Source organism: Lygodium microphyllum, chromosome 8 (genome assembly GCF_053477565.2).
Source record: "Lygodium microphyllum isolate KBCC chromosome 8, Lygodium_microphyllum_v1.1.10, whole genome shotgun sequence".
NCBI classification, from domain to species: Eukaryota; Viridiplantae; Streptophyta; class Polypodiopsida; order Schizaeales; family Lygodiaceae; genus Lygodium; species Lygodium microphyllum.
In genome coordinates, this window is record NC_141142.1 from 56,916,342 (window position 1) to 57,060,520 (window position 144,179).

Sequence of the window (144,179 nt, forward strand, 5' to 3'; positions counted from 1 at the left end):
TCTCAACCTTGGGAACATATATCTATGGATTTCATTACTGGCTTACCAAATACTAAATCTAACCATGACATGATTTGGACAATTGTAGATAGATTTAGTAAGCAAGCATATTTCATTGCATGTAAGAAAACTTTAACAGCATCACAAGCAGCACAGTTATTTTTGAAAACTATTTTCACTAACCATGGATTGCCGAAAGTGATTATTTCAGATAGAGATTCTAGATTTTGTAATAATTTTTGGATTACACTGTTTGCAAATCTAGGCACAAAGATTGATTTCTCATCTGCATTTCATCCAGAAACAAATGGACAAACAGAAGCCACAAATAGCACTATTTTAGATCTTTTACGTGCATACACTATCTCTAAACCTCAGACATGGGATACTCATTTACATTTACTACAGTTTGCTTACAATAATACACCGCACACATCTACAAAGAAAGCACCTTTTGAAGTTATTTATGGATATAGATTATCTACCCCTGTTGCATCTTTGTCTAATAGAATACAAAGTGCCGATGATATTGCTGCTATACATAACACTATTTTTGATGAGGTAAAGGATATAATTGCTAAAGCCCAACAATCATATACTAAACAAGCCAACAAGAAAAGACAAGCCATGAATTTCAAAGTTGATGATTATGTTTGGCTTAGAATAGAAAAGCGTAGACTGCAAAGTGTAGATAGACATCCAGTTGTCAAATTAGCTCCTAGATTCTACAGACCATTTAGAATCATTCATAAGATTAATGACAATGCTTTCAAGTTAGAACTGCCATCTCATTGGAAAATTCATAATACATTTCATATTAGTTTATTGAGACCATTTAGAGGCCAATTACCTATCCACCCTGTCTATGAAAACCCACCTTTACTAGAAGAAGAGACTGAAATACTTGAACCCGAAGCCATCATAGACACTGACTACATGACCACTAGAACTGGCCGAAGGTATTCTAGATATTTAGTAAAATTCAAGAACCATCCTATAGAGGAAGCACAATGGATGCACGCTAGAGACTTAAATGCTTTCCCCACTCTGTTAGCTCCACATTGAGCTAATAGCAATTGAGGTCAATTGCTATCCCACCCCGGGGGTATGATGCCAGGAGGCATATTCTACGGTGGATTCCGTGCCACGGTGGATTCCGTGAGGTTTTACGGTGGATTCCGTAAACTTAGATGACCGGGGCTCATACACAAAGAGGATTCTTTGTGCGAGAAGTTGATGGGGACGCCTGTCCTTTTCGGGCGTTTCATTAATTTAGTGTGTACATGGGTGATTCCATAGCGGGTGATTCCACAAAATGTATATTAAATTAATAAACATTTATGAGTTTAGAGTGCGCACTTGTAATAAATTAAGGTTAGGATTTATTTCTAACCAGTTGATTTATTTATGTAGCTAAAGATTGCTAGGTATTCACTTTTGTCGGTTTAATTGTATTATTTTACTAACGATTGTGAATGCTTCAGTTGATGTGTAGAGATAGCAGCAGTGGCGGAGGAAAGCATTGGAGTCTAGCGGGTATTCGATATTTGGACTATATTTTGATAGGCACCACGCCTATATTTTGTTATGTCTATTGAGACATTGATTATCGATTATTATTTTGTATGCGCTTATGCACCCGGATATGTTATTTCTATTTGGACATTGAGATTGGGCGTGCTAGACTCTATGGGCACCATCCATTAGCTTTATTTTCCTATTTTTGTAGAAAGCAAACTCAAAAGCTAAAAGCTTGTCATATTTTTGTAATTGGGCTATTATTGAGCATGAAGATTGGAAATATACATAAAATACATGCTTTGTGAAGCGCTCACACAAGGCATGGGGGAGATTGAACCCAATTTGTCTCTTGCCTCTTGTCGTGCATGCTTTTACATGGGTTTTTGTGCAAAAAGATAGAGTACTTTGTTCTTGGGGACCTCCGGGATTCACCACGTGAGCTATCTGCAACCGATCTGCGCACCAGGTCTTCTACGAGTTTAGTGGAGCAAGTGAAAGTGTTTCAAGCCGCGAAATTGCAGGCCCTCCCCTACCCCCTAATCGGTTGTGCGGATTGCCAAAATTTAGGTTTGAATGTGATCACCTGAATTCAGCGAAAGGCCTCATTGTCATCCTCGCCCTCGAGCATTGTAAACCATGAGGTGCAGGTTCCCTCGTAGCACGATGACATGAATGAAGGCCCTAGGCTTGCACGCAAGTCGGCCTATTAGGAGCTCATCTCATATTCGTCCATGGTGGGCAGCCATCACTGTTGCACGGTCTGGCTCGTGAAGAAAGGCAGGTTGAGGAACCGTCTAGCTCGCCACCAGTGGGGGCCAAAATCTACGAATGTGAGGTCTCTGAGGATCCGTCTAGCTCGCCGCCAAAGTGGGGGCCAAAATCTGTGAATGCGAGGTCCTGGCCAGTCGAGCTCCGTGAAGATGCAGTACTTAGAAGTCCCCGTACTTAGATGTTTAGGTAAGTTTCGAGACTCGCATGTAAGTTTATGCAGGCCTGTTGTGCTACTAATTTTAATTGTAAAAATGGATGATTTTGATTGTGTTTAAGAAGATGCATCATCTGAAGAGATGTCTTTCTTGAAACACAGTACATAAGAATTGATAGAAGAAGATGTTTATACATTTCTTTAAACTCAAATTCTGGGTATAAATTCCACCTACCTACTGACAAAACTGAGGGATACACGAGACAATATAGGAATTAGTTGATTAGATAACAACTCAATAAGGACCAATTGAAGTATTGGGAATGCATAAATCTATGCTTGAAGATGTCTTCAATTAGCTAATTGTAAGCTATAATCTGACTTGACTGTTGAAGCCACATCAAATAAGAGCTAATCATAACATGTATATTAGCACAAGATGGAAATCCAGCTTGGTACAAGATGGCAGCCAGTTAAGAGTAAACTTCAAAAAATTCCAAAACTCCAAATTTTATAAATTTTGAGACTTGGTGGAACTATGGCATACACGAATTATGAGACTTGGAATGGCTGTAAGCCAATGCTGTCCCATGTAAGAGTTTATGATTTCATGGTATATGGTTTAATGCAATAGCAACTTTGACTTAGAGAGCAAGGTATAGAACTTGAACTTCTCTCATGGATGGGAAAAATAATCAGTAAGAGCATATGCATGTTGGATATACAGCTACTAAAATCCAAGCATCTCTTTGCATCATTTGATGTGCAGGATTAGTTGAACTATGTTGATATAGAATAGATTTCAGATAGAACTACTTTTCTAATTCTCAATTCTAAAAGTTCTTTCCCTTCCCTTCAGAAGCAGGTTAGATTTTAGGTGGAGTATTTGACGAGAAAATGAAAGCGAATTGATTAGAATAAGGTATGCCTTCCTTCAAACCATTGACTAAGTACTTTTTTCATTTTTGAATCACTGTATGGCACAGTAAGCTATGGCATGTCATTGAAGTAGTTGTCAAAAGATTATTGGTCTTCATCAGATGGGAAAAACACAACCTCAAATTCCTTGTTCTTTTCCTTCAACTGATTATAAATGGATGCCAACACTGGTGTGAATCTTTGATACGGTGGGCACCAATGTGCCGAAAAGTACAATGCAATAATTTTGCCTTCTAGATCTGCAACTTTGACTTGTTCTCCATTCTTTCCAATCACATAATCCTCTTCATCATGGACTAAAAGGATTTGCTAATTCTGATTCTCCAATATTTCCTTTGCAGCTTTATGTAGAGCATCGATTTGCTCATCATTTGTAGCTTTATGTAGAGCATGGATCTACTCATCATTGAAAGAGAATGCCTTTGCTCCCCATTTCTCCAACAAATGTATAATCAAATATGAAATGCCAAAGAATCAGGACACAAAGGAAGTAACCACAAATGCTCAGGTGAGAGTTTTAAGAATTCTTCTTGTCCTTTTCTTCAACATGGTTTTTTAAATAGTGGATCAAATTTGAAGAGATGCAAAATTGATTTGATTCTTACGAGGACAAGTTTTGTAGTCAAATGTCTACAGGCATCAAAAGTGGTGGTTTTGTTGGTCTACTTGAAAGAGGTAAAGAAAGAGTTCATTGCCTCCATTTATGAAGGCAAACCACAACAACTACTTGAAGGAAGGGACAAGGCATTCAACGTGTAGTTGCAAATGAAGACAACTTGTAACTAGGTTGGGATTGCCAGGTACTTTCCTGCTTAGGGGTGGTCTAATGAATTTTTTTAGTGAGTATGTTTGCTCCAATGATGCATTGAATTGTTGTGTTTGAAAATTTAGAGCATTTCTTTCCTCTCTCAAGACTAGGTGGTAAACTTCATATAGTTTATGAAGTGGTTTGAGAAACATTTTATGTTGTGTAGAGTATGGTTTGTTGGCTACATGTTGGTAGGGTCTTTTCCCACTATTTTGGAGCTTGTGGTAGCATATGAGCTTGAGAAGAGCTTCTGGGTTGGGAGTAGCTTCAGAGAGACACTTGACATCAACAAAGCTTGGGCAGTTGTTCCTTTGTATCGGGTTTTCCTAGCTCCTTGGCTTCTCTTTCCCAATCCCCCCCAAATGGCCTTGGGAGGCCTTGTATTCATGCTGTGATGTTAGCTTTCAGCTCCAGTTATGTTGTTGAGCCCTTGATTGTTCTTTAATGGTTCTGAATAATACAATTAGCCACACTTTATTTTGCCCGAAAAGGTTGAAGTGGTGGGTCAAGAGGCATTAAGTGGTGGGCAGGAAAGTCAAAGACAGAGCGCGAGGAAGGAATAACAAGCAGTGAGCTAATGTATCATGTATAGAAATTTATACACTAGAAAGGAGGGGGTGGGTCAAGTAAGGATGGGTACGGCAAGCTGGGAGGGGTTGCCTTATGATTTTGTAAAACACTATTGATAGGTTTTTCTATGATTCTGTAATATTATGTGGTGTTAAGGTGTAACCAAGGAAAAGTTTTGTATGTACGAGTGTATAAACAATGAATTTGGTTTCTTTATAATGCTATCAGTATACTAACTCCAAAATTTGCAGCCATCATGTGAAGGATTGCAAGCTGCAACTTTACATGGTGCTGATTTTAACTCTTCAAACAGGTTATGGATGAGGGAGTAGCAACACATCATTTGAAATTATTGATCCCTAAATTTCTCAGGTACCAATTTTCACCAACAAAAATCTTAATTTTGATGCACAATCACTATCAAAACTTTGTCTAGGATATCAAATAACAACACAGTGCATGCATTTCTCCTTTGAAGCACCCCCTATCATAGGCCCTGTCAAAAAGCATGTGGATAGACATGTTTGGGAGTATAGTCATCAGTGCAAATATCACTAGTAGCAATGGGTAAGTAAGCGAAGGGCTGTAGGCTCATGGTGACACGTGGAAGAAGTAGGAGATGTATTCAATAGAGATCACACTGAATTCCATGATGCACAAAATCTATAGAAGCAAAATAAAAAATGATCCCTTTCGTATTGACTTCTTGGAGCTTAATGAATTAATAAGAATCATTGGGCATATTGGATTTGAAGGAGTGGCTTCCTGAGTTTCTTGAGACAATCTAAGGATTGGTACTTTAGTTCACCTTGGATATTTAATAGCTAAGACCAATCTAACTTCTTGTGGAATATGGCTTGCTTGTAGGACATTTTTCATCGGCATCATCATTTCTAATAAGAGTATCAATGTTTAGCTAGCATTTGAACAAATCAAGGAGTATTTCTTGTGAATATTTATCTAATCTTTTAGAAGAAGCCTATGCGCACTTGAAACCTCACTACTAAGAGGCTTGTTCTATTAGCAACTTTTTCATATGGAGTTAGAGTGGTCATGATAGTAGGTCTTCTAGACACATGCAACACCAACAAGGTGCTTGGAGGAGAGGAAGCATATCAAACCCTCGATTGCCACCACAAGGTATGTATCCTTATGAAGGAAATTCATAGAAGGTACAATTGTTGCTACTTTGGTGCTCTTACATTAGATGCACCTCTTGCTACTTTGGTTGTAGCAAGGCCAATAAAAGGCTAGATTGGTTGAAGTTTGAGCTTGATGGATCTGTATGTTTCATCCACCTATTTAAACAACTTGCTAAAACATTGAAAATGAAGAATGTAAATTCAAGGTTTTGATATCCTATTTACATATACTGGTAAGCTAAATCAATTTGACTTGGTATGATACTTCAATCTATTGGATTCCTATCTTGTGGGAAAACTCAACACTAGCATATGTGTTTGGTAAATCTTATTGTTTGAGAGTCTAGATAGCATTTCATATTCCCACAAGAGTATGCATTGATTTGGATGGGCATTACATTTATCCCGATTAGTAAGTATGATACAATATGATTCCATGAGCAAATAATTTAAATGTCATTTCATTATTTGTCTTGTTGTGGATAGGATACAGGGTTTGAAGCATACAACCAATACAGTAGATCTATATTGTGGAGCTATGGGAGATTGCAATGATTTTAGGATCAAAGGGAAGGAAGTCTGCTAAAAATGGTAGGTCTTCTCTTATTGCTCTGAGCTTTTTTCGCTATGTACATGTTTGAGCCTTTTGATATCCTTGTTGATTGTAAGCACAAAACGAATCTCGAGACAACATTGTTGCTGAAGCAGCAAGGATCTAGATTTCAAAAAAAAGGAAGGGAGGCTTAAGAAGAGCTAACAAGACTTGATTTTTTAATGGTGGAGCAGATCCGAAGAGAATGACAACTCTAGATCTACCTTAGGTACTGTAGAACATGGTGAAGTAGAGAGAATGTAGTGTTCAAGACAACTTTTTTAGTGGATTCAATCACAATTCTATTGCTAACAATACAACATTGTAAATAAATCGTGATTAGTTTTCTTAACATGATATATTGGTGTGATAATGGCTTGTATTAATGGTTTCGTCTAGTTTTCTTGTATAGGAAAAATTTACTATATCTATGGTTTCAACTAGTTTTCTTATCTAGGAATATTTTACTAGATCATCAACTAGGAATTTTAAAAATATTCTATATAAAAATATTTTACTAGATCACTAACTTGTAAAGTGTTCAACTTCTACTAGTTGAGACTTTTTCTAGATACTTTGATAAGTATCTAGAAAATCTCTCTTCTTTTACTATATGGAAACATGTTTAAAGCTCCTTGTGATCTCCGGACCTTCTACTATGTCTTTCTCACCGGCATCACCGTTGGCTCCTCCCTCCTCCCCATCGCCCCCTCCGCCTTCCAAATCGACAGCCGCACCGTTATCCTCGACTCCGAAGTCGCCATCTCCCGCCTTCCCCCTCCTGCTTATGCGGCTCTTCACACCGCCTTTGTCCGTGAAGTCGCGCCCCACCTCGGCCACGCGTCGCCTGTTGACACTGGATCCTTCCTCGACACCTGCTTCGACACCACCCACACCCAGCTACGTGCTCAACCTCTGCACGATCAGCCTCTCCCTATTCCACGTGTCGTGCTTCACTTTGCAGGTGGCCTCGACCTCGAGCTACCTCCCTCCAATGTCCTCGTCTGGCTAGACGACTGGGCGAGCACCGCGGACGGAAACCCCCCCTCCACGAGGAAGCTATGTCTCGCATTCGCCCCTGCCCCTGATGCCATGTCCTTCTCCATCATCGGCAACGTCCAATAGCAAGGCTTCCGCATTCTCTACGATGCAGCCGGTGCTAGGCTTGGTGTCGCACCGCACCAATGCACCTAGACTCTCTAATTCATTGCACACCTTACTGGCTTCTCAGAGTCTCTGCCGAATTGTCGGTGGAGCCTTGTCCTCCTTCATGTAAACAGAATATTATTTCCAAAGAAAGAAAAGTTCTGACATTCTTTCTAAAATCGAATATCAATCCTGCTCATTACCTGGCTTGATAGATGGATATGAGTTCTCATTCCTGCTGATCAGGTGGAATGGAATGGACGATGTGTGGGTCTATGTAGATTAATGTTGGTGAAATCTCGTTCTCTCGCTTCGATCTCGCTCCTACGCTGCACCACTAGAGCTATATATACACAAGGGACTTTTAGTCAATCCCTATATAGGAAATCTTGTAAAATGTAGGAAAATATTTCCTATATGTGTATGCATGTATTCCCTATATACAACTAGGGAATGACATTCCCCACATCTAATAGTAGGGAATTAAAGGTCAATATAGACTATTTCTTACGTTATGTCAAAATTCCCAATATAAGTGTATACAAGAACATGTTTGGATTAAAAACCTTATAGGTTTTCATGCATGCCTCGCATGAATTGGTCTATACCTCATGGTTAATTTAAGAGCAATAGTAAAATACTCACCCTTGCAAGCTTGGACATGCCAATGTAAATATAATCCTGGTCAGGCACCCTATGAGCCTTTGGTGAGAAACAATCAAGCTTTTGAATTGTTGTAGTGTTTGGACTAATGACCTAGATGGTTAAAATGATTTGATTTTTTTGAGATATCCTATTGCTCTTTCTTCCTTTTGCATTTCTTAAAATGGCAGGATACATACGTTGTATACTCTAGATAACTCAAACAACCTTGGGATCTCCTAGTAGGGCCTCTTATGGAGGACTAACTTTTAGAGGTCCCTAAAATGTTGGAGTTACACTCTATGACTATTATAACCATGAAAAGAAAAATACAAAATGCAACGCAACATAGCTCCATTGTGATGGCTTAGCTGATAGTCATGGTGATAGAATAATTCTCCAAATGAATGTAAGGCTGGAGTTATAAGTGTGGGTTGGGGCCTTAGCCATAGACAAGAACTCCACTTTTTCTTCTTTATCACAACTTAGTCTAGAGGGACAATGTTAGCAAACATCCATTTTTTAGCGATGTCCATGTAGTTCGTAAGGGGTCTAAGCATAAAATTAAGACAAAAAAATTTGCCATTTGGATTGATGCTCTAGAATGACTAAGGGCCATTTTATATTCATTTGGGGACAGATGTGTGCAACAAAGCTATTAATTGAGGTAGCAATTATCAAATGGGGGATAGAACTATCTTAGTGTTGTTGAATTTGATAAGGAAGAGGTGTTTGGATAGCTTTTTGTGGTACACAAAAAAGGAGTGGCTAGCTATTGGCAGCACCGATCAAATGTATGCAAGTATCCAGACAAATTTGAAAGAAAATGTGCCCAAATCATGTTTGATCTACCTTTTATTGCTTTTGGTTTATGCATTCTAAGGTGTTTGTTTGTATGGATGTTCATGAAATCTTCCTAAGGTAGCAACTTTTCTCAAGCTGATGAGGTCCACAAGTTAGCTTTCCCTCTTTACATCCATAACCTAATACATCCAACCAAGAGAGCACCATTCCAAGTCTATTCATAACCTAGTATGTCTAACCAAGATCATAGAGAGAACCATTCCAAGTCTACTCACAAATCACGCTTGTTATCTTGTAGGGGCTAAAATCTTATCCAACTTACAAGTATAAAATGTATATAATTCGAATATAGTGATGAGAATACATCTCACACGATGCAATTATCAAAGATGCCACAAAGAGATTTGAATTACACCAATCAAAATACATCATAGAGAAAAAAAATGGTTGCACACAAAATAGGAACATAGTTTGATTCTAGTTATGGCATGTGAGCTTTTGGACGACTTGTGCCTATGTGTTTTGTGAAGAGTACCTCAATCACTTCAATATTATAGTGTTAGGAGATAAAACAAATCCCATAGAATTTCATGTACTAACGGAGACCTGAAAAGCAATCGTGTTTATTCAAGGTAGATTATGTGCGCTTGGATCTACTTTAATTTTCTAGGAAGAAAGGACATGAGAAATGGGCAGTTCTATTGGTATAGTTGCTCCTCAATCTGCATCCAATGTATTCAATAGTCAATTTTTTGCATGTTTCTACTAATATGTAAATAACTAAGGTATATGTTTCTCAATTGAAGCTTCAATAGTTTGTCAACCTCTTGCCAGTTGTATGATAATTCCACTATGCATCATCAAGCCACAGGGTCCTAAACAAAACAAATAGGGGGGACCTACTCCTGGAGAAGCAAAGAAGAAACAAATTATGGTGGGCCCATGAGAACCTTGAGTAGGGGTTGCTACTATCTTTCAAGGAAGACAAATGATATTTTGGATCTACATCGAGAAGAAAACCATGGTACAGAATGTGGCCAAATCGTGAAAAGAGGATGATAAAAAGAGAACCAATGATTATAATAAATAATCAACAAAAGGGTAGACAATGTCTTTTGAAAGCAAGACAAAGGGAGTGTTGCAACAAAATCAGCTTGGGCTTCTCATTGCACACCTTATTGGCTTCTCAGAGTCTCTGCCAAACTGACGAGATTATGTGATGAATCCAAGCGCATGCTAAAAACATAGATTGCTGATCTGAAAAATGCAAGCCTGATCAACAAGGCGGGAAGAAATACTTGTAATCATTAGAAAAATTGTAATTAGAACTGAGATCCTATAATCTAATACCATGTGAGAAGTGGTGTAGCAGAACAAAAGCATAGAGGAGTGCTAAAATAAACTAATAAACACAAGACGAAAAAATAAAGAAATACTGCAAAGAAAGAGAAATCAGAGAGGTGCTCGGGAAATGGAATCCACATACCAAACATGAGAATGACACATACAATAGTGAGTCACAACCTACGTGACCATCGGCATTGGCTCCTCTCTCCAACTAGAAGATCACCTAAAAATTTATGATGATTGAATGAAGGAAGAGGAGCCATAAATAGGCCCAAAATATTTCAAATATGGTTGTTTGTTAGCCAACAATAAATGCATAAATAATCACTACGATGACCACCATACAATGCCTAAAATACAAAGTAATAAAAAGCATAGCCCAATCTTACACATGAACTGACTAGAGTAGATCAATAACACTTCTTTGCATATTACAATCATGGCAGAGGAGGTTTGGAATGTTCTACATGCAATTTTTTGGCATGCATGAGCACTCCAACAATATGTAGAAGATAAGGTGGGCTACGATAGGCCTTTTTAATCAGTCTTAATCATGGTTTATAATATCCTTACCACATTCTTGTGCCTATACATGTTTTTGTATTCTAGAGGGAAATGCATTGAACCCAAAGACACATGGTTTTTCTCTTACGAGCAAGTCTAATAAGCTTTTCAATGGTTGCAATGTGACCTTCGCTAAGAGTTCCACTTGAGGACCGTTTTCTTAGTCTCAACTTTTCTCAAAATACAATGGATATTTTACATGCAATCCTAACCTATCACTCTTGTAACCTAATGTGTATAAGGGAGGTGAGGCATGTAAGCATTGTATAAGCAATCATCTACCAATCAATCGAGTTTTCTTGTGCCATATGCTACACCTTATATCTAGTGGATGGTATTCATCTAGGCTAGATGTAATCCTTTTGAGGTAATGTGGTCATTAGAGAACCTAACTGTAATTGATTTTTGGAGTTCATAAGGGACTACATTACCAAGGATAACTTCAAGGGAGGCACATGCCTAAGGGATTGTTCTTGACTTCCTATGATGAAGACTAGATTCTCTACATACGTTTTATATATCCTAGGAACTTCTAACACTCGTGGTGTGGCTTAGGAGCTACTATGAGTTGTGGGCAAGGCACCAACTTGGGTGACTCTAGTTTCATCTCATCAAGAAGCAATTGGCCTTGTGGTTTAAAGTACCTTAAGACTCTAGGCTATGGTGTTGGATGTCCTATATGCTTTGAGAACCCAATAAATGTAGATGGAAGGAGATAATGGATCTTTCAACTTAAGGTATTTTTCAAAATCTTGTTGGACTCTAGGCTATGATGGCCTTAGGACTCTTGATGCACCTATCTATATGTAGAAAATGGTTTAAAATAGTACTTGAAAAATCTATTATGTTAAATTCACATGATATGCATATATATTCATAAATGACCCCTCGAGTTCTTGCCTAGATTTAAGTTGTTTAAATAGATGTGCATGTGTACATTGGTAGGTGCAAAGTATTTAACTTACAAGAGGTGGTATGGATCTATTTGAGGGTTGATGTGGATGTGTAAATGGTAGAGTTCTATGAGATAGGGATAAGGTGTAACAAACACGGATGGGTTATACACCTATATATAAGATGCAAGTGTATATGCCCTATTAGAAGCATAAGAGCCTAATACATGTGCATTTTCACCTTGAACACTCATGGAAACAATATAAGGGATAGTGGGCCTAGGGTATCTATGACTTACCCACAAGTTCAAAATAAGCTTTGCATCGAAGCAATGTGGATAGTGATGCCTTTTGATATCAATTATATGACACAAAGTGGCACTACTAAGGCTCTCATATTGTCCTAATGTGCACAAAAACATGATCAAGACACACGTGCCTTTATAGAGTCATGTTTAAATAGGCATTAAAATTAAAGTAGCCATTTACCCAAACATTTAACCAAAGCATTTAGAGACGTTTAAGGAGATGTTTACATATGGGCTTATTTAGTTTTTTAGTGTTTAAGCTACATATCTAAATACAGACAAATCATGAAACTCTAAATAATGCGTACCATCTTGGATCTAAATAGCTAAAATAATAAATAAGATCTAAATGACCAAATACAAAATTTATGCAAACCACTAATTCTTAAGATATTGAAAGTGAAGCAAACCTTGCATCTTTGAAGAATAGGGTTCCCTTTGCATTTTAAAGGCTTCATTACCTTGATCACCTCTCTCTATTGGAAAGGCCACCCTCGGACACCTAAGTAACTTTAGTCCCACTCGAACTCGCACAAGTCCACCCGAACACTCAAACTCAAACAAGTCCACTTGGACACTCTAACATTGGGACAAGTCCACTCAGATACTCGAACTCAAACAACCTCACTTAGACACACAGATGAGCACCACTCATCTGAGTCTGAATCTTTGATCACTCAGATGATCACAAAGTCCCCTTAGACAGCCGAGTCTAGGACTTGGATAGGCAAACCTACTACTCTGAGAAGTTGTCCAGAACATAATTTTTAAGAATTTTGACCACTGCGTGACCTGCTCATGTCAACATCTAGCTAGCCCTGCAATCGAAGTTTGAATTCAGACATTCATATGAGACCGTAGAGCTCATTTTCACTAGAACTTTAATGTAACAATCATGGAGTGATTTAAACTACCAACCACTGGCTACTTGCTCCTTAGTAGAGACTCAATTCGACTGCCTGGGGTTGATCACCCATCAAACTATGTATCAAAACCCATGAAGAACCCAAAATTCATAGCTAGGAGTAATCACGATTCATGCGAAAGAGCTACAAGTGCATGAAATTGATGGGTAAAAGTGTGGATGTGATTGATTTCATTGAAGGTTGCATCGTGCATTAGAAACACTTCAGTGCATGTGAAAATTGGAAAGCCTAAGCACAACTCACATCGAGTTGCACCACTTAAAAGCATAAGTGTATATACTTATAGATTGATTGGATTAACAAGGAATACACTCAAGGGGATTAAGCTGAGAAATAAACGCACTAGTAGGAGTGCAACCCAAGAAATCACACGAGTGATTCAAGACACCAAAGACACTATCTTGGGAAGATAGAACCATAAGACCGTTGAGGGAAGGACTAACCAAGATTAGAGGCACATGCCTAGTCAACCTCATAGAAATACTAGTGGTTCAAGAGACAACCACCATGGTTGGTACCAGTTCAAGCGAGAATGACCTTGATCTTAATGTAGTAGGGGTACTCGGATGAAATCCAGTGACTTATCACATAGTATGACCAAAAAACAAGGATGACACATCATGAAAGACCTACAACTAATATCATAATCGATCTTGAGAATGAGAGGAGTCTTGGAAGGATCACACTACAGCACATAGTGAGGTATAACCAGGAGTAACATGCTTAGAGGTCATGTGAGGAGAGAGAGATCAACAAGGTTCACAATATACTAGCCATCTCAAGTAGAAATAGAATGGGAGGAAATGCCAATAGAGAGAGAGTCTTAGAAGTTGATCTTACATTGAGAGAGCTACTCATGAAGCTATTACTAGACAATACTAGTGCCGAGCAAAGTGGAGTAGCCTTGGTAGCATTATCGCTAGTTGGAGTTACCTCAAATACGAAGAGCCAAACAAAGATACCCATAGTTGCCAAGCAACTTGACAAATATCAAGCAAAAAATGACCTTTATCATTTCATCAAGCAATTTGAGTAGGTGTGCGAGGCTAAATTCCACTCAATGGGCGTAACCATTCGATCTTTGCTCAAGAGACAAGGAACATGGCTTATCATTCTAAACAATATCAAATGTAATAATTTCAATGATCTAAAGGATCTCTTTATCAAGAGATTCTCAAAGGCAAGATACTCTGACACCCATCCCCATAAACGTCATGGCACGAGCCTAAACAAAGCAAGCTAGTATTTCATTACCTAGATCTGGTAACCTGGATGCAGTCTCAATAGGAAAAAAGAGTCAACGAAGGAGAAGGAAGAGTAGTGATGCAAAAATAACTCTCAAATAAAGAGTGTGAACACTTTAACAAAGAGAAAGTAGGTTATTAAAGGAAAATAAAAAACATGTCGTCCTAAGATGAGGGAGAAGGAAAGCCTAAGGTTGTGGAGAGTACCTTGATCCCAACCAGCAACTAACGGCTATGGATCCACTTTCTCTGAGTTCATAGCTCTTTGCTCTAGTGCATCCATCTGGTTGTATATCTCTTCAAACTCTTGCGACAATTCAGAGGCAAAAAGTCCTTTTTTGGGCTGATAAACCCACTCTCTGAATGTCTTTCACGTAGCGATACTGTAATCCTTCAGAACATATTCATTTTTTAGCACTTTTTGAAAGCATCCTAGTTAGTGTCCTATACAAAAAAATCTGTAACCCTAACCCGCAAAGTAGGCGTGACAAGCCATAAGAAGAATTCACTCTAGTTATTCAAAACTCCAAAGAAGTGCATCTTGCTTTTAAAGGATTTAATGTAGGCTGAAACATTCTGGCCATCAAATAATTTTCACTCACTAACCACAGCCTCGATCGCGTTGGTCACACCATGCGTATGCTCCTGTTCTTGATGCAACAATTGTTGTTGATCCAACTGCTGTTGATGCAACTGTTGCTACTGCTATATAGATAATTCCATGTGTTGGTTTTGCATCATAATGGTTGAAGAAAGAGTTTGTAACAAAGTCTTCATCTCATTGGTTGAAAAGAAAGAGACTGTTGATGATGAAGGTGAATTATTCAAAGAGTCTCCCATCTCGATGATGATAAGCGACACTTTCACATCGGGTTCACCAAATATCGCATGAAATAATACATGTGGGAGTTCATGAAAGTCACTCGTTGTAGAGATTCTATGCGAGATGGGATTTTCTAGTACAAATCCAAAGCTTAATCAAATCAAAGCATGAACATACACTTTACATCCTTGAATCCATACTTCAACAAATTTTTAAAAAATGCATTTTCAAAGATAATGGCACAAGTCCATGAAGTTTTTCTAAGTCAATTATGGTGGCAACCAGTAGTATAAACTACTCGAGACGGTGTAAGCGATGACAATGGGGGCATGAGGGTATGTTGGAAACACAACCGAGAGATGATCCACAAGCTAGCTCAAAGTAGGGTACTGTGTACTTGTACATTGCAGTTTACTCCTTTTGCTGATCATAGTAATGATGCTATCGATATTGTTGCCTCCTTTGCTGACTACAATGATGATAATGATGATGTGGCTTGATTCAATGATTCTTGGAATGATGATATGTTAGGTGGACTGGTTCAAGGTGATCTCTACCAAGCGCCATTGGCTTTAGAAGCTTTCCTGTATCCATTTCTTTATTGATAGCACCTCCTCCTACAATTGTATGTCCTTTGAAGCTTTGTCTATATCATTTTCAAGATTTTTGTTTTAAACATCTATATTTTATATCAGTGAATTGATGAAATTTTAGTGTACAATTCCATCCACCATGGGAAAGGCCTTTTAGAGTACAATTTCCCATCCATATGTATATTGGCAAAGCCACTACAACATCTTATCCAAACTAGTAAGGTTCATTCACGCTCCTTTTTATGCAGGTCCACGACTTGTTCCACTAGCAATTGGGTCTGCTTGTTACAAAACAAGGTCAAAAGTACATAGCCGGCACTGCAGAAGCCAATCAGTTGAGTGTCTTTGCCCCCCTGTGAGATCGTCCCCTCCTCCTTGGACTAGTTATAGCGTGCCCATATATCAATCTTCGTCCAATCCGTAGCACATGGTGTCCAAAAATCTCGTAGCTTTTCTTATAAATGCTTAAGAGTTTTAAAAGCTTTTTCCCAAAGCTATTCTCCTTTGTTGCCTTCCTATCCCACTGATTAGGCCTCCATGTCATCTTTGTTTGAGAGCAACCATCAACTTACTACACATTGCTCCAAAATGAAGAGTAGAGTTCTAGACAAGCCTCATTGCCTCCTTAGATATCTTGCAGTTCTTCTTGAAGATTGTTCCTTTAGCACACTAACACATTGTAGTTTGTAATTGCACATAAGCTTGACGTCCCCCAAGATTCACCAATCATCTTCTTACTTATCAAATTTCATTCTTGAGTCATTCTAATCTAGCATAGTACAAGGCCTTGTTGTTTTCTGTATAAGCTCTTCATATTTTCCAATTGGCATTTCCTCTTAATCCATTGGCTTGAAGTGTAGTACAATTGGAGATTCTGCAAAATTGGACGGCAAAGGATTGCTTGCATAGTCCTTTCCTTCAAGGTCATGCTTCTTGCATTTCTACATTTTCTAAACTTTTGTGAAGGCCCATTCCATAACAATATGTTTTTTTAAATATCCTCTCAGCTACATCCTTCTGAATTTCTTCAATTAGAGAATTGCTTTCCAACCTTCATCATTTAGCAAAGCTACAGTTATCTCCTTGCTCATAGGATCAACAATTCCCCTCCACCAAGCACAATATTTCTATGCAACTCCTTGTGAATATTATCATCATACTTCATGATAGCATTTTATGTGGTCTTGTAATTACCAATATCTCCAATTTGCGAGAGGATTTATAATCTTCTTTGATGCATTCGATGTAGTTCATATGATACCCAAATAGTATCCTCTTTAAGTATTCAAAAAAGAGAATTCATATAACATGAAGCTCTAATAGAATGTCCAATAAACATTGCTCCACCATAGTGGGAACCCTTACATTGTTTCTTGAAAGATGTGAATACTATCTTAATTTCTTGCTTCTTGTTTTCCTCTCTCAATTGTCAACTTCACATTGCCATCACTTCCTCCTTTGATTCATACATCGTGTCCTAATAGAAATATATTTTAAAATAGAACTTTGTGCTTAATCATTCATGATTTAAAGAAGACATACAATATGAAATCCATTCTATGCAACCAATCACGTGATGCTCACACGAAAATTATGGATGCATCATAGAACTGTGACTATCCTATCTACATGTGCTCATGCATCATGCAAAATGAAAACAAAAAGACACACACAACGGAAATAAAATTCCTAATGATGCTGACTAATGAGTTTAAATTTCTGGCAAAAAAAAACTCTGCCCTCAGGTCCGCAATGGTGGACGCGCAATGGCACGACAACGCAGGAGCCATCTGGAGAGGAAAAGAAGAGAAGATAGAGGAGAGAGGGTATATAGAGAGGGAATACAACAAAACTAGCAACAAAGACTTCATGAAATGATAGTTCACATGTAGTGTAACCAGAATGCTAATAAAAAACAAAGTCCAACTACTACAAAATGAGGAAAAATCAGTCAACAACCACCAAAAACAACAAAAACGACCTGTTTAAACAATTTCCTAGCCATGGTTAAGGAGAGAAAATAAAAAACACAAGCTCGTTGAGCATTTAATGCAGCAAACTGACGAGATTATGCACTAAATCCAAGCGCAGGCTAAAATCGTAGGTTGCTGATCTAAAAAATGCAGGCGTAATGAGCAGGGCGGGAAGAAAGACTCGTAATCAGTAAAAAATTTGTAATTAGAAATGAGATCCTATATTCTAATACCATGTCAGAAGTGGTGCAGCAGAACATAAACATAGACAAGTGCTAAAATAAACTACTAAACACAAGACAAAAAAAAAAAACTGCAAAGAAAGAGAAATCAAAGAGGTGCTCGAAAAATGAAATCCACATACAAAACATGAGAATGACGCATACAACAGTGAGTCACTAGCTACGTTGTCATGCCGCTATGCACACACTATGTAAAAAAATCTAGAGTGTGGCTTCCTTTTAGATTTAGAGAGCCAATGCCATTTTAGACATTAGTGTTAGTGTCCACGGTTCAAAAATATTAGATTTTAGTCAATTTTTAATATTCTAGATATTATCTCTTGTAAAAACTCTACAAAACTATAGACAACTTCTAGATTAAGATGATATATAAAAGAAAGCATGTAGCTTTCAGCTAAGTTGAGAGGATTTTATGTAAAAAGAGAGATTAGCGAGATCGCGCGACGCGCGATCGCTGTTTTTAGGAAGTGAACAACACTTCGAAAGTGGGAGATGAAGAAGGAGTGATCCGGTAAGATTTTGGCCTAGTGTTATGGTATTTAACCTCCCTTTTGGAGCCATTGAAAGGATCAGATTGGCGATCCGAGCACCATAGAGGAAGGTATTATTTTGTATATGTTTTTATCTATTAGAGTTATATTTTCTCATAATGTTGAAAGAAACTGACAAGCTTCATCGATGTTAGTATTCTTCTATATTTTTTAATTCTTTTTTGAAGTATTCTTTTACATCTTCAATCTCTTCAAACCCCTTCTCTTCCGTCTACTCCTCTCCTTGAATCTACCTTCACCCTGCTGTCACTTATCTTCAAGAATTACTTGGCTTGAAACCTTCAACCCTTCTCTTATCTCTACCATCTATGGAGTGTAAGCTCTTGAACGCCCATACATTCTTCTCTTGCCAAACCCCTGTGGTAACCTTCAATCCTATGCACTACCACATTGGTGAACCAGACGTGAAGGCTGGTGTAAGAGAACTCTAAGATGGGGGATTCTTCAGGAGATACTCTATAACGATTGGTGCGCCTACTGCAGTAGACTCAACAACAACAAATCCAAATGTTACAACAACAACAACAAAGGAAAGAAGAAGAGAAGATTGATTCCACAGCTATCAAGGCCCTAGAAGAAGTTGGGCATGAATTAAAACAATGTAATGGTCAAAATGTCTATGTTTTCATTCATTTGTATGTTGAGAAAATGCTCTTTTTTAGTGTACCGCAACATGCATGGAGCCGTAATTTTGCCAGATTAGCCAAGCATGGTCTTCAAGAAAAAATCCATGGTCTTTTGCAACGAGATGCAGGTTGGGCTACATTCAAAAAATCCCTACGCGAAGAATTCTTCTTAGGACTCTGGCCTTATGACGAAGAAAAGTTTCATTGAATGGGTTGAAAAACCCAACAAAGGTTTAGCTGCAACAGCTCTATACTATGAATTTGAAAGTAAATTTGGACAACTTGATGCTAAAGACAAAAAAAGTATGGAAGGTCAGAAGATTGAATTATTCCTTAAGGCTGCAGATCCCATTCTGCAAGAAAAGCTTGCTAATCGCCTAGAAGATGCTACCTCCGAATCAGGAGTGAAGACTGCATGGACAGATGTTACTGATACAGTTAACATGATCACTTGAAGAGAGCGTATGTGACTAAGATTGGGCTCTACTTTAACTTCAACAACTCCAATGATGGAGCTTGTTTCACCTTCAAAATCCCCTATTCCTTTGTCTAATCAACCAACTCTTTTTTCTTTTGTTCCTTCTAAAAATGATGTCATGGAAGAACTTATTAAAAGCATGCATGACCTTAATTTGAATCTTATAGAAACTAGTTTCAAAGTAGAGAAGCTAGATGTCAAAGTTGAAGATTAAGGATGATCATCAACTCAAAGGCCCATGAGAGAAGGCTTTAAGAGGCACTATATTTGGTGAGACAGCCAACAACATGACAAGAGGGAGTGTTCTGCCTTCCATGAGGGTGAAGCAAAGAAGCTCCTCTTTTGGAAAGAGGGAAAAATCCATGCAGCTGAAACTCGTCTTCCACTGCACTACAACAAAAAGGCCTCATAGACGCACTTTTAGACGCAATTTTTGAATATAGAGAAAATCTGACGGGCGCGTCTATTTGCCCGTCTTTTTGTGCGTCTACATTGTCACATCTATAATCGCATGTAAAAATGAATTTACATGCAAATATAGACGCGCAATAGACGCACATATACACGCTGTCGAAGGATTTTCAAAGCAAAATCGCGACCACAGAGGTCCTTGACTAAATCCAGGATAGAAGATCAATCAAGCAAGATCAGGTTTTGCTGGACAACTTATCCATTCTCTAGGCTCCCACATTTAGCATACATATCAACAAGAGCATCTTCATCTAGCAAACTGTAAGCAGGTCTTTCTTTCCTATACAACCTTGTATAAGGCAAAATGCAATTCTAGAAGAGACATTATGCCCTTGTTGGACCATGCAGTCCATAAATTGTAATGCATAAGAGAGTTGTTCTTCTTGACAGAATTTCCTACATGTGTCATGTCATCTTTTCTGCAAGACACCGTAATTTCAGTCTGATATGTTTAAACTTTTCCCACCTAACCAGTCATGTAATTCTGCATTCTGACTTTTACATCCTTGAGAATCTTTCCTGGTTCTATATTTGTCTCAGCAATTTCTCTCAGTAAACATACAATAGGCATGCAGTATACAATATACAACTGACAAAAAGCTTTTAGCAAATTGAGTATTTTCACTTCAACATAAATACTGTTGTTTCATTTTACCACCTGCTTCAGCACCTTATCAATGTACACATATGATTTTTTTCAAAGAGCTTGTTGCCACTAAAGTTTCCATTCTCTGCATAATAGTTGTCTTATTACGCTTATAAATATAACAGGGCATGGACACGCCCCTAATCAGCTTGATTCACCACCTTCTAATGCAGACATCCACCTCAGAAGGCTTCGACAACACGGAGGACCTTCAGGTCAATAAAGATTGTCAGAGCTTCTCCTCCTTCATCGATCGTCACCTTAATTTTCGCAGCATCCTCTGATTGTCACCAAAGATCTCTCTTTGTTTCTTCCGAGCTTCATGTCATCCGTCGTTGCAGTCTTCCAAAGATGCTTTTTCTTCATCACCCACAGCTGAATGGCATTTCTAATCCTCTCATGTATTGTACTAGTAGCTTCTGTCCGCCATCAAAGTCCAACGAAACTGCCAATTCCTTCACCTTTCGCTAGATGTTAGAACAACTGTCTCGCCTTCGTCTTCATTCGAGCTCTCCTGCGTCTCCTTTCCTCTACTTGTGCTATCGCTCTGTTTTTTTTTCTCAGCGGATGTTTGCCAGCCAGAATTGTGTTATCAAAGTAGGTAAGTGGGTGATCTTAGCAGCTACGCAGGTTGACTTCCCTTTTGGCTCTCTATGGCACATTGTCATCAACTCCCACTCTTCTATTGTCTCTTTGTTACCAGTTCTTGCATCACTACATTGACGTTTTTCTTCACCATTACAACCCAACGTTCCTTATTCCTCCTCTCTGTCGTTGTTAGGATGTCACAGAACAGTCCTTCTTGATAGACGCAATTGACAATGCGCAGAGACAAGTTGTAGCTAGTCCTCAAGAAGGAAGCATCAGGTCAGCTGTTCTTCGCCTCCTCATCCACCGTCTTCAATTTCCTTTCCTTATGCTTTTTTTTGAAGACTTCATCCTGAACTCCCCTTCGAAGTTACCGAGATCCTCTGATTCGCAAGCTTTTTCTTTCCCCCCAAAAAGCCCCATTTGAAAATAGCCATCCATGGCTTTATTTTTTTTTCTTTCCCCAGACATTCAATCCTTCCACAATAGGCCCTAGAAAAGTGGCCTCTAGAAAAGCATACAAGCCTTCATCTTGATGCTCTAACCCACATCACAAGTCAGCCAAGACTGCTTTACCTTGGAACCTCGAGTACTTTGGTGCAAACAATTTTGTTGCCATCCAATGCGATTTTCTTCAATGAACTTGAGTACTTGGAGAGTAGAAGACAATGAAACTTTGAATTATCCATCACTTTACTCCACCTCTTTTGGTTGCTTCAGCATGCAAGACTTCTCCTATTTCTAAGGTTCCATTGGCACCAGAAGCCTTAACCCCTTGACAAACATGACAGCTTCCACAGTCAGACCTTCCACTTGCTTCTGTTCCAAACAGTTCAGCACTTGTCTACGAAGCCCACATTCTACATATCCTGAAATAAGTGTAGCCCATGAGACTGCATCTCGAGTTACCAATCTATCAAAAACTCCTCTTCTTCTACAAGCATGTCACATTTAGCGTACATGTAAACCAGAGCATTACGGATAAGTTCCTCTAGCAAAACCCCTCTTCACTATATTACCCACGCAGAATAAAAATGCAAACATAATGACTAAGTATGTACAAAGTATCAAATCCCACACACACAACTTTTGGGTGGATTCTACACCTCGGATGCACAGCAGTACGACATCCACCCCCTCTAATCCTGCGCATCCTCCGGATGGGCCAACTACCCATGATCATTATCATCAAGATCCATGAACAAATCAATCTCTTCATTGTGTATTTCCGGTATATCAACAAGATTATCTGTCATATCATCTGTCTCTTCTATTGGAGTTTCTTCTCGTTGCTCTTCTCTTGCAAATTCTTCCAATGCATAATCCTCATCATCTCTTTTCTTGAAAATCTTGATCCTTTTTCCTGCAATAGGCACTCTAAGCACTGTCCCATCCAATTCTGTTAACTCATATGTTGCATTATCAAAGACATGTCTGACTATGTACGGTCCAAACCATCTTTTCACCATCTTCCAAAGTGCAGTATGCTGATTTTCAAGGCTGTTATCAAAGACTAATACCCAATCTCCCTCTTCTATTGCTCTAGGCCGCAAGCGATGCCTACTGTCAAACTTGTCCTTAGTTCTTAGTCTAGCAACCTTCAACCTATCAATAGCTAGCTGAATATCCTCTGGTCTTCTCTCCAACTGCCGAATCTGAAGAGCTAAGAGCTCCTCTCTCGTCAAATCCTCCTGCCAAGGTAAAACTGACCAAGTCAAAGCACAAGTCTCAGTCAGCATAACCAGTTTCTGACCATACATCAACTTTGCGGGCATATATCCTATGGTAACACTGTGAGTCGTACGATCAGCCCACAAAGAAAATGGTAGAAGTCTTGGACATTCTCCAATCCCTCCTCTGCATGCTTTGGCTAATGCTTTCACTATCGGCGGATGTCCTATTTCACTCTTCCCATTTCCCTCTAGATTGTATGTTGTGGTTAGAGCCAACTTGATTCTTAGTTGAGAGAAAAACTCCCTAGCTTCATCTGCATCCAATTCACCGCGATCTCCAATGATCTTACCCACACAACCATACCTGCAGAAAATCTCTTCCAATAAGAACTTACACACTGCACTAGTAGTCTTCGTTCTCAAAGGTCTGCCCTCAATATGATTGGTAAGATCCTCTCTAGCCAAAACAATATATCTCATCTTCCATAGACCCATAAGCATAGTAACCAAGTCAACTACCCACTTATAATGAATACATAGCGGATAGGTCGGATGAAGCTCATCTCGATGACGCACTACCGAATATATCTGGCAGTCTCTACAAGTCTCTACAAAGTGAGAAACATCTCTATACATGCCTTTCCACCAATATTTCTCCCTGATTTTCTCATAAGTAGCCCACACTCCTCTATGACCAGCCCAAGGACTCTCGTGAAACTCCCTCATCACCTGTAACTGTGTCTCTCTATCGCAGACAACCCGCAAGGGTAATCCACCTCTTTTCTTCGGATGCTTCCAAAGAAATCCGTCCTTGAGAAAATAACCATAGGCTTTTCTTCTGGTCTTCTTGAACTCTTCATATGTCCATTCATCTCTTTTGCTTAATGTACTAAGGTACTTGCCAATCTGCAACAACCAATCTCCAACATAGAGTTCTTCTATGAAAGCCACAATATCATAGACATGGCAAACATGATCAACTATAGCGGCTGAAATTTCTGCATCATCCTCTTCTGCAAGTAGTATCTCCTCATCATCATATCTAGCTCTAGACAGCATATCTGCCACACTGGATTATCCTTTCCTACTATGTGTTTAAATTCTTGATTTAATGACTTGATGTATGCAATCCATCTCAGCATAGCTATATCTGGAGTAGAACAACTCGTAATCATACCTATCAATGGCAAGTAATCTGTGTTTACCACAACTGAGGCTCCAATAGAGTACTCCTTGTCACATTTGAGAGCCGTAACAATCCCCAGTAACTCCCTCTTGATTTGCAGATATCTCCTCTATCTCTCGTTTAGGAATTTTGCCCCAAACCGAACAGCATACCTGTTTCCATCTGCATCATCTAGACCCACAGCCCAACCTATGCCAATTGGACTAGTGTCAACTGTCAATACAATAGGCCTTCTGCAATTATAATCCGCTTTCCTAAGAGGAGCAATCTGCAATAACTTCTTCAATTTCCGCATGGCTCTAGTATGGCTCTCATCCCAATAAAATTTCTGGCCCTTTCGAAGGAGCTGATATAAACAATCTGCTATATGTGCAAAATGGGGTATCCAAATCATATAAAACACACAAGCTCCAATGAATCTCCGTACCTCTGACATGGTAGAACAATACTCCGTAATCTTGCCTATAGCATCCACCTTCTCAGGTGAGGGTTTCCTGCCATAATATCCACACACATGTCCAACAATAACGACCTCATTTACTCCAAAAATAGATTTTTGCCCTGATAGTGTCAAGTTCACTTCTTCTAACCTAGCCAAAATCTTCTCACAAGCTGAAATATGATTAGCCACAAAGTATCTGCATCCCTGCTCATTTAGACTCTCATTCTTCTCTTCTTCTGCACACCCCTTAATGGGCACATCATCTAAGAAAGGCATGGTAAGTTGAGGTATGTAATCACGAAGGACCTTATGCATGGCATTCATCATATGCGCAACAGAATTAGTGGCACCTTGAGGCAAGGTACACATCTCGACAAGCCCAATAGGAGTTCTCATAGTGATTATGTCCCTGCTTTCCAAAGCTAGCTGAAACTGATAATCACCTAAAGAATAGATGGCACGTCCAGCAAATGCTTCTGCAAACTCATCCACAACTGGACCTATACCAACATTCCTGATAGTAACTCTGTTTACTGGCTGCATGTCCTGAATAAATCGGAGAGTACCATTCTTCTTTGGAACCGTAAACCACCTATTTGAGTATGGTGCAGATGAAGGCTCTAGGATTCCCATCCTGATTTTCTCATTCAACAAATCAATCAGCTTTGGCAGGTGTGCCTTAGGCACTGGAATAGGTCGGAGGTTCCATGGAATATAAGGAATAGTAAAGATCACCATAGGAGCAACAATATCCAGATTCACACATCCAATCTCATGCGGGAAAAAAGAAAACCTCCTTCCATGTCGCTCAAGCATCTCCTGAAAGCATTACTTCTCTGTGGGTAGCAAGAAATCACCATTTCCAAATTTTAATTCAGCAAGAGTCTCTGCTGAAAATTTATGGTCTATATGCTCTGGATTCCTCAAAATTGGCTGTTTGGCAGCCCTCTCTATTTGCTGATCACTGTCAGGTGGAAGCGGTGCAACTACTGGCTTCACCTTCTTATCCACAGTCTTGTATTTCGTGTCAACCCTAGCTTCATTATGATCCTCTGCATTACTCAAATCTTGCTGTAAATCAGCAATTCTGCACTCTAGCGGCTGAATATCCTCAGCCCTCCACTCTATGGACTGCATAGGAACAACCCTAAACTCTGGATGCTGAAATATTTTAGCACACTAAAATCTGTTGGCTAAAAGTTTTCAGCCCTCTATGTCTCTGTAAGCTGATCATAATCAGCCGAAAACTCTGTTTGCTGAATTTCTTCAGCACTCAACACTTTTTGTTGAGTCACCTCAGCCTCTGACTCTATCTGTGACACAAAATCTGCAATTTCATGAAACATGTCCAGGGATTGCACTAATACATTACTGTGACAACTCTGCATATCAGTTTTCAGCATATTTTCCATCTCTGTCATCGTATCTGCACAAATCATACTATCATACATCCCATCTATATGCTCATCATCCTCTAAAATACCTGCATTTTTCAAAATTTTCTCCTTCCTGCATATGTACTGCCTGGCAGCTCTAGGCAACTTAGAAGTCTTCTGATAACTCATCGAACTGTTTGCTGAAATTTCAACAAAACTGGAGGAGAAAACACTACTGCCAGGAGGCGAGAACTCCAATCTCCTTTGCTCTGTATCACCATCGTCTTGCGAAACAACGGTACCTAATGAAAACCTGAATCCCTCACAGTGGGTAAAGGTGCATCTCTAAGAGTATCCCTGTTGCTAACATGGTTCATACACAGAGACATAAACTAAACTCCTCTCATGCCATCTTTACTGCGAATCCGTGCATAAGCAGATCCATCATCCATTACCTTTGTTTCCATGCGCATCTCTATGATGAATGGCTGTCTAAGAATTATGGGATAAGAGTATGAATCCTGCACAAAGAAATGGAAATCCTCCTCTACATCTCCAATAGAAACCCTGACACTGGGACAGGCAGCATACAAATCACCTACAGTGTTGTTGGCGGCTCTCATACGCCACCCATGCTCTACATCCATAGGCCATCTATTACTTTCATAAACTCCACGAACTATGAGATTAATCTCTGAACCATGATCCACCAAAGCAACATAAGGCACCTGTTTCTCTCCAATTTTTACCATCGTTTTTGTAGCTACCCTAGCCCAATGACTCCGCGAAAAGTGACTATGCGGTATCAAGACAGGCTCATCAGTTTCAGCATAATGCATAGGCTGAACCCTCTTCTCTATCTATGGAAAAACAGAAGCATTCTCAACCATAACCTCACCCTCATCCTCATCCAACTCCCCAATCAAAACTCCCTGTGTATCAGTAGTAGGCAATGCATGTCTTTTCCTCTTCAAGACCTCTTGAAACTGATCTTGAAACTCTCTTTTCGAGATGCCCAAAACCTGAGAAATAGTAAAAGTCACCTCACTGCCAAGTATCTTGTCATTAAAGATTTTCTTCATGTCCGTAGATGTCTCAATATCGGGCATCAATCCAAACCCTGGCTACTTTCTCTCTCTAGGCTCTTGCCTCTTCTCTTTCTTTTGAGCATCTTCCATCTATCGTTCTGGCCCTTGTCTCAAAGACGGTCCTATAGTAGGTGGAGTAACAAACTCACCCCCTCTAGTCTTTTTAGCTACATTTGGATTTTCTTCATCCCTCTTACGCTTCTCCTCAACAAGTACATCTGCTCCCTGAGACTTAGCCAAGTAGGCATAAATAGTGTAACTGTCAACAGGTGAATCCCAACCTGTCTCAGATCTGATGCTAGAGCCTGCACTAGTCAAAACAATTTGCTGAATTTGTCCCTTGTTTGTTGTCTCCATAGCATAAGTCCATAATGCTGACTGATTCTCTGATCCTTTCTCAATGTGAACTCCATATGCAGAAGCATCTCCTCTAGTTGCCACATAAGAAGTATGCGTAGCCATGTCATCCACTAATTTCTTCATTCCGCCTTTCCCAAAGTTGGTAGCAAGCGGAGCTCCTGTTTCAGTCAACCAGATCTTACCATCTTGTCCCCAAAATACCAGATTCTTCATCCTTGCATCCTGAAAAGATTCACAATCCCTGCAATGTTGATGGTCCGTACTATCACACCAAATACATCTTTGATCTCTCCTAGGTGCACTAGGAGCACTCCTAGGTGTAGTAGGAGCACTAGAAGAAATAGTAGGCGCAGTCGAAGCAAACTTCTCTTTCAATTTTCCCACCAATTTTGCTTTAACAGACTCTAGTGTCAAATCCGTTATGCCTTTGATTATATCATCAAGAGAGGAAGGCACTGACGGAGTGGATGGTTTTGGAGCAGAAGGAGCCAGCATCAGTCTTGGAACAGGAGGAACAGGAGGAGTAGAAACAGTAGGCACTGGCATAGTTCAAGAAACTAGCAGAGGAAAAGAAGAAATAACAGGGATAGAAGCAGGCATAGGAGCAGAAGACGGCGTCGGTGTCATAGATCCATTCTGTAGGCAAGTCTTCCATATCCTCCTCTTGGTCAAAGTTGAGATTGCATTCTGGGCATCTTGCCAATCCATTTTAAGACCCCTAGGCTTCGTGCGATCCTCAAGAAGCTCTCCTAATTCTTCCTGAAGTGCAAGATCTACAGGTTGCAAGAAAAGCTCAACTTTCTCAACATCCAATGCTCTTTGTTCAATGGAATCAAGCTGACTATACCTTTCTTCAAATTCTCGTATCAACTCTGAAGCAGCTAGACCTTTGTTTGGCATGTAGACCCACTCTTGGAATGACCATCGTGTTGCCATCCCAAAGTCCTCAAGGAAATACTCTTCTTTCAGGGCCTTCTTAAAATATTGCCAATGCGAATTTTGAGTAAAAAGATCAATCACTTTTGCCCTCAAGGCGGGTGTGACAAGACAAAGGAAATACTTACTCATAATTCCAGTTGGTACTCCAAAAAATCCCATCTTGATCTCATACGTCTTCAAGTCAGCTGAAACATTACGGCCATCAAATAGCTTCTTCTCATTCTCAACTGCTTCAATCGCCTTAGTCGCGCTGATTGCATTTTCCTGCTCTGAATATAGTGGCCTTTGCTGAGACAACTGTTGTTGATGAAATTGCTATTGTTGTTGCATATATAATTGTGTCTGTTGATTTTGAAGCTGCATATACATAGACATATTATGCAAAATCTGCTTTAGATCATCCGTTGAAGTACTTGAAGCAGCAGTCAATGATGGAGCTGAAGTAGATGACACAGCAGGAATCGTAGAAGAGGCTGAAATGGATGTTGAAGTATCTCCCATCCTGAAATTTATGCGACGCTTTCACGTCGGGTTCACCAAAGATGTCAAAGGATTTTCAAAGAAAAATTGCAACCACAGAGGTCCTTGACTAATTCTAGGATAGAAGATCAATCAAGCAAGATCAGGTTATGTTGGACAACTTATCCGTTCTCTAGGCTTCCACATTTAGTATACATATCAACAAGAGCATCTTCATCCAGCAAACTATAAGCAGGTATTTCTTTCCTATACAACCCTGTATAAGGCAAAATGCAATGCTAGAAGAGACATTATGCCTTTGTTGGACCATGCAGTCCATAGATTGTAATGCATAAGAAAGTTGTTCTTCTTGACAGAATTTCCTGCATGTGTCATGTCATCTTTTCTGCAAGACACCATAATTTCAGTCTGAAATGTTTAAACTTTTCCCACTTAACTAGTCATGTAATTCTGCATTCTGACTTTTACATCCTTGAGAATCTTTCCTGCTTCTATATTTGTTTCAGCAATTTCTCTCAGTAAACATACAGCAGGCATGCAGTATACAATATATAACTGACAAAAAGCTTTCAACAAACCGAGTATTTTCACTTCAACATAAAGACTGTTGTTTCATTTTACCACCTGCTTCAGCACCTTATCCATGTACACATATGATTGTTTTCAAAGAGCCTGTTGCCACTAAAGTTCCCCTTCTCTGCATAATAGTTGTCTTACTATGCTTATAAATATAATAGGGCATGGACACGCCCCTATTTAGCTTGATTCACCACCTTCTGATGCAGACATCCACCTCAGAAGGCTTCGACAACACGGAGGACCTTCAGGTCAATAAAGATTGTCAGAGCTTCTCCTCCTTCATCGATCTTCACCTTAATTTTCACAGCATCCTCTGATTGTCACCAAAGATCTCTCTCTATTTCTTCCGAGCTCCATGTCATCCGTTGTTGCAGTCTTCCGAAGATGCTTTTTCTTCGTTTATAGATTCTTCATCACCCACAACTGAATGGTGTTTCTAATCCTCTCACGTATTGTACTAGCAGCTTCTGTCCGCCATCAAAGTCCAACGAAACTGCCAATTCCTTCAGCTTTCGCTAGATGTCAGAACAACTGTCTCGCCTTCGACTTCATTCGAGCTCTCCTACGTCTCCTTTCCTTTACCTCTGCTATCGCTCTGTTTTTTTTTTCTCAGCGGATGTCTGCCAGTTAGAATTGTGTTATCAAAGTAGGTAAGTGGGTGATCTTAGCAGCTACGCAGGTTGACTTCCCTTTTGGCTCTCTATGGCACATTGTCATCAAATCCCAGTCTTCTATTGTCTCTTTGTTACCGGTTCTTGCATCATTACATTGACATTTTTCTTCACCATTACAATCCAACGTTTCTTATTCCTCCTCTCTGTCGTTGTTAAGATGTCTCAGAACAGTCCTTCTTGATAGATGCAATCGACAGTGCGTAGAGACAAGTTGTAGCTAGTCCTCAAGAAGGAAGCACCAAGTCAGCTGTTCTTCGCCTCCTCATCCACCGTCTTCAGTCTCCTTTCCTTATGCTTTTTTTGAAGACTTTGTCCTAAACTCCCCTTCGAAGTTTCCGAGATCCTCTGATTCGCAAGCTTTTTCTTTCCCCCCAAAAAGCCCCATTTGAAAATAGCCATCCATGGCTTTATTTTTTTTTCTTTCCCCAGACATTCAATCCTTTCACAATAGGCCCTAGAAAAGCGTCCTCTAGAAAAGCATACAAGCCTTCATCTTGATGCTCTAACCCACATCACAAGTCTAAGCCAAGTATGCTTTATCTTGGAACCTCGAGTACTTCGGTGCAAACAATTTTGTTGCCATCCAATGCGATTTTCTTCAATGAACTTGAGTACTTGGAGAGTAGAAGACAATGAAACTTCGAATTATCCATCACTTTACTCCACCTCTTTTGGTTGCTTCAGCATGCAAGACTTCTCCTATTTCTAAGGTTCCATTGGCACCAGAAGCCTTAACCCCTTGACAAACATGACAGCTTCCACAGTCAGACCTTCCACTTGCATCTGTTCCAAACAGTTCAACACTTGTCTACGAAGCCCACATTCTACATATCCTGAAATAAGTGTAGCCCATGAGACTGCATCTCGAGTTACCAATCTATCAAAAACTCCCTCTTCTTCTACAAGCATGTCACATTTAGCGTACATGTTAACCAGAGCATTACGGATAAGTTCCTCTAGCAGAACCCCTCTTCACTATATTACCACGCAGAATAAAAATGCAAACATAATGACTAAGTATGTACAAAGTATCAAATCCCACACACCCAAGTTTTGGGTGGATTCTACACCTCGGATGCGCAGCAGTACAACAACGCGTGAATACAAGCGCATAAAAAACCAAAATTGTTATTTATTTGATTTATTCTCTGTATCTACTAACGCGTCTATCTAGCAATTAGACGGGCATATAGACACGCATGTAGACGCGCTTTTACAAGCACCCATATACGCAAACGGAAAACAAAAAGTCTCATTTTATAAAAAAAAGATATTTAAATTTTTTTAAAATTTGAATTATCTAGCGCGTGTACTCTGCATTGTAAACGCACTTATAAACGCGTGTTTTCTGCAATTTAGACGCGCGGATAGATGCACAAAATAGAACTGAAAAAAAAAAACTAGAGAGCATGTGGTTGCTTTGCTCTCTGGTTTTTTTTTCCCCCTCCCATACATCAGATTGTGTATTTGGCAAAAAGACAATGGATCTAAAAGCACGAGAATTGAAAATAAAAGTTCATGTATTCATTATAGATCAAAAGCATTTACATGGGGAGTTTAAGTGCTTGCGACCTAAAGCGTGGCTGCAAGCAGTAGGCTCAAAGATGGATAATACATATACAAGAAAACAAGGCCATAGAGGAGGTATGGTGCTCCTCTACGAATCTGAAGAAGAAACATCTTCGCTAGCACCACCATGGCTACTAGCGTCGCTATCCCCCTCCTCGCTATGCTCCACATTCGGGTTCGCCTACACACACAAAAGATCAAGGTTGCTTACGTAGACATGGTGGAGAAGAAGTTATAATTAGCTATACTTTTAATAGGAAAGTAAGAAAAACATACCTCCTCTGACTGTCGAATCCTCATAGCCCAGTTGTATTGGTCCTCAGTGATGAGACCCTCCTCATAGAAGTGAAGCCATGTGGCTACGCGGTTATGGCCTCGATGGTAACCTACCTCTCTAGGAGTAGGTATCCTACCAACGATAGTAGCCTGCAAAACAATCATGATATATACAAACAATTATGAGACACAATGTATTAGAACAAATTATATAAAGAATTGAAAGAAATATAAATTTTAAAAAACTAGAAATCAAAATATACTTACAAACTCCGCCTCCCACGACTCTCTGCCGCCCGATCCATAATGCTACGATCCCATGGTTTCCATTTGGATCCGTCGCGCCTCTGCGTGCTGGAGACTCTTCACTTTCTTTGCTGCTTTCTTCTTGGCTTTCTTCCACTCTATGCGGTGGCACATAGGTGGTTGGCTATAGGCTCCATGCCCCTCCTCCTGCCTCCGCAGTGAGTCCCTGGCACATGTCATGAGGTGGGATCTTTTGTTGTGAAGAAAATCCCTCACTTTTGTGTCCCCAATCATCCGAGAATTGCTGACCCTCAGGATTTGGGTACCTCCTATGGACTGCCCTCAACACCTCCTGCCACAAGCTGCTTTTTTTATTTTTGAAGTAGACGAAACAATCTTTATACGTCACATGTATGACGCTCCTCATGTACGCCATTACATCCCTTCCTTCATCATCATGGAAGATGCCACCAGTATCTGTAACTCTATAGTACTGGCATACTGGCTCCTCTACATGATCTATTGGTGAGGGTGATCACTCGCCACCTCTTAGGCAACCCCCACACAAGCCTCGTCCTCCCCCTCGACTCTCCCTCCTCCCTTTCTATCGACTACCCTCTGCCTCGCTTGATGCACGTGCTTCTGTAGATGCACGTGTGTCGGCTGACGCTTGTGCTTCAGCTGATGCATGTACAAGTGCTGCACCTGGAGTACCTCTACGTGGAGTACCTGCAATTGAAGTCTGGGAAGTAGTGCCAGGCAAAGAAGTCAGAGGCGTTCCAGACATAACACTGAACACCTCGTCTGCTATGGGAGAGCGGCCAAGGTGTCTGGTCATCTCTCCCATGAAGTCTTCCCTACTAGGAAAACCTCCAAAAAATGCATTGACCCCCTGCCAAACAAGGCCAATGTATCATTCATGCGATCCAAATCCGAGTCATTGCTAGATGAACCAGGATGCAACATCTGCATGTCAAATTGCAATGTCACACCTCAGCTTGTATGGAGAATGGGATCGAGAAAAATCACCGGTATTCATTGTTTTTTTTAAAACACTAAGATTGCTAGTCTATGTTACTCAATATATATCAACGTACATGAAACTCCCTTTTGTGGTTGAGCAGGATGTAGTGCCACATCCTCAGATGCTCCCTCTCGGGCGTCGAGAGACTGCCAAACGTCAATGCGAGGAGGCAGAGTCTTCAAAAAGAGTGGAGACTGACGACCAGGATAGTAGCCCTCATGAAATGCCCCATCAAGTCGTAGAGGATGAGATTTTGGACAACATGGTACACCATCTATTTTCGCAACCAGTTCAGGGAGAAGGTCACTCTACGAAGCCAGATGATCCACTATATGTAGCGTCATCTACTCCATTGTATGAAGGTTGTACGTACTTCGTTCTTCGTGCGTCCCTCGAGATACTTAACTTGAAAACAATTTATGGATGGAGTAATGTCAGTTTGGATGCATTATTGAAGTAAATATCAATTCCGTTTGGCTTATGAATCATAATATTAATTGTTCTATTTTGAAATCAGACAGAAATATATGTTGGTGGTTTTTTAACTCACTTTTAAAAATATATGTAGGTTATTATCACAACTGCTTCCAAAAGGAAACAAATTGCCAACTAAGAGAGAGCAAGCAAGACATTACTTGACATCTCTAGGAGGCCTCGATTATGTCAAGATCCATGCATGTGTCAATGATTGTGTTTTATTTTGTGGGATTCATGAGTTTGCATAAGAGTGTCCTATTTGTGGCAAATCAGGATACGAAGTGGAGATGAAGTCAATGGATGTGCCTCGTAAGGTTTTGCGATATTTTTCGATTGTTCCACATATAAAACTTATGTTCAAGTGTAAGTCTATTGGAAAGCTCATGTCATGGCATGCTAGTCATCATTCAAGTGATGGAAAATGGAGGATCCCTGTAGACACACCGGCATGGCAACATATAGATAATTTGTAGCCCGTTTTCAAAGAAGAGCCAAGAAACTTGAGATTTGGTTTAGGTATGGATGGAATCAATCTATTTGGCATCAAAAGCACATCATACAATGTATGGCCAGTGGTATTGGTGAACTATAATATTCCTCCATCCATGGCAATTAAAAAGGGACATGTAATGTTGTCCCTTCTGATTCCTAGAAAGCACAAGGTAAAAAACATGGACATTTACTTAGAGCATTTGATTGAAGAGTTAGAAATGTTATGGGAAGGTATTGAGGTGCAAGATACAAGTGCATCTGCATCCTCTAGAGATTTCACATTGAAGGCCATGTTATTGTGGACCATGCATGACTTTTCAGGATACGGAGAGTGTTCAGGTACATGTATATAACTCTATATTTGAAATTCAAGACTTGAATCAATTGCATTTTATTAATTCACTTGTTTATTTAGGTTTAACCACATTAGGATATCATGCATGTCCTATTTGCGGTCCCTCTCTAGTTTCCTCTAGGCCGACACGTTTAAAGAAGGTTATCTACGACACTCATCATCCATTTCTTCCTATTGACTATCCCAAATATGTTCTCTCTACTAATGGAATGACTCCACAATCTCTAACCATTCAAGATTGGAAGGAGAGATGGATTAATGCCGACAGCCACCCTCCACTCGGCATGAGTCAGTAAGAAGTGCATTTCTCTCGATTGACTTTAAAGTATTTAGCATGATGAATTGTTTACATAATATATTGTTTGTTTTTTAGGTTCTCTATATTTTTTTGTCTTTCCTACTGGACTGAACTTAAGATCAATCACCTGTTGGATCCCATGCACATATTCAAAAATGTTGTATCTACATTATGGGATCACTTGATAGGGGCTCGTGATTCAGTCATGTAAGGGAGGATTTATGTAACATTGGTCGCATGAGACAAGTCTGGCCACGCATTGGACCTAGAGGAAAGATTGAGCTACCCCATGCACCTTGGATGTTGTCAAAGAACGAGGAAAAAATAGTGAAGGACCAAATATGTAGCTTTCGAACACCCACAGGATGTATGAGATGTCTCAAGGGAGCCTTCATAAAGAAAAAGAAAAGAGGTGTGGAGCAACTATCTGGCTTGAAGTCCCACGATTGGCACAAAATGATTCAAGTAAGGGTATCTCTAACCATGAATATAGTAATTAGTGGAGTAACTATGTGCAAACTTTGGGGTATGATGACTTTTTCCTCAACTAATCATTTGATCTATGAATATTGTTTACATTCAGTTCATACTTCCTACTAGCATATCCCATTGTGTTTCCAAAGATGTACGTGATATCATTTACAAGATGGGAGAGCTTGTGAGGTGTGTATACATTGTATTTTTTCATTATATATCTTTGAATTTCTACACAAAAATAAACAATTCTCAAATACATCCTGACAGATACGTGAGCTCGAAGAAAATTGATCCAAACACATCGCAAGATGCTCAAGTATTATCTGTTGAGGTGGTTTGTTTGGTGGAGGAAATTTTTCCTCAATCCATTTTGACTACTCAATTACATTTACTCGTACATTTGATTGATGAGATCGCACTTTGTGGGGCAGTTCATGCAAGGTGGATGTTTTTTCTTGAGCGCTTCATGAAAACCTTGAAAGATTTTGTGAGGCAAAAAGCACGGCCTGAGGGAAGCATGGCTGAGGGTTGGTTAGTGCAATCATCCCTTGTTTATATCTCTGAATATCTTGCTGAAGTGGAACCCTCTGAACCACGACTATGGAAAGTTGATGAAGACTTGAGGATGACCTCTATAATACCTCAAGGAAAAGGAATGAGTAAAGTGCTAACAAAAGAAGAACTTCGTAAGTTAAATAGTTTTTGTGTGCTCAATAGTGATGTAATGAGCAAATGGGTGACACTATATAATGAAGCAAGGGCAAGAAGAAAAAGCAAAAGACAAGCATTTTGCACCAGATATGGACGTAATGTCTCATTTCTAGATCATCTAAATGCGCTCCCATGTCATATTGATATAGATTGGTTACATGAGGAAATGGAGATAATGGAAAAAGAGGAGGAAATTAATATATCTCAAGAAGAGTGGGAATACGCACTAGGTTGCTTATCAAAGGTGAGACATACTATCAATTAATTTGTTTCTATAAGTTATATTTTATATAAATAATTGACATGTTTGATCTTTTATCTTTTACTACTAGCACATATTATTCAATGCTATTTGGCGTGAGGGTAAACATCTTCGAACTCAATGTATAGATGAAAAGAGAAATACCCAAGATTGTGGTGTCCTTGCTCATTTCGAGGATGCCAATGGTACCATGGAAGGCTACTGTGGCTTGATCCAAGATATTCTGAAGCTTGACTTCATACGATTCTTTATATATGTACTGGATGTGAAGTGGTTTAAAGAAGTGGTAACAAATGGTGAGCATTGCACAATCAAACGTCATCCAAGTGGTTTTATAATCATTGACTCTACAAAATTTCACCAAAACAAGAATGACACATTAGTACTACCTCAACAATGTGAGCATGTATATATGCAAAAGCTAATTTTTTAATATGTATACATGTGATACATATACACAATATAATAAGTATTTAAGTTTCTTGCTTTTGTTTTTCAAATACAGGTTGTGTATCATCCAATGGTAAACAATAACCGATGGTAGTATGTCATCCATATATCTAATCGTTCAAAACCAACATATGGTAATATTACGGACATGGACATAGTAGATGACAATCCAACAATTAATGATGATGTACATGATGACACTATAATGGATGATATGCGTGATATAGTACAAGATGAACCTCGCGAGGATGTTCAAGGAAACGCAGAAGAAGACAATGTGATTGTCGATGATATTGATGAAGTTATTGAGCAATATAGCAACACATTTGATAGTGGGATAGACTTATTTGTTTCGTTACCTCTTGGTAACATAGACCTAGAAGTAGATAGTTTAGCAAGGGTTGATCTCATTGAAGATGAGATGGATCATTTACTGTAACATACTTAATTTGCTTAATGATTCAATGTGTATTCTTAATTCTATGGTTTTTATCATGCGCACACGTACATACTCAAGAATTAATAGTCAAGTTTAAAGCTAAATTGAATTTTCCATAATAAAAAGAAAGTATTTTTTATCATCTTCAAGTAGAGAAATTACGAGATACATATTGCAATGCTTGCTACTAATTGTATAATACGGTTTCTGCCGCTAATTACTTATATTAGGCTTGTCAATTAGAGGAACTGCCATTCATTAGAGAGCAATGCAAAAATAATTATTAACTCTGCTTTTTTTATTCAATGGTTCAATGTGTATTCTTAATTCTATGGTTTTTATCATGCGCACACGTGCATACTTAAGAATCAATTTCAAGTGGTTAAATAATTATTAACTCTGGTTTTTTTATTATATTAAGTCCAATTTCAGGTGGTTGTGCATCTGCAGGTGCGTCTATATTGGCATCTATTTACGCAGATATATAGATGCAAAATTCGTGTCTATTTATACACTCTTTTACATACACATATAGACGCACTAATAGATGCGCCCAACTTTGCACGTCTAACATGCGCGTCTATGCCTCGTTTCTGTTGTAGTGCTGGAGTCAAATTTTGGCAATGGTGGAATGAAGAAAAGATTAGAAGATTTAGCTGTAAAGGATGCCTATGCAGCAATTGATGCAACTACCTATGGGCTGCAAATTGAGCCAACTAAATCAAGTTTGAAAGTATGTAAAGCTAATGTGCAATCTAAAGTATAGATGCAAGCACTAAATCAAATGAAACATGGTAAAGCAGCCAAAGAAAATTTGGCTAACTCTAGTCAGTGCACTCAAGGAATAATTGGTTGGAAAGAACCAGTAGATTCTTTTTTCACCTTTGCACATTTGACTAACATCAATCATAAAGAAGTCTTCACTCAAGAAAAGAGAATAAGAGAATATGGACCAAGGCTTTCCTCTTCTGGTCCTCCAAAACGGGTAACTAGAAGAATAGCGGAACAACCAAAGCTTGCTGAAAATATAACCCCAGATCAAGAGATGGAAGATGCACCACAAACAAAGAAGACCGAAGGAAAGAAAAAAGGCAAGCAACCAGGCTACAATTTGCAGTCTGATATAGAATCTTCAACCGATCTCAAACGAGTCCTAAACGAACAAATTCTAAGAAGCAAAATTGAATCCACCTTAGCCGAAATTCTTGGAATTGCCAAACGTGAATTCCATGATGTAATTATTAATGTAATCAAAAGGAAAACTCAATATGTTGGTGATGAAGTTGAAGAAACAATGCATGCTTTTTTGCAAGTTCTTCAAGTTTTTGTGTAGGATGAAGATAAGCTAACGAATTCATCTTGAAGCACTTAAAGAATTAATTGCAGTAATTGAAGCTGAAGATAAAGAAAACATGAATGCAAAAATTAAAGAAGTGAAAGATGAAAATGTAATGGTCGGCTAGTCCAAACCAGTTGGGTAGCCCACCTCTCAAAAAGAAGGTCGTCTACAGCACATGCATGAGGGGGAAGAGGCTCGGTTCATTCCAAGCAATCACTACTCCCATATCCATTGGGCAAGAGAAACAATGGAGATAGTCATCAAAATTGGAGAAAAAGAAACACCATGTATTGCACTCTTAGACCATGGCTCAGAGATAAACGTCATGGCAAGGACTCTCTATGAAAGTGGTGGATGGCCCATAGATGTTGATCCAGGATGGTGAATGAGAGCTGCAAACAAATCTTCTAAAGAGTTATATGCTACACGTCCTAATGTGCAGGTAACTATTGGAGACATAAAAGACAATTTTCACTTTTTTGTTTAAGACTCTTGTAGTTACTCTATCATTCTTGGGCAACCTTACATTTATGAAGCCCGCTTGGAAACAAAAGCTCTTGATGATGGTTCTTCCTATGCTCGAATCCGAAGCAAGGATAATGAATGAGCTGTCCAATCTCTTACTGTGTGTGTTAACCATTATCGAAATAGACACCAACTGCATGATTATCCTCTACCTCCTAATGCCCAAGAATTCAAGGGTTTTCAGATTGCACTACTATAAAAGGAGGCTATGCTAGTGCATCATGTAAAAAGATTGAACCTCCTTATGCTACAGAAACTGTGTCTCTAGTAAATTTGTATGTATGTACAACCAATAGTATGGGTTGTTATAAGTCTCTTCCAGCCATGACTAAGGCTGAAAGAAAATATTTATGTCATGTAAAAAGGGAGCTAAAAACTTATGAAATGATGGTTGAAAATGAAGATATTTCCGGTTTTTTTTTTGGCTAATTACTACTGATACATTGGCTGAAATATATGCAACTGCTCATGCAGAAAATGAGGCAGAAAATCAATCCATAGAAGTATGTACATTGGATTTTTATCAAATAATTCAAGAATTTGTTGAGCAGAAAGACATTGGTTTACTCAACAAGGTTGAAGCGCAAGTGGAGACAAAATACAAGATGGTGGATAAGAAAGTCAAACGTGTGGTAGTCCCCCTGCCTCCTGAAAGTGAAGGGCTGGCTCTGATAGGGTAGCAAATCAGCAAAGTCTTCGTGATCCTTCCAACATTGGTCACAAGTTCACATCTGAAAGTATAAAAGAGCTCAAAATAGGTGAAACTTCTTTCCTTTTGCTGGTTGAAAAACACTCTTTTATGTAAATGCTAATGAAACATGGAAAATCTTTTGCATTTCAACCAAGTGAAATAGGCTATGTGGATCCAAATATTGTGGCTCCTATGGTCACATTTATGGTCCCACATGTGCCTTAGTACCTCAAGCCTATTCCTGTTCCAAGGTGCATTTGCCCAAATTAATGGAACTTCTAAATGAAAAGATTAGAATGAAGATTTTAGAACCTTCTTCAGTGCCCTACTCAAACCGATGGTTTACCGTGCCCAAGAAAAATGGATCTTTACGATTCATTCAAGATCTACAGCCTGTTAATCGTGTCACAATCCGAAATGTTGGTTCGGGTCCAATTGTTGATGAGTTTGTTGAAGCTTTTGCAGGTAGAGCAATTTATTCTATGGGCAACCTATATTTCAGGATATGACCAATTTTAGCTTTCATTAGAAAGCTGAGACATTACCACAATGAAGACACCTCTTGGATTGGTCTGCATGTGCACTCTACCACAAGGTGCAACAAACTCCGTATCCCACATGATCAATGCCATGCACAAAGTCTTAAGGGACTTTATTCCACAACTTAATCTTCCATTTCTTGATGATGTACCTATCAATGGATGTGAAGTCAATGAAAAGAATGAGGAGCTTGATGAAGATGGCTGCAGGATATTTGTAGTTAACCATATTCATGATTGTGACAAGACTAGAAGAGGTACATCTTACCCTTTCTGGAGCTAAGTGGATTTTTGGAGTAGAAGAAGTCCTAATGGTCGGCCATCTATGTGGCCCCTATGGATGCAAACCTTCTCCAATCAAGATAGATGCCATCACCAGAATGCAAGAAAAATGCACAAATATTTCAGAGGTGAGAAGATTTCTTGGCACATGTGTATTCTATCTCATATGGATACCACATTTTGCTCATGTAGCCCAAAATATTTATCAATTATTAAGAAAATGCCAAAGATTCTCTTGGGGTAATGAGCATACTCTCACTATGTGTAAATTAAAGAAGCTGTTAATTTCAGCCCCCACTCTCAAAAGGGCTGATTATTCAAATGGTCAACCCATCATCCTTACTGTGGATAAAAGTCCCATTGGGATAGGATGGGCTGTTGGCCAAGAGGATCTTGAAGGTAATAGGTATGCAATTCATTTTGGAACAAAAGTTCTCAACGAACGTCAAAGAAGATATGCACAAGTAAAAAGGGAATTGTGGGGACCTGTAACAACATTAAAGTGTGATCATGAATACTTTATAGGTGCTTCCATAGTGGTAAAAATTGATTGTATTCCACTTTTGGGCATGATTGCCAACTGCTCTACACCGCACATTGCTGTGCTAAGATGGATTGCATATATTAAATCTCTCAACCCCGAATAAAATCATATTGTGGGAAAGGCGAATCCAGTTTTGCTGACATGCTATCACGTGCAAGATATGACAATGAAGAAGAGCTTATGGAAGAAGATGAAGCTGAAGAATCTATACTCGCTGAATTTCATTCCATGGCAGCTGAAAATATCTTTTCAGTTACTGCATATAATGGTCCAAAGCTAAAAACAACAGGATGGTCAGCATGCTCATTGGATTGCTCAAGTTCTAGTTCATTTCCTTGAAGAAGATTTTGACTAAAGATCGGCCAATATTTGAGCATAATGAAGAAGAAGGAGACTTTGACTAATGAGGATTTCAGGCATATCAAGAGGAAAGCTTATGGCTTTTTTCTTAAAGAAGGATATCTATGGAAGCATACAAAGAAGAAGAAAGGAGCGCTTGTCCGAGTTTTAGGAAACAAAAGATTACAACAACAGGTAATGAAGGAATTTCATGAAAGCTTGTGGGCTGGCCATAGAGGCATATGGGGAACCTTTAGTAAAGTCAAAGAACATTATTGGTGGCAAAACATGTATCGGGACATAGCACATTTTGTTGAGACCTATTATGTGTGTCAAATGTATTCTATGGTTAAGCATCGAGATGGGTTACAACCAACTTATCCCTTGTCTATACATTATAGATGGGTTACTGATCTTGTAACCATGCCTACAGGAATATGGAATATGCGGTATTTAGTGCTTGCAAGAGAGGATCTAACCAATCATGTTGAAGGGAAAGCCTTAACAACCAAATCCACTCAAGCTGTTTGTCATGTTTTTCTTGAAGAAGTGTTTTGTAGATATGTTTGTGTGGGTAAAGTAACTGTAGATAGAGGAGAATTGGATGCTGATGAGGCACGCAACTTTTTTGCTCAATTGGGTATTAAGTTGGTTTTAACATCAGCCTACAACCCTGAAGGCAATGGAAAGAATGAGAGAGGTCATCAACCTATTCTCAAAGCTCTAGCAAAGTCTTGTAGAGGAAAGATCAAAGAATGGCCTAAAATGCTACATTTTGCATTATGGGTTGACCGGACTACTCACTGTTCAGTGACTGGCTATATGCCAACTGAACTTATGCATGGACAAAAACCAATTATGCCAATTGAAAAATATATTCTCACATGGAGTCTTCTACCTTGGGAGGAAAGCATCAGTAGAGAAGAGTTGCTGACTTTGCGCATATGGCAGCTAGAAAGAAGGCTTGAAGATGTTCAAGCAGCTATTGAGAAGCTAAAGACATCAAGACTAAAGAACAAAAGAAGATTTGATAAGCGACATTGACTTCAGACAAGAGCAATTCAAGAAAATGATAGGATGCTTTTCTATGACAGTAGCTTAGAGAATCAATACAGTGCTTCTAGAAAGATGGTGAAGCGTTGGTTTGGCCCATATGTGGTAAAGGTTGTTCATGACAATGCCACATATTCATTGGCTGAATTGGATGGAACAAGCATGAAGATACCCATAGCTGGAAAAAGAATCAAGCTCTTCAAACGAAGAGAAAGTTCAACAAATGAGCTAGAAGACTTGAATATAATTCAAGAGCATGAAGACATAGAGGAAGAAGAAGAGACAGAAGATGAAGACATTGACATGGCAAAAGATACTTCTTCTAACACTGCAAATCCGTAAGACTTTGACACATGCTAGAGGATGTTTAGGTTAGGAGGGGATGGATCTTGTGCCGCCACGCATACACCGTGTAAAAAAATCTAGAGTGTGGCCTCCTTTTAGATTTAGAGAGACAATGCCATTTTAGACATTAGTGTTAGTATCCGTGGCTCAAAAATATTAGATTTTAGTCAATTTTTAATATTCTAGATATTATCTCTTGTAAAAAAATCTACAAAACTATAGACAACTTCTAGATAAGAATGATATGTAAAAGAACACATGTAGCTTTCAGCGAATTTGAGAGGATTTTATGTAAAAAGAGAGATTAGCGAAATCGCGCGACGCGCGATTGCTATTTTCAGGCAGTGAACACTCTGAAAGTGGGAGATGAAGGAGTGATCCGGCAGGATTCTAGACAGGTGTTTTGGTATTCAATCCCCCTTTCGGAGCCATTAGAAGAATCACATTGGTGATCTGAATAGCATAGAGGAATGTATTATTTTGTACACGTTTTTGTGTATGGGAGTTATATTTTCTCATACTGCTGAAAGGAACTAACAAGATTCATCTCTGCTAGTATTCTTCTATATTTTCTAATTATTTTTTGAATTATTATTATACATCTTCAATCTCTTCGAACCCCTTCTCTTCCATCTACTTCTCTCCTTGAATCTACATTCACCCTACTATCACTTATCTTCAAGAACTTGGCTTGAAACCTTCAACCCTTCTCTTATCTCTACCATCTCTAGAGTCTAAGCTCTTGAACCCCCATACATTCTTCTCTTGCCAAACCCATGTGGTGACCTTCAACCCTACGTGTTGCAACAACGTGACCATCGGCATTGACTGCTCTCTCCAGAAAGAAGATCACCTGAAAATTTATGATGATTGAATGAAGGAAGAGGATCTATAAATAGGCCCAAAATATTTCAAATATGGTAGTTGGTTAGCCAATAATAAATGCCTAAATAATCAATAATATGACCACCATAAAATACCTAAAATCCAAAGTAATGTAAAGCATAGCCCAATCTTACACATGAACTGACTAGAGTAGACCAATAACACTTCTTTGCATATTACAATCATGGCGGAGGAGGTTTGGAATGTTGTACATGTAAATTTTTAGCATGCATGAGCACTCCAACATGTAGAAGATAAGGTGGGCTACGATAGGCCTTGTTAATGAGTCTTAATCATGCTTTTATAATATCCTTACCACATTCTTATGCCTATACAACTTTTTGTATTATAGAGGGACATGCATTCTATAACTATCGAGCTATGTGGAATTTCCCAACAATGATGAGCAATCTCTCCTTCAATCCATCGCCAATCAATCCATTAGCATTGGCATCAACATAAGAGTGATAGAGATTTCCAATTCTATGCCATGGTAATATACAATCCAACATCGTTTTTTACCTTTTTGTTAGCAAATAGGGTTCAACTTGAGTAAGAATATAGTACCAACATATTATGGCATCATATAAATTATTAAGGTCTTGCTAATAGGAAAGGATGAGAAAAAATAAAGGAGGAATGGAAAAAGGTTGGATCAAAAGGGAATGGCCACCAAGGAGAAGATAGAGTATGTAGAAAAGTCAAGAAGTGAATGAAAAAACTCATTCTTATTGTGTGGCCAAAACTTGTTTGCTTCTTGTTTCATGCTTCTTGCTTCATTCTTATGTATGAGAAGACAAAGAGAGAGGGTGTGAGAGAGGGGAAGTGTGTATGTGAGAGAGTGAGGGATCGTCGAGAAGCTCACTACACTTGTGAGAGGTAGCCATAGCTCTAGGCTTGAAACACTTGAAGCAATAAGTAGTCCGTGGCTCTTGATAGTGTTCTCGTAAGAGTACAAACATTTTGGTTCAATTGTCAAGACCAACGAATTCAAGCTTGAGTTCTTGCATGCTCCAAACTGACCTTGAGTGCTTGAGTTCATCTATGAAAGTGTGCTTGGTTTAGATAGGAAGTAAGGGGGTCAGAGGGTGTTTGATCTCCTTTTCTTGATAGTTTAGGTGTTCGAAGATTTTAGAGCATTAGTTAGATCAATGGTATGTGGTTTTACATTGGTAGAATGCATTAAGGTTTGGGAAATAAGAAGAGAAGAAGTAAAACATAAGTCTAACAACTAGGAAACAAGTGAATAGAGAAAGAAAGTAAAAAAGATTTTGAATACATGGGGGAAAGAAAAATAGATAGTAATGAAAGAAAGAGAGAAAAAAAGGTGAGAAAGGGGGGAGGGAGAGCTCATTTGGACACTTGGAGATTAAGAGAGAGAGCTATTGAGAGAAGAGAGAGAGCCACAAGTCAAGTGGGCAACAATATCACAAAAATCTGTGGTGTCATCGCATTCATGTGTTTCAAATATGCTTTGAGTCTTCGCTAATGTTTATTGAATGAAGTCAAAACCTTGCGTGCAACAATAAGTAGTGCATTTAATTATTTCAATCAATATTCTATCATTCGGCATGTTTTGTCCTCTGCTCCTCAGACGGTGTCCCCAGAACTTGGATAACCAAATCTTTGCCTAAGTAACTTTAGTCCCACTCTCGGGTAAGTTGCTCATAAATATATGTGTGCATCACATGGGTTCAAAATAGTGTATTTTAAAAATACAATTTTCATATATTTTTTACATACTGAAGGATGTAATATAAAGGGGTTATTTACAAATTGAATAGAAAAGGGTTATGTTTTATTTTAAAAAATTTGACAAATAAGGATATTTATAAATAGTCCTTGAATGCACGTGATATAGCATATATACATACAGTAACTTTCCCGAGGCCCCACTCAAACTCCCATAAGTCCACTCAGATTCGAACAAGTCCACTTGGACACTTCGACTTGGATAAGTCTACTTAGATGCTCGGACTCGGACTCGAACAAGTCCACTTCGACACTCCGACTTGGATAAGTCTACTTAGATGCTCAGACTTGGACAAGCTTTCTCAAACACTAAGATGAGCACCCCTCATCCTAATCTAAGTCTGATCACTCGGACGATCACAAAGTCCACTAAGACGACCGAGTTTGGGACTTGGATAGGTAAACCTACTATTGTGACAGGTTGTCCAAAACACAATTTTTAAGAACTTTAATGTAACAGTCATGGAGTGATCGAAATTACCAACCACTGGCTGCTTACTCCTTAGTCGAGATTCAATTTGATTACCTGAGGCTGATCACCTATTAGACCACCTATCAAAACCCATGAGGAACCCAAAATCAATTTCAAGGAGTAATCAAGATTCATGCGAAAGAGCTACAATTGCATGAAATTGATTGGTAAAAGTGTGGATATGATTGATTTCATTGAAGGTTTCACTATGCCTCATTGATACTTGAGTGCATGTGAAAATTGAAAAACCTAATTTTGCAGAGCTCACTAGCTACGTTGCACCACTCAAAAGTAGAAGTGTGTATACTTATAGATTGATTGGATGAACAAGGAACACACTAAAGGGGATTAAGCTGAGAAATGAAACCACTAGTAGGTGTGCGACCCAAGAAATCGAACGAGTGATCCAAGACACCAGAGACAAGATCTAGGAAAGATAGGACCATCAGACCATTACAGCAAGAAAAGACTAATCAAGATTAGAGGCATATTGTTAAGTAGTGGTCCAAGAGACAACTACCATTGTAGATACCAATTCGAATGAGAATGACCTCAATCTTGATCTTGAACTTAATGTAGTAGGGGTACCAAGATGAAATCCAGTGACTTATCACACAATATGATCAACAAACAAGGATAACACATCATGAAAGACCTACATCTAATATCATAGTCAAGCTTGAGAATGAGAGGAGGCCTGGAAGGATCACACTGCAGCACATAGTGAGCTATAACCAAGAGTAGCATGCTTAGAGGTCATGCGAGGAGAGAGAGATCAACAATGTTCACAAGATACTAGCCATCTCAAGTAGAAATAGAACGGGAGGAAATGCCAATAGTGAGAAAGCCTTAGAAGCTGATCTTACATTGAGAGAGCTACTTACGAAGCTATTATTAGACAATACGAGTGTTGAGAAAAAGTGGAGTAGCCTTGGTAGCATCATTGCTAGCTGGAGTCACCTCAAATACCAAGAGCAAAACAAAGATACCCATAGTTGCTAAGAAACTTGACAAATATCAAGCAGGTAATGATCTCTATCACTTCATCGAGTAGTTTAAGCAGTTGTGCGAGGCTAACAACCTCATGCACCCCACTCAATGGGTGTAAGCATTCAATCTTTGCTTAGGAGACAAGGAATGGACTTGGTTTACCGGTCTAAATAATATCAAGTGTAATAACTTCAATGATCTAAAGAATCGGTTCATCAAAAGATTCTCAAAGGCAAGATACTCTGACAAACTCACCGTTAAGCTAGTGAATGTCATCCAAAAAGACAGAGAGGACATAGGAAACTATGTCACTTAGGTAAGGAGTCTCTACAAGAGGATACCCATAATTGAGCCACCCAATGTTAGAGTAATATCCATTGTATTCATCAGTGGGATTCACAAGGAGGAACTCTATAAGACCTTAGCAAGCAGTTCCAACCTGCAAAAAAGGATGTAACATAATATTAGAGAATTTGGGAATTTTCCAAGTCCCAATTTCCAAAAAGTGATAAATATTTGACCACGTGACTAAATCTTTATCCATATTTAAAAGTGAGATTTGGGAAGGTAGATTATATAGTATTTAGGGTAGACCACCTTTAAGTAAGACAACAAGATTAGACCATGTGGCCAAATAATAAAGGTATTGGGGGTTGGAAATTCTCAAATTCACAAATATAGTGTTATGTGTTGGCAAGAATCTTTGAGGAGGCTATATGAGTGGATGATTTACTCATAGATAGAAGCTCTAGGCTTACGAAGCAAGAGAATAACATGTTTAGAAGTGTCAAGAGAACTGTAGTACTTAGCAAGCGCTCAGTCCCTTGTGAACAAGATAAAGGAAAGAATGTTGACCAAATCCAAGTGATAGTTGGATCTAATGTCAGAGCTAACCAAACTATAGGATTCATTGCAAACATATGCAAAGTGTGTACATTGTGAAGGGAACAACCTACCATCTAACTGTCCCAATCCTAGGTCCTGGTCTTGTGCCACTACAGAATATGTGGACATGATGCTATGCACTACCGATTGCCAAGATGGTTGCTATACCAGCAACCCTATGCTCAACCATACTACCCAAGAGGCAGATAGCCTAACTTTGGAAGAGGATGCCCTTTGGCTTTACCCATTCCTAATGATTCAAAGCCAACCACTCAAAGGATCAACATCAACCCAATAGGAATTCCTAGACCACTAGGACCTATAGTGACCCATCCACCACACGATACTCCAATGCACTTTGTAGAGAAACCACTGGAGGGAGACTCATACATGAACCCTTATATCTCTTATGAGAAGGTGGGGAATTCCATATTAATGGAGTTTAGGCATGTGCCAATCATGGATTTAGGCAGAGGGAGTGGTAGAGGCCTAGGAGGAGGTCATAACCATAAGCCCATAACATGTTGGATGTGTGACCATCCAAGGTATATCTCATCCTTCTATCCTAAAAATGAGCAAGAAAATAGAGAGAATGCTAACTTGACATGTCTCAAAGGCAGAGTCACACACCTATTTGCTTGCTGATTGCGCTAGGTAAAAACCCTCCAGTAGTTTGGCATGCAAAAATCAGGGTACTCTCCAACCTTAAGCTTTCCTTCTCCCTTGTCTTAGGAGCAGATGTTTCTACTTTGACTTTAGTAACTAGCTTTCTCTTTGTTAATGTGGTTGCGCTCATTGTTTTGAGTGTTATTTTTGCATCAATCCTCTTTCTTCTCCTTCGTTGACTCTTTTTCCCTATAGAGACTACATCTAGGTTTCTAGATCCATGTAATGAAATACCAGCTTTCTTTGTTTGGGCTGTGTCATGACATTTATGGGAATGGGTGTGGCATTGTTGTCAAGTGAGTCGACAAAAAAGAGTCTGATTGGAAGACATTGTTGTGGATAAGGTCAAAGAATGGATAAAAGAAGCACCATCACCACATGCATTGTCGTATAAGCAAAACATGGATCCGTTTGCATCCCCAAACAGGCTGAAAACCCTTCCATAGTAGTGTGAAAGTGGTTTTTTTTAAAGTGGACATTTTATAAATGAATTGAAATGAAAATCTAAATGAAGAAAACATGCAAAAATATGTCGTGATGCAGGGAGGGGCGTTTCTTGATTGACACCCCATTTTTTGGGGATGCATGTGCCTCTTGGATGCTCAATCATGTAGAGAGAGAAGGGGAGATCCTTGATCTATGCAGAGAGGGAAAGATTTTGATAGTAACCACGTGCAATATGATGAACATAATGAAATTTTGATTTTTATTCATTCTCTCTCTTCCCTCTCTCTCTTGCATAGAGGCATTTCATGTGGCAAGAATCAAGAAGAGAATTGGGTGATGGATGCTTATCCGAGGGAGGCACCGGATTGTTCCAAGAGGCTGAGGAGGCTGAAGGCTGAATATCTATGCTGAAATCCATGGCTGCTGGTTCGATACACAGTCCCAATTAAATATTTAAAAAACCCAAAACACACAAAAAGGCATTATGCTCTATTTTATGAAAGAATTTTGCTTATTTTTTATCGTTCATGGTCTAATAGTGTGCCCATGGGCTGAAAGTTTATTTGAATGTTCATTGCATTATGTTTAAGGGTTGCAATCATTGTTATGAAGAACCTGTATTGATTTATAGCAATTATAAACTTTCAAAACCCAAAAAAAATACTAATTTTGATAGAAATTGATAGTTTTTAAAATTTTGAATGGGGAAAAATGAGTGGAGATGGGATAAAATTTAAAAAAATGCTAAGTTTTTGTTCAAAAGATCAATCATTTAAAAAAACCAAAAAATACATATTTTTATTAAAAATAAATAGAAAAAATAGAGAAAAATAAAAAAATGGTTTTGTTGCGCTAGAAAAAAATGGAAAAATAAGATCTATATATGTGAATGTCTGGCGGGGCTGAAGCATGGAGTTAAGCCTCATTTTGGCCTTGTCCTTTGTGTTAAAGTGCATATTGATTGCTTTTACATACAAAAAATGACATAAAAGAACCTCTATACCTATGCACCGCAGCAAAATTTAAACGATGAGGGGGAGGATGATGTTATACAATAGTTTAAATGTTGAAATGATAAAAAGTCTGATTTTTCTCTTTATGTATAGCATTCAAGATGTGGTTTATTTGAAAATAATGGATCTAGCAGCACGAGGTTAGCCTCGGTGCTAGACTCCTACAACGAAGCATTGCGTATTAGCGAAAATTCATTAAAAGGATTGTTTTTGCATGATATCTAGGCTGATTTCAAGCCCTAATTGTTTGTGTTCGAAATAAAGCATACACTTTTGCATAAATCGTATACGCATGGTATCTATTATTGGCATGCATAGCACTTGGTTGAAGTATAAATGACCCACATTGGAGAGAGTGAGGCACCCAAGCTGTAAGTATAGACAGTGGGTCTAATGGAACAAGTAAGTGAGGATTGGTACATTCTTGGAATGATATAATATTGGTACCAAGAGTGAAGTCTGTTTCGTATATGTCATATGTGTTAGCGACACATCTTGGGGCCAATCCCCAAGCTGTAGAAGAGTTGCAGTAGGGCCATAACAATCAGCCGAGGGGTGCCTCCTATGTTGTTCTACGTTGTGAATTACACCAAAATGTGTAGGGTCTCCCTTTAAGGAGTGTGAGAAGGTTAAGGGTTAGACTACAAAACACGATACAAATGCAAAATGTATGTATGATGGCAAGGCAATGTGTCCTATAGATGCTCCTGACCGCGAGGCCGTGGGGTTGTCTTATGTATGTTAGAGGTCCACCTAGTGCTATAGCCAGTGCCCGCCCATTTTATGTCCCATCACTAATGTGTATAAGGGAGGTTAGACACACAAGAATTATATAAGCAATCATCTACCAATCACTCGAGCATTCTTGTGCCATACGCTACACCTTTTACCTAGTGGATGGTATTGATCTAGGCTAGATGTAATCCTTTTGAGGTAATGTGGTCATTAGAGAACCTAACCGTGATTGACTTTTGGAGTTCATAAGGGTCTACATTACCAAGGATAACTTCAAGGGAGGCACATGCCTAAGGGATTGTTCTTGACTTCCTATGATGGAGACTAGATTCTCTACAAACGTTTTATGTATCCTAGGAACTTCTAACACTCCTGGTGTGGCTTAGGAGCTTCTATGAGTTGTGGGCAAGACATCAACTTGGGTGACTCTAGTTTCATTTCATCAAGAAGTGATTGGCCTTGTGGTGCAAAGTACCTTAAGACTCTAGACTATGGTGTTGGATGTCCTATATGCTTTGAGAACCCAATGTATGTAGATGGAAGGAGATAATGGTTTTTTCAACTTAAGGTATTTTTCGAAATCTTGTTGGACTCTAGGCTATGATGGCCTTAGGACTCTTGATGCACCTATCTATATGTAGAAAATGGTTTAAAATAGTACTTGAAAAATCTCTTATGTTGTCAAATTTGCATGATATATATTCATAAATGACCCCTTGAGTTCTTGCCTAGATTTGTTGTTTAAATAAATGTGCATGTGTATATTGGTAGGTGCAAAGTATTTAACTTACAAGAGGTGGTATGGATCTATTCGAGGGTTGATGTGGATGTGTATATGGTAAAGTTCTATGAGATAGGGATAAGGTGTAACAAACTAGGATGGGTAATACACCTATATATAAGATGCAAGTGTATATGCCCTATCACAAGGATAAGAGCATAATACATGTGCATTTGCACAGTGAACACTAATGGAAAAAATATAAGGGATAGTGGGCCTAGGGTATCTATGACTTATCCACAAGTGCAAAAGAGATGTACTTAAACTAGGTGCATAAGAGATATGCTTCAACTTTTCCTTGATGCAATTAAAGGTTCTAAAAAGATTAATAGGAAAGTATATTAACTATCACTAACCTATCATGCATACATTCTTCAACTTGGTACTTGTATGATGCCACTCTCCTATTATACCCATCGAGTAGTGTGTGCAGATGAGAGAGAGAGAGAGAGTGTGTGTGTGTGTGTGTGTGTGTGTGTGTGCGTGTGGGTGTGTGTGAGAAAGTTAGAGATCAAGAGACAGAGAGAGAGAGAGAGTGTGTGTGTGTGTGTATATGAGTGAGGAAGTTAGAGATCAAGAGAGAGAGAGAGAGAGAGATAGAGATAGAATGAGTGTGTGTGTGAGTGGTGAGAGAGAGAGAGAGAGAAAGAGACTATGAGCAAGAGTAAATACACTAAGGCTTTCTTAAAGCATACAAGTACTATCACTTAAACAACACTTTATTCATAGCCTTTGATTATACCATGGGGGCCATGGCATATGAAATGCTTACATTACATAAATTAAAATCACTCGATGTTCACTTTACATGCGCTATGTCTGCTTTAGAGACACCTTATTTTTAAATAAAAATGAACCAGCTGTCACAAAAATACATGCGCTGAAAAAGAAGAGCACTTGAGACACATTAAATTTTTAATCAATGAATATGCATTTAGAGACCTAAGTCTAGGTATGGAAGTCCGGGAATAATTAAAAGCACCGTTTCACATTAATAAATTGTAACTAACAATTTAACAATGAACCACCGTTTTCTTATTAAGGTTTACAACCTAATAAAATTTCAACCATTGTTAATAATTTATTAAAGCGAATCCTTCACTAAAACCATTCCCTCACTGCACTTTTTTTTATTTTTAATAAATACGCTTCGTGGAATGGGCACGTGCAGTCCTTTAAGCAGACATTGTTTATCAAAATTCTGCTTATGTCCTGATTAGGTTATTGAGATATTATAGTTTGATTGTGTGATACGATTACGGGTGCGGTCTGTAGTTTTCTTTTTTACCTGATACGGGGTCTTGGGTGCCTATTTGTTGCATAGCATGAAGCTTTCGGTCACATATATGTAGGGGTGGTCAGTTGGTTAGTTACGTCTGTGTGTGCTTATTTTGATCGATTTCTTTGTTATAGCTATTTTGTTGTTTTACAAGACTTCACTATGATTGTCTGTGTTTGTGGTATATATGTATATTCCATCTGAATGGTGCCTTAAGCTCCTCCTCCTGTTCAGTATGTCCCATTGATTAGTAGGGATTATTCTTCCCTACTAACTTTTGAGTCTATTGCAAAAGCTATCCTTGCATCTTTTGTGACTGCTTCACTCCCTCTGATTCCAGATGATCTAGGCCTTTGTGATGCATTTTTTCTATCATACAGTAAGAAATCATGCTCGGTTCGTATACAACAGTGAGTCACTAGCTACGTGACCATTGGCATTGGCTCCTATCTCCAAAAAGAACATCACCTGAAGATTCATGATGATTGAATGAAGGAAGAGGATCCATAAATAGGCCCAAAATATTTCAAATATGGCAATTGGTTAGCCAACAATAAATACCTAAATATTCAGTAAGATGACCACCATAAAATACCTAAAATCCAAAGTAATGTAAAGCATAGCCCAATCTTACAAATGAACTGACTAGAGTAGACCAATAACAGTTCTTTGCATATTCAAATCATGGTGGAGGAGGTTTGGAATGTTCTACATGTAATTTTTTGGCATGCCTGAGCACTCCAACATGTAGAAGATAAGGTGGGCTATGATAGGCCTTCTTAGTTAGTCTTAACCTCATCTTAACCATAGTTTTATAATATCCTTACTACATTCTTGTGCCTATACAACTTTTTTATTATAGAGGGACATGCATTGTGTAACCATCGAGCTACGTGGAAATTTCTAGCAATCATGAGCAAGCCCTCCTTCAATCCATTGCCAAGCAATCCATTAGCATTGGCATCAATATAAGAGTGATATAGATTTCCAAATTGTGCCGTGGTAATATACAATCCAACATCTTTTTTTACCTTTTTGTTAGCCATTAGGGATCAAATTGAGTAAGAATATAGTACAACCATATTATGGCATCATAGAAATTATTAAGGTATTGCTAATAGGAAAGGATGAGAAAAAATAGTGAAGGAATGGACAAAGGTTGGATCAAAAGGGAATGGCCACAAGGAGGAGATAGAGTATGTAGAAAAGTCAAAAAGTGAATGAAAAATCTCATTCTTGTTGTGTGGCCAAAACTTGTTTGCTTCTTGTTTCATGCTTCTTGCTTCATTCTTATGTATGAGAGAGACAAAGAGAGAGGGTGTGAGAGAGGGGGAGTGTGTATGTGAGAGAGTGAGGGATTGTCGAGAAGCTCACTACACTTGTGAGAGAGGTAGCCATAGCTCTTGGCTTGAAAAACTTGAAGCAATAAGTAATCCGTGGCTCTTGATAGTGTTCTCGTGAGAGTACAGACATTTTGGTTCAATTGTCAAGACCAACGAATTCAAGCTTGAGTTCTTGCAAACCGACCTTGAGTGCTTGAGTTCATCTATGAAAGTGTGTTTGGTTTAGATAGGAAGCAATGGGGTCAAAGGGTGTTTGATCTCCTTTTCTTAATAGTTTAGGTGTTTGAAAATTTCAGAGCATTAGTTAGATCAATGGTATGTGGTTTTACATTAGTACAATGCATTAAGGTTTGGGAAATAAGAAGAGAAGAAGTAAAACATAAGTCTAACAATTGGCAAGCAAGTGAATAGAGAAAGAAAGGAAAAAATATTTTGAATACATGGGGGAAAGGAAAGAAAGAGAAAAAAAGGTGAGGAAGGGGAAGGAAGAACTCATTTGGACACTTGGAGATTAAGAGAGATAGCTATAGAGAGAAGAGAGAGATCCACAAGTCAAGTTGACAACAATATAACAACAATCTGTGGTGTCATCGCATTCATGTGTTTCAAATATGCTTTGAGTCTTCCCCAATGTTTATTGAATGAAGTCAAAAACCTGCATGCAACAATAAGTAGTGTATTTAATTATTTCAATCAATATTCTGTCATTCGGCATATTTTGTCCTCCGCTCCTCAGACGGTGTCCCTAGGACTCGGATAACCAAATCTTTACCTAAGTAACTTTAGTCCCACTCTCGGGTAAGTTACTCATAAATATATGTGTGAACCACATGGGTTCAAAATAATGTATTTTTAAAATACAATTTTTATATATATTTTACATACTAAAGGATGTAATATATGGTGCACAGATCGGATGTTGTATGCTCCCGTAGTGAACGCCGGAAGGTCCCCAAGAACAAAAGAACTCTACTTTTTGCACAAAACTTAAGGTAGAAAGCATGCACGACATGAACAAGAGACCAATTGGGTACAATCTTCCCCCAAGCCTTGTGTGAGCACTCCACAAAGCATGTATTTTATGTATTAATCATCTTCAAGCTCAAATAATAGCCCAAATTACAAAATAGCACGCTTTTGGCTTTTGAGTTTGCTTTAGCACAAAATAGAAATAAAGCTAATGGGTGGAGCACCCAAAGAGTCAGGTATACCCAATACAATGTCCAAATACAAATATCATAATCATGCGTCCATGCGCATACAAAATAATAAATAAATATCCAACGCCCTAAAAAATAGGTGCGACAAAATATAGGCACCATGCCTAAGGTATGCGCCCATCAAAATATAAGTGATAACTCGAATACACGCTATCCTCCAATGCTTTCCTCCACCACACTGATGCTATCTCTACATATCAACTGAAGCATTCACAATCGTTACTAAAATAATACAATTAAATCGACAAAAGTGAATACCTAGCAGTCTTCAGCTACATAAATAAATAAATTGGTTAGAAATCAATCCTAACCTTAATTTATCACGAGTACGCACTCTAAACTCATAAACGTTTATTAATTTAATATGTATTTTGCAGAATCACCCGCTATGGAATCACCAATGTATATACTAAATTAATGAAACGCCCGAAAAGGATAGGCGTCCCCATCAACTTCTCGCACAAAGAATCCACTTTGTGTATGAGCCCCGGTCAACAAAGTTTACAGAATCCACCGTAAAACCTCACGGAAACCACCGTGAAATATGCCTCCTGGCATCATACCCCCACTGGTGCGCAAATCGGATGCTGTATACTCGCGTAGTGAACGCCGGAAGGTCCCCAAGAATAAAAGAACTCTACTTTTTGCACAAAACTCAAGGTAGAAAGCATGCACGACATGAACAAGAGACCAATTGGGTGCAATCTCCCCCCATGCCTTGTGTGAGCGCTCCACAAAGCATGTATTTTATGTATTAATCATCTTCAAGCTCAAATAATAGCCCAAATTACAAAATAGCACGCTCTTGGCTTTTGAGTTTGCTTTAGCACAAAGTAGAAATAAAGCTAATGGGCGGGCGCCCAAAGAGTCAGGCATACCCAATACAATGTCCAAATACAAATATCATAATCGTGCGCCCATGCGCATACAAAATAATAAATAAATATCCAACGCCTTAATAAATAGGTGCGACAAAATATAGGCGCCATGCCTAAGGTATACGCCCATCAAAATATAAGTTATAACTCGAATACACGCTATCCTCCAATGCTTTCCTCCGCCACTGATGCTATCTCTACATATCAACTGAAGCATTCACAATCGTTACTAAAATAATACAATTAAACCGACAAAAGTGAATACTTAGCAGTCTTCAGCTACATAAATAAATAAATTGGTTAGAAATCAATCCTAACCTTAATTTATCACGAGTGCGCACTCTAAACTCATAAATGTTTATTAATTTAATATGTATTTTGCGGAATCACCCGCTATGGAATCACCCATGTACACACTAAATTAATAAAACGCCCGAAAGGGATAGGCGTCCCCATCAACTTCTCGCACAAAGAATCCACTTTGTGCATGAGCCCTGGTCAACAAAGTTTACGGAATCCACCGTAAAACCTCACGGAATCCACCGTGAAATATGCCTCCTGGCATCAATATAAAGGGGTTATTTATAGAGTGAATAGAAAAGGGTTATGTTTTATTTTAAAAAAATTCATAGAAAATGATATTTATAAATAGTCCTTGAATGCATGTGATGTAGCGTATATACATACAGTAACTTCCCCGAGGCTTCACTCAAACTCCCATAAGTCCACTCAGACTCGAACAAGTCCACTTCGACACCCTGACTCAGATAAGTCTACTCAGATGCTGGGACTCGGACAAGCTCGATCAAATAGTTAGATGAGCACCCCTCATTCTAATCTGAGTCTGATCACTCAGACGATCACAAAGTCCACCCAGACGACCAAGTTTGGGACTTGGATACGCAAACCTACTACTTCGAAAGGTTTTCCAAAACACACTTTTTAAGAACTTTAATGTAATAGTCATGGAGTGATTGAAATTACCAACCAGTGGCTCCTTACTCCTTAGTAGAGATTCAATTTGACAGCCTGGGACGACTGATCACCCATTACACCATCTATCAAAACCCATGAGGAACCCAAAATTGATTGCAAGGAGTAATTCACATAGCTCACTAGCTATGTTGCACCACTCAAAAGTATTAGTGTGTATACTTATAGATTGATTAGACTAACAAGGAACACACTAAAGGGGATTAAGCTGAGAAATGAGCCCACTAGTAGGAGTGCGATCCAGGAAATCGAACGAGTGATCCAAGGCACCAGAGACAAGATCTAGGAAAGATAGGACCATCAGACCGTTAAGGGAAGAAAACACTAACCAAGATTAGAGACACATCATTAACTAGTGGTTCAAGAGATAACTACCATTTCAGATACCAATTTGAATGAGAATGCCTCAATCTTGACCTTGAACTTAATGTAGTAGGGGTACCAAGATGAAATCCAGTGACTTATCACACAGTATGACCAACAAACAAGGATAACACATCATGAAAGACCTATAGCTAATATCATAATCGATCATCTTGAGAATGAGAGGAGGCCTGGAAGGATCACACTACAGCACATAGCGAGCTATAACCAGGAGTAGCACACTTAGACGTCACGTGAGGAGAGAGAGAACAACAAGGTTTACAAGATACTAGCCATCTCAAGTAGAAATAGAACAAGAGGAAATGCCAATAACGAGAGAGTCTTTGAGGCTGATCATACATTGAGAGAGCTACTTACGAAGCTATTACTAGAAAATATGAGTGTCGAGAAAAGTGGAGTAGCCTTGGTAGCATCATTGCTAGTTGGAGTCACCTCAAATACCAAGAGCCAAACAAAGATACCCATAGTTGCCAAGAAACTTGACAAATATCAAGCAGGTAATGATCTCTATCACTTCATCGAGTAGTTTAAGCAGTTGTGCGAGGCTAACAACCTCATGGACCCCACTCAACGGGTGTAAGCATTCAATCTTTGCTTAGGAGACAAGGAATGGACTTGGTTTATCGGTCTAAATAATATAAAGTGTAATAACTTCAATGATTTGAAGGATCTCTTCATGAAAATATTTTCAAAGGCAGGATTCTCTAACAAACTCACTATTAAGCTAGTGAATGTCATCCAAAAAGATAGAGAGGACATAGGAAACTAGGTTATACACCTATATATAAGATGCAAGTGTATATGCTCTATCACAAGGATAAGAGCTTAATAAATGTGCATTTGCACCCTGAACATTAATGGAAACAATATAAGGGATAGTGGGCCTAGGGTATCTATGTTTATCCACAAGTGCAAAAGAGATGTACTTAAAATAGGTGCACAAGAGATATGCTTCAACTTGTCCTTGGTGCAATTATAGGTTCTAAATAGATTAATAGGAAAGTATATTAGCTATCACTAACCTATCATGCATACATTCTTCAACTTGCTACTAGTATGATGCCACTCTCCTATTGTACCCATCAAGTAGTGTGTGCAGATGAGAGAGAGAGAGAGAGAGAGAGAGAGAGAGAGAGAGTGTGTGTGTGTGTGTGTGTGTGAGGAAGTCAAAGATTAAGAGAGAGAGAGAGAGAGAGAGAGAGAGAGAGAGAGAGAGAGAGAGAGAGAGAGAGAGTATGAGCAAGACTAAATACGCTAAGGCTTTCTTAAAGCATACAAGTACTATCACTTAAAAAGCACTTTATTCATAGCCTTTGATTATACCATGGGGGCCATGGCATATGAAATGCTTACATTGCATAAGCAATGTCTATTCTTAGTGGCATTCTATAAGCTTTGCATAGAAGCAATGTGGATAGTGATGTCTTTTGATGTCAATTATATGACAGAAAGTGGCACTACTAAGGCTCTCATATTGTCCTAATGCGCACAAAAACATGATCAAGACACACATGCGTTTAGAGTCATGTTTAAATAGGCATTAAAATTAGTTTTAATAGGACATTAATGAGATGTTTAAGTAGCCATTTACCCAAACTTTTAACCAAAGCATTTAGAGACTCTTAAGGAGATGTTTACAGATGGGCTTATTTAGTTTTTTAGTGTTTAAGCTACATATCTGAATAGAGACAAATCGTGAAACTCTAAATAATGCATACCATCTTGGGTTTAAATAAGTAAAACAACAAATAAGATCTAAATGACCAAATAAACAAATTTATGCAAACCACTAATTCTTAAGATATTGAAAGTGAAGCAAACCTTGCATCTTTGAAGAATAGGGTTCCCTTTGCATTTTTAAGGCTTCATTACCTTGCATATGAGCTCTAATATTTCACAACACCTTGGATGACCTCTCTCTCTCTCTCTCTCTCTCTCTCTCTCTCTCTTTACATCTTTCTTATTTCTATCACTATTAAATGAGCACATATATTGGTTGTTTTTCACCTTCATGGACATGTTTAAAGGTTTGATTTGCCTTCTCAAACAGCTTATTAATAGTTATGAGTACATATATTGTTCGTTTTTCATATTCATTGACATGTCTAAAGGTGTGATTTGTCTTCTCCGATAGCTTATTAATAGTTATGAGTTAAAAAGAAAATTTAAACATGTTTTGAAAGATGCCTTTTTTTAGCAATTATAGCGTTTGTATCTGTGCTTTTATTCTATTGTAGAGAATATTCAAGATGGTCCTAGTATTTTCCTAAGGGGAATGTACTACTAGATAAGTAATGAAAGATAATATTTGATAGGCTTAAGTAGCTATTCCATCAAGAACTAAAGGTGACTGCTTCTCACATGTAATAAGTCATAGCTACCACCCACTAATTGTGGAGCTCATCTACCACTCTGTTGTGCTTGTATTTGTTCTACTCCTATTAATACAACTCAATACAATAATTATTCTCTTGAATACATTATTGTGTTCTTCATGCAACATTTTTTATATTGCATATACACTTGTGCTCTTTTCTTTCTCGCTATCAATCTTATATTTCTTTCATGGTGAGAGGGAGAGTCAGTACAACTAATTGTGCATAGAAGAATTTCTCAATGAGAACCCATATCTCTCCACAATATAAGTGATCTTTATTAAGACATAGTGAGCTATCAGAACAACCTCTTGACATTCAAGGTTACTAGATTTGCAAGACATAGTTGTGTGCTACAATTGGTAATGTTGCATCAAAGGTTGAATCTTAGCAAATGGGAGAATCCCATTATGTTATAAAGCATCCAGCTCCACTATTTCTAGATAAAGTTTTCCTTTGCCAAAAAACTTAAAAATGGAAAAGAGAGGAGATTCATAAACATGTCCTTAGAGGCTCTTGAAAGTTTTTTTTGTTAGAGGGAGCTCTTGATGAGTAGCAACAGGAGTTCCTATATGTAACATGAGGTTATTGCCCATCTTTCGGTATCCTAGAATGCCCTCAAGTACCAAGGTTTCAATAGCTACATCCACCTAATTATTATTATGGCCTTGAAGCAATGTTTGGTGGAGGGAGGTGAAATACATAATCAAGGGCCGAGAAAGTGATATTGAAGCTCACATCGTGTGAAGATTCTTTGGTGCCCTTAAATAGCAAGGTCTATAGAACTAGTGTTGTGGATTACAAAGCTACGTACATGCATTCAAGTCCAAAGACACCCATAGGAAATTGGTTTCTTTCATTCCACTAGAAAGCAAGCATAGAAACGCTTTGTACGTGAGTGTTTATGAGCGTATCTATCTACTAGATACACAAACCTTGAAGATGGAATGCTTATTCTACAGTAGATTGTAGCAATCGTAGCGACAAGAAAACACTCATGTGAAAGGCATTGTTATGTGACATGCATAGTTTTGTTTCTTTGCTTGAGAAGGGTAAGGTTGAGACTCCAAGGGTGGGTCATAGATGTGGTTTGTGGAATGTAATTTGAAAGGAAGTTGTGTGGAAAATATAGCTCTAGTATTTGGAAGACATTGTTGTCTCATATTACAACTTGGAAGCAAACAATACATGAAAGTAGGATAACACCTTGTGGTTTTCTCCATCCTCGAAAGCATTGACTTTAAGATCAAAGTGAAAAGTCTTTCCTACATACTAGCCAACTAAGCTCTTCACCTTGCAGCTTTATCTAGGACGCTGGTGTTGGTCTAGTTTTGATTAACGAGAGAAAACATGTTTCTTGGCCTCTTCTATAATTGCCTCTCTAAAGAGCTTTGGTTTTGGGAAATGGGATATAAACATGGTAAAGAAACAAAAAGGGATTTTGAAAAGTTAGAGGGAGCTCGTGACTCGAGTTCCTATATGTAACATGAGCTTATTACCTATCTTTTGGCATCTAGGAATGCCCTCAAGTAGCGAGGTTTAGAGAGCTACGTCCACGTAATTATTGTTATGTCCTTCAATCAATGCAGTGTAGGGACGCGAATTACATAATGAACGGCTGAGAAAGTGAGATATTGAAACTTACCCCGTATGAAGGTCCGTATGAAGCTTTAAATTTGTTGCCCAATGTTGGGCTTCAATCAAATTTTACTGACACCTTTGGCCTTTTTTATTGGCATCAAATTGACGCTTTCACAGTAATTTTGGGCATCAAAACTTCCAACATGTGTTACTCATTGATTAATGATTGCTAGTAATTGTCAAAAAGTGGAGTCGACATATGAATTTAGGGGTTGACTGTTTTGGAGGAGCCTACCACAATCGCTATGAGGGTACAAAGATAATAGTAGGCCATAACTTGCATGTAATAGAGGGAAATGTAGGAGCTTTAACTCAAAGAGCTTCTGAAGGTTGAATGTGTGATGCTAAAGGCAACTAAATACTTTGCCACTACACTTGTCCAAACCTATGTAGCCTATCAACATTCAGCCTTTGATTACTCAACCCTCGATGCTTGCACCTTCATAAGTTATGAGTGTAAGTTCAAACACATCAGTTAGAGCATGCACAAATAAGTTGGGTCAAGCTAATGAGGACAAATCAAGCAAAAGGGGTAGAGTCACAATGTAAATGTGATTTATAGTAGATATTCACAAGTCACACGAGTATAGGTTTCTCCTTAAAACATGCAGCTCCATATCTTAATATGGAGTAGACAAATGACTTAAGAAACACAGTAACTTGTAGCTTCAAAAGGAAGGAAACATGCTTTATATTGATGTGAATATCTACTACATCATCCCATGAGTAGTAGGCACACTACAAGCATCATGAACTCATATACCTCTTCTTCTTCTAGCTCCTCATCCACCACACTTGCAAAAATTGCATACCCCCATCACTACACCCTCTCACCATGACCTTCCTCATTTCCATCTATCCATGCTCATCCCTACAACACAAACAACATTGGTTTTTTACACTTATCGTATGCAAGTGACAAACAACGTTCAAACTTCCTTTGTGTCAAAGTAAACTGAACAAGGGACCTTAGTTAATTATCAAGCTTCATTTTTGTATATTAAACATACATGTTCAAGAATAAACCTGAATCAACGCTCGTTGTCGAGCTTGTTGGATCTTGATTGAGGATATAGTTGTTCATTGACTAGTGACACCAAATCTTGCAAGTTAAAGAAGTGCACGCAAGTGTTGAAAATGCATTGAGCACGATTTGAGTTTGGATTGTTCAAAATTTTGTATGGTGGGAAAAAATAAATTACGGATTGATAGGGAAAATAAGTGAGCAATCAAGTGGATCGCAGTTCAAGGGACGAGGCCAGTGTTCAGTCCCTCCTGGGTATTCTTGTAGGCGGTGCTGCCACCGCAGCGCGCCAGCAGCTAGCTGAGGTGGTACCTGCCTTGAAACTCTCGGGAAGTGGGCATTATTTCGTCAGGCTTGCGTTGGGCGGGGGCTACCATAATTACATGTCCCTCGACACGGGCAGTGAGCTGTCGTGGATCCAGTGCAAGCCCTGCGGCGGCAAGTCGTGCATCCCGCAGGTGGACCCTTCCCTCTTCGACCCCTCCGCCTCTGCCACCCTGCGCAACGTCTCCTGCAAGTCGCCTGTGTGCCATCGCCGACTCACAACAGGGCTCGTTGGCTCATGCTATGCGGGCACTTCCAACTGCGCCTACAAGGTGGACTATGCAGACGGCTCTTCCACCGCAGGAAGCTTGGTCATGGAGGCCATCACTGGCTTGAACAACAACAGCAAGCAGGCCGTTGAAGTGCTGCTGGGCTGCGGCCACGACAACACGGGCATCTTTGGAGGTGCGGCGGGAATCGTAGGTCTTGCACGCGGCCCACTCGCCCTTGCGTCGCAGCTCAGCGCGGATCGCAATCATAGACCCACCTTCTCCTACTGCCTCCCTCCCAGACGGCTACCCTCAACTCTTATAGGCCCATCAGTTGCAAGGGCCGCGGCTACAGGTAACCTCGTACTTGGATCAGCAGCAATTGCCCCAGCAGCTCTACTTGGTCTCCGCTATACACCACTTCTCCTTCACCCCGATCCCGCTCTCCGGACCTTCTACTACGTCTCTCTCACCGGCATCACCGTTGGCTCCTCCCTCCTCCCCATCGCCCCCTCTGCCTTCCAAATCGACAGCCGCACCGGCGGTGGCGGTGTCATCCTCGACTCCGAAGTCGCCATCTCCCGCCTTCCCCTGCTGCTTATGCGGCTCTTCACACCGCCTTTGTCCGTGTAGCCGCGCCCCACCTCGGCCACGCGTCGCCTGTTGACACTGGATCCTTCCTCGACACCTGCTTCGACACCACCCACATCCAGCTACGTGCTTAACCTCCGCACGATCAGCCTCTCCCTATTCCACGCGTCGTGCTTCACTTTGCAGGTGGCCTCGACCTCGAGCTACCTCCCTCCAATGTCCTCGTCTGGTTGGACGACTGGGCGAGCACCGCGGACGGAAACCCCCCCTCCACGAGGAAGCTATGTCCTTCTCCATCACCGGCAACGTCCAACAGCAAGGCTTCCGCATTCTCTACGATGCAGCCGGTGCTACGCTTGGTGTCGCACCGCACCAATGCACCTAGACTCCCTAATTCATTGCACACCTTACTGGCTTCTCAGAGTCTCTGCCAAAATGTCGGTGGAGCCTTGTCCTCCTTCATGTAAACAGAATATTATTTCCAAAGAAAGAAAAGTTCTGACTTTCTTTCTAAAATCGAATACCTGGCTTGATAGATGGATATGAGTTCTCATTCCTGCTGATCAGGTGGAATGGAATGGACGATGTGTCGCCGGTCGGGTCTATGTAGATTAATGCTGGTGAAATCTCGTTCTCTCGCTTGGATCTCGCTCCTACGCTGCACCACTAGAGCTATATATATCACAAGGGACTTTTAGTCAATCCCTATATAGGAAATCTTGTAAAATGTAGGAATATTTCCTATGTGCGTATGCATGTATTCCCTATATACAACTAGGGAATGACATTCCCCACATCTAATAGTAGGGAATTAAAGGTCAATATAGACTATTTCTTACGTTATGTCAAAATTCCCTATATAAGTGTATACAAGAACATGTTTGGATTAAAAACCTTATAGGTTTTCATGCATGCCTCGCATGAATTGGTCTATAGCTCATGGTTAATTTAAGAGCAATAGTAAAATACTCACCCTTGCAAGCTTGGACATGCCAATGTAAATATAATCTTGGTCTAGCACCCTATGAGCCTTTGGTGAGAAACAATCAAGCTTTTGAATTGTTGTAGTGTTTGGACTAATGACCTAGATGGTTAAAATGATTTGATTTTTTTGAGATATCCTATTGCTCTTATTAGAAGAAAATGTTGGTATTTGTATCGCTTCTTTAAACGAGCAAGATAGTGCTTCCCTTTGATTGCCATAGTGATAATAAGTGTCCAATGAGCCATAATCTTCCTTTTGCATTTCTTAAAATGGCAGGATACATACGTTGTATACTCTAGATAACTCAACAACCTTGGGATCTCCTAGTAGGGCCTCTTATGAAGGACTAACTTTTAGAGGTCCCTGAAAAGTTGGAGTTACACTCTATGACTATTATAACCATGAAAAGAAAAATACAAAATGCAACGCAACATAGCTCCATTGTGATGGCTTAGCTGATAGTCACGATGATAGAATAATTCTCCAAATGAATGTAAGGCTAGAGTTATAAGTGTGGGTTGGGGCCTTAGCCATAGACAAGAACTCCACTTTTTCTTCTTTATCACAACTCAGTCTAGAGGGACGATGTTAGCAAACATCCATTTTTTAGCGATGTCCATGTAATTCGTAAGGGATCTAAGCATAAAATTAAGACAAAAAATTTTGCCATTTGGATTGATGCTCTAGAATGACTAAGGGCCATTTTATATTCATTTGGGGACACATGTGTGCAACAAAGCTATTAATTGAGGTAGCAATTATCAAATGAGGGATAGAACTATCTTAGTGTTGTTGAATTTGATAAGGAAGAGGTGTTTGGATAGCTTTTTGTGGTACACAAAAAAGGAGTGGCTAGCCATTGGCAGCACCGATCAAATGCATAAAAGTATCTAGACAAATTTGAAAGAAAATGTGCCCAAATCATGTTTGATCTACCTTTTATTGCTTTTGGTTTATGTATTCTAAGGTGTTTGTTTGTATGGATGTTCATAAAACCTTCCTAAGGTAGCAACTTTTCTCAAGCTAATGAGGTCACAAGTTAGCTTTCCCTCTTTACATCCATAACCTAGTACATCCAACCAAGAGAGCACCATTCCAAGTCTATTCATAACCTAGTATGTATAACCAAGATCATAGAGAGAACCATTCCAAGTCTACTCACAAATCACACTTGTTGTCTTGTAGGGGCTAAAATCTTATCCAACTTACAATTATAAAATGTATATAATTTGAATATAGTGATGAGAATACATCTCACACGATGTAATTATCAAATATGCCACAAAGAGAATTGAATTACACCAATCAAATTACATCATAGAGAAAAAAAATGGTTGCACACAAAATAGGAACATAGTTTGATTCTAGTTATGGCATGTGAGCTTTTGGACGACTTGTGCCTATGTGTTTTGTGAAGAGTACCTTAATCACTTCAATATTATAGTGTTAGGAGGTAAAACAAATCCCATAGAATTTCATGTACTAACGGAGACCTAAAAGGCAATCGTATTTATTGAAGGTAGATTATGTGCGCTTGGATCTACTTTAATTTTCTAGGAAGAAAGGACATGAGAAGTGGGCAATTCTATTGGTATAGTTGCCCCTCAATGTGCCACCAATGTATTCAACAATCAATTTTTTGCATGTTTCTACTTATATGTAAATAACTAAGGTATATGTTTCTCAATTGAAGCTTCAATAGTTTGTCAACCTCTTGCCAGCTGTATGATAATTCCACTATGCATCATCAAGCCACAGGTACCTGAACAAAACAAATAGGGGGGACCTACTGCTAGAGAAGCAAAGAAGGAACAAATAAGGGTGGTCCCATGAGAACCTTGAGTAGGGGTTGCTACTATATTTCAAGGCAGGCAAATGATATTTTGGACCTACATCACTACAACAAAAAGTCTCCATAGACGCGCTTGTAGATGCAATATTTGAGCTGTGTTAAAAAATATCGGGCGCATTTATTACCGTGTCTACTGCCGCGTCTATAATTTCACGTCTAAAAGCGCACTTATAGTCAGAGTTACACGCCCATATAGACGCGCGTATTGACGCGCTACGTAAATATATAATCCTATTTATAAAAAAGTGGATATATTCATATTGTGCGTCTATACACGCTGTCGAAGAGTTTATTGTTTATCATATAAATCATGGGATTCTTATGAACATAGAAGAACTTCACTAGGAGTTAAATGAGGAATTTGCATACAAAATTCAGACATTGTTACCCAATAACCAACTTAGTTACATAAGCTCTTTTGTATTTAGCATATAATTTTCAGTTATACCATGTATATTGATGAAAAATAAGACTATGGGAACCTACAACTTGGTTAACTGGAAGTAATTGACAGTCTGCAGGATAAATCACATTGATTTAGGTGTAAAAATATGGTCAGAACTCAAGAAAATTGCCAAAAGTTGCCAAAAGTCCACTAGGTTCACAAGGGACCTGAAGTAATAAACTAAAGTGACCAGCAAGTGACCTGAGTAGGTCAAAAAGTGACTTGGGCCTGAGCAGGGAGTAGCCCGCATTTTTCGGCGCAAAATGCAGGCTGCACAGCCTGAGCACAACTGGAGAAAGCTGAAGCTATGGTGCATGCTTTGGAGCATGCAAACTGGAGATCAACAAGACCAGAAGCTGAAGATGTAAACACATTGAGAGCTCCACTTATCTATGCATTTGGCCTGACGAAAATGCATGTTTTAACAGTCTATAAAAGGGGAAATTTTGAGAGAAAAGTATTCAACCTACTCTTATGCACGACTGAATCTCTCATTTTGTCTACCTCATTCTTGGTCCAATGAAGCCCGACTTGTACCCAAGTACTTGAGTGACTTTGGGGCAAGCAAAGGGTGAGGATTTTGAAGGTGTATGGGATGTTATGGGCTAAAATAACCAGTCATAAACAGGGTAGCTCACTGTTCTTGTCCATTTTTATGAGCAAACAAGAGATTTATGTGGTTGTAATGGAAGGAAATGACCTCTTTTCATCAGGACATTGTTCATTAATGATTAGAGGAGCTTCTTCATGAGTTTATACACTCTTTTTGAGCTTGATTATGGGCTGGAAATTTCTATTTTAGAACAGGGCTGAAGCTAAAATTATGCTCCTTCAATGCATTTCATGTACCATTGGCCCAAATCTTGAATGTATTTGAAGTCTATTAACATAATACTTGTCCCAAAGAGTTGAAATCCGTCTATGTACTTGAAATAAAAGCCATTAGAACTTGCATTTGATATTCATATTTGGATTGAGAAGCTGAAAATATCCTTTATGTCATGATGTATGTATTCAGAGGCATTTGATGTAATCAAGATAGAGTTATTTCTTACGTTCATGTATGTTAAATACATAGAGAAAAAGCTTGAATTCTTCTTCCATATCTAAATCATTTCTAAATCCCAGATCTTATTAAACCCCAATCTATTTCTCATTCCTGAACTTTGAATCCCATACTCCTCTTCTGCACTAAGCCTCGGTGGTAGACCTTCAGCCCTTAACACGACGACAGTGGTGAACCCGACGTGAAGGTCCGCTGCGGAAGAAGAAGTCCAATGGGAGAATCATCAAGTTCGGGAGGAGATGCCTTGCAACAATTGGTTCATCTAATGAAAGAAAGTCAACAACAACAATTGCAATTTCAGCAGCAGTTGCAATTGCAACAACAACGGAGATAGACAAGAAGAAGAGCGGATTGATGTTGCTGCCATTAAAGCCTTAGAAGCAGTTGGGCAAGAGCTCTCGAGCAATTTAATGGGAAAAATGTGTCCTCTTTTATCCGCCTCTATACTGACAAGATGGTCTTCTTTGGAGTCCCTCAACATGCCTGGAGCCGTTATTTTGCCCATCTGGCTGTGCATGGTCTCCAGGACCGAATTCATGGTCTTTTCCAAAACGATGCGGGATGGACCATGTTCAAGAAGGCTCTTCAAGAAGATTTTTTTCTTGAAGATTTTGGCCTTATGACAAAGAAAGTCTTCACCGAATGGGTCGAAAGGCCCAAAAAGGGTCTAACCACCATTGCTCTTCATCGAGAATTTGAAAGCAAATTTGCCCAACTAGATCCTGATGACCAACAAGGTATGGAAAGTCAAAAGATTGAATTATTTCTAAAGGGTGCAGATTCTTCTCTTCAGGAGAAATTAACTGATCGACTTGAAGACCCTGGCTCTGAGATGGGATTGAAGACTGCTTGGAGTGATGTCACTAAAGCAGTCAATATGATTACTCGAAGAGAGCAGTTGCGCCTAAGATGGGGATCAACCCCTGCAATAACTGAATCCATGAAGGAGCCTATTCCAATTTCTCAACCTCCTGTCTCTATGGCCGAGCAACCAAGAAATTCTGATGTTCCATCTCCAAATAAGGATGTCATGGACGAGCTAATTAAAAGCATGCGGGATCTCCATCTTAATCTAACAAAGATTAATTCTAAAGTGGAAAGGCTTGATGTAAAAGTAGAAGAAAGGGGTCGATCAACTGCCCAAAGGCCTATACGAGAAGGCTTCAAAAGACGTTGTATTTGGTGTGATAGCCTACTGCATGACAAAAGGGAGTGCAGTGCATTCCGTGAGGGTGAAGCACAAAAATTAGTCTTTTGGAAGGATGATAAAATTCATGCAACCGAAATCGGGCTTCCTCATGAACCAAACTTCGGTAACGGTGGCATGAAGAAAAGATTGGAGGATTTGACAACAAGAACAGCCTATGCAGCTGTTGATGCAGCAACCTATGGGCTACAAATTGAACCAACTAATGAAATTGTTAAAGCATGTAAAACTAATGCTAAATCTAAAGTATGGATGCAGGCCTTGGATCGCATGGAGCAAGGCAAGGCAACTAAAGATGATTTAACCACTACCAGTCAATGTATACGAGGAAGAACCGGTTGGACCGAGCTTGTGGATTCATTTTCCGCTTTGCCTGGTTAGCTGAAATTAATAATCATGAAGCCATGATAGAAGAAAAGAGAAGAAGAGATGAGGATATTGCCGGTCCCTCTTCTTCAGGGCCAACTAAACACGTAACAAGAAGTAAACCAGACCAACAGAAGGCTGCTGAAAATCCTCCATCGCCAGAGCTTGACATGGGAGATGCCCCTCAAGCAAAGAAGACAGAAGGAAAAAGAAAAAGCAAACATCCGAATTACAAGTTGCAGTCAGACATAGAGTCTGCAACAACGGATCTAAAACGGATCCTAGAAGAGAGGATTCTTGGAAGTAGAATTGAATTTACATTAGGTGAAATTCTCGGAATTGCAAAACGAGGATTTCATGATGTAATAATTGATGTAATTAAACAAAAAAGACAATATGTTGGTGAGGAAACTGAAGAATCTGTACATGCTTTTTTGCAAGCACTTCATGTGTATTTGCAGGATGAAGAGAAGCTGAAAACTCAAGGGATTCGATTGGAGGCAATCAAAGAATTGATTGCAGCCATAGAAACCAAAGATGAAGACATTCATGAAGCAGAAATTGAAGAAGCCGTTATGGTGGGAACTTCTCAATCTAAAGTGCAGCCCATGTGTAAGAAAGAAGCTCATCTTCATAATATGCAAGAAGAAAGTGATGCTCACTTTATTCCTAGTAGTCACTACTCTCGTACCCATTGGGCAAGGGCGACTACTGAAACCGTTGTTAAAATCGGTGAAAAAGAAACTCCTTGCATTGCCCTTATAGACCATGGTTCGGAGATTAATGTTATGTCAAGAAGTCTCTATGAGAATGGCGGATGGCCCATTGATGTGGACCTAGGATGGTGCATGAAGGCAACCAATAACTCTTCTGGCGATCTTTATGCAGCATGTCCTTATGTACAAGTTACTATTGGTAATGTAAAAGATGAATTTCATTTCTTTGTTCAAGATTCCTGCAGGTATCCTATCATTCTTGGACAACCATTTATTTCCGAGTCTCGTTTAGAGACAAAGGCTCTTGATGATGGTTCATCATATGCTCGGATAAGAAGTAAGGATAATGACAAAGCTGTCCAATTCCTGACCGTCTATGTTAATCACCACCGGAATAGGGATCGATTGAGAGATCATCCTGTTCCTTCTAATGCGTGAGAATTTAAGGGTTTTCGGGTAGTGCTGCTATAAGTGGAGGCTATGGCAGTGCATCATGTCATAAAAAATTACCTCCACCTATAAAGGAGGCAAGGCCAAAAGTTGATTTGCAGGTCTTTATAGCCAATACTATGGCCTGTTATAAACAATTTTCAGCCATGAATAGGGCTGAAAGAAAGTATTTGTGCCATATGGAACAAAAGTTGAAGCAAATTGATGTTTTACCTAAAGATGAAGAAATTTTAGGGCTATTTTATGGGCTGAATTATAATGATACAATGGCTGAAATTTATACAGCCATTCATGCAGAAAATCAAGCTGAAAATCACTCCATACAAGTATGTACATTGGATATGTATAATATAATTCAAGAATTTGCAGATTATGAAGCTTTTGGATAGCCAAACAAGGATGAAGTAAGACTAGAAACAAAGTATAAAACAGTTGATAAAAAGGTCAAGCCGGTAGCTACTCCTTTACCACCTGAAAGCGAAGGACTAGCAGAAAGGGTATCCAAACAACCAAGCCTTCATGATCCTAAAGATATTGGTCACCAATTTACAACAGAAAGTCTACAAAAACTGAAAATTGGTGAAGACTCTTTCCTCTTGCTGGGTGAAAAGCAAATCTTCATGCAGATGTTAAAGAATCATGGCAAAGCTTTTTCATTTCAGCCACATGAAATTGGCTGTGTAGATCCAAGCATTGTGGCACCAATGGTGATTTTTACGGTCCCACACGTTCCTTGGAATCTTAAACCAATTCCGGTACCAAGGGCTCATTTGCCTAAGTTATTGGAACTTCTAAATGAAAAGATAAAAATGCAAATATTGGAGCCATCTTCAGCTCCATATTCCAACCGATGGTTTATCGTGCCTAAGAAGAATGGATCTTTGCGATTCGTTCAAGATTTACAGCTTGTCAATAAAGTCACTATTAGAAATGTTGGATCAAGGCCAATTGTTGATGAGTTTGCTGAAGCTTTTGCAGGAAGAGCAATCTATTCCATGGGAGATTTATATTCAGGCTATGACCAATTTCAGCTTGCTTTGGAAAGCCGAGACATTACCACAATGAAGACGCCTCTTGGCTTAGTCCGCATGTGTACTCTACCTCAAGGGGCTACGAATTCAGTAGCTCACATGATGAATGCCATGCATAAAGTATTGAGGGATTATATTCCTCAATTAACTCTTCCTTTTCTTGATGATGTTGTGAAGTTTATGAGAAAAATGAAGAACTCAATGAACTTGGATGTCATAAGTTTGTTTCCGATCATATTAATGATTGTGCTCAAATCTTGTCTAAATTAGAAGAAATCCATCTTACTCTTTCAGGAGCTAAATCTGTTTTTGGAGTCGAAAAAGTTCTTGTGGTCGGGCCTATGTGTGGTCCATATGGTCGAAAGCCTTCTCCATCCAAAATAGATGCTATTAACAAAATGCAGGAAATATGTACAAATGTTTCAAAAGTGAGAAGATTTCTTGGTGCATGTGTCTTCTACCTTATTTGGATACCACATTTTGCTCATGTTGCTGAAAGACTTTATCAACTACTAAGAAAAGATCAAAGGTTTATATGGGAAAAAGAACATACTCAAGCAATTCGAAAACTGAAGAAATTGTTGATTTCAGCCCCCACCTTAAAGAGGGCTAATTACTCTAATGGACAGCCCATTATACTCACAGTGGACACAAGTCCTATTGGAATAGGATGGGCAGTTGGTCAAGATGACCTTGAAGGAAATAGATATGCAATCCGCTTTGGAGCGGGGAGTAGTAACTGCATTGAAATGTGACAGGGAGTACTTCATGGGTGCACACGTAATAGTTGAAACAGATTGCCTTCCACTCTTGGGCATGATTGCCAACTGCTCCACTCCCGACATAGCCATGCTAAGATGGATAGCCTATATTAAATCCTTAAATCCCGATTTGAAACATATTGTAGGAAGAGATAATCCAGTTTGCTACATGCTTTCGCGTGCCAGATATAAGGATAAAGAAGAAATGATGGATGAAGAAGAATCAGAGTCTATAAATGATGATGTAAATGCAGGTACAAATTTGAAAACAGCAAGTACAGCTGAATCTAATATTGATTCAGCAGTAAAAAATGCAGATACAATAATAATTACAGCAAGTACAATAGTTCAGCTGCTAAAACAAATTTTATATCAGCAAGGAAGGATGAAACAACCAAAGAAGGACAGTGGACAGCTAGTAAACAGCATGCTCAATGTTTTGTTATGGTTTGTCCATACTTTAAAGAGGAGTATTATGTAGATGATTGTCTAAAAATTGGCCAATTTTTTAGCACATGAAAAAGAAGGAAGCTTGGACTAATGAAGAGTTTAAGAGAATTAAGAGAAAAGCTTATGGCTTTTTTCTTAAAGATTGTTACCTTTGGAGGCATGCGAAAAAGAAAGCAAGGGCGCCTGTTCGTGTCTTAGGAGACAAAAAGACTCAAAGACAAGTTATGCAAGAATTTCATGAAAGCCTACTAGCTAGTCATAGAGGCATATGGGGCACTTTTGCCAAAATAAAAGAGAAATTTTGGTGGCAAAACATGTATAAAGGCATTGAGCATTTTGTTGAGTCTTGTCATGTTTGTCAAATGTACTCTATGGTAAAGCATAGAGATGGGCTTCAGCCTACCTATCCTTTATCCATTCACTATAGATGGGTTATTGATTTAGTAACCATGCCTACAGGAATTTGGAACTTGAGTTTAAATCCTCATCATTGTCATCATTTGATCTAGCACACTTTTGCATAAACAACCACCATCAGACTCAACTACGGTGTGTATGATTCATAGCATGGGAGACCGACCTATTCACAAAAGATAATGATGAAAAAGAAGAAGAAACAAATGAAGCAATCATCTTCTTCATTTGAACCCACAAGTGGAAGTTTTCTTTGTGTTGAGGACTTTTTGTGCAAGTTGTCACCATGAGAAACAAAAAACCACCCCTTGTCATCACTGCTTGTCAGTGATAAGTTTGTACACCAAGGTACAATTAAGTTAATATTTGAGTAATAAGGTTGCATAAGCCTTTTCATTGTAAACCCATTAACTGTAGGCTTCAATGAATTACCCTGCAAATCTTTTAATAAAAATGTGCCTTGACCAAGATCCTTGAAGATTACAAATGGGCTTGCATACCAAAGATTTAGTTTTTCAGAAAAAATTCCAAGTCGAGAATTATAAACAACAATCCAATCTCCTTCATGAAAATTTTTCTTTTTAATATGTCTATTTACCCAAGTCTATCTTTGTGCTATGTAATTCCTGAAATGTAGGTAACTACCACCTTGTCCTCCTCTAACTTCAAGAGTTGTTCCAATCTATACTCCATTAACTTCTCAGGATCTAACTTATATGTAACAGCAACTCTCAAGCTTGGTGCCACGAGTTCCATAGGCACCAAAGCCTCTAATCCATACACTTTTCTGAAGGGTGTAAGCCCTATGGTAACCTTATATGATGTCCTAAAAGCCAACAATGCTTAATCAAGGTTAGCATCCAAATCTTTCACTACAAGGATATAGAGGTATAGCGACGGCAGTTTCCAACACGAAATAGTGGCGTTACTATTTGTGTCGCTATTAGCGACAGTATTCAGACAAAAAAAACGCGGGCCGAAACCCGAGCGTGTTATTTTGCGTGCATACACAAAAGAGAGAGCGAAAGGGAGAGCGAACATCTTATATTTGAGAGGGAGAGGGAGAGAAAGAGAGAAAGAGGGAGAAAGAAAGCTTCTCACTACCATTCGCGAAGAAGAGGAGGAAGTGTACGGAGAGCAAAGAGGAGCCGTCATCACAAAGAGGAGCCACCAAACCCTTCTTCGAGCCTTTATGGTGAGTACATTGTTCCTTCTTGCTTTGTTTTTGTGTTTTCTCTTTCTCTTTAACTTGTTTTTTTTAAATTCATGTGTATTGAGAGAGGGAGAGGAAATGAGAGAGAAAGAGAGGGAGAGGGAGAGGGAGGAAGAGGAAATGAGAGAGGGAGAGAAAATGAGAGAGGAAGAGGGAGAGAAAGGGAGAGGAAATGAGAGAGGAAGGGAGGGGAAGAGGGAGAGGGAGGGAGAGGAAGAGAAGGAAACATTAAACATAATAGGGAAAGAGAGAAAGAGAGGGAGAGAGAGGAAATGAGAGAGGGAGGGAGAGGAAAGAGAGGGAAACATTAAACATAATAGGGAAAGAGGGAAAGAGAGAAAGAGAGAGAGAGGGAGAGGGAAAAAGAGGAAATGAGAGAGGAAGAAAAAGAGAGAAGAAATATTAAACATAATAGGGAAAGGGAGAAAGAGAGGGAGAGGGAGAGGGAGAGGGAGAGGGAATGAGAGAGGGAGAGGAAGAGAGAAAAAACATTAAACATAATAGGGAAAAAGAGAAAGAGAGGGAGAGGAAATGAGAGAGGGAGATGAAGAGAGAAAATGAAAGAAGAAACGAGAGAAAGAGGGAAAAAACATTAAACATTATAGGGAAAGAGAGAAAGAGAGGGTGAGGGTGAGGGAGGGAGAGGAAGAGAGAAAAGGAAAGAAATAACAAGAGAGAGAGGGAGAAAATATTAATCCTAATAGGGAAAGAGAGGGAGAGGGAGAGGGAGAGGGAGAGAGAGAGAGGAGGGAGAGGTTTTGTGTTCTTGTTTGTTGTAGTAGTAGTAGTAGTAGTTTTTTTTCTTTTCTTTTCTTGTTTATTGTTATTTAGTTTTCTTGTTTTTTGTTGTTGTAGTAGTAGTAGTAGTAGTTGTTGTTTTTTTTTTTCTTCTTCTTCTTCTTCTTTTCTTGTTTATTATAGTGGTAGTGGTAGTGGTAGCGGTAGTCATAGTCGTGGTCGTGGTTATTGTAGTAGTGGTAGTTGTTGTTGTTCTTGTTTTTTCTTCTTTTCTTGTTTATTATAGTGGTAGTGGTAGTGGTAGTGGTAGTCGTGGTCGTGTCGTAGTCGTAGTCGTCATCATCATCATCGTTGTCGTCGTCATCGTCATCATAGTTGTCGTCGTGGTGGTCATAGTCATAGTTGTAGTCGTGGTCATGGTCGTCATCATAGTCGTAGTCATGGTCGTGATCGTAGTTGTAGTCATGGTTGTGGTCGTGGTCATAGTCCTAGTGCTAGTCGTAGTCGTGGTCATAGTCGTAGTCGTCGTAGTAGTAGTGGTTTTCTTGTTTGTTGTTGTTGTTGTTGTAGCAATGGTTTTTTTTGTTTTCTTGTTTATTGTTGTAGTAGTCCAAATATAATGTCCAAATAGAAATAACATATCTGTGCGCATAGGCGCATACAAAATAATAATAAATAATCGATGCCTCAATAGACATGACAAAATATAGGCATGGCGCCTATCAAAATATAATCCATAGATCGAATACTCGCTAAACTCCAATGCTTTCCTCCGCCACTGCTGCTATCTCTACACATCAACTGAAGCATTCACAATCGTTAGTAAAATAATATAATTAAACCGACAAAAGTGAATACCTAGCAGTCTTCAGCCACATAAATAAATCAACTGGTTAGAAATAAATCCTAACCTTGATTTATTACGAGTGCGCACTCTAAACTCATAAACGTTTATTAATTTAATATGCATTTTGCAGAATCACCCGCTATGGAATCACCCATGTACACACTAAATTAATGAAACGCCCGAAAAGGACAGGCATCCCCATCAACTTCTCACACAAAGAATCCACTTTGTGTATGAGCCCTGGTCATCAAAGTTTACGAAATCCACCGTAAAACCTCACGGAATCCACCGTGAAATATGCCTCCTGGCATCATACCCCCGGGGTGGGATAGCAATTGACCTCAATTGCTATTAGCTCAATGTGGAGCTAACAGAGTGGGGAAAGCATTTAAGTCTCTAGCGTGCATCCATTTTGCTTCTTCTACAGGATGGTTCTTAAATTTAACTAGATATCCAGAATACCTTCGGCCAGTTCTAGTGGTCATAAAGTCAGTGTCTATGATAGCTTCTGGTTCAAGTATTTCAGTCTCTTTCTCTAATAAAGGTGGGTTTTCATAAATAGGATGTACAGGTAATTGGCCTCTAAATGGTCTCAATAAACTAATGTGAAATGTATTGTGAATTTTCCAATGAGATGGTAATTCTAACTTGAATGCATTGTCATTAATTTTATGAATGATTCTAAATGGTCCATAGAATCTGGGAGCTAATTTGACAACTGGATGTCTATCTACACTTTGCAGTCTACGTTTTTCTATTCTCAGCCAAACATAATCATCAACTTTGAAATTCATGGCTTGTCTTTTCTTGTTGCCTTGTTTGGTATATGATTGTTGGGCTTTAGCAATCATATATTTAACCTCATCAAAAATACTATTATGCATACTAGCAATATCCATAAATGACTTCAAACGGTGCTTTCTTTGTAGATGTGTGCGGTGTATTGCTATATGCAAACTGTAATAAATGCAAATGAGTGTCCCATGTCTGAGGTTTAGAGATAGTATATGCACGTAAAAGATCTAGAATGGTGCTATTTGTGGCTTCTGTTTGTCCATTAGTTTTTGGATGAAACGCAGATGAGAAATCAATCTTTGTGCCTAGGTTAGCAAACAGAGTAATCCAAAAGTTGTTACAAAATCTAGAATCACGATCTGAAATAATAACTTTTGGCAATCCATGGTTAGTAAAAAGAGTTTTCAAAAATACTTGTGCTGCTTGTGATGCTGTTAAAGTTTTCTTACATGGGATGAATATACTTGTTTACTAAATCTATCTACAACTGTTCAAATCATATCATGGTTAGATTTAGTATTAGGTAAATCAGTAATGAAATCCATAGAAATTTGTTCCCAAGGTTTAGATGGAATAGACAAAAGCGTAAGTAATCCATACTGTTTACCATGATGTCTCTTAACTCTTTGACAAATCAAACATTCAGAAACAAAGTTAGATACATCAGCATCCATATGCGGCCAATAAAAATCTTCAATTAACATACGTAAGGTAGATATGATACCTCTATGACCTTAATATGGGGGACAATGAATTTCATTCAAAACAAAAGATCGGAATGGAATTGTAACACACAATCTCTTTTCATAAAACATAAATCCATAATTATATGACAATGAATCAACATGAATGAAATTATTTTGAACTAATTTATTCCAATCAGAATGAAAAGTAATATCTTGGTGATATGTATCTTTCATAGCAATCAAAGAATCAAAAGATATGACAGAAATATTATGAATGGCAGGTCTTCTACTCAATGCATCAGCCACTACATTTTCTTTTCCGGGTTGGTATTGAATGATAGGATGAAAACTTTGAATAAAGGAAGCCCATTTGATATGATCAACTCTAGGAATAGGGTACCTATTCTTTACCGTGATCTTACTTAAAGCTCGATAGTCAATGCACATACGATAGGTATTATTCTTTTTCTTGACTAACAATACAGGTACACCGAATGGAGAACTGCTAGGTCAAATCAATCCTCTATTTAGTAATTCCTCAACTTGACTCTGGATTTCTTTTTGCTCTATCTGGTTATGCCTATATGGTGCTTTGCAAGGTGGTTGTGTGCCAGGGATCAAATCTATCTTATGGTCTTCTGGATGTGAAGGAGGTAAACCTGGTGGTAGGTCTTCTGCAAAATAGTCCTTAAAATATGCAAGAAATTCTTTATGCCTAGAGTGCATATGATTTTTATTTACTTGCAATTCATTCACCCAAATGAGATAGGATTTACTACTCTTGCGTAATGCACGTTTAGCTTGAGTATGCAAAAGCAGTGGAAAAACATTAGATGCATGCATACCATATAATGTAATAGATTTTCCTTGAAAATTAATATTCATTGTATGTGTGGAATAATCTATATCTGGGTTATGCTGGTGTCGCCAAGGCATACCTAAAATAATGTCACTCGACTGTAATGGAACAACTAAGAAATTTCATCTTTCAATGTATTGGCCAATTTGAATCTCTAAGTCTTGCACTTCCTGTGTACCATTATACCTAGTGCCTAAAAATGCAGCTTTTATGCGATAATGCATAGATACAGTCTGTAATTTCAATTCCTTAACCAATTTTGCAAAATAGTCTTTTCCTTTCCATGCACCAAACATTTCATAGTCAATAAAGAATGTGGAGTAGGCATACCTAGTAAAGTATCGGAAGTAGTAGTAGTGTCGTCCTCATCTTCAGTGAAATCAGGCATATCTTCATGTTTGTCTTCGTCCATGGCTCCAAGGTAGTTGATATGAGCTGGTGGCTTCTTTGAATGACAATTTGCTGCTGAATGTCCAGGCTGGTGGCATTTATAGCATACTATTGGCTTGGCTTTGGTTACATTGTTTGCAATGGCGGGAAGTCTAGGTACATTTGGATTTGATTGTGGAATAGGCTTAGGATTTTGATTTACATTGGATGGTAATGCAGGTGGTTTTGCCCAATTCTTGCGGAAAGATGATGAAGAGAAACGACCTGGATTAAATCTTCTAAAATTGGAATTGAATTGTTTAGATCCATAATTACCATTAGCTTGGAACTGCTGTGGTCGTCTGTCTCTACCGCGTAGCTTATCTTCAGTGTCGTGAGCTAGTGAAATGGCGTCTTCAAGAGTAGCAGGCTTGAACATGTTAACTTCAGCGTAGTAATGCCCAAGGAGTCCAGACATATACTTGCGCTTATGTATCACCTCTGGTACGTCTTCAAGCATGCGTAGCTGTAGGAGTGCATTCCAAAAACGCTCTGTATATTGAGGTATAGGCTCACGATCCCGTTGCTGGAGTAGATCCCATTGCCTAATAGCTTTCTCATGAAATTGCGGTGGAAGGAAATTCTGCATGAACTTCTTCTTGAAATCTTCCCAAGTAACAGGACATTCTATGCTCTTGCGTACTACAGTCCACCAAAGTGATGCTCTGTCTACCAAATGATTAGTAACACACTTGATTTTATCTTTTTCTGCATAGGTTTCCTCATGGAAATAGTCATCAAACTGACTAATGAATGCTAGAACAGTCTTTCCTTCTCATATGCCATTGAAAGTACGAAATTTGAAACTTCGTTTACTTATCTTTGATTCCTTGCGAATGGTTTGAGCTTCAAGAGTGGCGTCGATGGTACGTCGAATCAAATATTCAGCTTGAGGTTCTTCTTTGTCGGTAGACGCTCTTTGTAATTTTGCCAGTTGCACTTGCAATGCTTGCCTAGCCCTTCGTTCTTCTTCCAATTGTATCATGATTAAGTCCAGCTTTTGCTCCATCGTAGGTTCAGGTAGGTCATCTTCAGCCATAAGATCATCCATATGTGGTTCCGTCATCCTGTAAAACTCAAAAGACCTTTCTCACTCAAAATCAGGTTAGCGGGATGAGCGTAGCTCAAGTTTGGGGTTACAAGGCTTATGTGTTTTTGTCTCTTTCTGTTCACAATGTAAAACCGAAGCGGATTTGAGATTGGTCTAGCCAGATGACTTTGTGACATCAAAATCTACAAAATTAAATAGGGGGTCAAATAAACTCCGATCGATGAACCAAGACTTGTGTTGGGTCTTGGCATTGAACTCCATCTAGGAAAACTCTATCTCATTGATCCACAACTGTTTCATTTTGCATGAAAATTTGGTCTTTTACAGAATCTCGGGCTCTTTTCCACTTCAAAAAGTATCTTTGAAATCAGCTCTGATGGAGCGTAGATCGATGTTTGGAGGAGCATTAGCGACTGTTAGTCAGTGTCAATGGCCTTCCGAATACAAGATACGTGTGAGATAAAGCGTGGTTTTATGAGTAAGTGATATATTTCATCGTTTTATGATAAATCTTACTTGTTGCGAATGGTTGAAAATGATTATTCTTGATTGTTAATAATTGGTTTTATGAGAAAATTTAAGAAAAATAGCAAGAATCAATAATTGATTACTTTTTTCTATAAACACGTGAAACCTGTAAATTGCAGTTCTAAGGTATATTATGGATTTTGGGGGTTTTGATGTGTCAATGGAGTTCATATGGGATGAAATGAATGATGAAAATAATTCTCAATAAATCTAATCAAGTCGCATAAAAAAATAAAAAAATAGTATTTATTAATAAATAAATAAGAAAAATAGAGTTTTTATGATTAAATGAAAAAAGATAATATATGTGTCCACGGATGTATGGTATGACTAAAGCATGACATTTAGCCTCAATTTAGTCCTATCTTTATATTAAAGTGAATATTTATAGCTCTTTATGAATAAAAATACATCAAAATGCTCTCTAAACCTACCATTGAATGCACAACCCTAAACGGTAGGGAGAGGAGGGATAATAAGTAATGATTATATACTAAATCTGAATTTTTGTAATGCACTTTGCATATAGGGCGGGTGTTTTGAGAATTAAAGGGTTCAGTAGCACGAGCATGCGCTGACCGTATGCAACACAACAATTACATTTAGAACAAAGGTATGAAAAGAAATGGTTTCACATGGTCACAGTGTTGTTTCAAATGAAAAAAATGTTTGAGCACTATGAATCATTCACAATTGCATTGCATTCAATACATGGTGTTATCATGGATGCATGACAATTGTCTTCATAAACATTGACCCATGTTGAGAGTGAGATATCCCAAGGTGTAGGATTAGTGCTCAGTTTATTTGGGAAAGTATTAAATGAGGATCATCTTTATCTCTTGGAACGATTGATTAAAGAGAGGACTATGTATCATATGTGCTTTACATGTTTACAATGCATCTCCTCAGGCCAAATCCTTGAGGTGTAGAAGAGTCATAGAGGGGCTACGACAATTAGCCAAGGGGTGCTCATTGTGTCTCTTTGATGTGGTATAAAACAACAATATGTGTAGGGACTCCCAGTGATGAGGAGTTTGGGAAGGGTTATTCGTTGGACTACGAGCCATATAAATGCTTATTTGGTTAGATCGGTGTATAGCTTCCGAACACTCGTGGCCCCAGGGCCGCAAGGCCCCGGGGTGTTTTGGTTGAGCTTTGAGGCATGACTAGAGCCTTAGAGCTAGTGTCAGACCTATTTTAGGTCCCTACAAGTGGTGCGTTTAATAGGAGGTGCTAATAAGTGGTGGTGTCTGAATCTTGGTTGATAGGGAACAATTTATTAGTGTATACCAAAAGGTAGTAAAATAGATCCAAAAGACCATCAAGCCAAGCTTCAGAAGCAAGAAAGAGTTGAAAGGGCTAGATGGTGGGCCGAATTATTAGGATATGTTCTCCTCAGCAGAGTGGTTCGATATCCCTATAGGGGAGAGATATTAGCAATCCTAGTTCTATGAATAATTCGTTAGGAGGAGGAAGTTCTAGAACATCCCCTCCAGTTAGTCAGCCCACTTCGAGTGGAGTAATAGTTCCCATAGTTCAAGGACCCTTAGTAAATCTGGTCATAATGGTGCAAGCCATTGCAATCCCAACAGGAATGTTGGACTTGCCAAACTTTAGGATTTCCTCTTTTTCATTTTTAATGGGTTAGCAAAGAAAGATGTGGAACTTCATATCAATGAGTTTCAAAAGTTAATGTTCAACTGTCAAATCCAAGATGAAGGACACTTAATGATGTTATTTAATATGAATCTGAAAGGATGAGCTGTAGTATGGTATTACAACCTAGAGATTAGAACCATAACTATGATTGATCTATTTTTTGTGGCCTTTTGAAGAGATTTTTCCCCTGAAAGGGGAGGTGAGTATTGGCTATGCATTCTCAATGTAACACATTAAGAACCTCACGAGAATGTTCAAGGCTATGCCAAGAAACTAAAGCAAGTATTTTGTAAGTAGACTTATATTCCCATTGACTACAATACATTTTTCATGGGTTATTAACTTAAGCACAATAAAAAGCAGAAAAAGTGAAAAAAATGGAAAAGCTCAAGTCGGGAGCTGAAAGAGACGGCCCAAAAGGAAATCGGACCTGGAAGAGCCCAAAAGTGCATGCATGGCCACAAGAATTCCAAGGTGTGGCCATCGGAGTCCAAAAAGTGCTAAAAAAGAGAAGGTGCACCTTTGAATGGACTCCTAGAGTCGGACCACCCAAAATCAGACCATCTGATTCTAGGAATTGCACCAACAAGGGTAGAAAAAAAAAAGGAAAAATCACCTAGCCCCTTTGACCAAAACTAGCTAAAACAAACTTTAGAACCCCTCGAGATAAATGACCTAGCTTACAGAAGTCGAGAATATGGGAAATTGTAACATACGGCCTAGAGGCACCCTCTAGTAGCCTAGTTGAGAGTCCAATCCCACTTAGAGCGAAAACCAACTCATAGACCCCAATTCCACCCTGATTGAGTAGAAAGGAGTAGTAAAGACCCTAGACAAGTCTTAGTAGCAGCCAGAGAACACGCATAGAACCACATTAGGCTACGAACAAAAAGGAGAATAACATGAGCGACATTTTCCATTTTGCATTCGCACCCCACATTGAGTTTATCACTTGAAGTGCACTAAAAAGCCAAAAGTTTGATTTTTCATAGTGCACGAAAAAGGGCACCATACACTCTGAGTGAACTTAAATTGAGGATTGTCTATAAACAACAAGGAACTCATTCAAACTCAGGAAATTGAACAAACCCACCAGTAGGAGAAGACCCTGAAACTTGGATGGGTAATCGAGAACCCCAAGTGGTAGGACTAAGAGGGAGACACGACACATGAGCTAGATGAATCGGAGGCCCACCTTGACATCATTGCAAGCATGAATCTACATGATTTAATTAGCCTCATCAACACCCTAGTGGAACAAGAGACCACAGATATGGCAGAGAGCAGCATGAATCATAGACACAATGAAGAGCCCGATCTGGGGGATTTCCCTGATGAAATCCAATAGATGGTGAGCAACTACGACTTGCAAACCCACATGGACCACCATGGTAGGCCATTTGAGGATATCATAGTAGACCTAGAAGAGGAGAGGAAACTAGTCCTAGGATTGCGTATTAAAATTAATGCCATCTATGAAATTTATCAACTATAGTAATAAAATTTATTTCAATCAATTCTACTCATAGTCATAAGACCTGAGAGAAAATATCCTACACTCAATTTAAGGGATTCTTCTTCTATAACAATACTTTTGGGTTCATTTTGATGAAGTAGCGTAATGACCATTAGCTAGGGTATCATTTTCTTTTAGTCCTTCCGTTGACTAGTTGGCATGATTTCTAATTTGTTATGCCTATAAAGTTAATACAAAAACAATGAATTATGCATATCACAATTAGATCCCCTACTTGGACATTATGAAGGACATGACCAATTTTAAGCCATCTTAAAGAGTCACCAATGTACCTGGCCCATGGCAAAGAACATTGCATACCATTATCGATAAGTCTATTATCATGCATCTTAAATCTCCTAATTAGACTTTATAAATGGTATGAATAATTTTTAGCCCCCTTAAGGAGTCGATGTAATGGTACCCATAAAAAAAGTAAAGTGGATACCATTACCATAATCATGGATATGCTATCATTCCAATATATGTTATCTTTCTCTTTCCCTCCCTCTCCCTCCCTCTCTTTCTCTTTCTCTCGTATTTTCTCTCCCTCTCACAATATATCTTAACACTCTCCAAAAGCAAAAGGGAGAGGGAGAGAGAGAATGCACTCTCCCTCCCTCTCCCTCTCCCTCTCGCTCTCTTTCTCTTTCTCTCCCTCTCTCATTTCCTTCCCCTCCCTCTCCCTCTCTTTCTCTCCCTCTCTCTCCCTCTCTTTCTCTCTTTCTCTCTCATTTCCTCTCCTAAACAAGCAAAAAAGAAAGTGATTCAAACATTAAACAAGCAAAAGGGAGAGGGAGAGAGAGAATGCACTCTCCCTCCCTCTCCCTCTCTTTCTCTTTCTCTCCCTCTCTCATTTCCTTCCCCTCCCTCTCCCTCTCCCTCTCTTTCTCTCTTTCTCTCTCATTTCCTAAACAAGCAAAAAATAAAGTGATTTAAACATTAAACAAGCAAAAGGGAGAGGGAGAGAGACAATGCACTCTCCCTCCCTCTCCCTCTCCCTCTCCCTCTCTTTCTCTTTCTCTCCTTCTCTCATTTTCTTCCCCTCCCTCTCCCTCTCCCTCTCTTTCTCTCCCTCTCTTTCTCTCTTTCTCTCTCATTTCCTCTCCTAAACAAGCAAAAAATAAAGTGATTTAAACATTAAACAAGCAAAAGGGAGAGGGAGAGAGAGAATGCACTCTCCCTCCCTCTCCCTCTCCCTCTCCCTCTCTTTCTCTTTCTCTTTCTCTCCCTCTCTCATTTCCTCCCCCTCCCTCTCCCTCTCTTTCTCTTTCTCTTTCTCTTTCTCTCCCTCTCTCTCCCTCTCCCTCTCTTTCTCTCTCATTTCCTCTCCTAAACAAGCAAAAGAGAAAGTGATTTAAACCTTAAACAAGCAAAAGAAAGAGAGAGGGAGACTCTCTGATGAGATATGGAGAGCGTGGGGCGGCTCCTCTTTGCGATGAAGGCTCCTCCTCTCCTTTGCGAACAACGGCGGCGGCGGCGACGGCGCGGCAAGTCTTCTTCCTCTCCTTCTCTCACGACGGTCGCTCTCTTCCTCGCTCTCGCTCTCAAAACTCACAAGCCGCAAATGCGAAATGAAAAACACGCTTGGTTTCGATCGCTTTTTTTCCCTGTGGAGCATCGCTATTTGCGTCACAAATACGACACAAATAGCGATGCCAATAGAGACGCCAATAGCAACGCCACTATCCGCCATCGTTAATCGGCGTCGCTACTAGCTCAAATCCTTGTAGTGTGATTACAAGTATTTCTTCACACCTTCATGATTAGGCTTGCATTTTTCATATCAACAACCTACGTTTTTAGCATGTGCTTGGATTCAGCACATAATCTCGTCAGTTTTGTGTATTAAATGCTTAACATTCCTATGTTTTTATTTTCTACCCCTAAACATGGCTAGGAAATTGTTTAAACATGCCATTTTTGTTGTTTTTGATAGTTGTTGACTGATTTTTCCTCATTTTGTAGGAGTTGGAATTTGTTTTTTATTAGAATTTTGGTTACACTACATGTAAAATCTCATTTCATGAAGTCTTTACTTCTCGTTTGGTTGTATTCCCTCTCTGTATACCCTCTCTCCTCTATCTTCCCTTCTTTTCCTCTCCAGATGGCTCCTGCGTTGTCATGTCATTGCGCATCCCCCACCGCGGACCTGAGGGCGGAGTTTTTCTTGCCAGAAATTTAAACTCATTAGTTAGCATCATTAGGAATTTGTTTTCCATTGTGCGTGTCTTTTCGTTTGCATTTTGCATAATGCATAAGCACATGTAGATAGGATAGGCACAATTCTTTACTGCATCCATAGTTTTCGTGTGAGCATCACGTGATTGGTTGCATAGCATGGATTTGATATTTTATGTCTTCTTTAAATCATGAATGATTAAGCACACAGTTTTGTTTTAAAATAGATTTCTATTAGGACACAATGTATCAATCAAAGGAGGAAGTGATGGCAATGTAAAGCTAACAATTGGGAGAGGAAAACAAGAAGCAAGGAATTAAGATAGTGCTCACATCTTTGAAACAATGTAAGGGTTCCCACTATGGTGGAGTAGTGTTTATTGGACATTCTATTAGAGCTTCATGTTATATGAATTCTCTTTTCTGAATACTTAAATAGGATACTGTTTGGGTATCATATGAACTACATTGAATGCATCAAAGAAGATTAGAAATCCTCTCGCAAATTGGAGATCTTGGTAATCACAAGACCACATAAAATGCTATCATGAAGTATGATGATAATATTCACAAGGACTTGTATAGAAACATTGTGCTTGGTGGAGGGGATTTATTGATCCTATGAGCCAGGAGATAATTGTAGCTTTCCTAAATGACGAAGGTTGGAAAGCGGTTCTCTATTTGAAGAAATTGAAAAGAATGTAGTTAAGAGGATATTTTTAAAAAACATATCATTATGGAATGGGCCTTCACAAAAGTTTAGATGCAAGAAGCATGACCTTGAAGAAAAGGACTATGCAAGTAGTTCTTTGCCATCCAATTTTGCAGAATCTCCAATTTTACTACACTTCAAGCCAATGGATTAAGAGGAAAGGCCAATTGGAAAATATGAAGAGCTTATATCGAAAACAACAAGGCCTTGTACTACGCCAAATTGGAACGACTGAAGAATCAAATTTGATAAGTAAGAAGATGATTGGTGAATCTTGGGGGACATCAAGCTTATGTGCAATTACAAACTACAATGTGCTAGTGTGCTAAAGGAACAATCTTCAAGAATAACTACAAGACATCTAAGGAGGCAATGAGGCTTCTCTAGAACTCTACTCTTCATTTTGGAGCAATGTGTAGTAAGTTGACGGTTGCTCTCAAAGAGAGCTAACATGGAGGATTAATCAACGAGACAGGAAGGAGAAAAAGGAGAATAGCTTTAGAAAAAGCTTTTAAAAGTCATAAGCTTTTATAAGAAAAGTTATGACCTTTTCGGACACCGCGTGCTGTAGATTGGACAAAGGTTGATATATAGACACGCTTTAATGAGTCTGAGGAGGAGGGGACGATTTCGCAGGGGGGAAAAGACACTCGACTGATTGGCTTTTGCAGTGTCGGCTATGTACTACTGACCTTGTTGTGTAACAAGCAAACCCAATTGCTAGTGGAACAGGTTGTGAACCTACATAAAAAGAAGCATCTACTCCTTTAGGAGAATGAATTATTGAAATCTAAGATTTCTGAGTTGTCAGTGATACAAGCACATGGTGTAATTAGTACCCAAGGCATTCAGGATACATCAAGTTTGAAGTCTTGAAAGCTTGCAACAATCGAGGTGTCATCTTTAAGGCTAGCAAATATGGTTGCGTTTGTGCAGCAGAATGACTCCAACATCAGAGCTACTGAAACAACCCTTCAGCTTGGATATCACACGGGCTGACAACCACTAAACTCCTTTCCTATCCATCATCTGATCAGGAAATCATGAATGAACCTCTTACCAGTTTGGATAAGATGTTGCAATGGCCTTGCCAATATAGATATGGATGGAAAACTGTACTGTGAAAGGCCTTTCCCATGGTGGATGGAATTGTACACTAAAATTTCATCAGTTCACTGATATAAAATATAGACTGTTAAAACAAAAATCTTTAAAATGACACAAAAAAGCTTCAAAGGACATACAATTGTAGGAGCAAGTGCTACCAATGGAGCAATGGATACACGAAACCTTATAAAGCCAATGCTTGGTAGAGATCACCTTGAACCATAGTCCACCTAACATATCATCATTCTAAGCATCATTGAATTACATCATCATTATCATCATTGTAGTCAGCAAAAGAGGCAACAATATCGATAGCATCATTACTTTGATCGGCAAAAGGAGCAAACTGCAATGTACAAGTGCACAATACCCTACTTTGAGCTAGCTTTTGGATCATCTCTCGGTTGTGTTTCCAACATACCCTCTTGTCCCCATTGTCATCACTTACACCGTCTTGAGTAATTTATACTATTGGTTGCCACCATAATTAACTGGGAGAAACTTCATGGACTTGTGCCATTATCTTTGATAAATTGTTGAAGTATGGATTCAAGGATGTAAAGTGTATGTTCATGCTTTGATTTGATTAAGCTTTGGATTTGTACTAAAAACTGCCATTTCACATAGAATACCTGCGATGAGTGACTTTCACGAACTCTTGGATGTATTATTTTGTGCGACATCTGGTGAACCCGATGTGAAAGTGTCGCTTCTCATCATTGAGATGGGAAACTCTTTGAATAATCCACCTTCATCATCAACAGTTTCTTCCTTTTTGACCCACGAGATGAAGACTTTGTGAAAAACTCTTTCTTTAGCCATTATGATGCAAAACCAACAGATGAAATTATCTATACAGCAGTAGCAGTGGTTGCGTCAACAACAGTTGGATCAACAACAACTGCTACATCAAGAACAAGAGCATATGCATGGTGCGACCCAGGCGATTGAGGCTGCGGTTAGTGAGAAAAAATTATTTGATGGCCAGAATGTTTCTGCCTACATTAAATCCTTTAAAAGCTAGATGCACTTCTTCGGAGTTTCGACCAACTAGAGCAACTATTTCTTATGGCTTGTCCCTGCTTTGCATGTTAGAGTGACAAATTTGTTTGTATGGGTCTCTAACTAGGATGCTTTCAAGAATCTCCTCAAAGATGAATATTTTTTGGAGGATTACAGTATTGCTATGCAAAAGACATTCAGAGAGTGGGTTTATCAACCCAACAAAGGACTTGCTACCTTTGAATTGTTGCACGAATTTAAGGAGCGATACAACCAGTTGGATGCACTAGAGCAAAAAGCTATGAACTAAGAGAAAGTGGATCCACAGCCTTTAGTTGTTGGTTGGGATTAGGGTACTCTCCACAACCTTAGGCTTTCCTTCTCCCTCATCTTGGGATGAGATGTTTTTTTTTCTGTTTTACTAACCTACTATCTCTTTATTAAAGTGTTCACGCTCTCTGTTTGAGTGTTATTTTTGCATCACTGCTCTTCCTCCTCCTTTGTTGACTCTTTTTCCCTATTGAGACTACATCTAGGTTACTAGATCTAGGTAATGAAATACCAGCTTGCCTTGTTTGTAATCGTGTCATGACATTTATGGGGATGGGTGTGGCCTTTCTTTTAGGTGACACGATTGCCAAAATAATGGAGGTTTTTTACCTAGGGCAATCGGAAAATAGATGTGTGACTCTGCATTTGGGACACCTCAAGTCAACCTTCTCTCTATTTGCTTGCTTATTTTTAGGATAGCGGGATGAGATATACCTTGGATGGCCACACATACAACATGTTATGGGCTTATGGTTATGACCTCCTCCTAGGCCTCTACCACTCCCTCTACCTAAAGCCATGAGTAGCATAGGCCTAAACTCCATTAGTATGTCATTACCCTCCTTGTCATAAGAGACATAAGGGTTCATGTATGAGTCTCCCTCCAGTGGTTTCTCTACCAAGTGCACTAGAGTATTGCTTGGTGGATGGGTCACTATAGGTCCTAAAGGTCTAGGAACTCCTGTTGGGTTGATGTTGATCCTTGGAGCGGCTAGCTCTAAATCCTTAGGCATGGGTAGAGTTGAAGGGGCTCCTCTTTCAAAGTTAGGCTATCTGCCTCTTGGATAGTATGGTTGAGCATAGGGTTTTTGGTATGGTAATCATCTTGGCAATCGGTGTAGTGCATAGCATCATGTCTGAATCTTCCGCAGTTGGCAAAAGATGAAGAACTAGGATTGGGACACTTAGATAGTAGATGGTTCCCTTCATAATGTACACACTGCATGTGAGGTTGCACTGGCCTTCGCAATGAATCCTATAGTTTGGTTATCTCAGTAGATCAACTATCGCTTGGATCTAGTCAACACTCTTTGCTTTAACTTTCTCACTAGGGACTGATCCTTTGCTAAGTGCTACAATTCTCTCAGCACTTCTAAACGTGTTATTTTCTTGCTATGTAACCCCAGATCTTATCTCTCTTACTAAATCATCCACTTATATAGCCTCCTTAAAGATTCTTGTGAATATGTCATCCTTTTGCAGGTTTGAGTTGCTCGCTACAGGCCTTACAGAGTTCCTCGTTCTGGATCGCATTGATGAATATGATGGATACTGCTCTCACATTGGGTAGCTCACCTGTAGGTATCCTCTTGTGGAGACTCCTAACATAAGTGACGTAGTTTTCTATCTCCTCTTTGTCTTTTTGGATGACATTCACTAGCTTAACAGATGAGTTTGTTAGAGTATCTTGCCTTTGAGAATCTCTTGATAAAGAGATCCTTTAGATCATTGAAATTATTACATTTGATATTGTTTAGAATGATAAAACAAGTATGTTGCTTGTCTCCTGAGCAAAGATCGAATGCTTATGCCCATTGAGTGGGATTTGGCCTTGCAGACCTACTCAAACTGCTTGATGAAGCGATAAAGATCATTGTTTGCTTGATATTTATTAAGTTGCTTGGAAACTATGGGTATTTTTGTTTGGCTCTTCGTATTGGAGGTGACTCCAGCTAACAATAATGCTACCAAGGCTACTCCACTTTGCTCGGCACTAGTATCGTCTAGGAATAGCTTTGTGAGTAGCTCTCTCAATGTAAAATCAGCTTCTAAGACTCTCTCTCTATTGGCATTTCCTCTCGTTCTATTTCTACCTGAGATGGCTAGTATCCTGTGAACCTTGTTGATCTCTTTGTCCTCACGTGGCCTCTAAGCGTGTTACTCCTGGTTATGCCTTGCTATGTGCTACAGTGTGATCCTTCTAGGACTCCTCTCCTTCTCAAGATCGACTATGATATTAGCTATAGCTCTTTCATGATGCATTATACTTGTCTATTGGTTATACTATGTGATAAGTCATTGGATTTCATCCAGGTACCCCTACTACATTAAGGCCAAGGTCAAAGTTGAGGTCATTCTCATTCGAATTGGTACCTACCATGGTGGTTGTCTCTTTGAACCACTAGTATTTCTATGAGGTTGACTAGGCATGTGCCCCTAATCTTGGTTAGTCCTTGTTTCCCTCAATGGTCTGATGGTTCTATCTTCCAAGATCTTGTCTTTGGTGTCTTGGATCACTCGTGTGATTTTTGAGGTTGCACTCCTACTAGTGTGTTCATTTCTCAACTTAATCCCCTTTAGTGTATTCCTTGTTAATCCAATCAATCTTTAAGTATATACACTTATACTTTTGAGAGGTGCAACTCGATGTGAGCTATGCTTAGGCTTTACAATTTTGACATGCACTTAAGTGTTTTTGTTGCACGATGCAACCTTCAATGAAATCAATCACCTCCACACTTTTACCAATCAATTTCATGCTGTTGTGGTTCTTTTGCATGAATAGTGATTACTCCTACTAGTCAATTTTGGATTCTTCATGGGTTTTGATAGATGGTCTGGTGGGTGATCCCAGGCAGTCAAATTGAGTCTCTACTAAGGAGCAAGCAGTTAGTGGTTGGTAATTTCAATTACTCCATGACTGTTACATTAAAGTTCTAGTGACAATCGGCTCTATGGTCTCATGTACATATCTGAGTTCCAACCTCGATTGCTGGGCTTGCTAGATGTTGGCATGAGCACGTCACGCAGTGGTCAAAACTCTTAAAAATTATGTTCTGGACAACCTCACAGAGTAGTAGGTTTGCCTATCCAAGTCCTAAACTTGACCATTGTTTGAGTGGACTTTGTGATCATCTAAGTGATCAAAGACTCAGACTCGAATGAGTGGTGCTCCTCTGAGTGTCTGAGTGAGCTTGTTCAAGTTTGAGTATCTAAGGGGACTTGTCCCAATGTCAGAGTGTCCAAGTGGACTGTTTGAGTGTAAGTGTTTGAGTGGACTTGTGCAAGTTCGAGTGGGACTAAAGTTACTTAGGTGTTCGAGGGCCGTCTTCCCAATCTTGGGGATGCCATTTGAGGAGCATAGGACAAAACATACCAAATGTCAACAAATTGATTGAAACATTTAAATGCACTACTTATTGTTGCATTCAGGGTTTTGACTTCATTCAATAAACATTAGGGAAGACTCAAAGCATATCTCAAACACAATAATACAATGACACCACAGATTGATGTTACTACTGACTACTTGACTTGGGGCCCTCTCTCTTCTCTCAATAGCTCTCTCTCTCTCTCAATCTCCAAGTGTCCAAATTTGATCTCCCTTCCCCCTTTCTCACCTTTTCTTACTATCTATCTTCCTTTGCAAATATTCAAAATCTTTTTTCCTTCTTTCTCTATTCACCTATTTTCTAGTTGTTACAATGACATATTTTAGTCCTTTCCATCTTATTTCCCAAACCTTAATGCATTTTACTAATGTAAAACAACGTAGCATTGATCTAACTAATGCTCTGAAATCTTCCAACACCTAAACTATCAAGAAAAGAAGATCAAACACTCTCTTACTCCATCACTTGCTACCTAAATCAAGGAGACTTTTGTGGATGAACTCAAGCACTCAAGCTCATTTTGGACCATGTAAGCACTGAAGATTGAATCCATTGATCCTCACGAGCACACTACCAAGAGCCATGTACTACTTATTTCTTTAAGCATTTCAAGCCGAGAGCTATGGCTACCTCTCACATAGTTGTGCATACTCTCTCACCCACAAGTGTAGTGAGCTTACCTTTGAATCTGATCAACTCCCCTCCTCCCATATATCCTTTGTTAGCTCGATGATCCAAGATATGCTTTCAAGCAAGCTCTGTCTCAAAGCTCCAAGCTTCAAGCTTCATTGCCACGTACACGAGAAAACATAAGAGAAAAAGAATAAGATGAAGAGAGGAGAAGAAGAGCTTCTCCACAATCCCTCATTCTCTCACATACACACTCCCCCTCTTTCACACCATCTCTCTCTCTCTCTCTCTCTCTCTCTCTCTCTCTCTCTCTCTCTCTAATACATAAGAATGAAGCAAGAAGCAAGAAATAAGAAGAGAGAAACTTTTTGCCACACAACAAGAATGAGCTTTTTCATTCACTCTTTGACTTTTCTAAACCCTCTATATCGTCCTTGGGAGTCATTCCCTTTTGATTCAACCTTTGTCCATTCCTCAACTATTTTTTCTCATTCTTTTCTATTATCAAGGCCTTACTAATTTATATGATGCCATAACATGTTGGTACTATATTCTTACTCAAGTTGATCCCTAATGGCTAACAAAATGGTAAACAAAGATGTCGGATTGTATATTACGGTGGCACATAATTGGAAATCTCTATCACTCTTGTGTTGATACCAATGCTAATGGATTGCTTGGAAATTATTTGAAGGAGGGCTTACTCATCATTGTTGGAAACTTCCACGTAGCTATCGATGGTTGCAGAATGCATGTCCCTCTATAATACACAAATATATATAGGCACAAGAATGTGGTAAGGATATTATAAAACCATGATTAAGACTGATCATTAACAAGTCCTATCCTATCCTAGCTTAGCTTCTACATGTTGGAATGCTCAAGCATGCCAAAAAACTCCATGTATAACATTCCGATCCTTGTCCACCATGATTGCAATAGGCAAAGAAGTGCTATCAGTCTAGTCTAGTTAGTTCATGTGTGAGACATGGCTATGCTTGACATTACTTGGTATTTTAGGCACATTTTGGGCCTATTTATTTAGTGGCTCCTCTTCCTTTCATTGAGTCATCATCATTCTTTAGGTGGTCTTCATGTTGGAGAGACGAGCCAGTGCCGGTGCTCACATAGCTAGTAACTCACTATTGTATGCATCATTCTCATGTTTGGTATGTGGATTTGATTTCCCGAGCATCTCTTTGATTTCTCTTTCTTTGCAATTTTTTTTTTGTTTTTTCATATTGTATCTAGTAGTTTATTTTTACACTCATCTATGCTTTCGTTTTGTTGTACCACTTTTGATATGGTATTATATTATAGGATCTCAGTTCCTACTGTGATTTCTCTACTCATTACAAGTCTTTCTTCCCCCTACTGATCACGCCTACATTTTTTAGATGACCAACCTATTATTTTAGCTTGCGCTTGGATTTAGCCTATAATCTCAATAGTTTACTACATTAAATGCTCAACCAGTCTTTGTTTTTCATTTTCTACCCTTCAGATGGCTAGACAATAGTTTGAACATGCCGTTTTTGTTGTCTTTTGTAGTTATTGCCTGATTTTTCCTCATTTTATAGCAGTTGGCATTTGTTTTTTATCATTTTTTTGGTTACACTACATGTGAATTGTCATTTCATGAAGTCTTTGCTATTGGTTTGGTTGTATTCCCTCTTCTTATACCCTCTCTCCTCCATCTTCTCTTCTTTCCCTCTCCAAATGGCTCTTGCGTACACTTCTACGAATGATAAGTTACATGGACTTGACTATCTTTTCTGGAGTGTTGTAATTAAAGCTTGGTTTATGCATAAGTGGATTTGGTATATTGCGTGTGGAGCTATTCCTCTTATTAAGCTTAGTCTTAGCATTTCCCTTGATTTTAATTTCTTGTATTTGTATATTTGCTTCAGGAACATGACTGGCAGATTGCGATGATGCATCTACGTATATGAAAATGACAATGAACTCTAGCTTCAACAATGTTGAGGTGATGAGTAGAATGCATGGCCTAGAGGAAAATTTTGTATAGCCATATCTACTTTATAAAAGAAAATGAGATAATCTTTGTATAGGTGCAAATATAAAACATCCTGCTTTTAGTTACATCTTCATGCAAATAATTATGGAACTTAGTTGTGGATATATCTATCCTTTTTAGCTACAAGTTAAACTCATATTATTTGGCTTTTTTTAAGACTTAATATTAACTAACTAAAAAATTCTGTGTGATTATTTCTTGTTATCTTTAGATTTTGTGTGTGTGTGTGTATGTGCATTTCTTATTGATACACTTTGTAGAAATAGTGGAGACAATTATTTAAGATGAATTAGATACAAAAGATACAATGATATAGTCTAATGTTATCACTAAAAGACAAGACTGAGATCAATATCGTAATGTATGAGAGCTCAAAGATAGTATTATGATGGTGAAATTTCATATTCTTCTATTTCTATTTTAGCTTTCATGTTTAAAAATCCACAAGGCTCACTTCTCACTCACTTTGAAAAGTAGGCTTGAGCAACGAGCTTACTAGCACATGTAGACCATAGCTTGTGAATTTTAGGCAATGCCAAAATGTGTTAAAACTTTCTAGGATCACTTTCTTTTTAATGAAAGCTTGGAAGTTTGGGATCTTATATGTTATGGGGTTGTTTTAATGAGTTGACCAAGTTTAGAATGTATTTTTAGTTCAGCAAACATTTGGTCGCACATTGTGCCCGCTTGTCATATATTCTTTAGATGCGACCTTCATGGTGTTCAGTGGTGAGAACCATTAATATGCTTGCACCCTTCCATAGAATAGCTTGAAGTTGTTCCTTAGCTAGTTCGTGATCAATTCTATGACAGAGCTAGTTTTTTGTATCTATTACATAAGGATTTGTTAAATTCTTTTATGAAAAAAATAAAGTTACACTAAGGGATTCCTAAATTATAGTAAAAAGTCATAGAAGGGTCAAGAAAATATCGCAAAATAGGTTTTGTATGTATATATAAAACATGCCATGAATGCACATGATATAGAGGATTTATAACTCAGTGACAGACGCGAGTGTTGAATCTCCATATTATCTACCTCAAAAGAGCATCCCTCTTCTTATATTCCCATATTACAAATCAGCCATCATTTATTTTGCAGAAGTAGCCATCTTGGATCTCAATAGTAGCACAATTGTAGCCTGTAGACATGGAAACACAATAGTGCTTTTGTTGATTTCCATAATGATAGTTTGATCATCTTTATGCTTACACTGTGCTGGCTCTCTACTTGTGGATGATGGTCTGCAAGTATTTCTAAAGAACCTCCCTTATGGTGGAAGTAAATACCTGGAATGTGAGGTTGTACAATGCATGAGAAGCCCAAGCTGATTTTGTTGCAACACTCCCTTTGTCTTGCTTTCAAAAGACATTGTCTACCCTTTTGTTGATTATTTACTGTAATCACTGGTTCTCTTTTTATCATCCTCTTTTCACGATTTGGCCACATTCTATACCATGGTTTTCTTCTCGATGTAGGTCCAGAATATCATTTGTCTTCCTTGAAAGATAGTAGCAACCCCTACTCAAGGTTCTCATGGGCCCACCATAATTTGTTCCTTCTTTGCTTCTCTAGGAGTAGGTCCCCCCTATTTGTTTTGTTTAGGTACTTGTGGCTTGATGATTCATAGTTGAATTATCATACAACTAGCAAGAGGTTGACAAACTATTGAAGCTTCAATTGAGAAACATATACCTTAGTTATTTATATATTAGTAGAAACATGCAAAAAATTGACTATTGAATACATTGGTGGCAGATTGAGGGGCAACTATACCAATAGAATTTCCCACTTCTCATGTCCTTTCTTCCTAGAAAATTAAAGTAGATCCAAGTACACATAACCTACCTTCAATAAACGCGACTGCCTTTCAGGTCTCCGTTAGTACATGCAATTCTATGGGATTTGTTTTACCTCCTAACACTATAATATTAAAGTGATTGAGGTACTCTTCAAAAAACACATACGCACAAGTCGTCCAAAAGCTCACATGCCATAACTAGAATCAAACTCTGTTCCTATTTTGTGTGCAACCATTTTTTTTCTCTATGATGTATTTTGATTGGTGTAATTCAATTCTCTTTGTGGCATCTTTGATAATTGCATCATGTGAGATGTATTCTCATCACTATATTCGAATTATACCTTTTATAATTGTAAGTTGGATAAGATTTTAGCCCCTACAAGACAACAAGTGTGATTTGTGAGTAGACTTGGAATGGTTCTCTCTATGATCTTGGTTAGACATACTAGGTTATGAATAGACTTGGAATGGTGCTCTCTTGGTTGGATGTACTAGGTTATGGATGTAAAGAGGGAAAGCTAACTTGTGGACCTCATCACCTTGAGAAAAATTGGTACCTTAGGAAGGTTTCATGAACATCAATACAAACAAACACCTTAGAATACATAAACCAAAAGCAATAAAAGGTAGATCAAACATGATTTGGGCACTTTTTCTTTGAAATTTGTCTGGATACCTGCATGCATTTGATCGGTGCTGCCAATGGCTAGCCACTCTTTTTTGTGTACCACAAAAAACTATCCAAACACCTCTTCCTTATCAAAGTCAACAACACTAAGATAGTTCTATCCCCCATTTGATAATTGCTACCTCAATTAATAGCTTTGTTGCACACATTTGTTCCCAAATGAATATAAAATGGCCCTTAGTCATTCTAGAGCATCAATCCAAATGGCAAATTTTTTTGTCTTAATTTTATGCTTAGATCCCTTACGAATTACATGGACATCGCTAAAAAATGGATGTTTGCTAACATCGTCCCTCTAGACTGGGTTGTGATAAAGAAGAAAAAGGTGAGTTCTTGTCTATGGCTAAGGCCCCAACCCACACTTATAACTCCAGCCTTACATTCATTTGGAGAATTATTCTATCACCCTGACTATCAGCTAAACCATCACAATGGAGCTATGTTGCATTGTATTTTGTATTTTTCTTTTCATGGTTATAATAGTCATAGAGTGTAACTCCAACTTTTTAGGGGCCTCTAAAAGTTAGTCCTCCATAAGAGGCCCTACTAGGAGATCCCAAGGTTGTTGAGTTATCTAGAGTATACAACGTATGTATCCTGCCATTTTAAGAAATACAAAAGGAAAATTATGGCTCATTGGACACTTATTATCACTATGGCAATCAAAGGGAAGCACTATCTTGCTCATTTAAAGAAGCGATACAAATACCAACATTTTCTACTAATAAGAGCAATAGGATATCTCAAAAAAATCAGATCATTTTAACCATCTAGGTCATTAGTCCAAACACTACAACAATTCAAAAGGTTGATTGTTTCTCACCAAAGGCTCATAGGGTGCTAGACTAAGATTATGTTTACATTGGCATGTCCAAGCTTGCAAGGGTGAGTATTTTACTATTGCTCTTAAATTAACCATGAGCTATAGACCAATTCACACAAGGCATGCATGAAAACCTATAAGGTTTTTAATCCAAACATGTTCTTGTATACACTTATATAGGGAATTTTTACATAACTTAAGAAATAGTCTATAGTGACCTTTAATTCCCTACTATTAGATGTGGGGAATGTCATTCCCTAGTTGTATATATGGAATACATGCATACAAACATAGGAAATATTGCAACATTTCCTACATTTTACAAGATTTCCTATATAGGGATTGACTAAAAGTCCCTTGTGTATAACTCTAGTGGTGCAGCGTAGGAGCGAGATCAAAGCGAGAGAACGAGATTTCACCAACATTAATCTACATAGACCCGACCAGCGACACATCGTCCATTCCATTCCACCTGATCAGCAGGAATGAGAACTCATATCCATCTATGAAGCCAGGTAATGAGCAGGATTGATATTCGATTTTAGAAAGAATGTCAGAACTTTTCTTTCTTTGGAAATAATATTCTGTTTACATGAAGGAGGACAAGGCTCCACCGACAATTCCGCAGAGACTCTGAGAAGCCAGTAAGGTGTGCAATGAATTAGGGAGTCTAGGTGCATTGGTGCGGTGCGACACCAAGCCTAGCACCGGCTGCGTCGTAGAGAATGCGGAAGCCTTGCTGTTGGACGTTGCCGATGATGGAGAAGGACATGGCATCAGGGGCAGGGGCGAACGCGAGACATAGCTTCCTCGTGGACGGGGGGCTTCCGTCCGCGGTGCTCGCCCAGTCGTCCAGCCAGACGAGGACATTGGAGGGAGGTAGCTCGAGGTCGAGGCCACCTGCAAAGTGAAGCACGACGCGTGGAATAGGGAGAGGCTGATCGTGCTGACGTTGAGCACGTAGCTGGATGTGGGTGGTGTCGAAGCAGGTGTCGAGGAAGGATCCACTGTCAACAGGCGACGGGTGGCCAAGGTGGGGCGCGGCTTCACGGACAAAGGCGGTGCGAAGAGCCGCATAAGCAGCAGGGGGAAGGCGGGAGATGGCGACTTCGGAGTCGAGGATGACACCGCCACCGCCGGTGCGACTGTCGATTTGGAAGGCGGAGGGGGCGATGGGGAGGAGGGAGGAGCCAACGGTGATGCCGGTGAGAGAGACGTAGTAGAAGGTCCGGAGAGCGGGATCGGGGTGAAGGAGAAGTGGTGTATAGCGGAGACCAAGTAGAGCTGCTGGGCTAATTGCTGCTGATCCAAGTACGAGGCTACCTGTAGCCGCGGCCCTTGCAACTGATGGGCCTATAAGAGTTGAGGGTAGCCGTCTGGGAGGGAGGCAGTAGGAGAAGGTGGGTCTGTGATTGCGATCCGCGCTGAGCTGCGACGCAAGGGCGAGTGGGCCGCGTGCAAGACCTACGATTCCCGCCGCACCTCCAAAGATGCCCGTGTTGTCGTGGCCGCAGCCCAGCAGCACTTCAACGGCCTGCTTGCTGTTGTTGTTCAAGCCAGTGATGGCCTCCATGACCAAGCTTCCTGCGGTGGAAGAGCCGTCTGCATAGTCCACCTTGTAGGCGCAGTTGGAAGTGCCCGCATAGCATGAGCCAACGAGCCCTGTCGTGAGTCGGCGATGGCACACAGGCGACTTGCAGGAGACGTTGCGCAGGGTGGCAGAGGCGGAGGGGTCGAAGAGGGAAGGGTCCACCTGCGGGATGCACGACTTGCCGCCGCAGGGCTTGCACTGGATCCACGACAGCTCACTGCCCGTGTCGAGGGACATGTAATTATGGTAGCCCCCGCCCAACGCAAGCCTGACGAAATAATCCCCACTTCCCGAGAGTTTCAAGGCAGGTACCACCTCAGCTAGCTGCTGGCGCGCTGCGGTGGCAGCACCGCCTACAAGAATACCCAGGAGGGACTGAACACGGGCCTCGTCCCTTTCCAGGCGCTTACAGCCATGGTCCACCCCATATTCAACAACTGCTGCGCCGCGCTTAGCACATTCCTCGTGCACATCGCTCCTGTGAAGGATGTCCATCTGGAGCCCCACATAATTATGGTCCGGTCCGATGTCAGCCGCACCCGCGATGTTATCAATGTGCGGGTTGATGATGATCGTATAGACCTGGAATAGGAGGACCACCAGCGCCTGCACATGCAGGCCCGCCTTGCAGATCGACATGATGATGATAAGCTTGCCTTCACTTACTGCTTTGACGAATGATGTCTCTGGTCAAGTGATGTGTACATGCTCCACCTGCGGATGGACCGACTACTGATCATATATATCTTGCCCAACCAACCGACGTCACCCGGCAGTTCGCAAGCTAGTCTTCAAGTTTGCCTTCCGGTTCCAACGCATGCACGTAGCTTTGTAATCCGCGAAACTAGCTCTATAGACAGGGGCTCGGTTGCTAGGTATCTTGGCTGCTGCTGCACGGTGTTTATATCTGAAGCCCAAAATGGGCGTCATGGCCATTTTGGGCATCAAACGACACCTAAAAACTTGGGGAAAGGTGTCAAGATGAAGTCTAAGAATTAAGGTCAAGGTTGCAGCTGAAGTCTAATAATGTTAGGTAAGGCACTGTCACCATACACATTTGTACATACATGTAGAATGAAAATGAAGTGAGAAGACACACAAGCATAATTCCCATGCTCAATCACTTTTTTTAGCATTGATTTGAAAGCTTGGTCATGACTCATCATAGAATTAAGCCTTAGAATTCGCAATGAGTGGGATCCAGAACCACTTTCAAATCTATAAGGCTATATAGTCTAGCCTAAATATCTAAGGCATTAATTTAAATATTCAAATTTACAATTTTTAATAGTTGTGTTTACCCTTGAACTGCGATCCACTTGATTGCTCACTTATTTTCCCTATCAATCCGTAATTTATTTTTTCCCACCATAGAAAATTTTGAACGACCCAAACTCAAATCATGCTCAATGCATTTTCAACACTTGCGTGCACTTCTTCAGCTTGCGAGATTTGGTGTCACTAGTCAATGAACAGCTACATCCTCAATCAAGATCCAACAAGCTCGACAACGAGCGTTGATTCAGGTTTATTCTTGAACATGTAATATGTTTAATATACAAAAATGAAGCTTGATGATTAACTAAGTTCCTTGTTCAGTTTACTTTCACACAAAGGAAGTTTGAGCGTTGTTTGTCACTTGCATACGATAAGTGTAAAAAACCAATGTTGTTTGTGTTGTAGGGATGAGCATGGATCGATGGAAATGAGGAAGGTCATGGCGAGAAGGTGTAGTGATGGGGGTATGCAATTTTGGCAGGTGTGGTGGATGAGGAGCTAGAAGAAGAAGAGGTATATTAGTTCATGATGCTTGTAGTGTGCCTACTACTCATGGGATGATGTAGTAGATATTCACATCAATATAAAGCATGTTTCCTTCCTTTTGAAGCTACAAGTTACTGTGTTTCTTAAGTCATTTGTCTACTCCATATTAAGATATGGAGCTGCATGTTTTAAGGAGAAACCTATACTCGTGTGACTTGTGAATATCTACTATAAATCACATTTACATTGTGACTCTACCCCTTTTGCTTGATTTGTCCTCATTAGCTTGACCCAACTTATTTATGCATGCTCTAACTGATGTGTTTCAACTTACACTCATAACTTATGAAGGTGCAAGCATCGAGGGTTGAGTAATCAAAGGCTGAATGTTGATAGGCTATATAGGTTCATACAAGTGTAGTGGCAAAGTATTTAGTTGCCTTTAGCATCACACATTCAACCTTTAAAAGCTCTTTGAGTTAAAGCTCCTACATTACCCTCTATTACATGCAGGCTATGCCCTACTATTATCTTTGTACCCCTCATAGCGATTGTGGTAGGCTCCTCCAAAACAGTCAACCCCTAAATTCATATGTCGACTCCACTTTTTGACAATTATTAGCAATCATTAATCAATGAGTAACACATGTTGGAAGTTTTGATGCCCAAAATTACTGTGAAAGCCCCAATTTGATGCCAATAAAAAAGGCCAAAGGTGTTAGTAAAATTTGATTGAAGCCCAACATTGGGCGTCAAATTTGAAGCTTCATACGGACCTTCATATGAGGTGAGTTTCGATATCTCGCTTTCTTGGTCGTTCATTATGTAATTCACGTCCCTCCACTGCATTGATTCAAGGACATAACAATAATTACGTGGACGTAGCTCTCAAAACCTCGCTACTTGAGGGCATTCCTAGATGCCAAAAGATAGGTAATAAGCTCATGTTACGTATAGGAACTCGAGTCACGAGCTCCCTCTAACTTTCCAAAATCCCTTTTTGTTTTTTTACCATGTTTATATCCCATTTCCCAAAACCAAAGCACTTTAGAGAGGCAATTATAGAAGAGGCCAAGAAACATGTTTTCTCTCATTAATCAAAACTAGACCAACACCAGCGTCCTAGATAAATCTGCAAGGTGAAGAGCTTAGTTGGTTGGTAGGAAAAGCTTTTCACTTTGCTCTTAAAGTCAACGCTTTCAAGGATGGAGAAAACCACAAGGTATTATCCTACTTTCATGTATTGTTTGCTTCCAAGTTGTAATATGAGACAACAATGCCTTCCAAATACTAAAGCTATATTTTCCACACATCTTCCTTTCAAATTACATTCCACAAACCACATCTATGACCCACCACTACAACAACAAGGCCTCTTAGACGCACTTTTAGACGCGATTTTTGAATATAGAGAAAATCTTACGAGCACGTCTACTCGCCCATCTATTTGCGCGTCTATAAATTCGTGTCTATAATCGCATGTATTAAGGAATTTACACGCAGAAATAGACGTGCAACAGATGCACATATACATGCGTGAATACGAGTGCATAAAAAAACCAAAATTGTTATTGATTTAATTTAATTTGTGCATCTACCAGCGCGTCTACCTGGCAAATTAGACGGGCATATAGACACGCCTAATTGAAGTAAATCCCTCACAATTATGATATATACAAACAATTATGAGACACAATGTATTACAACAAATCATATAAAGAATTGAAAGAAATATAAAATTTTAAAAACTAGAAATCAAAATATACTTACAAACTCTGACTCCCACAACTCTTTGTCGCCCGATTCGTAATGCGACGATCCCATGGTTTCCATTTGGATGCGTCGCGCCTCTGCATGCTGGCGCCTCTTCACTTTCTCTAATGCTTTCTTCTTAGCTTTCTTCCACTCTATGCGGTGGCACATAGATGGTTGGCTATAGGCTCCACGCCCCTCCTCCTGTCTCCGCAGTGAGTCCCTGGCGCGTGTCATGAGGTGGGATCTTTTGTTGTGAAGCAAATCCCTCACTTTTGTGCGTCCCCAATCATCCAAGAATCACTGACCCTCAGGATTTGGGTACCTCCTATGGACTGCCCTCAACACCTCCTACCACAAGCCGCTTTTCTGATTTTTGAAGTAGACGAAACAATCTTTATACGTCGCATGTACGACGCTCCTCATGTACGTCATAACATCCCTTCCTTCATCATCATGGAAGATGCCACCAGAATCTGTAACTCTATAGTACTGGCGTACTGGCTCCTCTACATGATCTACTGGTGAGGGTGATTGCTTGCCACCTCCTAGGCAACCCCCACACAACCCTCGTCCTCCCCCTCGACTCTCCCTCCTCCCTCTCTGTTGACTACCCTCTGCCTCGCTTGACGCACATGCTTCTGCAGATACATGTGCATTGGCTGATGCTTGTGCTTCAGCCGATGCATGTACAAGTGCTGCACCTGGAGTACCTGCAATTGGAGTTTGGGAAGTAGTGCCAGGGAAAGACGTTAGAGACTTTCCAGACATGACACTGAACACCTCATCTACTGTGGAAGAGCGAGGAAGGTGTCTGGTCATCTCTCCCATGAAGTCTTCCCTACTAGGAAAACCTCCAAAAAATGCATTGACCCCCTTGCCGAACAAGGCCAATGTATCATTCATGCGATCCAAATCCGGGTCATTGCTAGATGAAGCAAAATGCAACATCTGCCAAAAAAACACAGGAAAAAGATAAATTTGTTTGCATACAAAAAATCATATATTACCTTCATCCACACCTAAACATTTTCAAAGAGCCATAATCCTTGATCCAATCCAACATTAATTATGAAAAATCATTTAGTGAGCCTAGAATCATTATGTAAGAGAAGGATTTTGATGCTCACACATTTTCATTTTCTTCAAGTGTATTTTGCAAGCACTTACTAAGGTCCATGTAAGTGAAGGTGTGAAAATCCCATAGAAAAAATACATGGATGCTCATGGCACTTGAAAGTGCAAATAATCTAGTTTTCTTTAGACATTGAGCATAAAACTTAAGTGCTAATGCTTCTCATAAATAAGAAATCTCTGGGAGTCCCACTCTCAAATATGGGATTAAGATTAGCCACTTGGTCAAATCTTTACTCCTTATTTGAAAGTGGAGCTTGGAAGACTCCCAAAATCTCTAATATGGTATCGAAAGTATAATGCTACCTAATTCACTACGTTGGGAGGCTAAAGCTTCTAAAAATTTGATCATGAATCAAGAAAACTTATAAACACAAACATGGGATTGGTCACATTCATCATTGCAAAAATATATTGTTTAGGCAATGGAAATTATTTTTTATCAAAGCTGGTTGACGCGTGTATAACCGCGTCTAAAATGCATGATAGACGTGCTCTCAGACGCGTCCCTAAAGTCAACCATCTGTTCAGAGCGCGTCTATCAGATGCGATCTCTAGGTCAATGCTTCTGGCGTGCCCGTGTATTCTCGTGTGTCGACTGCAGAATACACACACCTGGAGATGCGGTTCTGAAGTCAAAGCCTCTGTGTAGAGCGCGTGTATTCTCGTGTCTCCGACGCAGAATACACGCGCTCTGAGACGCGGCCTCAGATGCAATGAGAGAAAACATTTCTTTGCATCTATCCCTGTGTTTGCACTGAAATGTAGACGAGTTTGTAGACGCACTCAGTCGGCTGATTTTCGTCCACACGACCGCCATTTATGATTTACAAAATGCAATATAAAATGCAATCATTTGACCTAATATACACAGAGAGAGAGAGAGAGAGAGAGAGAGAGAGAGAGAGAGAGAGAGAGGACTCACCTTGGGTGTTTGGTGTGGCGGGTGGTGGCGCTTTTTCCTTCTCCTTCTTCCTCTCCTTGGTGAGTTACTCTCCCTTGATGCTTGCTTGCTGCTTGTTGTCTCTTCCCTTTGCTTCTTCTTCCTCTTGTTCTCCTCTCTCTTCTTTTCTCTTTCTTCCTCTTCTTGGCTTTCCTTTTCCCCATGTTGTGTGTTTGAAATGAAAGAAGAGGTGAGTCATAAGGAGGTGAGGCATGAAGAGACTACATGTCGGCTAAACTCGAGCTTCAGAACCGCAAAAAACGCAGGAAAGCAAAGGCGCGGTTTGAAAAGAAATGATTTAAGTATCTTTTGAATTTTGACGTGTGCATCTATCTTGGCGTGTATATGCGCGTCTAAGTTTACGTAAACATACGTATAGACGCGAACTTAGACGCGCAAAGAGACGTTAATTTAGACGCGTACGTAAACGTAGATATAGATGCGCATTTAGGTTTTATCATAATTTTTTATTTTTAAGATAAGTTTTGATGGTGAATTATGATCATAAGTTTTAATGTATTTATGATGAGTTTTATGTATTTAAAATTGAGATCTTAGAATAATTAATACGCCAGCTTGAAGTTTTTATGTAAACATATGAATGACAAATATTTTGATGTTGTCATGAATTAGGTTTAATCATATCATCATCATCACCTAGTGCGATGTATGCTCATGAGTCAATGAGCACATCCTCAAGTGAGGATGAAACATTACGTCTTCATAATCGAGATGCATGGCTACGACGAAAAATTAAATGCATATGTGATCGTTGTCGAGGGTGTATTTTTCGAGCACGTCGAGTTGCAATGTCACACCTCAGCATGTATGAAGAATGGGACCGAGAGAAATCATCGGTATTCATTGTTTTTTTAAAACACTAAGATTGCTAGTCTATGTTACTCAATATATATCAATGTACATGAAATTTCCTTTTGTGGTTGAGCAGGATGCGGTGCCACATCCTCAGATGCTCTCTCCCAAGCATCGAGAGGCTGCAAAACGTCGACGCGAGGAGGCAGAGTCTTCAAGAAGAGTGGAGACTGACGACCATGATAGTAGCCCTCATGAAATACCCCATCAAGTCGTAGAGGATGAGATTTTGGACAACATGGTACACCATCTATTTTCGCAACCGGTTCAGGGAGAAGGTCACTCTATGAAGCCAGATGATCCACTATATGTAGCGTCATCTACTCCGTTGTATGAAGGTTGTACGTACTCCGTTCTTCGTGCGTCCCTCGAGATAATTAACTTGCAAACAATTTATGGATGGAGTAATGTCAGTTTGGATGCATTATTGAAGTAGGTATCAATTCATTTTCGCTTATGAATCATAATATTAATTGTTCTATTTTGAAATCAGATAGAAATATATGTTGGTGGTTTTTTAACTCACTTTTAAAAATATATGTAGGTTATTATCACAAATGCTTCCAAAAGGAAACAAATTGCCAACTAAGAGAGAGCAAGTAAGACATTACTTGACATCTCTGGGAGGCCTCGATTATGTCAAGATCCATGCATATGTCAATGATTGTGTCTTATTTCATGGGATTCATGAGTTCGCACGAGAGTATCTTGTTTGTGGCGAATCAAGATACGAAGTGGAGATGAAGTCAATGGATGTGCCTCGTAAGGTTTTGCGACATTTTCCGATTGTTCCACATATAAAACTTATGTTCAAGTATAAGTCTATTGGAAAGCTCATGTCATGGCATGTTAGTCATCATTCAAGTGATAGAAAATGGAGGATCCCTGCAGACACACCGGCATGGCAACATATGGATAATTTGTGGCCCGTTTTCAAAGAAGAGACAAGAAATTTGAGATTTGGTTTAGGTATGGATGGAATCAATCCATTTGGCATCAAAAGCACATCATACAGTGTATGGCAAGTGGTATTGGTGAACTATAATATTCCTCCATCCATTGTAATTAAAAAGAGAAATGTAATGTTGTCCCTTCTGATTCCTGAAAAGCACAAGGTAAAAAACATGGACATGTACTTGGAGCCTTTTATTGAAGAGTTAGAAATGTTATGGGAAGGTATTGAGGTGTAAGATACAAGTGCATCTGCATCCTCTAGAGATTTCACATTGAAGGCCATGTTGTTGTGGACCATGCATGACTTTCCAAGATACGGAGAGTGTTCAGGTACATGTATATAACTCTATATAATTTGAAATTCAAGACTTGAATCAATTGCATTTTATTAATTCACTTGTTTGTTCACGTTTAACCACATCAGGATATCATGCATATCCTATTTGTGGTCACTCTCTTGTTTCCTCTAGGCCAGCACATTTAAAGAAGGTTATCTACGACAATCATCATCGATTTCTTTCTATTGACCATCCCAAATATGTTCTCTCTACTAATGGAATGACTCCACAATCTCTAACCATTCGAGATTGGAAGGAGAGATGGATTAATGCCGACAGCCACCCTCCACTCGGCATGAGTCAATAAGAAGTGCATTTCTCTCGATTGACTTTAAAGTATTTAGCATTATGAATTGTTTACATAATATATTGTTTATTTGTTAGGTTCCCTATATTTTTTCATCTTTTGTACTAGACTGTCAATCACCTGTTGGACCCTATGCACATATTGAAAAATGTTGTATCTACATTATGGGATCACTTGATAGGGGCTCGTGATTCAGTCCAATGTAAGGGAGGATTTACGTAACATTGGTCGCATGAGATGAGCCTGGCCACGCATTGGACCTAGAGGAAAGATTGAGCTATCCCATGCACCTTGGATGTTGTCAAAGAACGAGGAAAAAATAGTGAAGGAACAAATATGTAGCTTTCGAACACCCACAGGATGTATGAGATGTCTCAAGGGAGCCTTCATAAAGAAAAAGAAAAGAGGTATGGAGCAACTATTTGGTTTTAAGTCCCACGATTGGCACAAAATGATTCAAGTTAGGGTATCTCTAAACATGAATATAGTAATTAGTGGAGTAACTATGTGTAAAATTTGGGGCATGATGACTTTTTCCTCAACTAATCATTTGATCTATGAATATTGTTTACATTCAGTTCGTACTTCCTACTAGCATATCCCATTGTGTAATATCCAAAGATGTACGTGATATCATTTACAAGATGGGAGAGCTTGTGAGGTGTGTATACATTGTATTTTTTCATTATATATCTTTGAATTTCTACACAAAAATAAATAATTCTCAAATACATCCTGATAGATACATGAGCTCGAAGGAAATTGATCCAAACACATTGCAAGATGCTCGAGTATTATCTGTTGAGATACTTTGTTTGGTGGAGGCACTACAAGGATTTGAGCTTATAGTGACGGTGAAATAGATACGTGAGAGAAGGAGAGGAAGAAGACTTGCCGTTGTTGCCGCCGCCGCTGTTATTCGCGAAGGAGAGGAGGAGCCTTCATCACAAAGAGGAGCCGCCCCACACTCGCCATATCTCATTGGTGAGTCCCCCTCTCTCCTTCTTTTGCTTGTTTAAGGTTTAAATCACTTTCTCTTTTGCTTGTTTAGGAGAGGAAATGAGAGAGAAAGAGAGGGAGACGGAGAGAGAGGGAGAGGGATGGAGAATGCATTCTCTCTCTCCCTCTCCCTTTTGCTTTTTTAAGGTTTAAATCACTTTCTCTTTTGCTTGTTTAGGAGAGGAAATGAGAGAGAAAGAGAGGGAGAGGGAGAGAGAGGGAGAGAGAGAGAGAGGGAGAGAAAGAGAAAGAGAAAGAGAAAGAGAAAGAGAGGGAGAGGGAGAGGGAGGGAGAGTGCATTCTCTCTCTTCCTCTCCCTTTTGCTTTTGGAGAGTGTTAGGATATATTGTGAGAGGGAGAGGAAATGCGAGAGAAAGAGAGGGAAAGGGAGAGGGAGGGAGAGAAAGAGAGAGAGAGAGGGAGAAAGAGAAAGAGAAAGAGAGGGAGAGGGAGAGGGAGGGGGAGGAAATGAGAGAGGGAGAGAAAGAGAAAGAGAGGGAGAGGGAGAGGGAGGGAGAGTGCATTTTCTCTCTCCCTCTCCCTTTTGCTTTTGGAGAGTGTTAGGATATATTGTGAGAGGGAGAGGAAATGAGAGAGAAAGAGAGGGAGAGGGAGAGAGAGGGAGAGAAAGAGAAAGAGAATTATACTCAAATGGATAGCTTTATGGAAATGTATGTCTACTCAAATGGATAGCTTTTGTCTACTCAAGATGTAGTCCACCTGTGTGTGTATATATTGGAACGATAACATATCCATGATTATGGTAATGGTATGCACTTTGCTTTTTTTATAGGTACCATTACATCGACTCCTTAAGAGGGCTAAAAATTAGTCATACACTTTATAAAGTCTAATTAGGAGATTTAAGATGCACGATAATAGACTTATCTCAATAATGGTATGCAATGTGCTTTGCCATGGGCCACGTACATTGGTGACTCTTTAAGTTGGCTTAAAATCCGTTATATCCTTCATAATGTCCAAGTAGGGGATCTAATTGTGATATGCATAATTCATTGTTTTTGTATTAACTTTATAGGCATAACAAATTAGTAATCATGCCAACTAGTCAACGGAAGGACTAAAAGAAAATGATACCCTAGCTAATGGTCATTATGGTACTTCATCAAAATGAACCCAAAAGTATTGCGATAGAAGAAGAATCGCTTAAATTGAGCATAGGATATTTTCTTCAAATGTTATGACTATGAGTAGAATTGATTGAAACAAATTTTATTACTATAGTTGATAAATTTCATAGATGGCATTAATTTTTATACATGCACCTAGGACAAAAAAACCACATTACTAAGATGCTTTTTGTTGAGAATGATTTATTATTAGACTAAGAGATCCTCAATGATGCTCATAAATGGATTACTTATACTCAAAGCCCTCTAGTACAGTTGTATAAGTAATCCTAGTAGAGCCCCTCTAAGATACTCAAAGTACATAACCTAGAGACAGTAGCTAGGTATATAAGGTATAATGGTTGCACAAGAAGACACCTCAATAATTGATTGATCACCACTAAATCCCAAAGAAGAATCGTGTTCCATCCCCTTCAACTCTATATTCACCTCGTGAAGAACTTCATTAATCATAGCATCCTTGTCACCAATCTTTTTGTTGCAATGATGAAGTAACATATTCATCACTTTTCCTTTTAGCATCTAAGGCATTATCCAATCTTTTAGTCAAGTCCAAACATTTAGTCTTCGACTCATGAACCTTATGAACCAATGCTTTTTTTTTTACAATAATGAATAATTATCTACCGGGAAAAACAAAACCTCAATGTTTTACAAAATTTGCTTCTCAATCTCTTACACAGGCTAAAACCTCTTAAGCAAGAGCTTATGGTCAACTTGTAACTTGACATACATCTCCATAAAGCTATCCATTTGAGCCTCGTTTGTTGTAATGTAGATAAGATGGAAAACGAAGAATGTCTTATTGTTCAAGATCGCAAGGCATATCTTAATCAGTGTGTCCCATGTCCTTGCTCTCAATGCAAGTTGGCAATTAGACGAAAACGCTGATTGTCTATAGAACACGTACGACGATTTGGCGAGTTTCAATCTGAGATAATTGATCAGGCGATTGCAGATTTTCAGCAAATTTTCTATCTAGGGAGGTGATGTCTCATCCCAAGGGGGAGTGCACCCTTTGCGGCCAATTACAAGATTTCGTGGGCATGCGATGGATGGAGTGCAGGAGCTAATCTACCACTCGCAAGGCCAATCTATACCGTCAATGCCAGAGGAGACAGACAACCTTCCAGACCTACCTACAATCTTGGAGCCTGAGATGGAGGCAATGATCGATGCATTGATTCCCATGGATGTCGAGACATCTGATCCGCTTAGAGAGGAAGTATCGACACCATTATATGATGGGTGCCGAGTATCTGGTTGAAGACACTGCTTGAACACTTAAGTGTGCAAGCAAAATACGGGTGGAGCGATACGAGTGTGACCGAGTTATTCAGGTACCTTGCACATAGGCTTCATTGATTTTTTTTTTTACACTATTATTACAAACATTTGTGCTTTTTCAAGGTTTTTTATGATTTTTTCCAGGTTATTGAAATAGCATATATTACCACCTGCAAATACCATGCCTGAGTCTCGTGATGATACACGACATGTTTTACGGAAGCCTGGTATGGACTACAATAACATTCATGCATGTATCAACGATTGCATACTATTTCGAGAAGAATACGAGACTATGAAGACATGTCCAAAGTGTGGTGCTCACAGATATCGACAGGACTTGCAAGGGCAGACCATCCCTCAAAAAGTTCCCAGACACTTTTTACTCATCCCCCGCATAAACCACATGTTTCGTACGTCCGGCATGGCGAGCTTGACAACGTGGCATGTGCAGAATAGGTCCATGGATGGAGTTCAACGAATATCAACGGATCTGCGCGCATGGAGCCACATTGACTCTACCTTCCCAGGCTTTGCGTGAGAGTCAAGGAATCTTCGGCTTGATCTTGCAATGGATGGCGTGAACCCATTCGATCTGCGCTCAACTTCTTACAGTGTGTGGTCTATAGTCCTTGTCAACTACAACATCCCTCCATGGCTTTCTACGAAGAAAGGACATCTCATCCTTAGCTTGCTTGTTCCAGGCCGCTACAAAGTAAAAAATATGGACGTGTATCTTCGTCCATTATTCGATGAGCTTAAGATTTTGTGGGAGGAGGGGGTCACTGTGCAAGATATGAGCAAGCGCGATGGTCGATGGTCAACCAATATTCAAGCCATTCTCATGTGAACGATGCATGACTTTCCCGGATTGGGAGAGTCCTCAGGTGAGCAGACCTCCGTTCTCGCTAGTAATATCTATATTTTATCTCATTCAATCAAGTATTCACTAGGTCGTTGTATTGGAACAGGTCTGGTTACCTCAGGTTATCATGCATGTCCATTGTGTGGGCCACAGTTAGACTCCCGAAGGTCACAAACCATAAAGAAGATGGTATATCCAAGGATACGGCGCTTTCTTGCCAGAGGATCATGAACTCAGGGAAGGTTTCCTTGGATGACCTCCAACACGTATGAACGCCGCAAGCTGGTACGAGCTGAAAATGGTCCACGCGGAATCACATCCAAATGGAATGCGACGGTTCTCAGTTTCCTACGAGTTGCCATATTAGACCCACTTACAGGTCAACCACTTGTTGAATCCCATGCATATTTTCAAGAATGTGGGAAACTTGCTATGGGACCACATCACAGGAAAGAGAGACACTATAGGGACAGGAATGGATTTGAAGGAGGTAGATAAGATGGAGGCGCTTTGGCGTAGTCGAGTGCTGATGGTCGCATGCAGCTTCCTTGTGCTCCTTGGGTTTTATCCACTAAAGAAGAGTGCATTGTGAAGCAAGTAATCAAGTCTATCCGCACTTCGAAGGGTACAATGCATTCTCTCAGGTCTGCATTTTCTAAAGATGACCAATTGTCGGGGTTAAAATCCTATGATTGGCATAAGATATGTCAGGTTTGTGCTACGAATGGATTGTAATTAGCGTGGGCATTTTGCAATTTGGAAAGTTTCCATTATTCATAATGCTTTCTCATTTGTGGCAGTTTGTCCTACCGATCGCGATCACAGGATGCCTTACTCTAGAAATTTGCGGGGCCATTTACAAGTTGTCGACTTTGGTGCAATGGATCTCACAGAAAGAGATTAAGACATCCTCTATTTAATCCGCGAGGCGGGGAGCAGTGGAGACGGCCTGTCTCTTTGAGAAATACCTACCCACTAGCATGCTCATGATACAAATCCACCTTCTTGTGCATCTTGTGGACGATGTGGAGATTGCTGGACCTATCCATACGTGATGGATGTTCTTCTTGGAGCGCTTCATGAAAACCCTGAAAGGCTGTGCGACAACGAGCTCGGCCAGAAGGTAGCATGGCCGAAGGTTGGTTGGTGTCAAAGGTGTTAGTGCATATTTTACAATGGCTACCAATGGTGGAACCAGGCAATAAAATGCTATGAACGCTGAAGAACGATGATAGACTAATTGGAGATGTGGTGGTTGGAAATGGGGTAGAAAAAAGAATGGATGCCTCAATGGAAGAGAATGTGAATCGCTTTTGTATGTTGCACCATGCCTCCATGGAGACGTGGCTCGCCAAGTACCAGATTACAAGGCAAGATCGAGAGGAAGCGGGAGCTGAATTCCGACGCAGTACGGGTCATCGACCGATTCGATATCCCGAAGATATGGAGGAGATGCCGTGGTTTATGTCAACGCGATGGTTGCATGGAGCCTTGACTGCAGCATCCAGCAAAGGGACAGAGATCTCGATGGAGGAGTGAGAATTCTCGAGGGGATGTAGTCCAAAGATGATGAGGGGTTTAGAATCTCTCGTATCTAAATTTTATATGCGACATCTAATTTGAGTGTTTCAATGTACAATACAAAATATATAGTGCAGTGTCATGGCAAGGTTCGAGCAAGAGAACCGGCGCGACGAGCAATGGATCCGAACACGATTGTGGATGAGATGGAGTATTTTGGAAACTTGCAAAGTATTATTAAGGTGGATTACCGTAGCTTCTCCATGATACTATTCGATGTGCAATGGTTCAAAGTGGTACTTGGAGGAGCTGGAGCAACAGTTCGACGAGGTTCATCGGGATTTCTCGAAATAGAATCCGAAAAAAATGGACGGATTTGCGCAACACCTTTGTGTTGCCGGCCCATTGTGAACAGGTGCATGGAGTCATTTGCTTGCTAATTGTATTACGACATGGTTTATGTCACAATGGTTAATCACTCTCTTATACGTGTTTGTGAACAGGTAATCTTCTATCCAAACCCCCGACAACCTCGATGGTGGTATGTTATACCTTCAACACCCCGAAGTGCGAGAGTATATGATTAAAGCGATGTTCCGAGCAAAGATGAAGATAATATGCAAATAGAGGGGTCGATATTACAAGGGGTGGAGGCCGTCGAAAGCTTGGAGCCAGCATCGGCTAACAATGATGGAAATACAGGAGTCCAAGAATTTTTGAGAACGAGGCAGACTCATTCTTTTGTGGTGACACGTCTATCAACCTTCCAGTGTGTGCGGAGTTGTGTCAGGAGATTAATATGGGACCATAGGATACTTCATACTTGGAGCATCCACTTACTCAATTCGTTGACCAATCTCTTATAAAGGTACATAAGATATGCATTTTAAGAGAGATTTTTTAAAAATGATTTATATTACTGTGCTTTGTATAATTTAAATTGATTATTCTAACATAATTTCTTATCTATGCAGGTGACATTTTCAGGTTGAGTCGAGGGATGAGCGATGAGGAGTTGCAGGATATCTTCGCACGCATGTCTCTAGATTAGTTCGCGAGATTCAGAGAGATGGCAGACCAGGAGCTGTCTCATTCTTCGTCAGGGCACTCTGCTAGATCTCCTTCAGCGCCATCGAATGCTTCGGCTTCGAGCAGACGATCTCGACGCTCACGACTTGGGCCAGAGGGAGGGAGTGCATCGGGATTAGGGGGATGCTGCTGTGGAGACACGGATGTGGTGTCTCCGTCTTGTCGTTCAGCTGGAGCTGCGTCACCTCCAGGATTTGTCACACCTATGGGGACGTCTACTCCATGTAAAATATTACACGACACAGCGAACAGAATCTGAGAAAGAGATAGAGAGTATACAACAAATAAAAGGAGAATCAGTAAATTCTTTAACTTCAAACAACTGATACAAAGATGGCTCTGTCCACCCGTGCGCTTCCATTGTGTGAAGCTTAGATAGCGATCTAGATAGAAGATAGGTGAAGAGCTTAAGGCTAGCTAGAACAACAACTCTGACTGGGTGAAAGATGAGTGATCGATGTGAAGGGGTTTAGCTTTTATAGCCCGCGAAGGCTATGAGGTTGGCCTGACCGACCTATCATATAAGCCTCCACTAGTCGGCTAGGGAATATTCCATGGAATATTTTCTTTACCATTTGGGACCCCCCCAGGGACCGCTTTCGCGGCCCCCCTTGGGACCCCCCAGCCAGGGGCTGCTTCTGCGGACCCCGAACCCCACAATAGGGCCCCTTTTTAACTCCCTTACCCCACAACTCGATGCAATGCGCCTCAAGTTGCTGCTAGCTTAACCACTCCGTCTAACCCAAAGATTAGACCCACAATGGTCACCTTTTTGCCATCCGGTCACATAGACCTCATCTGATATACAAGTCAGGATTCAACCAATGTCCGGGCTCACATTTGGCTTCTCCTCATAATGGGGGCCTTACAACTTTGAGGACCATGGATCATTGGTAGCACCTAATGAGGGTGGGGCATTGATCATATCTAACACCCCCCCTCAATGTCCACCCATAGGTAAACTATCTCCTCGGCCCAATGCCGAGTCTCTAAAGATGAACTTGAAGCAGATCCTTCGTAAGTGCTTTGGTGAAGATATCTGCTCCATTCTCCTCTGTTGGACAGTAGACCAGTTCCACTATCCCATCCTCCATCAAATCATGCACATAGTGATATTAGATCTCTATATGTTTGGTGCGTGCATGAAACACTAGATTTTTGGCAATGGCGATGCAACTCTGATTGTTACATCTCAGCACAGTTGGTTCTTCATCCTGCACTCCCATATGCCATAGAATCCTTCTCAACCATATTGCTTCACATGCAGCAAAACAAGCTGCCTTGTACTTTGCTTCCGTAGAGGATAATGCCACTATTGGCTGCTTCTTACTAATCCAAAAGAAAATTCCTGAGCCCAAAGAGAAACAATAACCAGAAACTGACTTCATGGAATCACTGTCTCCTGCCCAATCTGAGTCACAGTTTCCCAAAAGAGAAGTTCCGAAACTGTATGTGATACCATAGTCAAGAGTTTTCTTCAAGTATCTAAGCACCCGCATTCCAGCCTTCCAATGACTCTCATGAGGTTTGTTTGAGAACCTGCTCAAAACACCAACAGCAAAACTGATATCCGGTCTAGTGTTACACAAGTAGATCAGACTACCGACCAACCTCCTATACCTCCCAATGTCTGCCAGTGCTGATGTATCCTCGACGGATAACTTTGCATTAGGTGTAGCTATCTCCTTGCACTCGATCATGCCAAATGCCTTCAAGATCTCCCATGCATACTTCTTCTGAGAGATGAAGATCTTTCCTAGCTCTTGCCAGACTTCAATCCCCAAACAATAGTGCAGCAAGCTCAAGTCTGTCATTTCAAACTCAGAACTCAAAGCCTTTCGAGTTTGGTTGATCATATCTTCATAGTCACCTGTAATAAGAAGGTCGTCCACATATAGGAAAATCACTACAGACTTTTTACCATCCCTGTAAACATAGAAGTTAGCATCTGAGGCACATCTAATTTTGATGTTTAGGTTTAAAAAGAACTTATCTATCCGCTGGTACCATGCTCTGGGGGACTTGTTTCAGCCCATATAATGCCTTCTTCAGCTTACACACTTTGTTCTCAGACTGGGGGGCCTCAAACCCTAGTCGCTGAGCCACGTACACCTCCTCCTTGAGGTTACCATTTAAGAACGCTGACTTAACATCCATTTGGTACACTGGCGACTTCTTATGGGCAGCCACTACAAGTACCGTGCGAATAGTGGTCATTCTGGCAGTTGGGGCAAATGACTCTTGAAAATCAAACCCTTCAACTTGTGAAAATCCTTGGGCAACCAGTCTAGCTTTGTACTTTTCTAAGGTACCATCAGCCTTGTACTTTACCTTCCAGATCCACTTGATGCCAATAACCTTCCGCTTTGCTGGTCGATCCACTAGCTCTCAAGTGTCACTCTTCATTATGCTGTCATACTCCGCCTACATAGTAGCCTTCCATGGTGGATCTGCAAGTGCTTCTTCTAAGTCAGTTGGCTTCTTTACTTCTCTCATAATCTCAACCATCAAGGCCATATTGACTATGTGAGCAAAAGCCCTCCTTTGCTCCTCTATTCTCTGAGACCTCCTTGGTCCATCTGCCTTCTCCTCAATAGATGCAGGCATAGGATTATTGTGGTCATAGAGCTGCTTCACCCAGCGCGGCAATGGCTTTTCCGGTGGGGTGATATCAGATTGGTGAACTTTTCCCTCATCATCTGAAGATGATGCTTCCTCCTCCTTAAGGATAGGGATAGCTCTCGAGACAAGTTCATAGTGGACTACTTCCTCGCTTGATGACAAAGTGGAAGAACTTGCCTTCTCCTCCTCCACTGTATGCGGCTCCTCCTTGAACACCACATCACGGCTTGCGATGATCTTATTTGCCTCTTGATCATATAACTTGTAAGTCTTCTGCTCATCACTATAACCCAAGAAGATACATTTTTTGCTTTTTGGTTTTAGCTTGTTTCTCTTCTCATCTGGAACATGTGCATAACAATCATATCCAAAAATTCTGAAATGTGAGACAGATGGTTTCTTACCAGTGTAAGCCTCATGAGGTGTTTTTCCCTTGAGAGCCTTTGTGTAGCTCCGATTTAGAATGTAGACTACAGTATTAATAGCATGCATCTTGCCATCTCCACAATGGTGCGATTCTTGCGTTGCACAACACCGTTCTGCTAAGGTGTGTGAGGCGTCGTCAATTGACGCTTGATCCCTTTGCTCTTGCAAAAGCCTTCAAACTCCTTTGAGTTGAACTAACCACCACCATCTGTTCTAAATTTCTTCACACTTTTCCCTGTTTCATTCTCAACAAGTTTTAGCCATTCTTTAAACTTACCAAAAGCTTGAGCCTTATCACGAAGGAAGTACACCCACATCTTCCTACTGTAGTCGTCAACAATCAACATAAAATAAGAAGATCCCCCCAAGGCCTGTGTAGGCATCTTACCACACAAGTGAGCATGCACCAACTCTAGAGGAGCCTGTGCTCTATTCTTGCTTTCTTGTGGAAATGCCTTTCTCTGTTGCTTGCCCATCATACAAGCTTCACATGGTTCCTTCAATTCAGTTATTGTAGGTAGGTGAGCAACCATACCTTGCTTTTGCATCTCCTTCAACACTGCAAATCGGATGTGTCTAAACCTTTCATGCTAAAGCTTACTTGTGCCCACTCCAGCGGTGGCTGTAAGAGCACTTAGCTCATACAGGTTGTTCCTTATTTCTCCTTTGCCAACAATTGTGCCAGTACTATCAAGAATTTCTGCACCTGTCTTCTTGAACCTCACTTCATGACCAAGATCAATTATGGCAGCAACAACTGATAAGAGATTTCTCCTAATTTCGGGAACATATAACACATTTGAAAGCTTTTTGACTTCACCATTTGCAGCAACAAAAGAAATAGTACATGTGCCCGCAGCAGGGCATTTGGCATCATTTCCAACTGTCACAGTGATGGATTCTTGTAGAGGTTGCATAGAACTGTATAGACCTTTCTTGTTGGTCATGTGACGGGAGGCCCCACTATCCAACACCCATGAGTCAGTGGTAGATTCTTCTTGCGCTGAGGAGCACACTTCCTCAATGGTCGCCATGAATAATTCCAGCTCTGTTTCAGCCGTATTGGCTATCTCTTTCCCTTTACTTTTAAGGGTACCATTCTTTTCATCTGCCTTCTTGACACGACAATATGCAATTGCATGTCCTTTCTTCTTGCAGTAAAAGCACTCTCCTTGAAACTTCTTCTTGCCGCCCTTGTTCTTTTTATCACCATCATTTTTGGTGGAGGAACCACCTTTGCCTTTTGCATTGGCAGAGAATGCAGCATCTCCATTGTTGCTTCCTTCTCGAGCTTTTAGCCTCAACTCCTCCTCCATTAATAATGCACAAAACTCCTCAAAAGTCAAAGCTTGAGGTCTCACCTGAGTATTAAGGGCAGTTACTAGTCCATCAAACTTTTGTGGACAAATCCGAAGACACCTCCGAGCTAGCTTTTCGCTAGTCTTTTGTATCCCAGCGCTAGCCATCTGGTTAAGCAGATTCTTAATCCGAGTGATGAATGCTTCAACCGTCTCTCCTTCAGCAAACTTCTCCACTGCTAGTTGATTCTCTGTTTTGAATCCTTGTTTGGTTTCGTGTTTCATACTGACTCCTTAGTACATTCCAAGCCTCTAACGCTTTGGTTGTATGCTGAATCAAAGTCAGAACACTATCAGAGCAGCTTGTAACTAAGGCACACAATGCATCTGCATTCCTTCGTTTCCAAGCTCGTAGAAGATCTGCATTCGGAGGAATCATCACACTAGGATTTGATGGGTCGGGGGTAGGCTTTGGTTCTGCGTCAGTCCCCAGCACAGTCTCCAGAAGCTCATAAGAATCAAGGATAGTTGTAATTTTGAACTTCCACAAGGTGTAGTTTGGACCATCTAACTTGCCTTCGCTGAACGTTAGTGGATGAATCCTCACTGTTTGAATAGCCAGTACAGCAACACCACCTCCTGCACCGCTTCCTGATGTATCAGAACCACTTCTGGAAGTCGACACAGTTTCTCTTTGCTATTGAAGCCTTTGCCTCTTGCACACTCTCCGATCTCTACAGCCCCCTGGGCTCTGATACCATGTAAAATATTACACGGCGCAGCAAACAGAATCTGAGAAAGAGATAGAGAGTACACAACAGATAAGAGGAGAATCAGTAAATTCTTTAACTTCAAAAAACTGATACAAAGATGGCTCTGTCCACCCGTGCGCTTCCACTGTGTGAAGCTCAGATGGCGATCTAGACAGAAGATAGGTGAAGAGCTTAAGGCTAGCTGGAACAACAACTCTGACTGGATGAAAGATGAGTGATCGATGGCTGTGAAGGGGTTTAGCTTTTATAGCCTGCGAAGGCCGTGAGGTTGGCGTGACCGACCTACCATATAAGCCTCCACTAGTCGGCCAGGGAATATTCCAGGGAATATTCCCTTTACCATCTGGGACCCCCCCAGGGGCCGCTTCTGCAGCCCCCTAGGATCCCCCAGCCAGGGGCCGCTTCCGCGGCCCCCGAACCCCACAATAGGGCCCCTTTTTAACTCCCTTACCCCGCAACTCGATGCAATGTGCCTGGAGTTGCTACCAGCTTAACCACTCTGTCTAACCCAAAGATTAGACCCACAATGGTCACCGTTTTGCCATCCGATCACATAGACCTCACCTGATATACAAGTCATGACTCAACCAATGTCCGGGCTCACATTTGGCTTCTCCTCATAATGGGGGCCTTACAACTTTGAGCACCATGGATCATTGGTAGCACCTAATGAGGGTGGGGCATTGATCATATCTAATACTCCAGTTACTCTGGCTTTTGTGCAGCCATCACCAGTTGGCACCCCTTTGGGTGCCAATCCGAGAGAGATTACCCTTGTTGGTACACTGGATGTAGAGGGGTCTCCTGGATATGCCCAAGAGCATGGACGCAGATGGGAGAGGACCCATCTTAGGCAGACTCCTAGGGGTTATGGATATCTGGTTGATAGTAGGTCAGGAGCCATCATCATGAATGATAAGGGGAGGAGGGTGATGGCTCGCATGAGAGAGTTGTACCAACAAGTTTTTCGGCACAACGTCCTGGATCATTGGAAGAGCATACCGGAGGGGAGCAATGACTACATAGAAGCATCATTGCGCGAGGAGTTTTCGGTGCTAGCCGCAGTAGATAGATTCTCTATGGACTGGATGATGGATTGCATGCGTGCATACGTGTCACATAGACGATCCGACACATGCAAGGCAATCAAGAGTGGGGCTGTAAAGCCCGAGTGGTTAGATGCAAACGATTGGCACCGAATGAGGGAGGAGGCTATAGATTCTCCAGGACGTTGGAGTCAGCAGCCTGAGACGGCAAGGGCACGGCTCGAGGCCGGAGTGGTCCATCATCTTGGGAGTGACAGCCACAGGACATATTTGGAGGACTTTGTAAGTTTTTCTTTTGTTTTTCTTGTTTGTTTTTTTGAAATATTCTTTGTACTGACAATCATATTTCTAACAGTTAGCATTTTGTTTTCTTTGCAGCACTCCATTACAAATTGTGATCCGATAGGCCTTGAGACTCGATATGCAGAGAGGCACGGTCTCAATGCATTGATCGACCGATTGTATAGACACGGCGACCCTGTAAGTCACTCATCTTTCTTATCCGTAGTTACCATGAGATATTTGAATGCATTATTGTATGGTGGATTGATGTGCTATTTCTTTTTCTGCAGAGTCCGTTCGATGCTCCTTTGTGGCGGGACGAGCTTTCGGGGGATGAGGATTTGTAGCTCTCCCTTGGATCCTTGGAGCTCACACACCTTTATTTTTTAGTCGCCTGATCTATGTAGACATTTTCTATGTATTAGTGATATCCTGTCATAATTGTACCAATCGCTTTTTATGCGATCATGTATTTATCTCATGTATTAGTTTTATGATTTCAATATACATTCTTTTTGTTTGCAAGGGCTTTGTATACAGTAGTGTAGAAACTGTTCCACAAAAAAAAAATTATCCCCGTTACCGTCGCTATTGGCGTCGTAAATTTACTGCTCGCGTCGCTATTGGCGTCGCTATGCGCATCGTAAATTTACTGGTTGCGTCGCTATGCGCATCGTAAATTTACTGGTTGCGTCGCTATTGGCGTCGCTATCAGCGTCACATTCACGCCAATAGCGACACTGATAGCAACGTTTCTATGGCATCGTTAATAAAACGATGCTTTTTGCAACGATGGGGGAAAATTTTATTGTTTGTATTTTTTTCGCTTTAAATGTCGGCATAAGGTCTATATCTTGTAGTGAGGAATTTTTTTCTCGATCCATTTTGACTACTCAATTACATTTACTCGTACATTTGATTAATAAGATGGCACTTTGTAGGGCAGTTCATGCAAGGTGGATATTTTTTCTTCAGTGCTTCATGAAAACCTTGAAAGATTTTGTGAGGCAAAAATCACGGCCTGAGGGAAGTATGGCTGAGAGTTGGTTAGTGCAATCATCCCTTGTTTATATCTCTGAATATCTTGCTGAATTGGACCCCTCTCAACCACGACTATGGAAAGATGATGAAGACTTGAGGATGACCTCTATAATACCTCAAGGAAAAGGAATGAGTAAAGTGTTAACAAAAGAAGAACTTCGTAAGTTCAATAGTTTTTGTGTGCTCAATAGTGATATAATGAGCAAATGGGTGACACTATATAATGAAGCAAGGGCAAGAAGAAAAAGCGAAAGAGAAGCATTTCGCACTAGATATGGACGTAATGTCTCATTTCCAGATCATCTAAATGCGCACCCATGTCATATTGATATAGATTGGTTACATGAGGAAATGGAGAGAATGGAAAAAGATGAGGAAATTAATATATCTCAAGAAGAGTGGGAATACGCACGAGGTTTCTTATCAAAGGTGAGACATACTATCAATTAATTTATTTCTATAAGTTATATTTTATATAAATAATTGACATGTTTGATCTTAATCTTTTACTACTAGTGCACATTATTCAATGCTATTTGGTGTGAGGGTAAGCATCTTCGAACTCAACGTATAGATAAAAAGAGAAATACCCAAGATTGTGGTGTCCTTGCTCACTTCGAGGATGCCAATGGTACCATGGAAGGTTATTGTGGCTTGATCCAAGACATTTTGAAGCTTGACTTCAGAGGATTCTTTATATATGTACTGTATGTGAAGTGGTTTAAAGAAGTGGTAAGAAATGGTGAGCATTGCACAATCAAACGTCATCCAAGTGGTTTTGTAATCATTGACTCTACAAAATTTCACCAAAACAAGAATGATACATTAGTACTATCTCAACAATGCGAGTAGGTATATATGCAAAAGCTAACTTTTTTATATGTATACATGTGATACAGATACACAATATAATAAGTATTTAAGTTTCTTGCTTTTGTTTTTCAAATACAGGTTGTATATCATTCAATGGTAAACAATAACTGATGGTGGTATGTCATCCCTATATCTAATCGTTCAAAACCAATATATGGTAATATTACCAACATAGAGATAGCAGATGACAATCCAACAATTAATGATGATGTACATGATGACACCATAATGGATGATATGTGTGATATAGTACAAGATGAACCTCGTGAGGATGTTCAAGGAAACACAGAAGAAGACAATAATTTGATTGTCGATGATATTGATAAAGTTATGAGCAATATAGCAACACATCTGATAGTGGGATAGACTTATTTGTTTCGTTACCTCTTGGTAACATAGACCTAGAAGTAGATAGTTTAGCAAGGGCTGATCTCATTGAAGATGAGATGGATCATTCACTATAGCATACTTAATTTGCTTAATGATTCAAAGTCTATTCTTAATTCTATGGTTTTTATCATGCGCACATGTGCATACTCAATAATCAATAGTCAAGTTTAAAGTTAAATTGAATTTTCCATAATAAAAAGGAAGTATTTTTTATCATCTTCAAGTAGAGAAATTAGGAGATACATATTGCAATGCTTGCTACTAATTGTATAATAAGATTTCTGTTGCTTGTCGCTAATTACTTATATTAGGCTTGTCAACTACAGGAACTGCCATTCATTAGAGAGCAATGCAAAAATAATTATTAACTCTGGTTTTCTTATTCAATGATTCAATGTGTATTCTTAATTCTATGGTTTTTATCATGCGCACACGTGCATACTCAAGAATCAATTTCAGGTGATTAAATAATTATTAAATCTGGTTTTTTAATTATATTAAGTCCAATTTCAGGTGGTTAAATAATTATGCGTCTGAAGGCGCGTCTATATTAAGTCCAATGTCAGGTGGTTAAATAATTACGCGTCTGAAGACACGTCTATATTAGCGTCTATTTACGCGGATATATAGACGCAAAATTCGTGTCTATTTACACACTCTTTTACATGCACATATAGACGCAATGATAGACGCGCCCGACTTTGCACATCTAACATGCACGTCTATGCCTCGTTTCTGTTGTAGTGCACCCCTGGAGTCTCAACCTTACGCTTCTCAAGAAAAGAAACAAAACTATGCATGCCACATAACAAGGCCTTTCACATGAGTGTTTTCTTGTCGCTACGATTGCTACAATCTACTGTAGAATAAGAAAAAACCACATTTCTAAGATGCTTTTTATTGAGACTGATTTATTATTAGACTAAGAGATCCTCAATGATGCTCATAAATGGATTACTTATACTCAAAGCCCTCTAGTGCAGTTTTTTACAATAACGAATAATTATCTACCAGGACAAACAAATCCTTGAGCATGATACAAGGCCGAGATATAACATCAATAAATCTCTCAAGTACTATGTACAATGCAAGATTTATAGTCAACTTGCACTTGATGTACATCTCCATAAAGCTATCCATTTAAGTCTCATTTGCTGTAATGTAGATAAGATGGTAAATGAAGAAGGTCTTATTGTTCAAGATCAGGAGACGTATCTTAATCAGCGTGTCCCATGTCCTTGCTCTCAATGCAAGTTGGAAATTAGAGGAAAACGCCGATTGTCTATAGAACACGTACAACGATTTGGCGAGTTTCGATCTGAGATCATTGATCAGGCAATTGCGGATTTTCAGCAAACGGTAATTTGAAGTTAATATTAATCATGCATTGTACTCGTAAGCTAATTGAAAACCATACACAATAAGATTGGGTCTTATTGGCAAATTTTCTATCCAGGGGGGTGATGTCTTGACCCAAGGGGGAGTGCACCCTTTGCGGCCAATTAGAAGAGTTCATGGACGTGCAATGGATGGATTTTAGGAGCCAATCCACTACTCGCAAGGCCCATCTATACCGTCAATGCCAGAGGAGACATACAACCTTCCCAACCTACCTACAATCTTGGAGCCTGAGATGGAGGCAATGATCGATGCATTGATTCCCATGGATGTTGAGACATCTGACCCACTTAGAGAGGAAGCATCCATACCATTATATGATGGGTGCCGAGTATCTCGGTTGAAGACATTGCTTGCAATCTTAAGTGTGCAAGCAAAATACGGTTGGAGCGATACGAGTGTGACCGAGTTATTCAGGTACCTTGCACATAGGCTTCATTGATTATTATTTTTTACAGTATTATTGCAAACATTTGTGCTTTTTCAAGGTGTTTTATGATTTTTTTCACGTTATTGAAATATCATATATTACCACCTGCAAATACCATGCCTGAGTCTCGTGATGATGCACGACATGTTTTACGGAAGCTTGGCATGGACTACAATAACATCCATGCATGTATCAACGACTGCATACTGTTTCGAGATGAATACAAGACTATGGAGACATGTCCAAAGTGTGGTGCTCACAGGTATCGACAGGACTTGCAAGGGCAAACTATCCCTCAAAAAGTTCTCAGACACTTTCCGCTCATCCCCCGCATAAACCACATGTTTCGCACGTCCGGCATGGCAAGCTTGACAATGTGGCATGTGCAGAATAGGTCCATGGATGGAGTACAACAAATATCAGCGGATACGCGCGCATGGAGCCACATTGACTCTACCTTCCCAGGCTTTGCGCGAGAGCCAATGAATCTTCGGCTCGGTCTTGCCATTGATGGTGTGAACCCATTCGGTCTGCACTCGACTTCTTACAGTGTGTGGCCTATAGTGCTTGTCAACTAAAACATCCCTCCATGGCTTTCTACGAAGAAAGGACATCTCATCCTTAGCTTGCTTGTCCCGGGCCGCTACAAAGTAAAAAATATGGACGTGTATCTTCGTCCATTAGTCGATGAGCTTAAGATTTTATGGGAGGAGGGGGTCACTGTGCAAAATATGAGCACGCGCGATGGTCGGCGGCGGTCAGCCAACATTGGAGCCATTCTCATGTGGACGATGCATGACTTTCCGGGATTGGGAGAGTGCTCAGGTGAGCAGACCTCCGTTCTCGTTGGTAATATCTATATTTTATCTCATTCAATCAAGTATTCATTAGGTCGTGGCTCGCCTTACAGGTCTGGTTACCTCAGGTTATCATGCATGTCCATTGTGTGGGCCACAGTTAGACTCCCGAAGGTCAGGAACCATGAAGAAGATGGTATATCAAGGATACGCCGCTTTCTTGCCGGAGGATCATGAACTCAGGGAAGGTTTTCTTGGACGACCTCCAACACGTATGAACGCCACAAGCTTGTACGAGCTGAAAATGGTAAACCTGGAATCACATCCAAATGGAATGCGAGGGTTCTCAGTTTTCTACGAGTTGCCATATTGGACCCACTTTACAGGTCAACCACTTGTTGGATCCCATGCATATTTTCAAGAATGTGGGCCGCTTGCTATGGGACCACATCACAGGAAAGAGAGACACTATAGGGTCACGAATGGATTTGAAGGAGGTAGGTAAGATGGAGGCGCTTTGGCCGTAGTCGAGTGCTGAAGGGGGAGTGCAGCTTCCTCGCGCTCCTTGGGTTTTGTCCACCAAAGAAGAGCACATTGTGAAGCAAGTAATCAAGTCTATCCGCACTCCAATGGGTATGATGCGTTCTCTCAGGTCCGCATTTTCTAAAGATGACCAATTGTCGAGGCTAAAATCCCATGATTGGCATAAGATATGTCAGGTTTGTGAATAGAATGATTGTAATTAGCGTGGGCATTTTGCAATTTGAAAAGTGGCCATTATTCATAATGCTTTCTCATTTGTGGCAGTTTTTCCTACCGATCGCGATCGCAGGATGCCTTACTCCAGAAATTCGTGGGGCCATTTACAAGTTGTCGACTTTGGTGCAATTGATCTCACAGAAAGAGATTAAGACGTCCTCTATTGAATCCGCGAGGCGGGGAGCAGTGGAGACGATCTGTCTCTTTGAGAAATATCTACCCACTAGCATGCTCACGATACAAGTCCACCTTCTTGTGCATCTTGTGGACGAAGTGGAGATTGCTAGACCTGTCCATACGTGATGGATGTTCTTCCTGGAGCGCTTCATGAAAACCCTGAAAGGCTTTGTGCGACAACGAGCTCGGCCAGAAGGTAGCATGGCGGAAGGTTTGTTGGTGTCACAGGCGTTAGTGCATATCTCACAATGGCTACCAACGATGGAACCAGACAATGAAATGCTATGGACACTGAAGAACGATGATAGACTGACTGGAGATGTGGTGGTTGGAAATGGGGTAGAAAAAAGAATGGATGCCTCAATGGAAGAGAAGGTGAATCGCTTTTGTATGTTGCACCATGCCTCCATGGAGACGTGGCTCGCCAAGTACCAGATTGCAAGGCAAGATCGAGAGGAAGCGCGAGCTGAATTCCAACGCAGTACGTATCATCGACCGATTGGATATCCCAAAGGCATGGAGAAGATACCGCGGTTTATCTCAACACGATGGTTGCATGGAGCCTTGACCGCAGCATCCAGCGAAGGGACAGATTTCTCAATGGAGCCTCCTGTCTCGTGGTCCATCATCTTGGGAGTGGCGGCCACAGGACATATTTGGAGGACTTTGTAAGTTTCTCTTTTGTTTTGCTTGTTTGTTTTTTTGAAATATTCTTTGTACTGACAATCATGTTTCTAATAGTTAGCATTTTGTTTTCTTTGCAGCACTCCATTACAAATCGCGATCTGCAAGGCCTTGAGACTCGATATGCAAAGAGGCACGGTCTCAATCCATTGATCGATCGATTGTATAGACACGGCGGCTCTGTAAGTCACTCATCTTTCTTGTCCGTAGTTACCATGAGATATTTAAATGCATTATTGTATGATGGATTGATGTGTTGTTTCTTTTTCTGCAGAATCCGTTCGATGCTCCTTTGCGGCGGGACGAGCTTTCGGGGGACGAGGATTTGTAGCTCGCCCGTGGATCCTTGGAGCTCACACATGTTTAGTTTTTAGATGCCTGATCTATGTAGACATTTTCTATGTATTAGTGATATCCTTTCATGATTGTATCAATCACATTTTATGCGATCATATATTTATTTCATGTATCAATTTTATGATTTCAGTATACATTCTTTTTGTTTGCAAGCGCTTTGTATGCAGTAGTGCAGAAACTATTTTGTATGGCTCTCATACAACACACAGTGCTATCTGCCACAAAAAAAAATTTCCCTGTTACCGTCGCTATTTGCGTCGCTTTGTGCGTCGCAAATTTACTGCTTGCGTCGCGACGCCAATAGCGAAGTTTCTATGGCGTTGTCAATAACGACGCTTTTTGCGACGACACGGGCAAATTTTGTTGTTTGTATTTTTGTCGCTTTAAACGTCGCTACTAGCTCAAATCCTTGTAGTGTCAGTAGAAAAATTGTAATTAGAACTAAGATCCTATAATCTAATACCATGTGAGAAGTGGTGTAGCAGAACAGAAGCATAGAGGAGTGCTAAAATAAACTACTAAACACAAGATGAAAAAATAAAGAAATATTGTAAAGAAAGAGAAATCAGAGAGGTGCTCGGGAAATGGAATCCACATACAAACATGAGAATGACGCATACAATAGCGAGTCACAACCTACGTGACCATCGGCATTGCTCCTCTCTCCAACAAGAAGAACACCTGAAAATTTATGATGATTGAATGAAGGAAGAGGAGCCATAAATAGGCCCAAAATATTTCAAATATGGTACTTGGTTAGCCAACAATAAATGCCTAAATAATCACTAAGATGACCACCATACAATGCCTAAAATATGAAGTAATGTAAAGCATAGCCCAATCTTACACGTGAACTGACTAGTGTAGTCCAATTACACTTCTTTGCATATTACAATCATGGCGGAGGAGGTTTGGAATGTTCTACATGCAAATTTTTGGCATGCCTGGGCACTCCAACATGTAGACGATAAGGTGGGCTACGATAGGCCTTGTTAGTCAGTCTTAATTATGGTTTATAATATCCTTACCACATTCTTGTGTCTATACATCTTTTTGTATTATAGAGGGAAATCCATTGAACCCAAAGACACATGGGTTTTCTCTTAAGAGCAAGTCTAATAAGCTCTTCAATGGTTGCAATGTGACCTTCACTAAGAGTTCCACTTGAGGACCCTTTTCTTAGTCTCAATATTTCTCAAAATATGATGGATATTTTACATGCAATCCTAACCTATCACTCTTGTAACCTAATGTGTATAAGGGAGGTCAGGCATGTAAGCATTGTATAAGCAATCATCTACCAATCAATCGAGTGTTCTTGTGCCATACGCTACACCTTATATCTAGGCTAGATGTAATCCTTTTGAGTTAATGTGGTCATTAGAGAACCTAACTATGATTGATTTTTGGAGTTCATAAGGGTCTACATTACCAAGGATAACTTAAAGGGAGGCACATGTAATATTTCCGCGTACCGTACCGTAAATATTAACTTTCCGTATACCGTGTAAACCCTGTGCAAAGGGTATCTCTCGCATTTTGATTATGGGCCGCGTAATGTGTGAGCTGCACGAGGAAAATAGGATCCTCTGCGAGTGGTAAAATGACCCGGGGAATAAAAACCGCTAACCGCACGGGAACACCCTCTTGGGAGGGGCAATTCAATTAATTAATTGCAAATTTTTTTATGTATTTATCCCTTTCCCCCAGCCGATGCATGGCTGGAGGAAAGGGAGTATGTGGGGGGGATGGGAAAGTGGGGGTTGCATGGGCAGTTTCCCCCACGTGGGGGAAGACCCACTCCCCACCCCCACGGCCTATATAAACACCCACTTGATGGGGGGTGTGCTTAAGGAAGTCGGTGAGAAGGTGAGAGAGGAGAGGCCGCCAGAAAGCCGCCGCTGCCGTTGAAGCCCGCCGACGTGTTGCTGCTCCTCCAGCCGCCGTGTTGCTGCTCCTCCAGTCGCCTTGTTGCCCGCCAAGTCCGCCGTGCTGCCGGCCGCCAGCCTCGCCACGGACTGCTGCACCTCCGCCGTGCTGCCGTCGGCCGACCCTGGACTCCCGCAGACTGACCCCCGTCCGCCGCTGATCACCTCGCCAGCCGCCATCCTGCGCCACGTCGCCCACGGCCTATCCACGTGCCCACCAGAAGCTCTTTGGAAGCTTCTATAGAAGCTTCCATAGGGGGCCTCCCTAAAGGCCTTTCCCACGACCCCCCAACCTCCTACCCTTTGTCACCCCTTTAAGGCCATTTTTCCCACCGTTTGGCCCAAAGGGCCCTTCCCACGGCGTATTTCCCAAACATCCCTTAAAGACCGGGACTCCGAAGAATGAGACGGTGAGGCCATAAAGATCTCTCAAGGACCGTCAACAAGACTTCAGACGAGATTGTTAAAACCGCAAGTAGTCCAATTACCGCGCCAATTCGAAGTTCTATTCCGAAGAGGAAACCATCCGCATACGAGCACAAAGGCGGATCGTAAATTGAATTTACGACTACGATGGCTCCTAAAAGATCCCAGGAGGCAACCGCGGGAGGTTCGACTCCAAACGTGCAAGTGGACATCACCCCGACACCACAAGTCCAGGTTCTTCCGTGTTAAATTCCGCATAAGAAATGATTAGGCGCGCTTAGGAAGGGAAATTCAAGTTACGTTTAAATTAAAAGCATTGAAAGAAATGCATCTTTTTGAGCATTATGAAAGATTGAACGGTTAGGGAATTAGATGCATGTAGATGGTATTTTTAAAGGTAAGAATCTAATCCTAAGCAAGAAGACGAAGTTTATATGTGCATTAGTTGCCATCCTAGATATGATGAATTAAGCGTATATGCACATTATGATTTCATAGGGAAAGTCTAGCACCATAAGATTTCATTCGGAAAGAACTAATAGGGCACTAAAACGAACGTATGACTTGCAACATAGTTATACGATGGAATAGAGCAACACTAGTTTTCGCTTGAGTATCATCACGACTTAGTGACTAGGAGAATGTTATGAAATTGCGTAGTCTTCATGAGAAAAGGATCAATCATTAAAGAGTCCTAACTAGGTGTAAATGCATGGGATGCCAAGGGATAAACTACAAGGTAGTAGGTACGATTGTTGATGCAAGACCTAGTAGGCCCTAGGGAAAGTTAGTAACCAAATTAGCATGCACCAAGGAAAGATTGTATGACTCGCCAATGCATAAGTTCGAGAGCATAGACTACAAAGTATAGGCTTGATTAATTAGGAAAGTTAGCGTACAGATTAGCAAGTAATTTTACCTCACCAAGGAAACGGCAATCAATCGCTTGTTTACGCGAATTCGATTCCGTAGATTTGGTTTATCACCCTAGAAGGATCATCCTTGTCACAAACAGGCATAAATGAATTGACTAAGTAATATGAATCACAAGGAATCGTATAACATAGGAATCCTAAGAGATAACTAGGATTTAGTACAAGGATAACTCGATATCGCTTAGACAAAAACTGTGAACCTAAGGATCATGATGGAACTTCGACGGAGTTGCATATTCTAGAATCATGAGCCAAACCTAATTAGAAATGACTTGAAGGATACCCCAAAATTCCTGTTACTCGACTAGGGTTAGAGACCCGTGGTCGGAACACTAAGGAAATGGATAGGAGGATTCCGTAGAATGGATGCAATACTTGCGCACAAGCCGCAACATTGTATAGTCATGGAGTTGTCCGCAAAGAGTCTTGTCACCTCTCGAAATGAGGTTGATAAGTTATTGAAGGAAGTTAATTTATTGAGGATGAGTAATCATCCTGTTATTTACTTTCCTTGGGAAAAGTTGCCAAGGAAAAGGAAAGTTAAGTAAATTGCCTTGAAGCAGTTGACCGACAATAAACTAAAGTGACATGGTCGCTGGATCCTACCACAATAAACCTAATGTATTGGAAGGGTATGACCCTAACCCAAGAATGATAGGAATCTTGCTAAGTTGCAATTGATTCCGGATCGAATGCGGGTTGCATTCGGAGATAAGGAGTCAATCCTTAACAGTTTGCCAGCTAAAAGACCACTGAAATTGATTGTGCTTGTAACAGTTTAGAAAGGACTGTTTGCATTGTTTGCTCAATGAACTAAAGGATGAAAATATATTTAAATACTTCAGGTTGGTGCCTGAGAGGCAGCTCAGTTACCCCCGACTGCCTGCCTGACCCTAACCAAGGGGGTTGTGAACCGCGCCGGGAACGTGGACCGAACCCGCCGTGAGAGGTCTCTCCGTTGAGTTCTGCTTGGAGCAGGAGGACGCTTGGGTGCCAGGGGGGGCTCTGGCTGTAAATCCCTCGCCTTCCGGGCCCTGCACAAGAGACTAACGTGACTCGGGATTGGATCTCGAGGCCCGCATACTAGTCTACGGGCGGAAACTTGGGATAGTAATCACAGGAAGGATTACTGGATACGCCTACGGGCGGGAACTCCTTGTATTTCAAAGATAAAAGGATATAATGATAATAAAGGAGTTGTTTGACATTGTTTCCTTTATGTCCTGTGATAAGATTACGTGAAGGAACCAGTGCTTAACAGGGTTAATCAAGGAAGCTGTTTGTATGTGTCAAACTAATGTGGTAGGTAATTACATAACTAAAACAAACCGAGGAAAGTGCGGAGGATGGACCATGGGTCCGTCCTATGGATGGGTGGTCCCGGTTAGCCGGGAACTTTTCTCAAGGACTTCATCGGACAGAGGATGATCGTCATCACCAAAGCAAGAAAGGAGAACGATGACTTAGGAATACAAATTATCCGATTCAGGCTGTTTTAGGGGAACGGAATGGGACTACGCCTTTTGGCAGAGAGGTCGAGCTTTGCATCCCTCTCGTTTCCCCATTCTCCTTGAACCAAGTGCAGCATGAATCCGCTTCAGACCGGGCGTTCTGCGTAAAGTAGCTCGATCAGGTCTGACGTTAGTCGCTGTTAGCAAAACAACCAACAATTCCATTCGATCCTAAGTGGGAAGCGCCCAGGACACTTCCATTACGAGGCAGACGCGGAAAGTCCTAGATTACAAAACCCGCAACATTCCATGGGAGTGCCGGGTGGAGTCTTCTAGACAACCTTTCCGATGGACTGCTAAGACGTGTCCTAGAGGATGTTAGTGGACACGTTACAGTTGGTATCAGAGCCGACTTACAATGGAATTGTTTTCATAAGACTTCATTAGAAGTGAAGTAAAGAATTTGTTCCTGTCCAAACATTTTCTCATCTTCAATACTGTCTTCCAGAATTACGAGGCGTGGAATAAATTTCTGGTGTTCCGGATCATGTTCATGACTGCGATGCATCCTCCGCATTATAGGCAGAAAATTGAGATGATGAACATCTTGGAGCGGATTTATAACCCATCACCTCTATATATAGAGCAAAGATGGACTGGGTCTTCAGGAATCTACTACATAGCTGCCCACCAGTTTGCTTATCTACAAACCAACTTGAAGAGGATCAAGTGATTGGAAGATTTGAAAGTCGTGAAGCTGTTCATTTTTGTGGAAGCTCACGTGAATCCGACTTTGCATATTCGAGGTCGTAGAGTTGAATTAAACTCATATGTTATGAGGAAGTAACCCGTGTAATTCCAGCTGATAGAGTTAAGGTATTGGGCCGCCATAGGAAGTATGGTTTCCAGCGGAAAGGATATCCCGAACTTCCGATGCATTATCGATTCCTAAAGATACATGACCCAAAACCCTACTATTACACAATTCCTGTAGACAAATCCAATACTATGTTGTTCTCCCCAAACTAGATGTAATGACTGGAGATGTTGTATGAGGCTACGCCATATAAATATAAATAAGGACTTCTTTTTATCACTATCCGATTGTGCATCAGGGTTGTTGCAAAAAGTCTAGTTGCTTCATGAGTTACGAATTAGCTGAACTAAAGATAAGCTAATGGCAATTATCATATAATAACGTTAAGAAAACTTTTTACGCTAGGCACAACCCCAGGTACAGGTTCCAAATTCGTCCCCTACGGCAAGTACGACTGTGATCCAGGAGAAGAAGTTCCTCCTCAAACAGATTAAGCCACCCGAGTTTGACGGGAGAGGCAGATTCGTCCAGACAGACGCTGAGATTTGGATTGAATCTATGGAGGACTACTTCGAAGCCGCTGGCACTGCACCTACCAATCAGGCCATGCTCGCCAAATTGAAACTCACCGGTGAAGCCAGACTATGGTGGAAGCAATGGTGCAGGGATCAAGGGATCTCAGAGGGTTCCGTTACCTGGGAGAAGTTAAAGCAAGCCGTGCAAGGGAGATATTTGCCACCCGCATATCGTACTCAGAAAATGAATGAGTTTTATGAGTTAAAACAGTTAGGACTCACGCTTGACGCATACTACTCTAAGTTTGTCTCACTCTTGAAGTATGCGCCACGAATGGACACGATACAGCAGGTGTCCAAATTTTGCGCAGGCTTAAATCCACCTGTAAATACCCGTCTCGAATCTATGAGACCATCAGATCTTCAGGATGCACTCATTCGAGCGGTACCCATAATTCAGGAAGTGCAAGCTAAACCAAGGAGTATTAAGAATTGGTCTTATAGCGACCCAAGCGAAGGAGCATTCAGATCCCAGGTTAAGAGAGTTCAAGGCCACAATCAGGGACAAAGAAAGAAGGCAAGGACAAATAACGTCAACAACTTTGTTCCTACTCACGGTAATGGCCGAAACATCCGATGTTTCCACTGCAATGAACTCGGTCACTTCAGAAGGCAATGCCCCAAGCTCAGCGAGGGACACTGTCAAGGTATTGGCCACGGTCAGGGAGGGACAGTTGAGATCTAGAACCTTGAGAGAATGCCTCGTCCAGTGGCAAGATTATTCCGAAGAGGATGCTACCTGGATGGATGAAAGCTCTCTCAATCTTCAATATCCCCAATTTATCTCGAGATGAGGACATCTCGATTCTTCTAAGGGGGAGAGAATGTAATATTTCCGCGTACCGTACCGTAAATATTAACTTTCCGTATACCGTGTAAACCCTGTGCAAAGGGTATCTCTCGCATTTTGATTATGGGCCGCGTAATGTGTGAGCCGCACGAGGAAAATAGGATCCTCTGCGAGTGGTAAAATGACCCGGGGAATAAAAACCGCTAACCGCACGGGAACACCCTCTTGGGAGGGGCAATTCAATTAATTAATTGCAAATTTTTTTATGTATTTATCACTTTCCCCCAGCCGATGCATGGCTGGAGGAAAGGGAGTATGTGGGGGGGATGGGAAAGTGGGGGTTGCATGGGCAGTTTCCCCCACGTGGGGGAAGACCCACTCCCCACCCCCACGGCCTATATAAACACCCACTTGATGGGGGGTGTGCTTAAGGAAGTCGGTGAGAAGGTGAGAGAGGAGAGGCCGCCAGAAAGCCGCCGCTGCCGTTGAAGCCCGCCGATGTGTTGCTGCTCCTCCAGCCCCCGTGTTGCCCGCCAAGTCCGCCGTGCTGCCGGCCGCCAGCCTCGCCACGGACTGCTGCACCTCCGCCGTGCTGCCGTCGGCCGACCCTGGACTCCCGCAGACTGACCCCCGTCCGCCGCTGATCACCTCGCCAGCCGCCATCCTGCGCCACGTCGCCCACGGCCTATCCACGTGCCCACCAGAAGCTCTTTGGAAGCTTCTATAGAAGCTTCCATAGGGGGCCTCCCTAAAGGCCTTTCCCACGACCCCCCAACCTCCTACCCTTTGTCACCCCTTTAAGGCCATTTTTCCCACCGTTTGGCCCAAAGGGCCCTTCCCACGGCGTATTTCCCAAACATCCCTTAAAGACCGGGACTCCGAAGAATGAGACGGTGAGGCCATAAAGATCTCTCAAGGACCGTCAACAAGACTTCAGACGAGATTGTTAAAACCGCAAGTAGTCCAATTACCGCGCCAATTCGAAGTTCTATTCCGAAGAGGAAACCATCCGCATACGAGCACAAAGGCGGATCGTAAATTGAATTTACGACTACGATGGCTCCTAAAAGATCGTAGGAGGCAACCGCGGGAGGTTCGACTCCAAACGTGCAAGTGGACATCACCCCGACACCACAAGTCCAGGTTCTTCCGTGTTAAATTCCGCATAAGAAATGATTAGGCGCGCTTAGGAAGGGAAATTCAAGTTACGTTTAAATTAAAAGCATTGAAAGAAATGCATCTTTTTGAGCATTATGAAAGATTGAACGGTTAGGGAATTAGATGCATGTAGATGGTATTTTTAAAGGTAAGAATCTAATCCTAAGCAAGAAGACGAAGTTTATATGTGCATTAGTTGCCATCCTAGATATGATGAATTAAGCGTATATGCACATTATGATTTCATAGGAAAAGTCTAGCACCATAAGATTTCATTCGGAAAGAACTAATAGGGCACTAAAACGAACGTATGACTTGCAACATAGTTATACGATGGAATAGAGCAACACTAGTTTTCGCTTGAGTATCATCACGACTTAGTGACTAGAAGAATGTTATGAAATTGCGTAGTCTTCATGAGAAAAGGATCAATCATTAAAGAGTCCTAACTAGGTGTAAATGCATGGGATGCCAAGGGATAAACTACAAGGTAGTAGGTACGATTGTTGATGCAAGACCTAGTAGGCCCTAGGGAAAGTTAGTAACCAAATTAGCATGCACCAAGGAAAGATTGTATGACTCGCCAATCCATAAGTTCGAGAGCATAGACTACAAAGTATAGGCTTGATTAATTAGGAAAGTTAGCGTACAGATTAGCAAGTAATTTTACCTCACCAAGGAAACGGCAATCAATCGCTTGTTTACGCGAATTCGATTCCGTAGATTTGGTTTATCACCCTAGAAGGATCATCCTTGTCACAAACAGGCATAAATGAATTGACTAAGTAATATGAATCACAAGGAATCGTATAACATAGGAATCCTAAGAGATAACTAGGATTTAGTACAAGGATAACTCGATATCGCTTAGACAAAAACTGTGAACCTAAGGATCATGATGGAACTCCGACGGAGTTGCATATTCTAGAATCATGAGCCAAACCTAATTAGAAATGACTTGAAGGATACCCCAAAATTCCTGTTACTCGACTAGGGTTAGAGACCCGTGGTCGGAACACTAAGGAAATGGATAGGAGGATTCCGTAGAATGGATGCAATACTTGCGCACAAGCCGCAACATTGTATAGTCATGGAGTTGTCCGCAAAGAGTCTTGTCACCTCTCGAAATGAGGTTGATAAGTTATTGAAGGAAGTTAATTTATTGAGGATGAGTAATCATCCTTTTATTTACTTTCCTTGGGAAAAGTTGCCAAGGAAAAGGAAAGTTAAGTAAATTGCCTTGAAGCAGTTGACCGACAATAAACTAAAGCGACATGGTCGCTGGATCCTGCCACAATAAACCTAATGTATTGGAAGGGTATGACCCTAACCCAAGAATGATAGGAATCTTGCTAAGTTGCAATTGATTCCGGATCGAATGCGGGTTGCATTCGGAGATAAGGAGTCAATCCTTAACAGTTTGCCAGCTAAAAGACCACTGAAATTGATTGTGCTTGTAACAGTTTAGAAAGGACTGTTTGCATTGTTTGCTCAATGAACTAAAGGATGAAAATATATTTAAATACTTCAGGTTGGTGCCTGAGAGGCAGCTCAGTTACCCCCGACTGCCTGCCTGACCCTAACCAAGGCGGTTGTGAACCGCGCCGGGAACGTGGACCGAACCCGCCGTGAGAGGTCTCTCCGTTGAGTTCTGCTTGGAGCAGGAGGACGCTTGGGTGCCAGGGGGGGCTCTGGCTGTAAATCCCTCGCCTTCCGGGCCCTGCACAAGAGACTAACGTGACTCGGGATTGGATCTCGAGGCCCGCATACTAGTCTACGGGCGGAAACTTGGGATAGTAATCACAGGAAGGATTACTGGATACGCCTACGGGCGGGAACTCCTTGTATTTCAAAGATAAAAGGATATAATGATAATAAAGGAGTTGTTTGACATTGTTTTCTTTATGTCCTGTGATAAGATTACGTGAAGGAACCAGTGCTTAACAGGGTTAATCAAGGAAGCTGTTTGTATGTGTCAAACTAATGTGGTAGGTAATTACATAACTAAAACAAACCGAGGAAAGTGCGGAGGATGGACCATGGGTCCGTCCTATGGATGGGTGGTCCCGGTTAGCCGGGAACTTTTCTCAAGGACTTCATCGGACAGAGGATGATCGTCATCACCAAAGCAAGAAAGGAGAACGATGACTTAGGAATACAAATTATCCGATTCAGGCTGTTTTAGGGGAACGGAATGGGACTACGCCTTTTGGCAGAGAGGTCGAGCTTTGCATCCCTCTCGTTTCCCCATTCTCCTTGAACCAAGTGCAGCATGAATCCGCTTCAGACCGGGCGTTCTGCGTAAAGTAGCTCGATCAGGTCTGACGTTAGTCGCTGTTAGCAAAACAACCAACAATTCCATTCGATCCTAAGTGGGAAGTGCCCAGGACACTTCCGTTACGGGGCAGACGCGGAAAGTCCTAGATTACAAAACCCGCAACATTCCATGGGAGTGCCGGGTGGAGTCTTCTAGACAACCTTTCCGATGGACTGCTAAGACGTGTCCTAGAGGATGTTAGTGGACACGTTACAGCACATGCCTAAGGGATTTCTCTTGACTTCCTATGATGGAGACTAGATTCTCTATATATGTTTTATGTATCCTAGGAACTTCTAACACTCGTGGTGTGGCTTATGAGCTACTATGAGTTGTGGGCAAGACATCAACTTGGGTGACTCTAGTTTCATTTCATCAAGAAGCGATTGGCCTTGTGGTTTAAAGTACCTTAGGACTCTAGGCTATGATGTTGGATGTCCTATATGCTTTGAGAACCCAATGTATGTAAATGGAAGAAGATAATGGATTTTTCAACTTAAGGTATTTTTCGATTGGACTCTAGGCTATGATGGCCTTAGGACTCTTGATGTACCTATCTATATGCAGAAAATAGGCTATGTTAAATTCGCATGATATGCATATATATTCATAAAGGACCCCTTGAGATATTGCTTAGATTTAAGTTGTTTAAATAGATGTGCATGTGTACATTGGTAGGTGAAAAGTATTTAACTTACAAGAGGTGGTATGGATCTATTCGAGGGTTGATGTGGATGTGTAAATGGTAGAGTTCTATGAGATAGGGATAAGGTGTAACAAACAGGGATGGGTTATACACCTATATATAAGATGCAAGTGTATATGTCCTATTAGAAGGATAAGAGCTATATACATGTGCAATTGCACCCTGAACACTCATGGAAACAATATAAGGGATAGTGGGCCTAGGGTATCTATGACTTATCCACAAGTGCAAAAGAGATGTACTGAAACTAGGTGCATAAGAGATATGCTTCAACTTGTCCTTGGTGAAATTATAGGTTCTAAAAAGATTAATAGAAAAGTATATTAACTGTCACTAACCTATCATGTATACATTCTTCAACTTGCTACTTGTATGATGCCACTCTCCTATTGTACCCATCGAGTAGTGTGTGCAGATGAGAGAGAGAGAGAGAGAGAGAGAGAGAGAGAGAGAGAGAGAGAGAGAGAGAGAATGTGTGAGTGAGTGAGGAAGTCAGAGATGAAGAGAGAGAGAGAGAGAGAGAGAGAGAGATGAGTGAGTGTGTGTGTGTGTGTGTGAGTGTGTGAGTGGGGAGAGAGAGAGAGAGAGAGAGAGAGAGAATGAGAGAGAGAGAGTGTGTGTGTGTGTGCGTGTGTGAATGGGGAGGGAGAGAGAGAGAGAGAGAGAGAGAGACCATGAGCAAGAGTAAATATGCTAAGGCTTTCTTAAAGAATACAAGTACTATCACTTAAACAACACTTTATTCATAGCCTTTTACTATATCATGGGGGCCATGGCATATGAAATACTTGTATTGCATAAGCAATTTCTATTGTCAAAGGCATTACATAAGCTTTGCATAGAAGCAATGTGGATAGCAATGCTTTTTCATGTCAATTATATGACAGAAAGTGGCACTACTAAGGCTCTCATATTGTCCTAATGTGCACAAAAACATGATCAAGACACACGTGCCTTTAGAGTCATGTTTAAATAGGCATTAAAATTAGTTTTAATAGGACATTAATGAGATGTTTAAGTAGCCATTTACCCAAAATTTTAACCAAAGCATTTAGAGACTCTTAAGGAGATGTTTACAGATGGGCTTATTTAGTTTTTTAGTGTTTAAGCTACATATCTAAATAGAGACAAATTGTGAAACTCTAAATAATGCGTACCATCTTGGGTCTAAATAAGTAAAACAATAAATAAGATCTAAATGACCAAATAAACAAATTTATGCACACCACTAATTCTTAAGATATTGAAAGTGAAGCAAACTTGGCATCTTTGAAGAATAGGGTTCCCTTTGCATTTTAAATGCTTCATTACCTTGCATATGAGCTCTAATATTTCAGAACACCTTGGATCACCTCTCTCTCTCTCTCTCTCTCTCTCTATATATATATATATATATATATATATATGCATCTTTCTTATTTCTATCATTGTTAAATGAGCACTTATATTGGTTGTTTTTCACCTTCATGGACATATATTTCTGTCATTGATTGAAAGAGAGAGAGCTATTGAGAGAAGAGAGAGAGGCACGAATCAAGTGGATAGTAGTAACACCAATCTGTGGTGTCATCGTATTCTTATGTTTGAGATATGGTTTGAGGAGTCCCTAATGTTTATTGAATGAAGTCAAAACCCTGAACGCAACAATAAGTAGTGCATTTTATTGTTTCAATCAATTTGTTGTCATTTGGTATGTTTTGTCCTCCGCTCCTCAAATGGCATCCTCAAGGTTGGGAAGGCTGCCCTCAGACACCTAAGTAACTTTAGTCCCACTCGAACTCGCACAAGTCCACTCGAACACTCAAACTCAAACAAGTCCACTTGGACACTCTGACATTGGGACAAGTCCACTCGGATACTCCAACTCAAACAACCTCACTTAGACACTCAAATGAGCACCACTCGTCTGAGTCTGAATCTTTGATCACTCAGATGATCACAAAGTCCCCTTAGACGGCCGAGTCTAGGACTTTGATAGGCAAACCTACTACTCTGAGAAGTTGTCCAAAAAATAATTTTAAAGAATCATTAGGGCCAAAAACGCTTCAAAAATGGCACTTGTAAGAAAGTGATTAAGTTGCTAATTAGTTGAGGTTTAGGAAGAATAAAACCTCTAAATTTGGTTGTCCAGATGTGATTAATGAGAGAATATTTGATTCATTGAAGAGGTTGGCCATTAATTGCCCTCATCTTTTAATCCAGGTCAAGGGTCACCTTTTCGACCGTTTTTGTCTTGGAACTCGAGAGATTTTGTATTTTCGAGATTTTTATACGAAATTCGCATTTGTTTACTCCCGCGTTTTCCTTTTACACACTATTCTCTTTTGCCATTCTTTTTTTTGCACTTGCTTCCTATTACTGTGAGATTCTTGCTCGGTTCATTTGCTAGAATGTCTAGCAATACCTCTTTAAATAACACAGGCGCAAGCACATGTAAATACAAGCTAACTGTTCAGCTAGATCCGATTTACACATCTTGGAGAAGTATACATCATCGAGTATTGATAGATGAGATCGAAGCCAACAGGTTGCGAACACAAGGAATGAAGCATATAGATTTGTGGGTGGACGGAAATATTTATCCCAGGGATCCTTTTACAGGTAAACCACCTCCTTTTTTCAATGTCCATGACTATATAAGATATGTTGGAGAAGGTTACAATGGGATGCTTGGCTACTGTATGAGGTTATACTCTGCATCTTACACATATATAGCTCAAATGCACGAAATGAAAAAAGCACTAGAAACTACACAAAAAAATATTTTAGAGTTGACAAGTCAGATTGATGTTTTGAAAAATGTTAATAAGTCATTGCAGGATAAGCTAACACGCTTGAGACAAACTCCAATAGGATTTCGAGAGAGGAAGAGACCATTAAAAAATATAACCAACTTGTGTGAGAGAGCAAAGAAAAGGAGACTAAATCTTACAAAGAAATATGTCTCTAACATATTAGGCATCAATATCCGAGAGAATGAGGAAAGAATCAAACTTTTGAAGGAAACCATGAATAAGAAAGATATTTTGAGGATTCTTAAGTCACCCAAAAATGCGGATTTGAGAGGTCCAACTCTCAAAGAGTTAGTGAAGGACTTAAAAGGCACGGTGAAAGCAAATGAAATTGTAGAGACATGTGATACTGTGGGTATAAGTCGAAAATGTTATCGTGCTATCTCTAGATTATGGTTTAAAAATCTTAAATGCAATAGGGTAACTATATTTGGATTTCCCCGAGCCCTTGCAGTTTCGACTGCAAGAATTGCCATGAATCGCAAGTTTCCACATGTTTTTGGAGATTACATTCACATCGAAAGGTCTATGTCCTATGAAAAACAAAAAAAAATGAAATTTTTTATTACAACCTACAGTGACCCATGCATCACACGATACTCCAATTCACTTTGTACAGAAACCAATAGAGGGAGACTCATACATGAACCCTTATGTCTCTTATGACGAGGATAATCCCATACTGATGGAGTTTAGGCCCATGCCAATCATGGCTTTAGGCAAAGGGAGTGGTAGAGGCCTAGGAGGAGGTCATAACCATAAGCCCATAACATGTTGGATGTGTGGCCATCCAAGGTATATCTCATCCTTCTATCCTAAAAATGAGCAAGCAAATAGAGAGAATGCTAACTTGACATGTCTCAAATGCAGAGTCACACACCTATTTGCCAATTGCGCTAGGTGAAAACCCTCCAATAGTTTGGCAAGCATGACATCTCTACCAATCAGACTCTTTTCTCTTGACTCACTTGACAAGAATGCCACACCCATCCCCATAAATGTCATGACACAACACAAATAAAGAAAGCTAGTATTTCATTACATGGATCTAGAAACCTAGATGTAGTCTCTATAATGAAAAAGAGTCAACGAAGGAGAAAAAAGAGGATTGATGGAAAAATAACACTCAAAACAATGAGCGCAACCACTTTAACAAAGAGAAAGCTGGTTATAAAGTAAAAGTAGAAACATCTGCTCCTAAGACAAGCGAGAAGGAAAGCTTAAGGTTGGAGAGTACCTTGATTTCCAACTAGCAACTGAAGGCTGTGGATAAGGTCAAAGAATGGATAAAAGAAGCACCATCACCACATGCACTTTCGCATAGGCAAAACATGGATCCATCAATACACAAAATGCCCTAAAGAATTGGTAGGAAACCCATGAAGCAGAGGAGGAAAAGACATTTGGTAGTTTGCGCACCAACTCCTGTAACATTGCCACTGGGAGAATTCCTTATGCAAACCCTAGACTATGGTGACAAGTGTTGAAGAAATGGGTAGAATGAAGTGATAGACATGAATCACAAGAACCATGACACTGTTATGCACATACCAAGCCTAACGATGAACCCAATGTTTAAGTCTCCACAAGTGAATGCCTTTTGGAATGGAACCGAAATGCACATAGTCTTGCCTATCATTGCCCTAGGAGATACAACGTGAAACGGGATAGTAGATACAAGAGCAAGAGTTAGTGTACCTAGCCATGCAATCCTACAAGCTTAGGGAAACCCACCACCAATAGAAACTGTATGGTTCAATGTCACTCTAGCGCGAATGGGATGAAGAACCTTCAAAGTGTTGAAGGATTTGGCTTTAAAGATAGCAGAAATTCAATTCTCCTTGAACTTCATAGTCGTGAAAAGAGTGGATTATGATGTCTTGCTTACCAATCCTTGGATGAAGAATGCTTGAGTGATAGAGGATTTGGGGAATGGGATGATATTCTTAAGCAATAGATCAGAAAAAGTGTGATACCGATGGTTACAGAGAATAAAAATTTTTTGTGGCAGAGCTGTAGATGCAGCCCTGCCACAGTTAGAGCCACATACGGCTAAGAGACAATTCCTGCTATCAAAGAAGTTAGAAA

General features: G+C 40.1%; 3 protein-coding genes across 3 annotated transcripts; 2 read left to right on the plus strand and 1 right to left on the minus strand.

Annotated features, from left to right (window-relative positions):
* The first annotated feature begins 7,118 nt into the window (after nt 1-7,118).
* LOC148032320 (protein ASPARTIC PROTEASE IN GUARD CELL 1-like) lies at nt 7,119-7,622 on the plus strand. Its single transcript, XM_087683914.1, has one exon. The coding sequence runs from the start codon at nt 7,119-7,121 to the stop codon at nt 7,620-7,622; it is 504 nt and encodes a 167-aa protein (XP_087540040.1).
* A 22-nt stretch (nt 7,623-7,644) lies between these two features.
* On the plus strand, nt 7,645-63,821 carry LOC148032321 (aspartyl protease family protein 2-like). Its single transcript, XM_087683915.1, has 2 exons — nt 7,645-7,769; nt 62,876-63,821. Exons 1-2 carry the CDS (start codon nt 7,645-7,647, stop codon nt 63,819-63,821), a joined length of 1,071 nt encoding a protein of 356 aa, XP_087540041.1.
* Nucleotides 63,822-98,945: 35,124 nt separating this feature from the next.
* LOC148032322 (aspartyl protease family protein 2-like) lies at nt 98,946-100,361 on the minus strand. Its single transcript, XM_087683916.1, has one exon. The coding sequence runs from the start codon at nt 100,359-100,361 to the stop codon at nt 98,946-98,948; it is 1,416 nt and encodes a 471-aa protein (XP_087540042.1).
* Between the last annotated feature and the right edge of the window lie 43,818 nt (nt 100,362-144,179).

What these genes read in the sequence shown, in the direction of transcription:
- LOC148032321 (XM_087683915.1), top strand. Translation starts at nt 7,645, where the DNA reads ATGCAGCCGGTGCTAGGCTTGGTGTCGCACCGCACCAATGCACCTAGA. An exon ending in GGAGCCTTGTCCTCCTTCAT is followed by an intron (nt 7,770 to 62,875) that starts GTAAACAGAATA and finishes AGTGGATCGCAG; the next exon opens with TTCAAGGGACGAGGCCAGTG.
- LOC148032320 (XM_087683914.1), top strand. Translation starts at nt 7,119, where the DNA reads ATGTTTAAAGCTCCTTGTGATCTCCGGACCTTCTACTATGTCTTTCTC.
- LOC148032322 (XM_087683916.1), bottom strand. Translation starts at nt 100,361, where the DNA reads ATGGACATCCTTCACAGGAGCGATGTGCACGAGGAATGTGCTAAGCGC.